Source organism: Serinus canaria, chromosome 6 (assembly GCF_022539315.1).
Source record: "Serinus canaria isolate serCan28SL12 chromosome 6, serCan2020, whole genome shotgun sequence".
Lineage (NCBI taxonomy): Eukaryota > Metazoa > Chordata > Aves > Passeriformes > Fringillidae > Serinus > Serinus canaria.
This window is the reverse complement of record NC_066320.1, coordinates 34,580,526-34,721,331: the sequence shown is the minus strand read 5'-3', so window position 1 is coordinate 34,721,331 and position 140,806 is coordinate 34,580,526. Positions and strand designations below refer to the sequence as shown.

The following is a 140,806-nucleotide window of genomic DNA, read 5'->3' as shown; positions in this document are numbered from 1 at the left end:
AAACCCACAATGAGCAATGGCTCCTTGCATGACAATAACCATCAGGTAAAAGCCGGTGGGAAGGCAAGAGCGCCCCTATTCCTCCCACCAAGGATGGAGCAGATCTCTGGATCGCTGGAGGGCCGATGGAGGAGCCCTGGCGGTGACCCTGGCTCACTCCATCCCGCCCAGCCCTGACCCCAGCAGCCTGTGCCTGCACTGCAGCAGCACAGAACTCATCTCTCCCCGGCTCTGATTCATCCTGATTTGCATATCATGGTCACTGCCTCCACATTCCCTCCAATTAATTCCCCGGGAGGACGCTTCCCCCTGCCAGCCGTGTGTGATCAGCTCTGCTGATATTTGTGCCAGCCCGAGGCCGGTGTCCGTGTGGGGCCGGGGGCAATGAGGGGATCAGCACCTCTCACCCCAGACACGGCTTTGCTCTGGGCTCTGTCTGCCCCCCTTGCACACAGGGACCTTCCCACCCAGCCACACTCACCTGCCAACACCCCGGGTCCCTGCAGTGGCCCTGGAGCAGGTAGGGGCTCCAGGGATTTTAGCTGAGAACCCAGGCAAGGCTTTCCTAGCTGAAACCAGGGGTCCTGGTGGGAGCAGGAGGAAAATGATCATTTTGGGGCAATGAAGGTGGATCAGCAGGAGGGCTGTGCTGGGGGGCTGCCACCAGCCCCACGAGTGAGAATTGCCCACGTGCTGGCTCTGGGGCTGGGCAGCACCACCGAGGCTGGGGAGCTGCTGGGTTTTCCTGCAGCTGCAGCAAATGGAAGTGCATAAGTGAATCCCAGGGGAGGATCTGTTATGTGAAGCAATTACTTCTCAACCTGAAGGACGAGGCAGGAATCACCTCCTTTTGCATCTCTTATAAAGCACAATTCCATAAGTAATATCAGTTCCTTGGCATTTGTACAGCCAGGCTGTCTGGAAACGGGGAGCCCAGCACAGCCTGAGGCTCCCCTCAGCTGGGGCCATCATGATACACGACATTTTCCCCAATGGATGGGCAGTCACTGGGTTTTGCTCTGGGATTCCGAGATCCTGTGGGTCCAAGGCTCCCACAAAAGGCAGGAGAGTTCTCAGCAGCCTGAATTCATTTGGTTCCAGTGGAGAATTTCTAGGGCTCTGCATGAGGGAAGAAACACTGACAACCACCAAGAGAAGAGGTGCCTTTGCTTTAGGGGTTATTTGATGCTGCAGCCTGTGGCCTTGGGAAGGAGAGAGACACTGGGCTGGTGCCCAAGTTCCCACCAGTGATTTCTCCTTTGCAGGTCTGAACCATCTCAGTGTGGATTGCAGGGGAGGAACAGACCCACTGAGCCAGTCCTGACTCCCAGAACTCCTGCAGGGAACTGAAGCCCCATTCTGCTCCAATCAAATTAGTCACAAGTTATTTCCTCCATCTCTGAACAGGGATGTTTGAAATTGCAAAGTCACTGTGGCCAGGAGCTCTCACATTTTTCTGTAAAACCACAGGGAGCTATGTATCCATGTAGATGTGCATACACATGCACACAAACACTGCTCTGTCTGTGTCTATATATGTACACCCATAAAAATACCTGCACAAGTAAGCTAACCCCGTGCCTGGCAGTGGGGATCATGCTGGGGTGTGGCAGTGCCCAGTGGGTACCTGCTGCTCCACACTGCTGCCGTGCCAACCTCAGCAGCCACGTGCCAGGGCCCTGGGAAATAAGGGATGGATATTCCTCCCTCTCCCAGGCGAGTGACAGGCAAGCAGCAACACACACAAACACTTTGGAAAAAACCCTGTCTGCCCTCGGAGAGTTTTTCAAAGCTCAGCTCTGTGCCTCCATACTCTTGGGGTGACTCTTCCCATGGATCCTGAGTCACTGCCCTGGAACAAAGGCCAGGGGCAAACAGGATGCTGAGGGCTGTCTGAAGTCATACAAGTTAGGAAACATTTTCTGACTTTCAGGAATGATTCATGACTTTTACATTTCTGGGTTGGACATTTTCCTTAGTCACCAGCAGGGTTTCAGTGACAGATGAGCCTCGCAGAGCCTTCAGCTCTCATTTTCACCTCCAGACTTTGAAACTGCATCCCTGAATTATGTGTTATGCAGCTCCTTTTTTTTCCCTCTCTCTGAAGATGTTGTTAATCTGTCTGCTTTTAGCTTGCAGAAAAATCTGAGGCTTGCTGTGACTTTCTCCTCTGTCCCAGGAGGTGGCCAGTGGCCCTTGCAGGGATGCTGTGTCAGGGCAGAGAGGTGGCTCCTGCTGCTGGATCCTGGATGTTTCCTCCAGGCATTGTCTCCTGCAGCCCTTCTCCTGCAAGTAACTACAAAACACAAAGCTAAAAGCAGGAATTAAATTAAACCCAAGGAAAGGTAACACTCAGAGTTAGCTTGATGAAATGTAAAGATTTTAAGAAATATGCATCCGGGGGTTGAAACTAAAGACTAAATATTTGCAAATGTGAGTCACAACTCCCTCAGTCAGCACAGGGACACTGGGAATTGGGATGGGATCAGGATGGGATTGGGATGGGATCGGGATGGAATTGGGATGGGATGGGGATGGGATGGGGATGGGATGGGGATGGGATTGGGATGGGATTGGGATGGAATTGGGATGGGATGGGGATGGGATTGGGATGGGATCAGGATGGATTTGGGATGGGATGGGGATGGGATTGGGATGGGATCAGGATGGAATTGGGATGGGATTAGGACAGATTTGGGACAGCCTGGTGCCCGCCAGCCCCCAGCAGCACTGGAGCAGGTGGCTCCAGGGCTCGGGAACCCTGGTGCTGCCCTCCTGCCCACCAGTGCCTGCTGTGCTCGGAGGGTAAATTTCACATCATCACAAGTGACTAAAACCAACCGTGGCATAGAAACGTGGATTTGGCCACTGTGCTGTGTGGAAATGTGACAGAGCTGTCAGGAGTCAGGGCTCTCATGGGAGGTCAGGATGCTCAGTGTGAGCTCATCTGCTCTGTGGCTGCACAGGGAGCAATGGCAGGGATAACTCACACTCTCGAGGGCAGGGTACCTGAGCAACCTGGGTTGGCTGGGCAAATCTGAAGGGATAAATTAAATTATTAAAGAAAAACTCAAGACAATGCAGACACCAGACAGCCTGAGAGAGCTGTGGCTATTCAGCCTGGAGAGGAGAAGGCTCCAGGGAGACCTTAGAGCTCCTTCTAGTGCTTAAAAGGGCTCCAAGAGACCAGGAGAACAAGTTAAAAATTCCCCAGGAAACACTTCCTTAATTTTCCTAAGACTCACCACATTTAAAAATTTCCATTTCCCCATGTGTCATATAGTGTCCCTCAACAAACTCCTGGATGATCGTAAATGCCAAAGCCTTTATTTGTGAAACATTTGTGCCCAGCTGTAGCCGAACTGATCACCTCTCTTCCTGTGCATAAGATGGGAATGGAAAGCTTCCCAGGGTGACTCACGGCAGGTGTGTTTGGCGCTGCAGGTCCGGTGACAGCTGCAGGAATAGGCGGGACCCTCGGGGCGCCCTGGGGTTTTCTCCTCCCTCCTGCTGCTGGGATTTGCAAAAATGGTTCGTGAGTCACAGAGGGAGGGAGGCGGCAGGGGGGCGGCAGGGAGGCGGCAGGGGGGCGGCAGGGAGGCGGCAGCCAGGTGCAGGTGAGTGCAGTGGGGAAGCGAAGGGCTTGGCAGTGCCAGGACACGCGTGCTGGACGTGGGTCTGTTTCCAGGAGGGAGCAGGCAGTGCAAACACATCAGTGGGGCTTACACACACACCCAAGAGGGAGGGGAATATCTCCATTATCAACAGTCATTTCTGCAGACAAAGGAGTCTGTTCACAGAGCCCTAATCCGCCCGTGCCCCCCGCCCCGTCCATAAATGACACTTCCCAAAGATCCACCTCCAGCAGCCCAAGGTTATTTCTTGCCAAGCAGGTTTTCCAGCCTGTGTGCCCGCTCTCCACATTTTCCATGACTCCACCCTTAGGTGTTCCTAATCCCTGACAGGGAATTACCCACATGCTAATTCCCTCCCCGGGCCTGTCCAGAGGCTCCCCCGCCCAGCAGCGCCGATCAGCCAGAATTCCTCTGCCCTGCTCAGGCACGGCGCTGTGCGCAGGGATCGGCCTCGGCTCCTCCGCCCTGGCATTCCCGGCTGGCACCTCCTGCCCAGGGGCTCCCTGCCGGGTGGGGGCTCTGCGCTGAGCAGCCCCCCCGGCCTGGGGCAGAGGCAGCAGGAAGGCAGAAGGGGCAGACCAGCCCCCCAGAGCCACAGCCCCTGCCTGCCCTGCTCCAGCCGCACCCGGTGCCTCCTGCGTGGGCCGGAGGTCAGAGCAGGTTTGGGTCAGCGTGCAGAGCTGCCGGCGAGCCGTCTGTGTGTCTGGAGGGGCCAGCAGGGTCCTGGAGGTGCTGCCAGAGGCAGGGACCGTGCACGACCCATCTGCCACCAGCGGCGGTCACGGCACTCGTCCCCGTCACCGCTGCCCGGTGCATTGCTGCTGCCCCAGCAGCCCTGGGACTATTTATAGACGCATTTCTACATCTCTCTGTTTAATCTCCATGTATTTAATCTGGTTTTGCACTCCCTTCTGACAGCAGCAATAGGCAAAAACCCCATCAGGTTTAAAACCCCATCCCCAAACCCCAACTCTGCCTGTCAGTGACCACAGCGAGAGCAAATGCAGACACGGGAAAACTATTTATAGCTCAGATAAACAAGGCAGAGGCTTTGCTTAATGAGAGGGAATGGAAGAGCAGTGCTCACACACAGACCTTGAATGTGCTGCCCTTGCCTGGCTCGGGAGGGCTGGTGGGTCCTGCTGTCCCTGCCAGCCCACAGCAGGGCCCGGGGATCAGTCCCAGCAGTGTGGCTGGAAACGGGGATGTGGTGCAGCCAGCCCGGGCACCCGACGAGGGCTTGGCTGTCAAGGACAATCCTGGTTTCACATAAATTTGAGTGGGAATTCTTTTCTGCCCCAAAACCCAGCCAGGAGTGGAGAGTGATGCCCTGTGCCAGCCCACAGAGGGTGGGTGCTGTGCCCTGGGGCAGGGGGCTGGGGCTGCCCTCGGCAGGGTGTGCAGAGGGGTGTGCAGGGGGGTGTGCAGGGGATGTGCAGGGTGTGCAGGGGGGTGTGCAGGGGGGTGTGCAGGGTGTGCAGGGTGTGCAGGGGGGTGTGCAGGGGGGTGTGCAGGGTGTGCAGGGTGTGCAGGGTGTGCAGGGGATGTGCAGGGTGTGCAGGGGGGTGTGCAGGGGATGTGCAGGGCGTGCAGGGTGTGTAGGGTGTGCAGGGTGTGCAGGGTGTGCAGGGGGATGTGCAGGATGTGCAGGGTGTGCAGGGTGTGCAGGGTGAGCAGGGTGAGCAGGGAGGTGTGCAGGGTGTGCAGGGGATGTGCAGGGTGTGCAGGGGGGTGTGCAGGGGATGTGCAGGGTGTGCAGGGTGTGCAGGGTGTGCAGGGTGTGCAGGGGATGTGCAGGGGGATGTGCAGGGGATGTGCAGGGGGATGTGCAGGGTGTGCAGGGTGTGCAGGGGGGTGTGCAGGGTGTGCAGGGGATGTGCAGGGGGATGTGCAGGGTGTGCAGGGTGTGCAGGGTGTGCAGGAGGATGCTCGGGGCATGGCTTGGAGCAGTGGTGCATTCCTGATCGCCCCGGTGCTCTGGCCTTGGGGAGCTCTAAGCCAACTACACTCCTGTTTCCTTGGCCTGCTTGAAGACAGCAGGAATCAGGCAGAGGGTTAATCCCTCATTCCAGGCCCAGGGAATGGGGCCATGCTAATTCTTTCCTGTAGATTTGCTAATTTGATTTTTCTTTTCCTGAGACATCAAAGCCAACCTCCAGAGGAGAGCTTCCTAATCAGCAAGAAGAGAAGGAAATCACTTATTTAGTGGGAAGGATGTAGATGTACCAAAAGGAAACATTTCCATTTTCTTTTTATAGCTATCAAAAACAACTTTACACAGCAAGTCCCCTAAATTCTATTTTTATTGCAAGGAACTGGAGTTTTGGGACCCTTCCATGCAGCCGCCTTGTCTCTGTACTTGTAAACAACAACTTCACTGAGATGAGGTGAACTGGATCATCTTCTCCTTCTTCAAAACATTTGTTGTTGTGGATCGGAAGAGGAGGCAGGAGGCCAGGAGGAAATAAAGTGCTCCTGAAGAGTGCAAAGCCAGCCCCTCAATCTAACCTGGGCTCTGAGTCCATCCTGCCCTTTCACGTGGCCTGTGAGCAGGTTTTGGACGCCCTGATTGACAGAAATCCCGGTTCAGGCCTTCAGCTGGGTGTTATTGCAAACCCAGAGGGCAATCAATCAATCACACACTGTTGATGACTCCTGAGCCCAGCTGGGCTCCGAGGGGGGCTGGGACAATAAACCCAGCAGGCTGGGGCAGCACCCCTCGCTGGAGGCCCAGCTCAACCCCAGGGCTCCGGCAGGGTGGGTGGCACTGGCTGTGGGTCTGTGTCAGCTGTGGGGCACAGGCAGCACCGGGGGCACTGCAGGGCCCCACTCTGTCCCCTCTGCCACCCCCAGGGCTGGGAGCACTGCCAGCTCAAGGCACAAGGGCCATTTCACTGTTTCAAGCCCAAAGTGTGTTTAATTTCAGAAATGTTATGCCAGTCTCCCCAGTGTGCAATAGTGACAGTGCCAGGCTGGGTGTAGGGGTAGGGACAGCACTGTGCCCTGTCCTGGTGAGTCCAGCTGGGCACCTGGGCAGGGCTGACCTGGTCACCAGCCACTCTGGGAAGCCTGTGGATTTCCCAAGCTTTTCTTTTTATTTATCAAAATTTCTTGAAACCTGACATGAGCTGGAGCCTCCTGTGTGCCTCGTGGGCGTCTGTCCCCCTCACAAGGGGGCTAAAGAAACCCGAGAGGCCAAGGAGCTGACAGGGCTGTGGGGAACCCTCCTTTCCCAAAGGGGGTTTGATGTGGCACACAGCCCTGCACATGTTAAGCCATATTTTCTTATATATCAGTTGGATATTTTCATGGCATGGGCTGTGGACAAAAGCAGAACAGCAGATTTATTCTTTTTTTTTGTAACCAAACCAAACCCTCCTTGGGGAAGGACCAGTCAGGCTCCCTCCTGCTCCACAGCACTCGGTGTGCCCGGCAGGAGCGGCTCACGGGGAGGAGGAGGAGAAGGAGGAGAGGAGGGGAGGAGGAGGAGGAGGATGATGATGCTCCCGTGGGCGGGGCAGAGGCTGCGCTGGGATGCGCTTGGCCGTGCGGCCGTTCCCAGGCTGTAAATGCCACGGAGGTGAGCGACCAGAAATAACGCAGTTGGGTTTTTTCCTTTTTCTCTTTTCACCCTTACCAAAAAGCCACGACCCAACGATTTTCCTGGTCTCGACCTACACCTTCCCTGAGGATTGGCTGTGCTTCCAAGGCAGCCTGTGGCCCTACACCTTCCCTGAGGATTGGCTGTGCTTCCAAGGCAGCCTGTGGCCCTACACCTTCCCTGAGGATTGGCTGTGCTTCCAAGGCAGCCTGTGGCCCTACACCTTCCCTGAGGATTGGCTGTGCTTCCAAGGCAGCCTGTGGCCCCAGCTGCCCAGTCAGATTTGGCTCCCTGCCCACCCTGCCCCCATGCCCTGCCCATCCTGGTCGGCCCGGTGTGGACCCTTTGGTTATGCAGATACAACTGGCCAGAGCCTGCACAGCCCCAGATGCTATAAATGGACACACAGTGATCCTGCCAAAGACTTTATTTTCATCCTAGCCAAGCTATGTGCTTAAATCTTCTCTGTACGTGAATTCCAAAGGGATACAATAGTATCCCTTTGGATACAATGAGAAGAACATTTCTTCTATGAGTTCTAAACATAGTGACCCTTCCATTTGTATGTGGCCTTTCAATTAAACTGCTGGGTACTATATTTATTATTATTATTATTATTATTATTATTATTATTATTATTATTACTACTACTATTATTATTGTCTGCAGCACTGAGTCTCTGCCCAGGCAGGAGGGTCTGGTGCACAACTCTGCAGCACAGCCAGTGTCACATGTGGGAGAGCAGCCTCAGGGCTCATCAATACCAACTTCCCTCCCTTTTGGGTTATTCTGTAACTTCATGCACACTGCTGGCTCGGCATCAGCAGATCCCAAGCTGAGTGTGCAGAGCACAGTGGGACGGTCACACGTGTGCTCAGCACTGGGACGGTCACACTGTGCTCAGCAGTGGGACGGTCACACGTGTGCTCAGCACTGGGACGGTCACACTGTGCTGAGCAGTGGGACGGTCACACTTGTGCTCAGCTGTGGGACGGTCACACGTGTGCTCAGCACTGGGACGGTCACACTGTGCTCAGCAGTGGGACGGTCACACGTGTGCTCAGCAGTGGGACGGTCACACTGTGCTCAGCACTGGGACGGTCACACTGTGCTGAGCAGTGGGACGGTCACACTGTGCTCAGCAGTGGGACGGTCACACTGTGCTCAGCAGTGGGACAGTCACACGTGTGCTCAGCAGTGGGACGGTCACACTGTGCTCAGCAGTGGGACGGTCACACTTGTGCTCAGCTGTGGGACGGTCACACGTGTGCTCAGCACTGGGACGGTCACACGTGTGCTCGGCAGTGGGACGGTCACACTGTGCTGAGCAGTGGGACGGTCACACGTGTGCTGAGCAGTGGGACGGTCACACGTGTGCAGAGCAGTGGGACGGTCACACTGTGCTCAGCAGTGGGACGGTCACACGTGTGCTCAGCACTGGGACGGTCACACGTGTGCTCAGCACTGGGACGGTCACACTGTGCTCAGCAGTGGGACGGTCACACTGTGCTCAGCAGTGGGACGGTCACACTGTGCTCGGCAGTGGGACGGTCACACTGTGCTCAGCAGTGGGATGGTCACACGTGTGCTGAGCAGTGGGACGGTCACACTGTGCTCGGCAGTGGGACGGTCACACGTGTGCTCAGCTGTGGGACGGTCTCACTGTGCTCAGCAGTGGGACGGTCACACGTGTGCAGAGCAGTGGGACGGTCACACTGTGCTCGGCAGTGGGACGGTCACACGTGTGCTCAGCAGTGGGACGGTCACACTGTGCTCAGCAGTGGGACGGTCACACTGTGCTGAGCAGTGGGACGGTCACACTGTGCTGAGCAGTGGGACGGTCACACTGTGCTCAGCAGTGGGACGGTCACACTGTGCTCAGCAGTGGGACGGTCACACGTGTGCTCAGCAGTGGGACGGTCACACTGTGCTCGGCAGTGGGACGGTCACACGTGTGCTCAGCAGTGGGACGGTCACACTGTGCTCAGTAGTGGGACGGTCACACGTGTGCTCAGCAGTGGGACGGTCACACTGTGCTCGGCAGTGGGACGGTCACACTGTGCTCAGCACTGGGACGGTCACACGTGTGCAGAGCAGTGGGACAGTCACATGAGTGCTCGGCAGTGGGACGGTCACACGTGTGCTCAGCTGTGGGACGGTCACACGTGTGCTCGGCAGTGGGACGGTCTCACTGTGCTCGGCAGTGGGACGGTCACACTGTGCTCGGCAGTGGGACGGTCACACGTGTGCAGAGCAGTGGGACGGTCACACATGTGCAGTGTGTGGCCCAGGTGCCTGGCGTGGCTGTTTACACTTCCTACCAGTATGGAAAACTAATCCTAAGGAAAGCAAACACTGCAGTCTCACATTCCTGGCACTGTGGAGAGGGATGGTTACTCTGGTTTTTATTGCTAGAAAAACCTCTCTTTTGATGTCCTCTGAAGGTGTGTCCTTTGAACCCCAGCAGCCACACGTCTCAGGTCCAGCTCCAGCTGCTCAGGAATTGCTGTGGCAGATCTCCGAGCCTCGAGCAAGAGACCTGGAAACTCCCTAGTGAAAGGCAGAGCTGCAGCTTTCCCCCAGCCACAGCACTCCCAATACCCTCGTACAGCTCAGGGGCTGTGCTGTTTGGAAGCTGTACTTGCCAGTGCTGGAAGCAGTAGCCACAGTGTATTTGCCATCACATACGAGGGGCTAAATATAACACCTGGTGGCAAATGGCAGCAAACAGGGTGGGTATGGCCTGGGATAAACCCAGGAGACAAATAAACCTCATGCATGAATAAACAAACAACTACATAAAAGACAGTCCCTTTCCCTTTCCAAGTGCCCACAGCCTGTTTTGAAATAGACATTTCTGTGTGTAACTGATGGATTTGCAGAGAGGATGACTCAGACTTCAGGGCCCCTATTCTGCAGAGCAGGGGTGAGCCATGGCCATGCTGCCCGTCCTGCTGGGCTCACTGCAGGGACAGAGATGGGCAAAGAGCAGAGCACTTTGGGGCAGGAGCTGTGCCCGGGCACCAGGAGGGTCCCATGGATCCCTCCACAGCCATCCCTCCGTGGCAAACAGAGCACAGTCTGTGCAGTGGGCAGTGCACACGTGTGGTAAGCACAGAACTTATCCCACCAGGCCAAACAAGAGATGCCAAAGCCTACTCCTGACCTCTGGATGCTGGAATATGAGTACTGGGAATGGTGGCCTGTCCCCCACTTTTCACAAGTGGAGAAGGAGGGAGCTTAAGTGTCAGTGTGGTGTTTCTCCCTGGACTGCACCCTGGGAGCTGCACAGAATGCAGCTCCTGCTGGATGGCTTTACAGCACTGCAATACAGACAGGGCTCACAATCAGCCAAGGGTTTAACCATAAATCTCCTCTGCTTTCACTCGCTCAGCTTTCAGACCCTGTCACAGCTATTTATAGTTTCCATACTGAGTTCCTGGACAGATGAAACCTCAAATCTCATGAAAAAAAAAAAAAACAAAAAACAAACAAAAAAAAAAAACCCAAGCAGGGGCAAAATAAAAGGACACAGAATAATCAAAACAATCCTTGAATTCTCGAGCTGCCTCATCCAGATGCAGAATAAGCACAGGCTTATTCCTATCACCCTGGCACTCACCCTGCCTGGTCAGCAAACTCTCCTTTCCTCTCCCCATTCACACATGGGTTACCACCTCCTGTTTGTCCTTTTAATTCCCTTTGTCTGTTGCAGTGCAGCCATGAGTCACCCAAAGCACACGGGGTGCTGTGAGACAGCCCCAGATAAGAACACCACCAAACAAAATCGGGCTCCCTATTCCAGCAGCCCATAGGAGCGTGCTCCAGGGTCAATCCTGGGGACCCCAGCTGGAAGCAGCAGGGTAGCCATAGAGGGGAGAGCTGCTGTGATGGCCCTGAGACCCCCAGCCAGCCCAGACACAGCACCCTGCCCTCAGGGTGGTAGTGGGAGCCCTGGGATCCACTGCTTGCTTGAGGAAGGAAAACTTCCCTTTCAAAGCAGGAGACGGGCCACTGCCTGGATTCTTTCAAAGGAAAACTTTGCATTGTTGATGCATAGAAATGTCTTTTTATTTCTTCTCCAATTCCTTTTCTTAAGCCTAAGAGCTGTGCTTGCCACCGATGACAGGGAACGTAACACAGCCAGCCATGCACTAGTGGCCAGGAACATATTGCCCATCAGATTCAGATCCAGCAGAGATCAGCTCTCAAATGTGGTCCTCAACTTCATGAAACTTCTTCTCTACCGACTCAAGGAACTAAAGAGTAACACTTTCCCCCTTGGAAACTTCCAGGCCAAGATTCCCAGGACCAAGTCCCAAGCAGGAGCACGGACCTTGGTCATACTGTGTTCTTGGCTAGAGCTTTATGGAGTGTTTAGCTAAGGTGGCTCATCCCTGACCTTCCTGTCACACACAGCTGATGCTTTTCTGTTTGCCATGAATTTCTGTTTGTAAACACAGTTTCCCTCTCCAGATTAGCTGGTCTCTGCTGAGCTGCGTTTGCTCTGAGGTGCCATTGACTGTTTGGACACAAACTCCCAGGGTTCTTCCCCGTGAACCTCCCACAGCCCCATGGCATCCCCAGCCCACTTGTCTCCAGCCCCACAGCCGGGGGCCTCTGCTGCAGACCCCGGGTGCAGCTTCCCACCCAGCCTGGGGCAAGGGCCCCAGTTCCTGCACCCACGGGCACCACTCAGCTGCCTCCAGCCACCAGCCCTTCCTCTGCCCTTCTTATTGCCAGTCAGGGCAGCAGGACCCGTCTGTGCAAAGCGTGATGAGGTTAAGGCTGGTGGGAGAAGAACTCTGCTCCCTCTGGGTGAGGTTTGATTGCTCTGGGAGGGGTCAGGGCCCGGATGCCAGAGCTGCACCTGGTGTGACTCAGCAGTGACTCGTGGCTGTGCAGTCTGGCATGAGTGCAGCCACTCCATCCTCCTGTGGAGCCCCACATGCCACCAGTGGGGCTTAAAGCATGGAGATGTCCTGGGGTGCTACCAACCAGTGCTCCCGAGGGGCTCAGACTGACGAGCACAAGAAGAGTGCCCTGGGAGCCAGCTACCGAGGTGTCACATGTGGACACGTGATGGATGGACAGCCACAGCTGCTCAAACCCCACTCATTCCACTTCTCCGGGCTGAAAACCAAGGCCACTATTAGGAAACCCATCCCTGCTACCAAAGCCAGATTACAGTGGAGCAAGTGGATTTCCAACCATGGCACATCAGGAAGGATGTCCTGTTAGCAGCTTATGCACCTCTCATCACCTGGCCTGTCAGCACGTCCCACCTCATTTCTGCTGGAGCAGGGCTCAGGTGGGCAGGACTGAGAGAGGAGATTTTCTCTTCCCTTTCAAAAGACTCCTGTTCCTGCAGCACCTGCCATCACTGACTCCATCACAGACTGTGTTCCTGTGGGGATTGTGGGGCATTCCTGCTGGAGCTGCCCAAGTTGGTCCAGGACAGCTGCACTGCCCCCCTGCGCTGCTGGGTGTGGCACAACCCTCCTGGCCAGAAAACTACCTAGAAAACATGACCAGGTCATGAAACAATCCTGTGTGTGCTTCAGCTCAAACACTGCTTGATTCAGAGCCCCCAAACCCCGGCCAGCTGCAATCAGCCTGTCCAGCGGGTGGCAAATGAGGCAAAACCAACAGAAGCACAAGAGAGGCAGGGAATCATTGCTCAAGGTAAGAAGGTTTCCTGGTTAGGACCTCAGAAAGTTTTGGGACCAAGGTCGAGCTCCCAGGTGGCCCGGAGCACAGCCAGCTGGCAGCCTCATTTGTTAATTCCCGAAACTGCACATACACTGTCCGTGTTCCCGGCCAGGGAGAGCCACCCAGCCCAGGCCTTGTGCGGGCCCCGCCCGGCCGGCCGCTGCCTGCCGAGCCCGCGGACCGCCGAGAGCGAGCCCGGCACGGGCACCGGCACGGGCACCAGCACTGGCATGGGCACGGGCACCGGCACGGCACGGGCACGGGCACCGGCACCGGCACGGCACGGGCACCGTCACTGGCATGGGCACGGGCACCGGCACGGCACGGGCACCGGCACCGGCACGGCACGGGCACCGTCACTGGCATGGGCACGGGCACCGGCACGGCACGGGCACCGGCAGCTCCCTGCGGGGCCAGCGGCCGCCAGCAGCTCCTTCCTTCTTGTCCTTTATGGAAGGGGACTGCCGTCCCCAAGCCCGTGATTTACGGGAGCTCCATCTGGGCTGCTGCTCGTGTCACCCCGAGGGTTCCAGCGGGATTTCCCGCTGGCCGCCGGCCGGAGAGCTGCCCGGGAGGAGCCCGGCCCGGGCTGCACGTGGAGCAGCAGCGCCCTGCTGTCATTTACCGTGCTCCCCAAGCAACAGCGCCTAAATTTAGTTCTCCACCTAATTCCCTCTCTGAGGAAGCGTCAGGTTTCCATCGCCGGGCACAGGCTGCCGTGGCTGGCAGCTCGCTCGCCGCCTGCCCGCGGTGCCCTGACGCCCTGCAGCAGCGCCCTGTGCTCGGGCACGTCCCACCGACAGCCTCCCAGGAAGGGGCTCCTGGCCACATCCTTCAGAGCTCACAAAAAGAGCCGAGGGTCGAGGGGAGCCCAGCTCAGCACCCCGCGGGACCCCTTGCCCTCCCCGCACTCGGAGGAGCTCCGGCAAACAATGCAGGCAAGGATTTCTGCAGCACAGCTCCTTTCTGTGCTGCCCGAGTCCCCTCAGAACGTGCCATGAGGGAACCAGCACTGCTGGTGCTCAGAATTCCAATAGCTCGCTGAATTCTTCCCCTCAGTCCTGGCACCCAGCTGAAACCTGTGTCTCAAAGAGACATTCACTTCCCATCTTCATGTCTGAGAAGCGAGAGAGACGAGGCCATCAAAGGGAAACTCAAAGGGCATATAAAACCCATCGTTTGGTCTCCTCCCTGGAGAAGCACAAACTCTTTCCCCTGCTGCCCTCCAGCCTCTCCAGCTCCCTTTTTCTCTCCCTCCTCCTGTCAGGATCTCCTCTGGGGTGAGATCCAACCCAGCAGTGCTGGGATTCCTCAGGACACGGGGCTGTGCTGCCTCTGCAGCTGGACCTGGCCAGAACACTCTGATAGAAACAACTGCAAACATTGCAACAAATTATTGCCAGTGCCATTCAGTTAACAAGGCCTAATAACTGAAATTGAAAGGCCAAAACAAAACGTCTGAAATGCCCAATTTCTACAGCATAAATAGATTTCTGGTTCATTTATTGCCTTTCAGTCAGAGACCCTAGTCACTGGAACAACAGGCTCCCTGTGTTTGTATGGCTTTTCAGTTCTGCTGCAAACAAATGTTTATTGACCTAAGTGGCACTTCCTCTCCAAGACATCAGGAATGTGATGGCTTGCTGTTGTATTTTGAAGCAATTCAGGGCAAGGAGGGTATGTTGACACTGTAGACATTAATATTTGCAATACTGCAGAGTTGCTTTCAATGTCTCAGGGACATGGAAGTTTCTAAGAGATCCTGTCTGATCCCTTCTGGCGGTGTGTTTTTGCTGAAGATGTGATGTGACAGGGCCCCTGTGTGATGTGACACAGCCCCGAATCTGCTGTGGGCTCTCTGGAAAGAGCTGAGGCCCTGAGCCGAGCTCTCCTTGCTTCCTGAATTCTGTGCCAGCACCGGCAGAGAGGGCATGGCTGGGACCTGTGCTGGCAGCAGGGACAGCGCTCCTGCCAGCCCCAGCAGCGGATGGGAGCAGCAAGAACACATTTTCTAGACAGGAAAACAGCACAATTGGTCAGGGATGTGTCTCGCATGACCTCACTTCTCTTTATGGCCGGTTTCTGCAGCCCAGGCTGCACCTTCGGTTCCGTCAGCCCCAGCCCTTCCCCCGCAGGCACCGCGGCTGCGTCCGTGTCCCTCCCGCCTGGGCTGGCTGCAGCCACCAGCCCTGCCACTCCCTGTGCCCTGACAGGGACAGCGACAGGGACAGGGACAGGGACAGGGATAGCGACAGGGTCAGCAACAGGGACAGGGACAGGGACAGGGACAGCGACAGGGTCAGGGACAGGGAGAGGGACAGGGACAGCGACAGCGACAGGGTCAGGGTCAGGGACAGGGACAGGGACAGGGACAGGGATAGCGACAGGGTCAGGGTCAGGGTCAGGGTCAGGGTCAGGATCAGGGACAGCGACCGGGACAGGGACAGGGACAGGGACAGCGACAGGGACAGGGACAGCCACAGGGTCAGGGACAGTGACAGGGTCAGGGACAGTGACCGCAACAGGGACAGAGAGGGCTGTCTGAGCTGGGCCCAGGGCTGGGGCTGTGTGTCCCCTGCCCAGAGCACTGAACATTCCACGTTCAGCTTCACCAAACCCAGCAGGAACTGCACTCTGGGTAACCCATTTTGGCGTGAAATGTGTCTGGGTTTTTCTTCTGCAGCAGATGCAAAGTACTTCCAGAAGGAATGATTACTGCACCCATAAATTCCCAAAGGATGCAGGCCCTGACATCTGGCCACAGCCACTGAACCCCCACGCAGAGGGCTGCAGGTCCTGTTTTGCAAGGGCAGCACTGGTAAACAGCTTTGCTTGCTGACTTGTAGCAAAGGGAAAGCCCAAAGCCCTGCACAAAAAATGCTTTTCAAACAGAAAGAATGCTGCTCCACACTTCCCAGAGAGACAGTGGTGGTTCCTAATAAAGGAAACACTGGTGGCACCACCAAGAAAGAGCATCCATCACCACTGTGCAGGGGCTGCTCTGAACTGCTGGTCATAATTCAGCCCCAGTATCTGTAGTGGAGGGGGTTGGGAGCCCATTAATTACAGCTGATAATTAACATCTGTCACAGGAAGAATAGTTTAACCTTGGAACAAGGTTGCATTAAATTGGGGTGCAAAGCTGCCCTGGTGAGAGCAGCACCAGGCCCCTGGCACAGGCAATGAGGCTGGGACCGGGCACAGCAGGGAGCAACGTTATGGAACAGGTTTAATTCAGCCAAGCACCAGCTTCCCCCAGGCCCTTCTGCAGCCTGCTCGAAGGAGGGGACACCAGTTTGTGTGCAGGAGCTGCTGGTTTCCTCCCCAGACAGGGCTGCTGGGCAGGAGCAGCCTCTGCACGTGCAGGGGCCAGGGCATGGGGGTTGCCCTGTCTCAGTGCCCCTCCCCACTGCACCACACAGCCAAATTGGCTCCTCTGCTCCTCTGGGCTGGCTCTGCCTGCCATGGGAGCCTGACCAGAGCCAGCTGGGCCTGCAGAGCAGAGATGGAGCTGGGCCCTGGCCATGCAGCATGGCCTTCCCTTGGGAATGTCATGGATTTCAGGTCTCTGAACGCAACAAACCTGGGGCAGCTACAGCTCCATGAAACTCAGAAATTGGTGTTACCAGGCTGCGAGCAGAGGGTGGCAGACACAGGCTGGAGAGTTCTCCTAGAATCCCAGAATCCCTGAGGTTGGAAAAGAGCTCCAACACCATCGAGTCCAACCTGTGACCAATGCCCTTGTTGGCACTCAGCACAGAGCCCTGAGTGCCATGCCCAGTCATTCCTTGGACACCTCCAGGGATGGAGACTCCAAACCTCCCTGGGCAGTGCCTGCCAAAGCCTGATCCTCTTGCCACCATTTGCACAGGAGAAGTTGCACTTGTGTAGCTCTCACAGCCATTTGTGGGTCACTCCAAGAATGGGTTACACTGAACAAGTTTTTTTTTAATTGAAAAGATGCTTTCAGAAAGAGGTCATAGACAAAAAGGTGAAACAGATGTTCCCAAAGGCAATTCCTGCCCAGACCCCTACTCCTGTTTCTTGAAATTGCTGCAATTATCATACCAAGAGCTGTTTCATGTGTCAGGGACCATCCCCTGAGGCCGAGCTGGCAGCACAAATCAGCAGCTGACAGCGTCTGGCACCAGGGAGAAAAATTACCTGTAATAAACTTTGTTAGTTCAAGCCACAGTGGGAACAACCACTTGGGAAAAGGTTGATGAAATTTTTGGTGCACATACACATAAGTCATAATACAAAGAAAGATAAAAATCATTATAGTAGCAGGAATAATTCCCTGCTGCTCCCCCAGAAAATGCCTCCCACCTCCCCAAAGGGTCCTGAAAGGTCCTGCAGTTTGACAGCTGCCCACGGGCATTGCCCTGTGGCTGCCAGAGCCCGGCAGGTGCTGCCCACAGGGACACGTGCCTGGCCAGGGAGCACTCAGGGATTTCAGGTTCATGATCCAGGGGCAACATGGACATTTCACAGAGAACATGTGTGATCTTGCTTTCTCAGACACCTTTTTGAAAAAAAACATGAACTCAGGAGAAAAGCTAAAAACTAGAGAATCCATAGAATCATAGACTCTCCTGCAGTGGATGGGAGCCACAAGGATCATCGAGTCCATCTCCAGGCCCTGCATGGGACACCCCCAAGAATCCCACCCCAAACTCCCTTTTGTGCTCCCTCATTACCAACTTCAACATTCAATGTTCCCAGAGTAAACCCTGTCGTCCCCAAACCTCTCTCACTAGGGCCATTACCCCAACTACCTGACCCATGTAATTCAGCATGGACTCACAGAGTGTTATTTCCAAATTTAAAACATGCTCACACACTGAAATTCACCCATGGATCTGACTGGATCAGAGCAGCCCAGGCTCTGAGTTTTTTATGTGCTAGGATCCCCTTGGGAGACCAGCATGCACCCACATAATGGCTTTGAAGCCCCGCACACTCACACCCTCTCCTGCCAGGGAAGAGACCCAAATTCCAAAATTATCCACTCCAAAGGAGCATTTTCTCAGCCTCCTCGGTATCAGCAGCCAGTGAGTAATTCACAGTGGCTCTAAGATTAGCTAACGAAGCGCCGTGACTCATCAGCCAAGCCTCCGCGCCGCTGGGAAAATTCGATTTTTCTTTAGCAACAGAGGTTCAACTGTGGAAATTATAAATAATTAGGGTTTGGAGAGGCTGCAGTACCACGAGGATTGCTATTTAAACCTCGCTGATACAGATATTGGTGCCTGTGGTGCTGGCGTGCCAGCAGCGCCAGGGCTCAGCTGGCCCAGGCAGGGCTGTGCGGGCTGGTGGCACAGCCGGGCGCTGCCGCGCGGTGCCAGCGCTCGGACCAGCAGAGCCTGATCCCCAGCTGCTCATTAGCTCACACCCAGCAGCAAACCAACCACGCAGAGCCATTACAGCTCCTGCCACGACGCCGTGCACCAAAATGATGGGGTGGGGGAAGAGTCATCAGCAGAATCAAAGCAGGCAGGATCCCCACCCCAGCCAGCCGGGAGCCGCAGAACCAGACTGAGCTCCCCTCTGCAGAGAACCCGTGCTCTGGGGCCTGGTGCCCTGTGCCCATGTGGGGCCATGGGGCTGGCACCCTCACTGTGCCCTGTGCCCTGTGCCTGTGTGGGGCCGTGGGGCTGGCAGCCCTCACTGTACCCTGTGCCTGTGTGGGGCCGTGGGGCTGGCAGCCCTCACTGTGCCCTGTGCCCATGTGGGGCCGTGGGGCTGGCAGCCCTCACTGCGCCCTGTGCCCATGTGGGGCCGTGGGGCTGGCAGCCCTCACTGTGCCCTGTGTGGGGCCGTGGGGCTGGCACCCCTCACTGTGCCTGTGTGGGGCTGCAGGGCTGCAACCCCTCACTGTGCCCTGTGCTCTGTGCCCGTGTGGGGTCATAGTGCTGGCACCCCTCACTGTGCCCTGTGCCCATGTGGGGCCCTGGGGCTGGCACCCCTCACTCCAGGTCCCACCCAGGGCTGCCCTGCCCATCCCCTCCGCTCTCCTCCCCAGCAGCCCTGCTGCCCAGCCCAAGCCTGTCCAGCAGGAGAGCCACCTTCACCTTCAGCAGCCACCACACGTGGCCCAAGTGACCGGGTGTCACCATCCCCATGCCGGCTTTGCCAGCAGCAGCACCACAGCCCCATTCCAGCCAAGGGTGTGCCAGTGTCTCCCCTGCCTCGCCTGGCAAGCCCCTGAGACACTCCTTCACCAGATTTTCCCCCAAAGGTTTCCCTGCTCCAGGCTGGAAATCTGACACAGAGGGATGGGCTCTGCTGGCTGAGCCCGGGGCAGCGGCTCCAGCCCTGGCATGGCCGGGCCCCCCCTCCTCCCCAGTCTGGACCCCTCACCCCTCGGGACCAAGGCTTTGTCCCCCTTGCCACCTCCACCTGCTGAAGGTGGCCTTCAGCCTTACTGCAGTGGCACCAAGGACTTCCACAGGGAAAACCAGCCCCTTCCCTGCCTGGAGCCAGCGGTGGGGCTGCTGCACAGGCAGCTCAGCTGCCCTCAGCACTCCTGCTTCAGCTACGTTCTGCTTCCAGCCACCTCGGGCCCCGCTTATCAAAGCCAAATGCTCCAGGTTTTGGTGTCTAATGCAAACCAGCTTGCAGTTTATGTGCTTTCCCTCAGAAATCTGCTTTAAAAACAACTTGCCCAACTTTGTGTTTTATGAGATGCACTTAAGAAAAAAAGAATTTAGGAGAAAGGAAATATTTTCCATACATGACAGACATTTGAGTGGATTAAAGCAAGCTGCCCTTTAATGGTGCTTGCCTGAGCCACCCTGGAGAGGTGGCAGCCATGCCTAATTCCCTGTGATGCTCGGGGACACATTCCCTGTGTCCAGGCTGGTTCCTCCTGTGCAGCCAGAGCTCAGGTTCAGGCACACACACGTGGATCAGCTGCAGGCAGAGCAGGGCTCCCCAGCAGCCTTTGGCTGGAGCCCAGCAGGACCAGGCAGGGATGGACAGGATGGGATGAGGGAGCTGGGGCAGTCACAGCCACGGTCACAGCCATGGTCACAACCATGGTCACAGCCCAGCAGGAGCAGGCAGGGATGGACAGGCTGGGATGAGGGAGCCAGGGCAGTCACAGCCATGGTCCAGGCAGGGATGGACAGGCTGGGATGAGGGAGCCGGGGCAGTCACAGCCATGGTCCAGGCAGGGATGGACAGGCTGGGATGAGGGAGCCAGGGCAGTCACAGCCATGGTCACAGCCATGGTCACAGCCATGGTCCTGGCACCCTGGCTCAGCCTCCCTGCCGAGGGATGGGAAAGGTGTGGGCCAGGGGACCCCAGGTCCCACCTGGCTACTGCTGGTTGAGGTCGATCCCTGGCCTAACAGCAGAGCCATAAATCCTGAGGCACAGAAAAAAACACACTGAGGCTGCTTGGAAGTCCTCTGCTACAGGCAGGAATAAAAAAGTGGACAGTGTATAATCTGAAGATTGAGTAAAATAAGAAAATTCCCACATTCCAGAGGAGCAGGATTCTCTTTTGCCAGGATAAAGCTATTTTCACATTTAAAACTCCATTTCCTCATGAAGGAACAATTCAGCCCCAGGAAGGATTACTGCAGTTAGGCTATAGCCAGGTGTGCAGGACAGATCAATGCAAAACTGCTTCCCAGGATCCCTGGGAAGTGCCCAAAGAGGGAACAGAGAAAGTAATCTTGAAGCTGGAAGAGAGGCAGGGGAAGCTTTAGGGAAACATCACAGGTTAAGACAAGCAGGTGCTACAATGGTTTGCCCACCACAACTCCAAAATTTAATCTGTAGATTTAGAATATTAGCAAAAAGCCTTATTACAAAAAATCTTGATAGGTTTGAATAATGGCAAGGGACTTTGGACAAGGGCCTGGAGGGACAGGACGAGGGGGAATGGCTTCATACTGACAGAGGGCAGGGTCAGATGGGACACTGGGAATTCTGCCCTGTGAGGGAGGTGAGGCCCTGGCAAAGGCTGCCCAGGGAAACGGTGGCTGCCCCATCCCTGGAAGTGTTCCAGGCCAAGCTGGATGGGACGTGCAGCAACCTGGTCTAGAGGAAGTGTCCCTGCCCATGGCAGGGGGTGGGACTGGACGGGAAGCACAGAGAATGCTACAGACCACTCACTGCTCCTGAATGTTACACTCAGGTTTTTAACCCAATGCAGCTTTTACTCTGACACAGTGAAAGACTGAATTAAGCCATTCCAACCTCACATTATTAAAAGTGATATTTAGAATATTCCACATTAGGTTTTTTAACCAGTTAAGAAATGAACCATCACTGTACTCTTGGCTTATGCATTTGCACTTGCTGAGAAATTATTTTCATTTATCTGCATAATGGCCAAGGCAAAGAAGCAATTTGCTACGAGATTCATCCTTTCAGCCTTGCCAAAACCTGAGTCATCTTTTCACCGAGGAGCAGTGGGGCAGCTCTGGCAGCCCCCACCCAGCCCCACAGCTGGGCTGTGGTTTGGTGCTGTGTAAGGCAGGGCACTGAGCTGCTGAGTCCTAGCAGGATCTGTGCCCCCTGCACTCCCCTGCCTCCCAAGCACCATTTTCTGTTACCATGTTTGTACTGGAACCGGCTGTGGCAGGTCTTAGTAAAGTGTCAAAAATCCAGTGACTCACCTGCAGCACTGAAATGTCACTCCTCTTTTTTATTCTTTAAGCTGGTGTTAGGACAGACAGACAGCTGTCAGACCAATGGGCATCACAAGGACACAGGAAAACAAGGAGACCTGGCACACCAATTTTCAGTGCTCTCTGGAGGAGGGTCCCTGCCCAGCCCCTGGCACAAAGGACAGCAAAGCAGCTTTGGAACCTCTCGCCTGCTGGCACTGGCATTTCCCCTCAGCTCTCAGCAGCAGAGCCCAGGGCAGGAACAGCCCATTGTTTGCTCTCCACAGGGCACAGCAATGTCAGGAATGTCACACGCCCAGGTGCAAGGACAGCAGGACCCCTGCCTGGCCACAGCAGCCTGCAGGGAGGACAGGGAAGTTTCTGGCACAGACACAGGCACTCAGTCCCCTCGGCCCGCAGGAGCAGAGCACTGCCAGAGGGCACGAGCTGCCAGTGCCAATCTGTGCCCATCCATGGGACAGAGGGCAAGGCCAGCAGCTCCCACCGTGCTGTGACACAGCTGGCAGGGCTGATCTGCACCAGGGAATTACTGCAGAGACTGTGGGGAAAAGCTGGACATTCCCTAAACAACTCCACCCTGGGGACCACCCCAGCATTACAGGATGGACACTGGCTCTGAGCAAACCCTCCCAAGCCCAGAGAAAATCAGTGGCCCCACGAGTGAGGTATCACAGCTCCCTCACACCAGCAGAGACTGAACAGCTGGTCTGAACAATGCTCTTGCCTGTTCATGGGACCCAAGTGCCATGGGCTGCCTGCTCAGGAATGTGGCCAGCACTCACCTACTGTCTTTGGCATCTCCTTCAACCTTGGAGCAGCCTTTCCACATGTGTGATGGAGCAGCCCTTCACTGGAGATGGGAGCAGAGCAGTGCTTTTCCTGGGAGTAGTGAGGAGTAGGGTTCTGGTTATTCTTGTTTGCTTTTAAAATTATTTTTTAATGAACAGAAGGCTGCTTGTACCTCCCTGCAGCTCCCTGCTGTAATGCTACAGCCAAACACTTGGCAGCACTTTTGGGCAGGAATTTTGTACAGTGCACAACTGTGTGAGCAGAAAACACAAAAACCACCTCACAGCCATCAGGTCAGCCCAGGCCCAGCTCAAGAAGATGCTAGAAAAAACCTCACAAAGAGCCCCTGAGGCCAGACAGGCAGGAGCTAAGAAAGGCAAGGCTGTTCCTCCTGGAGCAGGAGCACTCTCAGCACAGGAGCACCTCTGCCAGCCTGGGTAAACACCCACTGCACAAAGGCTTCACACAAGGTGCAGAACACATCTCCTGCTAGATACTGCTGTCCTTCTTGCACTTATTTTTGGAAAACAGGAAGCTCATTGATTTGTTTGCAGAGGTGACCAAAATGGGCCTTGGGAAACAGCTGTCCTGGTTCAACATCTCCTGCTGTACACCACAGCCTGCCCCCTGCTCTGATGCAGATTTCCCCTAGAGAGGCTCAGCAGAAGGGGTTTGGTGCTGAGCTCTGCTTGTGACACTGTGCTGAAACGGGAAGCTCTGAGCTCTCTTGCTGACAGTCAAAGTGTGGAGCAGCAGAAACCAGGAAAACACGAGCCTGTGTGATTTCCGACTCTACCTCAGCGAGAGTTCATCCCCTGTGTGCTGCAGGGGGTCCAGCTGACAGGAACAGGATCAGTGCAGAGATCCTGCAGCTCCAAGGCAACCTCCCACAGCCACACAGCACTGCACTGAGCAGGGACACTCTCAACTGTTTTCTCCAGCACCAGAAGCAACAGACCACCTCAAATTAATGTCTCTGGACTGAGGGAATCCAAGGAAAGGGTAGACTAACACAAACCCAAAAAATGAACTGTTACAGTTCCAAAATCCTGTCCGGGTGTCACTTCAGTTTGTGAACTGTTTTAATTTAGCAAAAAAAGCTGTTTGGTTGCTGGTTCAGAATTGTGCATCACCTCTTGGTCGTGCGTAAGGAGAGGACCCTTCTGTCCAACATGTTCAAAGGGCCTTAAATCCCACTCACGGAGTGTGAACATACAACTTCATGCTCATATGCATGTTCATGTTCAGTTCAGAACATGGATTCCCTCCCTGGCTGGAGCACGAACCCTCTGCGTGCAGCAAGGGCAGGCCCAGGCTGTGCTGCTCCTCCAGGTGACTTGGGAAAGGAGGATGGACCCGGGGTAGGACCCGAGGACATCCATGTCCCCAGTACTGCTTGTTCATGTACTTGGAGCCACTGATTCTCCTGCTCTGCAGTAAATGACACGAGAAAGCTTTAACATGCAATGAGAGCCACACTGTTGTGTGTTGCACATTTTCCAAGGTTTAATAGACACAAAGTGAGTCCATTGTACTTAAGACACTACAATGATTTCATTCTATTGCATGTCCTGACCCAATTACATTTCTCAGGGTACAGTATTGAATAAAAGTTCGGTAGCTTTAAAATTAACAAGTGTGTGAAATCTGTAAGTAAAATAAGCAGCAGCAATAATCTGGGGAATTTTATCAAGAATAGCTAACTTTGAAGTAATAAATACATTCCGAGTTGTGGTTTTTGCTGTTCTCCTAGTTCATTGCCGTCTGACTGGTCAAGTTCTCATTCTAGGGTAAGATATCCTTAAGCCTTCCCTGCCTCACACCAGAAGAGCCTCCCAGCTCCGTGTCCTGTCACCTGTCCCATGGCACGCGGAGCGCTCTGCCCAGGAGCTCATCCTCGTGCCGTGCCTTCCCCGGGAGCTCGTCCGGGCGGGACAGACTCGGTGACCCTCTAGGAGAACAGCTGTGCTCGTCTTCTGTTACCTTGAAGAAAGCCAGAGAGGAGAGGTTACTGTGACAGAGCGGCAAGGCACACGCTGCGGCTTCCCTCTAAATATAGCCAGGAATTCTCCTGCTCCCAGCCGGCCCAGCAGGCACAGCCAGCAGCGGCTGCAGCTTGGGAAGAAAGCTGCCAGGCTAACAAACCCAAAGTAAGAGTGGGATTTTCCCCAAGACTGACACAATATGAATTTCAGTGATGATAATAAATCTCTGGTCTGGCTTAAAGACTCTGGAGTCCCTGTTCGGGTGTGTTACTGTAGGTTAATCCGCCACAAGTCCCCACGGAGTGTGCCACGTGAAGAACATCTGCCTCCACTTTCTGAACACAATCTACAAAATAGGATTATTCTCCCCTTGAGAGCAGCCGTACAGAAGCTTTTCTAAGTACCTGCAAGTGCTCAAGCTGCTGACTGTGGCTGCAGTGCCTGAGCCGCAGTGCCCCGCTGCAGTGCCCTGGCTGCAGTGCCTGGCTGCAGTAACCCGGCTGCAGTGCCCTGGCTGCAGTGCCCAGCTGCAGTGCCCTGGCTGCAGTAACCCAGCTGCAGTGTCCCACTGCAGTGCCCTGGCTGTAGTGCCCTGGCTGCAGTAACCCAGCTGCAGTGCCCGGCTGCAGTGCCCTGGCTGCAGTAACCCGGCTGCAGTAACCCAGCTGCAGTGCCCAGCTGCAGTGCCCTGGCTGCAGTAACCCAGCTGCAGTGCCCAGGCTGCAGTAACCCAGCTGCAGTGCCAAGCTGCAGTAACCCGGCTGCAGTGCCCTGGCTGCAGTAACCCAGCTGCAGTGCCCTGGCTGCAGTGCCCCTGTGGGGCAGAGCAGCTGCCCCTGGTGCTGCTGCCCCTGGGGCCCCACGGGACAGCCAGCATCCCTGCCCAGCCTCATGTGCCACAGGGCTGGCACCAACCCTCGCAGCAGCCACCAGTGCCCTGGGCTCAGGGCTGATGACCTGGAAAGGAGCAACTCCTGGAGAACAACATGCCTAACCAAAACTAGGGGTGTCCTCACCTGTCCCCCTGCATGCAGGAGGGACTGATGCTGGCCCTGGAAACCAGACTACAGTGTGGAAGCCCTAGAAGAGTTCAAGGGGAAAATCCACTTGCCTTCAAGTGAAGAAGACACATGGAACTACTGGGTGATAGAGACCCAAGGGACAGAACGGCACGGACACCTCCACTCACCCTGACCAGCTGCAGAAGCATCACCGCACCTCGTTCCCAGTGCAATGCAGCTCCAGCAGCACTAGAAAATGACCAGCCCTGAGTCTGTGCCATGTCAACCACATCACCTCCAGCTGAGTAGGAAGTGCAGGAGACACCAGCTTGGATCTGTGTTCCTGACATACATTAACACCACAGAAGAGCAGATCAGAAACCTTCAAACCACCCTCAGCTGAGGTTTGTGACTTACAGAGCACAATGAACCAAGAACACCAAACACAGGAAGAGGATCACATCTCCAAAGCTGCTGACAAGGCAGCAGCACTGCTTCTGCAGGCAGGGGACCCAAAGTGACACTGATTCACTCAGACTCAGCATCCAGAATGATCCTCAGCATTGCCCACACAATGCAGAATGCAAAGAGCTGATTCAATACCCAGGAACATCTGTCCCAAAAGCTGTATTCCAGAGAAGGGCTGCAATCAGGTTTCACACACTCTTTCATTATTTGGCAGAAACTGGGAGGTCTCACCTCAGGGCTCTGTTACCTGCAGCCAACAGAGTATAAATTCATACCTAATCTTGCAGGGGAATCTATTTGTCTTCTCATGAACAGAGAGACTCAAGAACACACAACAGTCTCACTTGCAGGTTTATCACCTTACACCTAGGAAAACCTTAAACCTTCCTGAGGCCCAGGGACCTGGAACAATATCCCTCAAGAGGCTTTGAAAGCACTGACACTTTAGAGACATTACAGAGTGAGAAGATCTCGTCTAAGCAGGAAAAAAGGCATTTCCTGGCTGAGGAGGTAACAAAAAGCCCTCGGTGGCTGGATTCTTTGGGATTCCTCACTGGGAGGAAGAAAGAATCACACCAGAAGTACAATGCCAAACAGGTCCCATGGAAGGGTCCTGCTGATGCCAGAGCAGATGGGGCTCCTCCATGGGGACAGGGGCCAAACCTCAGCTGCTCCAGGAACTACCAAAGGGAAATATCAGGGATTCTGTCCTGTGGGAGCAGAAAGCTGGAGCTACCAGCAATAGAGCAAGCAGCTTTAAAACAGCTGGATGCTCCTCGGCTTGGAACGCTGGAACCTCAGCATACAGCTCAATCCCTGTGCCTGGGTGGGCACCTGCACCTGCAGAGCTCTGCAGCCTGGGTGGGCACCTGCACCTGCAGAGCTCCTGCAGCCTGGTGGGCAACCTGCACTGCACCTGCAGAGCTTGCAGCCTGGGTGGGACCTGTACCTGCAGAGCTCTGCAGCCAGTGTGGGCCACCGCACCTGCAGAGCCTGCAGCCTGGTTGGGCACCTTACCTGCCTACTCTGCAGCCTGGTGGGCACCTGCACCTGACCTTCAGAGCCTGTCACTGGTGGGCACCTGCACCTGCCAGAGCTCTGCAGCCTGGGTGGGCACCTGCACCTGCAGAGCTCTGCAGCCTGGGTGGGCACCTGTACCTGCAGAGCTCTGCAGCCTGGGTGGGCACCTGCACTGGCAGAGCGCTGCAGCCAGGGTGGGCACCTGTACCTGCAGAGCTCTGCAGCCTGGGTGGGCACCTGCACCTGCAGAGCTCTGCAGCCTGGGTGGGCACCTGTACCTGCAGAGCTCTGCAGCCTGGGTGGGCACCTGTACCTGCAGAGCTCTGCAGCCAGGGTGGGCACCTGCACCTGCAGAGCTCTGCAGCCTGGGTGGGCACCTGTACCTGCCGAGCTCTGCAGCCTGGGTGGGCACCTGTAACTGCCGAGCTCTTCAGCCTGGGTGGGCCCTCACCTGCATAGCTCTGAGCCTGGGTGGGCACCGCACTGCAGAGCTCTGGCAGCCTGGTGGGCCCCGGTACCTGCAGAGCTCTGCAGTCAGGGTGGGCACCTGTACCTGCCGAGCTCTTCAGCCTGGGTGGGCACCTGCACCTGCAGAGCTCTGCAGCCTGGGTGGGCACCTGCACCTGCAGAGCTCTGCAGCCTGGGTGGGCACCTGTACCTGCAGAGCTCTGCAGTCAGGGTGGGCACCTGTACCTGCAGAGCTCTGCAGCCTGGGTGGGCACCTGCACCTGCAGAGCTCTGCAGTCAGGGTGGGCACCTGCACCTGCAGAGCTCTGCAGCCTGGGTGGGCACCTGCACCTGCAGAGCTCTGCAGCCAGGCTCAAGGGGCACGGCCACTCATGACAGGGCCCTGGTGCCTGAGCAGGTACAGGAGTTCTCATGTGTCCAAGAGCAGCCACAGTGACAGCCCCTTGTATGCTCTCACTTAATCCCTGGAAAGCTTCAGAAATTTATGTTTAAAAACTCACTTCCAGCATGGAGCAGCAGCTGATGCTGCAGCCTTGGCCCATGTGTAACTAACACACCACCTGTGGGCTGACTCAGGACAGCCTGGGTGCTAAGATGGGTGTCCAAAGGAGAGCCAAGGCAGCTCCCCTGAAGCCAACTGCTTGTTCATAATTTAAAAAATGAAGTTTTGGATCAAATAAAGCCATTCATAAATCCAGACTGAGCAGCAGCAGAATGCAGAAGACAATTTATCTTTGGAGGCTGCAGCACCACCACAAGTGTGCCCAAGCAGCTTATACTGAGGATTATTTTCTAATCATAAAGCAATTAACAGCAGGCTGTAATTGAGCATCACCAAATCAGTGTTTCTCCAGCCATCTCTCCTTGGGAGAAATGCAGAGAGGCTGCTGCTAGCAACCAGCTGGTAAAATCCTTCCTTCCCGTGCCTTCCTCTCACAGGAGGAAGGACAGGGTGGCAGCTGGGATCCCCATCTCTGGCCCACTGAGGTTTTGGAACTGTCTCCAGCTCTCAAGGCACCAGAATCCAGCTGACCTGAGCAGGCTGGCAGCTACATTCTCCAACACTGGAGCTCTCAAACTCCATCATCCAAGCATCCCTATGACAAATCCTGCTCTGAGGGTTTCTGCCTTTGGAAAGGACTGTTTTCCACATGAGTAAATGGCTCAGGTTATTGGTGTGCATCAAAACAGAGCAAGTCATCACTCACAAGGGAAGTCAAACCAGTAATTTGCTACAATTCATTTCTTCGGGTGCAGAGAGCACACAGGAAATGTACTTCATAAAGAAACCCAGGCTGGCTGATCCTGCACTAGCATGGACTACTGCAGATGAAACAGAAACTGGTAGGTCAGTGAAGGCATTCACTCCTTTAGAAATTCATCAGCTTAATGGGAAGAGCTTCATTACCACCTGTCCAGCTCCTCCCTGCAGAGCCACCCAGGCAGCGACAGGCCAGGAGGACACAGCTAATGTGGGGCACAACAGGCTCCTGTGGAACAGCTCTGGCACCAGGGAGCCCCCCACTCAGGTGAGGGCACCTTCACCTGCACGGGCATACCCAGGGAGGGGAACCCTTCTGCTGCCCATGGGCACCTTGGGTTGGGCAGGAGCCACGGCCACAGCCCTCACACACCAGAGGGACATTGTCACCTGTGCCCGTGGCAGGGTCCTGCTGCTCCTGCTCCTGCTCCTGCTCCATCAGAGAGAGCCCCGGGAGAAGCAAGAGAGCACTGGCAGCTGAGTGAAGAGCTGCAGCCCTGGGGCACAGGGCTGTAGACAGGAAGAGCAAGGGCCCTCCAGCAGCTGAGGCACTAAGCCCCATCTGTGCCCTTTCTGCCGGACACCAGAAGCCTATTTCAGCTGCACGTAATCCCAGGATGTGCAGAGTTCATTATCTGGCTAATGCAGAGCCCATGTGTTCTGTACAGGTAGAGACAGCACACAGAACAGCTGCAGCAAGCAGATTTAAATAAAATAAACCAGGCCCCATGTGGTGGTATAGCCCCATCCAGCAGCCAAGAACCTTGCAGCCTCCTGCTCCCTCCCCCACAGCGGGAATGGGGAGAGAACTGGAAGCACAAAAGCTGGAGAACTCATGAGTTGAGATAGACAACTTAATAGAGAAGGCAAAAGCTGCACACACAAACAAAGCAAAACAAGAAATTAAATCCCTGCTTCCATGGGCAGGCAGGTGTTCGGCCACCTCCAGGAAAACAGGGCCCTATCACATCTAATCTTGACTTGGGAAAACAAATGTCATCACCCCAAAGTCCCCCCACCAAATGTCCCCCCCCCCTTTCCTCCTTCTTTCCCCCACTTTATATACTAAGTATGATATCATATGGACTGGAATAGCCCCTGGGCCAGCTGGGGTCACCTGTCCTAGCTGTGTCCCCTCCCAAACTCCCACATACCTCAGCCCCCTGCCCAGCATGGCTGTACAAGGGGCAGGAGCAGCCTGGGCTCTGTGCAAGTCCTGTTCAGCAATAACGAAAACATCTCTATTTTATCAACCCTGTGTTCAGCACAAATCTAAAACGCAGCCCAAAACAATCACTGTGAAAAAAGCTAATTGTACCCCGGCCAAAACCAGCACATCCCAGTTTGTGCTCACCTTGTCTCACAGGTGAGCAGCTCCATAAACCTTTTACAGGCAGGAGCAGAGCTCACTCAGCCCACTCACTCCTGCTCACCTTGGTGCCAGCACCACTGATGGCAACTTACAGATAAAACAGAACACATCAAGGCTGAAAAACAACCTTGTAGGTTTCTCAACATTAAGAGTCATCACATCAGTTTTTGGGATCAAAGTCCTACTTTTCACACCCGAACATGAAAATGAGAAATATTCAATTGTTCAACACCAGGCTGGATGTGGCTTGCAGCAACCTGGGATAGTGGAAGGTGTCCCTGGCCATGGCAGGGGGTGGAACAGCATGATCTTTAAGGTATCTTCCAACCCAAACCCATCTGTGATTGTACAATTTGTGTCACCCACTGTGTTAGGCAGCCCCACGAGCCAAGCAGCTGCATGTGCCATTAGCAGTGCACGGCTGCTGTTTGCTCCTCACCTGCAGAGAACAGGCACCCTTCCCTACACAGAGCTGCTGCCAAGTTTCCCAAAATCCCCTATTTGTTTTTGGCCCAAAGTAGTCTTTCTGTAAGTGCACCTTGGAGGTGCCCAATACGGTACAAATACCTGCTTATGCACCACAGGGGCTCCAAGGAGCTCCAAGCCCTGCCTGGGAGACCACAGAACTCCCTTGAGTGCTCCTTGGCTCCCACCCTGCTGCTCTCCAAGTTTGCTGGGCAAAGGGGAACTGCAGCAGCAACTTGAACACCTCCACTTGAATTCAAAAACCAAACACGTAAATAAAAACAATTAAGGAAAACATACAGAAACTCTGTTTTTTACTTTATTTGTAAGTTTTCAGAGAAACCAATTTCCAGGTTCCTTGTCCACGCATCTCTCCCATTTCCTGCCCTGAGACCCTGGCACAGCCCTTGATCCTGCGTGGCTCCTACAGGCACTGGGTGCACTGTGAGCTGGTGACACTGCTGGGGACACCCACCTGCGCTGCCCACTGCGGGCACCCTCGGCCAGCACAACCAGCAGAGGCCTGAAGCTCCAGCTGGAGCTTGGAGACCCTCAGCCCCGGGAGCAGCTCAGTGCTCCCAAGGGAGCTGCTAAGCCCTCGGGGGATACAATCTCCTGCAGCAGCTGAAGTTACAGCTCTGAAAGCCGATCGCATTCCGGGCACCGGCGCGGCGCAGGTGCAGTTAGAAATAGCACAATGCATGGCCCGGTGGCATTTCCAAAGAATATGCCTGGGAGCAGAGCGGATGGAGAGGGGCCATGCTGGCAGGACAGGGCAGCACAGACCTGGGTGTCTGCAAGGGCAGCCCCTGGGCACAACGGGCAAGTGCTTCTGGAACGGGCAGATCAGCAGCATGGCACCCAGCGTGCAGCTCCAACCATCAGCGCCAGGCACACAAAAATGCAGCACGGCCTATTCTGGACTTGCTCTCCCACCTTGTATTAGCATGCAGAGACGCTGACTTCCAAGCAGGAAGACTGCGAAACAGTAATTAAGTTGGATGCCTGGTTTTAGTGGACTGAAGCATCTGGAAAGCAGGGCAAGAAAAATCTCAAGCATTCATCTTCTGCGCTGAAATATTCCATGTGACCAGGCAGGTGTGTTAGAAAATACAGCTGTGGAGTGATCTATGCTGTTTCACAAGCTGCTGGCAGCAGCACTGGCTGGACGGACACACAGAGCCCTGAACACCTTTGAAGGCGAAGTCACGATGTGATATTCCAGGTTCTGCATTAGTGGTTTCTATAGACAGTGAGCAAACAGCCAGCTCTGAGTTTGCTGCACACAGGAGCAGTGTGATGGGTGGCTTGATGTACTGACACTGAGGGTCTATTAAGCTCATAGCAATTAAAATGAAAGCCTTCAGCATCTGCAAGTTTAATGGTTCCACAGTTACAACCTGGGGACAGGGGAGAGACAGGAAGAATAAAGGATTTTCCAGACTGAAAAAGCAAAGGAATATACATCTTGTTTTATGCAGAGATGTGGATGAAAACCTACCAGCAGTTTTTACTAGAGGTTTACTGCATGTCTGTATGCAGGGAGGGGGGCATCTGCCATGAGGAGCTGCTCAGGAGGATCCCAGAGCAGCAGACCCAGCCCTGCCAAGGGCCTGTCCCTGCAGGGACACCCTTCCCACACAGCAGGGTTGGAGCAAAACGTGCTCCTTGTAAAGCCCCTGATCTCCCCACACGATGCATTCCTGGTGCAGGGAAGGGGGGCCTTTGGAAACACTGGTCTCCCTCCCTCCTGTGCCCCAGCCCAAGGCACAGCTGGAGCAGCAGCCACAGCCATGGCTCATTCCCAATAAAACATGTGTGACACCAGCCCAAGGGTCCTGGCTCCCCTTCCCTCCCTCAGGTGGGCTTTCCTTAAGGGAGAGGCAAGCATCTGTCACTCCAAGCCAGGAGCACTGCCTTCCTTGTGCCTTGAGCTGGCTCCTTGGTGCCACACACCAGGGAAGCTACAGAGCAGCCCCAGAAGGTGCTGAGTGGACACGCCTCTCCTGGCACTACTCTACACCAAGTCTTACAAGTTTGAGTACTACAGGCTGCTATTCTGCCTGTTGTTTTTCCAGAAACTTGTTTTACTTAATTAAAACCCTGTCATTACCTGACTAGTACTTTCCTTGCAAAGAAACCCCAAGGACAAAGCAGTAACAAGAAGTGATCCTACCAGCTTTTCCAACTCAAACCAAGTTAAAAGAAAAAAAAAAATCAAAATTTTCCAGTGTTGTGCATCCACAAGTGACCTGCAGTGTTTGTACATTTTTCCAGTAGCTACCCTCTGCAGAACACATCACATGCCAGAAGACAGAAAATGTCACAATAGAAAGTGTCACCAGTGACAAACTTCTGCTGTGGCCAGGATTAGCATGAGCAGTGTCAGGGTTGAAGCCACTTCATGGACTCCTGATGACAAAAACCTTTGTCCCACTACTGGTGAAGCCCCAGCATGATGGATTTTAGTGTTCCCATGCAATATTACCAGGTTACCCAGAGAAGCTGTGTCCCTGCATCCCTGGAAGTGTCCAAGGCCAGGCTGGATGGGGCTTGGAGCCGCCTGGGATAGTGGAAGGTGTCCCTGCCCATGGCAGGGGGTGGAATGGGATGGACTTCAGGGTCCCTTCCAGCCCAAACCCTTTCATGCCATCCTTCAGGAAAGGACAGTGAAAGAGCAGCTGAGGGAAACATTTCAGTTCTATCTTGTGAAAAATCAAGGAAAGCAACAAAATTCAATGCTTCTGCAAGGAGAGGATTAGGTACAGACAATTCTCTGAAATAATGAGCAGTTTTATAAGTGATGTACCAAAACTCCAGACAGGCTGGTCTAATTGGGAAACTAGGTAAATGTGACATGTGGAACACAGGCAGTTGTGTAGTTCTGCTTTTCTAGTCTTGCAGTTCTTTATCCAACAGTCATGTTGTCATCAGCCGGGCAGACTGTGCTGGCAGCTCAGCTCAGACATGTAAGGCAGGAAATCCCCTGTGGAAAGCCAGCTGAAGGAGGCCAACAAAACAGTGGTATCTGCTAAATGTATATACCCATATACACATGCAGAGGTTTGGCTGAAGAGCACAGAGGGAAGGAAAGTTTTGGTCCAATCCAGGCCATCCCATCATTTTCTTATCCACGTGTTCTCCAGAGTTGTTCTTTCCCCCCGTTTACAGACCTGCTGTGTACCTGTAGCTCAGACCCACCGTGTCTCTGGAGGCCCTGCCCTGCAGCCTGTGCCCCCCTCCTGGCCAGGTCCTGCTGGGGCCAGCAGCCAGCACTCTCTGCGGGCTGCCACGCAGGGGCATGCATCCTCCCACTCTGACTTCCAGCTCTGGGCTCGGGACTCCTCCTGGCCACAGCTGTCCCACTCCCCGTGGGAGAGGCACAGCCAAGCTGTCTGATATGAGCATTAGGTGCTTCCTCAAGCTGTTCCTTCTCCTGCAGCTGGGCCATGCCAGCCCACCCAGGACCCACAAGGGCGAGGACACACGTCAGGAAGGAAAGGAGGGTGACATTCCTCACCTTTGTCCCAAACTGCTCACACACACAGTGAAGACAGCTCAGAGGATGAAGTTTGCTGCTCCTTTAACCAGAGCACTGTCCAGACAGGAGCCATGGATTGGCCAGGACTCTTCCACTGGCAAGGACAGTACATTCTGGGCAGCAGGTTTATTTATACTCCTGATCTAGCTAATAGGAATTTGGGTCCAATCCAAACACTCCTGATATAATAAAGTCCTTAGCCAGAGTTAAGCAGCAGTTCTACGGGCAAGATCAAGAGGGAAGCTGAAATGTTGCTGTTGCAGTTATCCAGACACCCTGAGTACACAGCATGAATATGTCATGCTCTGGTTATTTATTCCAGCCAGGCTTGCTGAGATGGAGTCATAACCCAAGCAAAGCAAGTCCTTCATCACACTCAAGGAAGGGGTGAAGTCCCATGACAGAGGGTATGAAAAAATCCCATTTTCCCACCAGGATTACATGAGCACTGACTGTCCCAGTCCCACTGCATTATGACAGTTCAGATAATGAAGAGAGTCCAGAGGAGCAGCCCTGGCTTGCTCACACAGAGTCCTTCAAGTATGAAACAGAGCAGAGCATTCAGGGGATAACATAACAATCCACACTGCATAAAGCATGGCCTTTGACACAAAGCTCTTCCCAGTAATACCACTGGTTTTTGACAAAAGTTAATCCCCCCCTTGTCTAATACCATCGCAGCTGAGGTTTTATCTAGACAGTGAAGACTGAAAGGTCGTGAAATTATTTCAGGTTTTATCCAAGTCACTGCATTTTCCCATGAATTTGTATTGCCAGTCATGCCACATGCTGTATTTTTAGGTACCAAATTTTCATCCCAAGCAGACTGTTTGATGAGAAAGGGAAACCCATCCATTACAAAGAAACAGCTCACATGTTTCCATTCCCACCTAATGTCCTCACACAGATGTGAAGCCCAAAGGAATTTCATTTGATCCAGGCCATTCCCCAGAGAAACACTGAAAATTTAGGTACAAACCAAACCCCAAATACTGTGAGAGATATTGAAATACTGTTCCACAAAGACAGTTTTTGGTACAATCATTCTGAGGATTGTAAAGGGCCTTCATAAGAAATCCAAATCAGAGGGATCAGAAGGAGGGGAGCAAAGGGGTCCTAAGCTGTTGCAGGTAACTGCTGGGCACCAGCACATACATATGATAAATGTCATCTTAATTCCAGTGAAAGTTTTAGTTCTTTGGCCCAAGGAAACTAAAAGCCTAGGAGTCTTCCAGGCACACAGCTACAGATTTATCAGTTCTTTGAACAGGCTGCTTCCTCACAGTGTCCTGCCTGGCCTGCATTTCCCCCTGGGAATAGGGGCTCCAATTCCCATGGTCCCAAAAGTTTGGAATCAAGCTTTTCACCACCTCTGGAATTACCCCCACCAACTAACAGCCAAGTGTAAATGTCACAATTGCTAATCTCAGATTTAATGGAAAAACAAATGCAAACAAATAGTGGAATACAGATTAAAAGAGCACCAGGAGGCTTTTCATGGCGTTAGCGCAGCAATCACTGACCTGATACTGGAGGCAAAGTTATGTCTCAAACTGTGTTAAGAGATCTCGTATTTCTGGAGTCAGGTGCTTGACTGCCTTCGCAGCTTCCGTGATGGCTTTCCGGTACATGCCCTTCTTCTTGCGATTAAACCTCAGTTTGAAAAACTCCGAGAAAGGAGAGAGTTTTGAAACAGATAAGAACGAGGTCGTCGGAGAGCCAAACCATGACACTTTAGCTTCTCGCCACGAAGGTTCCCCGTTTTCCTTCTGGCTGAGGTTTATGTCAAGAACACGTGCTGGCCACCACGGAAACCCGTGAATTTTACCCCAGACAATATCCCCCACTGAAACAGTCCTTCCATCTTCTGTGACACATTTAGACACACTCTGGGTGTGCAGTCTAACTGTCAGCGGTGGCACAATTTTACGCTCATCTTTTGAAGATGAAGAGACAGAGGCATCATCACCAGGCAAAAAGTCACACAGTTCTGGTGATGTCACTTCTGAACTAGAAGACTTGGATTCATCTAGACTGTCATTGCTACACACCGATAAACTAGAAGAATCTGCTTTTCTTTTACGGTAATTCATGAGGAAAGCCAAGTTATCATGTCCCTCTTTACCCTGGGGAAACCTTTTGAAGTCATCATCTTCACCTGAACTGCCCGAAGACATCTCAGCTAAACTTCTGTCAGCAGACTCATCATTGTAAAACGCTCCGGGATTGGACTCCCTGCTGCTCTGGAGGACATTGATTTCGTCAATCAGTTCTGCCTTATAGATTGAAACACTCTGACCATCGTTGATGCGATGGGGCTTCAGCCGTATCTTTGGGGGTGGGACATCCACGCTGGAATGCACTGGCCGTGTGAGCTTCAGTTTTGGAATGGAAGCAAGCTGGCTGCCTGCTGACTTGTCCATTAAACATTTGGTTTGTCGACACCGTTCAGAGTCCCCGCTCTCCTCTTGGTCCCCGGCTCCGTTCTGCAACGCCGGCTCCAGACAGAACGGTTTGACTGAGCCATGAACCCGGGAAGGGATTTTTACCACTTCACCTTTCCCTTGCGGGGTACTGTAGGATATTTTTATAACTGGCGTTCGATGCACCAGTTCCCCAGAAAACTTGTCATCCTCCCTCTTCTCTCTTTTGTTTCTTTTCTCCATGTAGTCAGAGTCGCCGTGCTTCTTCTGCTCCTTGTCCTGAATGCTCAGCTTCCTCCTGGTCTTGGCGTTCTGCCGCGGCGCGTTCGCGTCCTCGGGGTTCAGCGTGTTCTTGCACTTCTCGCAGAGCACCTGCCTGGGCCGCAGCCTGATGGTGCTCATGATGAGCCTGCCCGGGTCCCTGTTGCGCGACAAGCGCCTCCTCGTCCTCTTTATAGTCCGCGGCGGCGGCTGCGGGACCCACTGGTTGTAGGTGTGCCGCAGCCACAGGGGCCGGGGGAACGGGGCTCCCTCGAAGTAGGGCGGGAAGGGCGGGAGGCTGCCCGGCGCCGGCAGCAGCGGCGGCACCGGCTCCTCGGCGCTGCCCTCGGCGGGCGGGCGGCCGGCGGGCTGCGGCTCCGGCTCGCCCTGCGCGGCACCCCCGCCCTCAGCGGCTCCGGGAGCGCAGGCGTCGGCGGGGGGGTCCTCGTGCTTCGGGAAGGAGGATGGCAGACAGAACAATCCAGACCTAAATTGGGGCGAGAAGGACAGGGAGGGAAAGAAACAGAGTCAGGAGCTTTGAAAGGTGCTTCTCTGGGAGCCCAAAAGATCCCACCGTCCCACAGCTTCAGTACTGAGAACTCGACACTTTCTCTTGACTTCTACCATCAAGCAGCCAATTCTGCCACTGAAAAAAATAACAGCAGTGCAGAAATCTGGCAAGGTGTCCTACTCTTCTCCCAGAAAAGGCAGAGGGATCAAAACCTCTATGGCTATGAACTCTTTGCACAAAGTTTTGGTCTAAGAAGTTGTAAGTTTTATCCCACAAAGCAGTTTACTGCATCAGCAGGCTGGCAAGGCCAGAGGAGGGATGTGATCTGGATTAGCCCAGGGAGCTATGAAACTGCCCTTCTTCTCACTGCAGATGCATGGCTGATTTTCCACTTTTTCATTCTAAACCTGAACCCCCTGACTTGGGTGGATAACTTGCACAGGTTCACCAAGACACAGCTCTGCTCCTCTTCCTTGGTCTCTCCATATTCAGCTGTATTTGGTGACACAAGGCACCCAAGGCATCCAGAACACCAGGGTTAACAATGATGACACTCTGTCCTTCAATGCCAAGTCTCATTACAGGCCACCAGGGCCTGGACACAGTATCTTGCCTGGATATTGGCAAAGGCAAATCCTCTGAAATGCTGAAACTCACAACTGCAATTCACATCTCCAAAATGTATGAATTTATGCCCTTGGCCTGGCATTGGAAATATTATGCTAACACAGCACTGGGACAGATTCTGCCCTAAGCACTGACTCTGACTGGGCAAAGCTTCCTGCCTTGGCTTTCCAGAGACACTTCTGCAGAGAACACACTGTCAGTAAAGCACGTGGGCCTTCTTAATAATAACAAAATGTTGTACAGGAGTGCCACAAAGAAGAGACAAAGGAATGGAGAACAGGTACAGACCAAATACCAGCAAGTTTTGGATGCTGCATTCCCATTCCCCTCCTTGCCAGCCATTGCTTTCTTTCCAACCACCAGCAGGAAGGATCCTTCCTGAGGCAAGGGAGGAGTGTCTTGGTGGTGTCACAGAGGGGGACACTTTGGTAAGCACTAGCAAAGAGCACTGAAGAGGAGCTGAAGGCATCCACTCAGTGCCACACCTTTCACCAAGAGCAGCACAAAGTCACTGTGGGTTTCCTGACGGAAAGGAGCCTCCAAAGCCCTTCCCCATTACTGAAAAAGTGCAACCTGCTGTTAAATGACAGTTTAACTGGGAAAGGATTAAGCTGTTGAAATCACGTAATTTGGAACAAAATATTTTTGTTGCAAGAGGCTTTTTTTAAACAGAGACAACCAAGAATGTAGGTGTCTTTAAATGACAACCCAGAAAGCCAGTACAGTCTGTACAGCCAGACAGAGATGTCGGCACCATTCATACTCCAAAGTGAGACCATTTCTGAATGAAACGATGGCTGTAAATTATGGTTATTTTATGCAGTGAGATTGCGTGACTTGGTCACAACAGAAAATTGCTCCAGATACAGACACAAGCCCACTCCCCCCGTTCAGGTCACTGAAGCCTCCAGAATGGCACGGAGCTCCTCGCCTGGCAGAAGAGGAGCACCCAAAGGTTCGCTCACAGGATGGTTTGTGCTTGTAGCATTGATGTACCAGCACCCTGTAACCCCACTGGGCTGGACACAGCCTCTGTGCCATGGAAAGTGCCCACAGACCCCAGGCCACTGCCCTCCCCAGCTGTCAGCCTGTGCCAGGCACCAGTTCAGCAGGGAGGCCTCTTAGATGGGGACAAATTTCTCAGTAGGGCCTGTTGGGACAGGACAGGGGGTGATGGCTCCCAAGGCCAGAGGGCAGGGCTGGATGGGATACTGGGAATGAGGAATTGTTCCCTGGCAGGGTGGGCAGGCCCTGGCACAGGGTGCCCAGAGCAGCTGGGGCTGCCCCTGGATCCCTGGCAGTGCCCAAGGCCAGGCTGGACACTGGGGCTGGGAGCAGCCTAGGACAGTGGAAAGTGTCCCTGCCATGGCAGGGGCTGAAACAGGATGAGCTTTAAGGTCCCCTGCAATCCAAGCCATTCTGGGATTCTGTGATTAAAGCAGCAGGAAATACTGCTGATGGGATTTCACCCTGCTTGTAATCCCCCTTTCTGGGGCAGCTGCAGCCAGCTGGACTTGGTTACCTCAATCCAGTCTCTTCTTGGTACAGGAGATGCCATCCTCCTTTACTTATACCCCTGCATAATTAAAACCCAACTTTTAAAGTCAGTTCAATTGCAGCAAAACTACCAAATCTTGTTATCAGAAACACTGTAGCAGCACTTAAATCTCTACTTGAGCATGTACACTACAGAGCTCACTTTGAGCAGAGCCAGTTTATTGTAAGCAAATAACTGCCAGTCACTGGGCAGACCCTGGTGCTGCTGCATCATCCAGGCTGGGGCACGAAGGGACACGAGCAATTTTTCTGCAAATAATTCCCCAGCAGCTGGAAGGTCAGGCATGACTGCTCCCTACATCCCTTCATTCCTAAAGGTGCAGGGGGCAGAGAGGGCACAGGCAGAGGCAGGGCACGGGCAGGGGACGGGGCCAGGCAGGGCACAGGCACGGGCAGGGCCAGGCAGGGAGTTCTGCTGCCCATGGGCTGAGCCCCTGCACACCCCGGCAGGCAGTTTGGGGTTCAAACCTGCACCTGCCTTTTTGGCAAAACACCAGAGGAGTCCAGCCAGGACCTGGACGGCCAGGGGTGCCCTGGGTGGCAGGCCTTCCTCCTGTTCAGCTCCCCATAGCAGTCGCTACAGCTTAGGAGAAGTAAACAAGGCATTACAGATTGTCTGTGTTGTTAGAAGGGACCTTAAAAATCATCCAGGAGGTCCAATTCTCCTGTCCTGAGCTGGGATAGCATTCATTAGACAAGCTGCTCCAAGCCCTGTCCAAGCTGACCTTGAACACTTTCAGAGATGGAGCAGCCACAACTAAGTAAAACAGATTCATCTACTGTGTGATGCTGAAACTACTTTAAACCACAAAAGAAAGCTGAAAAATCACCATACAGGCCCTCCTTCCTTTTTGGGGTAATCTCCTCCTTCCATGCAGGTCTAACAGCTTGCCCTGGTGGCTCCTCTCCTGCCAGTCCCATCTCCCAGGGGGTACAGGTAGAACATGGGTGACCCCTGCGCAGGGACAGGCTGGTGGGACACAGCTCCATCAGCCAGGCAGCAGCAGGAGGAGAAACAGCTCTGCCACACACCCACTGCAGGCACTCCAAGCTCAGCACCAAGTGGATAAATTCCTGCTGCCTTTGGGACACATCTTGACCTTCACCTTCCAGCCCCTACCAGGCCGACTCTTGTGTTCTCCTGTAGGATGAACGAGATCCCTCCTCCCCTCCACACCCCAGACCTGGGATGACTGCAGTGCTTGCTCCAAGCCCCCAGGGTCCTGCCTCGCTCACAGGGTCCTCTCCTCAGAGCCAGTGCAGAGGCCATGGCTCTCCCCTTGTGCTGGCCACCACCCCTCCCTGCCCGCCATGGTCAGCACAGGCGAGCAAGCTCGGCAGAACCACGGGCAGGATGTGGTGCCAGGGGACGGCCACAGAACAAGCACTGACCCTCGGGGACAGCCCCAGTGCTCAGAGGGCATCCACTGCCGCCCACCCAGCACACATCAGTGTCACCACCCACCACAGAACGAGCACTGACCCTCGGGGACAGCCTCAGGGCTCAGAGGGTAACACAGCCTCCCACCCAGCACCACCACCCACAGGGCTGCGGCAGCACCGGGCTGCAGAGCTGCCTTAAAGCCTGGGAAAAACACCCATCTGGGTTTCCTGGACCTACTACGAGCACAGCGAGAGAGGTTAGGGTGAAAAAAAAACAGGTGAAAGAAGTGTTACTGCAGAGGAAGCCAACTGAAATGTTAGGGTGCTCAAGGGACACCAACTGCTCAGGCTGGGACCAGATTCCAGGGTGGGTTTATGAACTCTGCGCAGCATTAGGTGCCTGAATGCGCCTGAAAATCTGACTCCAATTTTCCGGGATAACCACGCGAAACTAAAAAAATTACAAAAATGAAGCTCAGAACTCCTGCTCCGCGCATCTCGTGGGATGGATCAGAGAGGTGAGGCTGCTGTGCTCCCACGCAGCACCAAACCTGCTCCTCACGGGAACACGGCCCAGCACCGCGCACAGCCCCGGAGAGCCGGCCCTGCCCGGGGCAGCCGCCTCCAGAGCCGGGCAGGTGTGAGCGACCACGAGGTGGCCGCGGTGCAGAGCCGCAGCCCGCGGGCCCCGCTCGGAGATGCCCCTCTCGACTCCGCAGAACTCGGGCACCACGGAGGGACCCCCGGAACGGCCCCGGGGCCCTGCCGGGACGTGGGGGGTTCGGCAGGGGGAGCTCGGGGAGCTCCGCGCGGGGAGAGAGGCCGGCGAGGGCAGCGACCGGCGCGGGGGCGGCGGCCGGAAGGGCCGGGGTCCGGCCCCGGAGCCGGGACGCGGTCCCCGGGGCCACGTGCGGGGCCGCGGCCGGTCCGGGGGCACCGCTCCGCCCCCGCCGCGTGCCCCGGGCCGGTCCCGACCCCGTCGCTTTGTCCCGCCCGGCCGAACAAAGGGCGCGGGGGCGGCGCGGCCCCGCCGCCCCGGGCCCCGCTCCCCGCCGCGGTCCCGGTGCCCCCAACCCCGGCCGCACCTCTTGGAGCAGTCCAGCAGCACGCCGGTGAAGCGCCGCTCCCCGCAGCTCAGCGTCACTACCAGCGTGTCGTTCACCATCTGCTCCACCAGCACCGGCACCCACGCGCCCACCCGCGGCGGCGGCGCCCCCGCCGCGTCCCCCGCCGCCGCCCCGGGCTCGGCCATGCTCCCGCCGCTCCCCGCCGGCGGGGCCGCTGGGCCGGGCCGCGCCGTGACCTCACGGAGCGCCCACCGCCGCCGCGCGTGATGTCACGGCCCCGCCCCGCCGCCGGGCATGACGTCACAGCCCCGCCCCGCTACCGGGCACGTGCGTGGGACGGGGCGGGGCGCGGCCGGGAGGGGCGGGGTCTGCCTGGGAAGGGCGGGGCCGGGCTGGGGGCGGGACCGGCACCTCGCGCCACCTGGCGGCCGAGCCGAGCTCCGGCACCCGCGGGGCGGGGCCGTGCAGGGGGCGGGGCGGGGCCGTGCAGGGGGCGGGGCCGCCAGGTGAGCCCCGCCCCGGCCATGGCCGCCTCTCCCGGCTCTGGGTCCCTCAGAAATGTCTCAGTGCCCTCAGCTGGGCTTGGGGCACCTCGGGGATCACCCAGCCCAACCCTGCCCAGGCAGGGACACAGGAACGTGTCCAGCAGGGTTGCAATGGCTCTGCAGGGGGAGACCCCAGCCCCTCCCTGGGCAGCTGCTCCAGGGCTCTGCCCCTCCAGGGAAAGAAGTTCTGCCCCACGCTGGGGTGGAACTTGCTGTGGTTCAGCTCCTGGCCAGTGCTCCTTGTCCTGGCACCGGCCTCTGGCAGCCCCTGGGGAGATTTGTGGGGGTTGATGGGGTCCCCTCTCAGCCTTCCCTTCTCCTGCCTGACCAGGCCCAGCTCCCACAGTCTCTCCTCATCTCAGAGATGCTCCAGTCCCAAAATGATCTCTGTGGCCTCTGCTGGACCCTCTCCAGTAGCTCCTTGACTTTCTGGTCCTGAGCAGCCCAGAACTGGGCAGAGCACTCCGGATGTGCCTCACTAGGGTTGGGTAGAAGGGGCAGGATCGCTCCCTGACCTGCTGGCTACACCCTTCCCCATGCAAATACTGATCCAAATGCATCCCCATGCAAATATGTGCAAATAACATGTTTCTTTTTACCCATGCTTTCTGGAAAGAGCCTGTGGTTTCCCAAATTGCTGACAGACTGAAGCATGCCCAATCCAATGGAATCCATACAGTGTCTGCTGTGACTGAAGCTGAATTCTCAGTGTACTCAAAGGGCTGAGACCCAACTGTGCCAAGGAGACACTTGCCAGAAAGGCTGATAAACGATTGCTCCCATGAGCAGCACTGTGCTTCCTTGCTTCTGTTAATCCAAGCAGCAAAATTGCAACAAAAAATCTCAGCTTAGTTGGCGTTTGGTATCATTTTTTTGGAACTCTGTTGGTGTTTCAGTCACCACATCGAGAGGCGTCCATGATCCAAAGTGCCGGCGCTGCTTTAGGAAGGTGTTGAGGGTAGGACACAGGCACAGAGAGAAGTACTGATGTCCCCAGGGACAGAGAAATCAGAACTCATTTTCAGAAGGAAAAGGACACTTTGAAGTGTCCTCCCAATGCTGGCAATGGTGCTCAGGAAGGTCAGCTGGTGTCCCTGCAGAGATCCCTGTCGCTCCCTAAATCCAGTGACTCTGGGTGCACCTGGGGCAGCTGGGTCACCTTGGGATACACAGAATAAATCAGTGCCCAGCCCCCTGCACAGGGGACAGACACACCCACACCTCACCGACATCCAGAGCAGACCTTTCCAAAGCAAACCCAGCTGGCTTTGATGGGATGTCCCTTTTCATTTCCCCCTCCTGCTTTCTTCATTCCCGTGGGCAGTTTGACATGCTGTTCTGGTTTATTTTCTCTGAGAGAGCTCAGTAAACATGGTAAAATTATTATTTCAGTTGCTTTGCTTAATATACTAACTTTCAGTGACCATCAGACCTGTCTGGCCACAGCCATGGGCTCCATGGGGTCTGGAGCCACCTCTCATTACAAGATAGATTAATGCTGTGTATTTTCCCTTAAAGCTGATGGGATTTCCCCTCCGTTTACAGGCACTTGTTCAGTAGTGTGTCCTGAGAGGATCAGCTGGAACACACCTGTACAGGTAGCCTGGACAGAGCCTCAAATACAGACACACTAATTTTTAGAAGTGCAAAATTGAGCAAACCAATGTGTCTTGCCTTCAGGAGAGCCAGCAGAGCATGCCCAGCTTTCCCCATGCCCATCTAGGTCACACAAGGCCAGTGCTGTGTCCTCCTGCCCCCGGGAAGGCAGCAGGGCCCTGCCTGCCCCAGGGCCTCCTGCCAGATGTTCTGACCTCTGGCTGCCCAGACCAGAGGGCAGTGAGTTATTTATGGAGCACAGCTCTGCTGGGAACCACCGGTGGGTGCTGACTCAGGAGCCTCCTGGGGTCACGGGCGGCAGCGCCAAGGCAAAGCCCCACCTCCACACTCCTCACATTCCCAGACTTCTGCTCTTTGGCACTCTGCTGCCCTTCCCTCAGCAGTTTCCAAATTAAGCAACAAAAAAATTGCCTTTGTTCTGCCTGGTTGAATGCCTTTAAACCTCAAAAATATTTTGTGAAGCAAATGATTTCCTAGACAAATCACCTTACCCATGCTTCAGGTTAATAAATCCCAAGGTTTTTCACCAAGAGGAATTATTGTCGTAGATTTTAATCACTTTGTAGGCACTTCATTCCTGGCTGTGCCAAGCTCCCCTCTGCGCTGCGTACGGGACACCTGCCAAGTCTATTTTAGCTGCAGTGCCTGTGCTGCTGCAGCCACTCAGCTCCAGAGCGAGAATCCCATGGAACAAACACATTTCCAGAACTCTCCCTCATGGCACTGTCCCGGGGCTGGGGACACAGCAGGGTGGGTGGGCTCACAGCCCTCTTACACCCATGGGGAAAGCCAAGGTGTGCCATGGCACCACGGGTACTCACCTGCCCTGCCTTCAGCACAGAAACAGGATTCTACACCCAAGACAATCCCTTCATTTTTCTGAAATAGGTTCTAAATTGCATTAAGTAAAAGCAGCTGCCTTGTGGTTTTTTCTGCTGTTCCAACAGCTATTTGAAAACTGAAATTTTTTGGGGTTAAATAAAGGAATATTCTCTGTCATGCCCGAGGAATATGAAAACTGCTTCTAACACATGATAAGAGAGCAAAGAAATACACTTAGCGTGAGAGCAAAAATGAAACATAATCAGAGTACGAGAATTCGCTGCAAAGTTCCCATTAATGTCATTGTCGGGCACTAAAGAACCCTACCCCAGGTGTGCGAGGGGACAGCACCTGAGCGGCTGCGCCCAGGACGGCAGCCTCAGCCTCTCCCAGTGCTCCCAGTGGGACCGGCCGGCGATCCTGCCGGGGAACGCCAGAGGACAGCATTGCCCTGTGCTGGAAAAGCGCCGGGAGCACGGTGCTGTGCTGAGAGCGCACCGAGAGAACAGCGAGAGCACACCGAGAGCGCAACGAGAGAACAGCGAGAGCACACCGAGAGAACACCGAGAGAACAGCGAGAGCGCAACGAGAGCACACCGAGAGAACACCGAGAGAACAGCGAGAGAACACCGAGAGCACACCGAGAGAACACCGAGAGAACACCGAGAGCACACCCAGAGCGCACCGAGAGAGCGCACCGAGAGCGCACCGAGAGCGCACCGAGAGAACACCGAGAGCACGGCACTGCTCCGTGCTCAGAGCGCACCGAGAGAACGCCGAGAGAACACCGAGAGCACGGCACTGCTCTGAGTTCAGAGCCCACCGAGAGCGCACCGAGAGCGCACCGAGAGCCCCGCACTGCTCTGAGTTCAGAGTGCACTGAGAGCGCACCAAGGGCACGGCACTGATGAATGTGGAGGTGCAGCCCAGGATTTTACTGGAGTGGGGAAGGACAGCTCTGCACCAAGGCAGCTTCTCTGGGCAGGTGAGCAAGCCTCTGTGGTGTGGAACCAGGATCATGCTGGAAAACTCCACTTTTCCACTGAAAAATATAAAAGCAGTTTTATGTGCATCCTGGGCTGCACCTCCACATTCATCAGCAAGAAATTCTTCTGTTACATCTTTCATTGTTTGTCTCTTCAGCTCCTAAACTCTTGGCTTGTCCCCTTCCTTAGGCCACTGTCCTGCAGGCCCACACAGGACTGGGTGTTCACCCAAGGGCAGCTTCCCAGCACGAGCGTTTCTGTGCAGTGAGAGGAGGTGCTGCAGTGCTGGGCACCAGCCAGACTGCTCGGGCTTTAGGCAGAGCAGAGTGTGTGGTGTCAGCCAGCCCCCAGTGGGAATGGGCTCACTGCTCTGCTTTCTTTTAATGCAAGTTTTATTCCCAAGGATTTTTCACAAAGCAACCTGTGTTCTGGAAGAAGCCAGCAAGCTATTGATGAACATGAGCTCAGCAGTGGCTTCCCTCAGAGAGATAATTAATGGATCTCATCATAAGTGGGTTCACATAGTTAACAGATCTCATCCTTTGGCAAGCCCTTCACCTGGAGTTTATCCATCCCGCCACGTAGAAGCTAATCCAACTTACTTGGATCCAATCACTTTGGTTAAGTGCTCAGTGTTTCTGGCTCATGCCAAGTTTGAGAGTTCCCTCTCCCCAGCACCCTGCAGATGTGAAGTTCTCAGAACTGTGTCCACAGTCCACACTGGGGGTCCCTGGTTGCCCTGGCCATGGGCACATAGGGCTGAGCATGATCCCACATTGCAGCCTGAGCCTGTGCTCTGGCAGGGTCACCCAACCCCGTGCAAAGTCCACCACAGCCCCCAGCAAGGTTTAAATGTGTCCAATCCACTAATCCTGTTAAACAGCAGGGAATTCTGAAACAGAGCAGGGCATGCCAGCGGAAAATCCCAGCTCCGTGCTGGGATCTCTACTTTGGAGAAAAAATAGAGTGGAAGCCAGGAGTGACGTAATTAATGTGCATATAAGGATTGAGTTAGAGCCACATATAACCCCAACTTCTCTCATTTGCAAGCAGCATTTACAGCCTGCCAGGGCTGACTGGGGTATAAATAAGTATTACATGAGCTGCGTATGACTGAGTTGAAGACAGAGCTCTCTGCATGATGAATAAGAATTAAAAATATGTTCCATGTATCAGAGGAAGCAAAAAGGCAAAGCAAACAGCTACAATAATCATTAACATACTACGAGGGCCCAGATGCAATCTGTGAGTCAAAACAAGAGAGATCTTCTAGCAGAATCAATTTAAATGTCAAGGCCAGGTTGGATGGGGTGTGGAGCAACCTGGGCTAGTGGAAGGTGTCCCTGCCCATGGCTTTAGGGTCCCTTCCAACCCAAACCCTTCTGTCATTCTGGAATTCTAAATATGTGACATTCTGCCATACAGTGATGACAACCACGAAATGAAAGCTTTTGCACACTTTGCATTTCATCCCAGCTGGCATCTCAGGTTAAACAAATTTAGCCTTATCTCAAATTACACCTTTATAGGTACAGAACTGAACTCATCCAGTGATCTTTCATATTTACCTGCTGCTGATTCATTCGAGGGTACATTTACAGTGTGCTCCAAAGCCTGGCTTACTCCCTGGGAGCTGTGTGAGGAATTCCTTGGGTGGCCCTGGAGGTGCCCAGCTCATCAGCTGAGCACCCCAGAGCTCAGCCACCCTCCCAGGCAGGCCTGTGCTCAGAGCTGCTGCTGCACGGTGGCTGTGCTGCCCAGAGATGGGGAGGTTTGGTCTGTCCAAACACGAGTTTGGCTCTCTCTGAACACAGGGGTTCCCTGTGGGGCAGACCCACGCTGGCATTGCCAGCCCTGGAGCAGCAGCAGCAGCATCCCAGCACAGTCTGCCGTCCCCTGCAGCGTGTGCGGCTGCTGCAGCTCCGCCCCGCTCACAGATGGGCCCCGTGGGAGGGAGCACAAAACTCGCCTGTTACAGAAGGTTCCCAAACCTCCTGTCCATGCCCACAGATTCTAAATATTAAGACCATGGGAATATTTTTCTTTAAATACACACTATGTAAACTACCATTAAACGTGATCACAGAACTAAGGTACAACGCTGTTCCAGACCATCACTTACACTTGGTTTGTCATTCCAACCTGCTTGAGTTAATCAGAGCACAGCACAACTCCATGTACTCATACAGACAAAAATCAGCAGGAACAACACTTGATTCGCTGTTTTGAAAAACAGTAATCAAATCCTGAAAACTTTCAAGATTGTGCCTCACTGAAGGGAAGTTAAACCCCAGAATCACTAGCTGGAGGGATTCAGGTGTGCTGTTTGTTGGAAAGGAAGGCTGCAAAAAATGGTGAGGGAGCTTGGGAAAACAACAGGAATAGTCCACTTTACCTCACGAGCAATACACACTTGTCAGCTTTGCTCATTTCCAAACCAAACTCGTTAAAATGCCAGTATTTACCAAACCCTCTGAAAGTCTTAATGAAAGTCACTCTACAGCTGCCTCCTCAGGAGAGGAACCTCTGATTTATTTCCATGATTAGCAATGGCCTGTTCACAGAACCATGGAAGGGTTTGGGTTGGAAGGGACCCTAGATCCCACCAGTGCCACCCTGCCATGGCAGGGACACCTTCCCCTGTCCCAGGTGCTCCCAGCCCCAGTGTCCAGCCTGGCCTTGGGCACTGCCAGGGATCCAGGGGCAGCCCCAGCTGCTCTGGGCACCCTGTGCCAGGGCCTGCCCACCCTGCCAGGGAGCAATTCCCAACTCCCAATATCCCATCCAGCACTGCCTGTGGCAGTGGGAGCCATTCCCTGGGTCCTGTCCCTCCATCCCTGTCCCCAGTCCCTCTGCAGCTCTCCTGGAGCCCCTCAAGGCCCAGACACATGGACAGTTCTGTGAAATAGAGAACTTTGGAGCTCTAGCTCTATCATTAGTACTAGATTTAAAATCATACTAGGACTGAACTTCTAAAACCACAGAATATCTTTAAAAGCACAGAAGTTTGCTTTTAGAAGTCTATTTAATATATCAGGGGTCTCCTTCCTGAAAAACTCTGTGAGGGTTTCCAGATGATGGATTTACACTAATTTACACTAATTGTGCTGTGGCTGGAGGCAGGTGTGAGGTCCCCTGTCCCAGCCCACTTCAGTGTGACCTGGTGCAGTGCCCATCTCTGCTGAGCCCTGCTGAGGGAGTGTGGATGGCATGGGGAGCTCACAGATCCTGTGCTCTGAAACAGCCTCAGTTCAGGCATCCTGAGAGAGCAGTTTAACTCCAAACTGAACATCCCAACTCTCTGCTCCTGTGCATCAATCTCTCCAGGTCACAGGCAGTGGAGCTCTCTCCTGGTGAGGAAGCCAGGCCAGGAGGGTCCCACAGAGGGTGCCTTGCTCTGGAGCTCCACTCGAGACCCTGATAACTTCAAATCTAAGTGAGCAGGTTTTTACATACTGTGCATGCTAAAATAAATGCTCACTAACATGGAAAAAGGATACAAACATTAAGCACAGGTAAGGCAGACAAAACATGTCTCCTTAGAAAAATGCACTGCTTGATGTCAGGCCATGCCAAAATGAGGTAAAATTTGAAGGTAAATAGTGCTAATTAAGCAACACTACTGCCTAATTTAAAAATAACAAGAATTAAAACCAAGGTCTTCAAACACAAAGACAATAATCACGTGACATTCTGGGAATGCATGTGGTTGCCTTTAATGGTACTGCACATGGAACTGAGATGTGTTAAAGAAAGAGTCCTCTCTACATCAGTATCTTGACTTAGTTTCCAGTCTCACGGTATTTTGAGTTGATATTTTTGTATTTTAATATTTCACCACAAGGTTTTGACCTTCAAGTAGCTTATTTATACCCTAAGTTTGCTGCATTTCCTTGAATGATATCACATTTAACACCCCTAATTCCAGTCTGATACTAATGGTACCCACAGTAATTAGCCTCATTACAGGAAAGCTTAAGTGTGAGAAGAGGCATTCTGTGGGAATATGCCCAGTATTTCCATTATTAATGGCTTCTGGAATCCATCAGACCATAAATAATGCATCTTTCCCTCTCTGCTGACAACTTCTTAATTCTACCCTCCTAATGTAAATTTATAACTGCAATACTGGGGGAAAAAAAGAGAAAGTGTGAGAAGAGACAAAGAGAATTTGCTCTAAGAACATGAGCTCAAACACCTCATGCAAACACAGACAGCACTCAGGCTTCTGGTGTGTGGATGAACAATATTGAGCTGCTTCTAAAAATGACTTATGGGGACTTTACAGTGTACTAAATTATTTTGTAAAGTAGGTCTGAGCATCAGTTGTACACAAATGTGGTGATTGTGTCCCTTGACACATGAGCACACAGAAGGCATTTCCTCCATATGTATCAGCCAGTACTGCATTTCCATTTCCCCCAGAGTCTTCTGCTCATTAACCGTCCTCTTTTCTTCCCTAATATCCCAATTTCCCCCATATGCCCTGTAGAAGGTCAGCTATCATTCCTGTCTGTGCTGGGGTGAGTGCCTGCCATGCCAACAGCCTTTTCCCAGCCAGCACTCCAGCCCAGCCTCCTGTTCCTGTTCCTGCTCCTGCTCCTGCTCCTGCTCCTGCTCCTGCTCCTGCTCCTGCTCCTGCTCCTGCTCCTGCTGTGCCGGCTCCCCAGGGCAGCCCCAGCTGGAAGCTCACTCCCCCGTGCTCCTCTGACACTCCCTGGATGGGTGCTGCTGTTCTCTCTCACACGCAGCCTCCTCCCCTCCCCTCAGGGCTCTCAGGTTCTCAGGCTGAGATTTCACCACACCACTGGGGCATTCTCCGGGCCGATTTCTCCTGGCCCCCAGCACCCTCCCGCTGCAAAGCTGGTGACACTCCTCACTGAAAAGGCCACAGGAAAATTGTCCCTTGGCTCACTCTTTCCTGCCAGCAAGCTCCAGTGGAAGCACCCAGATCCATCTGCATCAGAGTAGCTGTGCATTCCAGCACACCCCCAGGGGATTCAGTCCCTTGGGGACCCCGGGTGGCACTGCCAGTGGCTCAGCTGAGCTCTCCTGTGGAGCAGGGACATTGAGCCAGCCCTGGCTGAAGGGGCCTGGGGGACCAGTGCTGCGAGAGGTGGGCCAGTGCCCAGGGCAGGGCAGCTGAGCCAAGAGCCAAGGCAGGGGCTGGCATTCCCTGGGTGTCTGACTTCTGTCAGAATTACCAGCTCTACTGGGCAGACACTCTATACTACCTTAAATTATTTAGTTGGCCAAGTCAAGTGGTTCTTAACTAGTCCAAAACAGACTGTCATGCTTGTAGTCATTGCCTGAAAGCTTTTCTTCTTTTTCTATGTTTTTTGCCTTATACTGTCCTGTTGCTCAATAGCTTTGCAAATTTTCATAGATTTTTAAATTTGGTTTTTAAAAATTTTGACTGTTTCCCTACACAAATTGTTTGCCCTACTCAAGCTTAGTCAGACAAAATGAACTTTGTCAGCTAACCCAGTGCTACCACCCACTCATAAATGAATGCATTATTTTGATAATTTTTATACTGTAATATTTTTCCTTATATGAAAGAAAAGGAATGGAAGTTTTTAACTGAAGTTTTCCATGTTTTCTTTCCAGTTCATTGTGACTTTCTGCTGCTGCTGAAATCTTTGGGTCTCTATTGCTTCTCAGTCGCAGCATCAGCAGAACCCTGCCTGCCCAGGGAAACCACGAGCACCCATTGTCCCCTAAGCAGAAATATGTGCAGGCAGCACAGACAGAGAGAAGGTGGCAGGTAGGGTGGCAGTCACCTTCAGGCCTTTCTCACTGCCTGCTGAGGTGGGAACATGGTGCCAAAGATGCACAGTCCATTTCAGAAATCAGGTTTCTGCTGATTATTTATAAACATTTATAAATTGTATTTCATAGTGGTGAAACAAAAGAAGCAATCTTCCCTGTCTAACTGGATTTTGCAGAATTAAATAATACTTTCCATTATTTTTGATTCAAACAAAAGCACAGCAGCTGAAATCTGGTAAATGTTTGAGAAAATAAATGTACCAAGCCTGTAAGAGAAAGGTAGCATCATACTTTGTCCTGACATTTATCTTAGATGGACATATGGTTTATAAAGATGTATTTAGGGAGCGCAGCACCAAAAGCCCCACAGCCAATCTCAATCAGGACACATTTTTCACATTGTGCTGCTGGAGTCACTGCAAATCTCCTTTCCCAGCTCAGCTGTGCAGTCCAACCTGCCTCACCTTTGACAGGCTGGCTGCTTAAAATTCTGCCTGTGTCTGTCTGCCTCCCCCATTCCAGTATGAAATAATGTATTTGCCCTTTTTGAATGTTTCTCTAAAACCTCACTTGCAGAAATGACAAATACATTGCTCATGGCACAGCTCTTTGGTTCTAAATTACCAGTAATTAAAGCTGAAAGGAATGTTACAAAACAAATCTTGCAGTGTGATTAGCAGCTCCATTTGACAGCACTTCCCTGGAAATGTCAACTCCTGCAATATTGACAAGGTACAGCTGAGGAGAAAAAACAAAGCCCAGCATGAGAGGCAGTGCAGGCCAGCAGCAGATGGAGGCACTGGGGCCCTGGGACTCTGGGGTGTGCAGGAGTTTTTCCAGGCACCACGGCGGGGACAGCAGCTGCATCCCTCATGGCTCCTTCTCTGGGGACAGAGAGCTGAGACCCAAGGGCAGATGGATTCCTCACAGCAAGGAGAGGGTACCCACACCCTGCTGCCTGCAGAGCTCCCCCAGCAGTCCTGCTGCTGCCATGGAACGTGGGTTTGTCCCTCTTACACTGAAAGTTGCAGGAAAGTTTAACTGCACTGCACATGTGCCTCATACTGGCTGCAGAACAGGCACTTTATTTACTGCAGTTAAAGTTTATGAGGGAACGAGGTGGAATCAGCCTCCAGTGTCTCACAGAATCACAGAACAGGCTGGGCTGGAAGGGACCTTAAAGCTCATCCCATCCATCCCATCCCATCCCATCCCATCCCATCCCATCCCATCCCATCCCATCCCATCCCATCCCATCCCATCCCATCCCATCCCATCCCATCCCATCCCATCCCATCCCATCCCAACCCCAGTGTCCAGCCTGGCCTTGGGCACTGCCAGGGATCCAGGGGCAGCCCCAGCTGCTCTGGGCACCTGTGCCAGGGCCTGCCCCTGTCAGGGAACAATTCCCAATTCCCAATATCTAATCTTAACTCATTCTCTTCAGTTTGAAGCCATTCCCCCTTGTCCTGTCTCTACACACCCCTGTAAAAAGTCCAGGAGCTCTGAGGAGAGGCCAGGAAGAGGAATTACCTGGGACCACAGAGCAGTGGAAATATTCCAGGCAGGCAAAATGGCCAGGAAAAAGCACATACAGGAAGAATCTGCCTACAAGGCAAAAATCCAGCCCAGAAGTGCCCTATGTGCAAATATGGTACAGAGTAACAAAAGTGGATAAAACTGAAAATACGTGTTGATTGCACAGACTAAATGTGCTGCAGGGCAGTTGCTGCTGCTGGTTTTGTGGATGGCAGAGTTGCAGAGCTCCTGCAGGACCCTGTCCCTGTCAGAGCAGAGAGCATCCCCCGTGCCCTGAGCCCTCCCTCGGGCACTGCTCAGCTTTGGGGCCTCAGCAAACTGAAGGCATTCCCACCACCCAAACCCAAACCTTTGCTAAGCAAGACACAATTAATTACCAGAACACCTTTTCATAATGCCATGAGTCACAAATAAGGAAATGACTTCAAATAATAATAAATTACAAACGCAGAAATGGAAGAGTTGTGCTATTAACAAGCAGAAATGGCTTTGAAAATGCAACTTGTAAAGGACTATTTGGGAATACAATCAGATTTAAAATAGTTTATTACGAAGAAACCGAATCTATTTTTAAACAGAAATTATCAAAATGAGTCACAGATGACTTCACTATTGGAAAAATGCAATCTCTTTTTATCTTGGAGGCCACTGAGGTTTGAACACTCTGCTCTGAGTGCAGGGGAAGTTGCCCAGGCCACTGGCACACCTGGGGGCAAACTGGCACTGCACCTCTCAGCATCCCTTACAAAGTCAGGCACTTCAGTTTCAAACCACAGCCCTCCTGAGCAGCTTCACTCTGGAACTGCTCCTAAATCACTGACAGTGCCGAGGAGCTCTTGGGCAGAGGCAGCCACACAATTCTCCAGTGCCTGGGCTTTCCTTGGTGGCTGAAGAGTGAGAACTGTGCTCTCAGCTCCTTTTACAGCAGAGGAGGCTGAGGCCTGGGCAGTGAACTTTTAATCTTTGCTATTTAATGGCAGTTCTACATGAATCAGGTGAACCAGATTTAGGAACAGCCACAGGAAAATAACAAAAGGGATTTGTCACTTTTCAGCCTTCTGCCCCCCTTCCAAAGGTGTCACATTCACTGAGCAGGTGACTTTTGACAGCCACAGAAAGTTCAGTCTACAAAGATGAACACTGAGAATCCATTCCAGGTCTACAGGAAAACATGCCCAAGTCTAACAGCTGAGGCAGAATTATCATGGATCAGCCTCCAAACTGACCTCAGGGGACCTTGCAGATTTTTGATTGGCATTGATTGGTATATGGATATATTGTGATTGGTACCAGTGCCATGAGACTGGTGTTCTACTCACTGGAAGAGAAGACAGCAGTGCAGGGCAATTCCTCCCAGTCAGTGCTGCCACTGCACCTCCATCTCCTGTTCTGTCCCTGATCCAGGTGCTTCTGATGGCAGGTGTGCAGCCTGGGGACAGAGAGGAACAGAGGAGGAGGAGTGGGCTGGAAATCAGCTCACAAAACATCTTTTTCAGAAAAAACCATCTTGTGAAAACACGTGTTTTGTAAAAATACACTGGGATTTGCCAACAGCTCCCTGTGTCCCAGGCACAATTCCAGGTGCTCTCCCAGGTCACAGGTGGACTGCCTGGCAGTGTCCAGGTCACTGTGACTGCAGAATGTGATGTGGGCTGCCCTAGGAGCCTGGCAGGCACAGGGAAGTGCCTTTAGTGATGTGCACTGGGGCAAGTCCTTGCACTGTGCCTGCAGCCAAGTGAGACCTGAGCTGGCCCGGGGCTCACCCGTGGCAGGAGCAGAGCCTGCAGCAGCCCCGGGGCAGGGGGACAGGGCTCTGTGCACACAGCCCGTGCTGTGTGCTGTGCCACTGTCCCACGGTGCCACCCACCCTGGGCTCTGCCAAGGCAGCAGGGCAGCCAAAGCTGGGCTTCTGGTGGGACAGCAGCAGCCTGGCCCAGTCCTGCCAGCCTTACCCAGTCCCTGGCAGTGCTGGCCATGCCAGGAGGGTGTGAGGGAGGGACGGAGGCACACCCTGCTGGCAGTGCTGGCTGGGATGGCACCGCTGCTGTGCCCGGAGCCAGCGCAGCTCGGGAGCCTCGGTGCCTCAGCCATCTGTCACCGTGCTGCTCCCAAAACCGGCCCGGGTCCCTGCAGGGCTCCTGAGCACTGCCCTGCTGAACAAAGCCTGCAGCACTGCAGGAGCACCAGCAGCCTCCTGCAGGGCCACAACAAATGCCACATATGGCAGGAAACCCCTGAGCTGAGGAGCAGCCTGGGAAACCTGCAATCATCAAAGGTGGCAGGGCAGGAGCCCAGCTCGAGGGCCTGGCCAGAACAGGCACTGCATGACAGCAGATCCATGCAGCAGGCTGCAGGCTGCAGCTCAGTCTGTGCTGGGGGATACAGAGACACTTCCATAGTCAAATAAAACCTCTTGGATTTGTCACTGCTCAGCTTGGGAAAAACAGGGCAGAGTTATTCCAGAAACAGGCTGCTCGTGTGAGCAGGGATGGAGTGTCTGCTGGTCACTGCCCTGGGCAGCCAGAGGGGCAGCAGGGGCTGGGGGGCCACCAGCCCAGCTCCAGCCCAGGCCACCCCCCTGCTCCCTGACGTGCTTTGATTCCCTGTTCAAAGCTCTGCTGCAAAGGATGCTGCTGGGACACAGAGCCCTGCTCCAGGATGCTGCAGGAGCAGCTGGCACAGGGGGCTGGAACGTGGGAGCTGCGTCTGAGAGGGCACTGACCACAGGTGCCACACAGTGTCCCACAGGTGCCACAGTGTCCCACAGGTGCCATAGTGTCCCACAGGTGCCACACACCCCAGGTCACCTCCCAGCTCTCTGCACCCTCTGCACACAGCCTGGGGCACCAGAACAGGAATGGCTCCCAGTGCCAGGGGGCAGGGATGGATGGGATATTGGGAATTGGGAATTGTTCCCTGGCAGGGTGGGCAGGCCCTGGCTCAGGGGGCCCAGAGCAGCTGGGGCTGCCCCTGGATCCCTGGCAGTGCCCAAGGCCAGGCTGGACACTGGGGCTGGGAGCACCTGGGACAGGGGAAGGTGTCCCTGCCATGGCAGGGGTGGCACTGGGTGGGATTTGGGGTCCCTGCCAACCCAAACCAGGCTGGGAATCTGTCATTATAAATAACATAAATAATTTCCCCCCTCTCTCATAACACACGTTTGCAATAAATGAATCCCATTCTTTACATAAATATCAAAGTATTTTAAGGTCTAATGACAGAATTCAACACTGAGAGCCAAAAGAATCTTTGACATCTTCAAACCAGAAGTGAGCCCTCACCAAGCTCTGTGGGAGCTCGTTTATAGGATTCCTTTCCAAAAGCAGAGTTTTCAATTGCCTTATCAATAAAACAGAAAAGAGCAGCAACTGCAAAAGCAATTTTCACTGAATTAAATGGAAACACAAGAATATTTTTCCTCTTTAATTTTTTTTCCTGTCTTTGTTTCCTTCAGCAGAAAGGAGTAGGAAAGGCACACAAGACAAATCCAGATTTGTCCAGCATGAACATCAATGCTGGAAAACAACACAGCCCAAAGCTTTCCAGCATGACAATCTGAAGTTTGCATTTCTGCCCATTCATTATACACTGCTCCAAATATTTAGTATTTGATCTTTGCAAATCCTGCTTATCACTTTAAAGTCTGACACTGACTGTCCCCGTTATGAACACATCATTTGCTGTTGTTTATCATTTTGCTGAGCTTTAGTCTTTGGGTTGCTGAGTGCCTTCCTCTGGCTAAATCTGAGCTAAAGCTACTCAGCCATTTTTGATAATAAGATTAGAAAGAAATATGCCCTGTTTTTATTTAATTTCATCAACTTCCTTTTTTGAAAGCTCTGGTGCTCCTGTTCTGGGCAGCAGCTTTGCATTGGGCACAGAAGAGATTCCTGTCACATATAAGAATAGTTTTTGATCTATCTGAAAACCTGATAGCATTTAGTCAAGCCCTGAGCTCCTGAACATGCCAGCAGGTCTAGGCTCAGGCTTTGCTGAGCTGTAAAGGCTCAGGGCTGCTGTGTGTGCTCTGAGCACAGCACACCTGAGCCAGCACAGCCAGGGTGATGGCCCCACAGCCACCCAACAGAGCCTCTACACAAACCAGCCTCAGCTACTCCTGGTTTTTCTCTGCTTCCCTTTCCCCGTTTCAATAACATTCCTTTAAGCAGCTTTTACCTCCAGCAGCAGATCAGCTCCAATGAAACTCTGCAGACAAAGGGCTGGGTTTATTTCCCAGCATCGCAAATTGACTTGTTTACTGTTAAAACTCAACAAAGCAAACACTAAGGAAGCTTGGTAGTTTCAGTCATAATATTTCATTACCTCTAGGAAGGAGAAACAAACATTTTGGCAGCTGTTCAACACCACATTAACATTTGTGGCAATATTTTAAGACATTTCAATTCACTCAAAGCCTGAAAGCACTGTGTTCACATTCACATTTTGAAGTGGGGAATTCAATGGCTTTAAAGCAGAAAAAGGAGGGAAAGGATACCCACAGAATTTCCAAATAGCTTAGAATACAGCTTGGGGACCAGCATGTAATAAGGACAAAATGCAACTAAGGAATATTCAGTGGATATTTCTGAGGGGCATTTCCTAAAAGCTGAGCTGCTGGTTGGAGTCAGTGGGAAAACACAAACAAGATAAAGCCCAGCACAGGAAGGGACAAATAACTGCCATTAGATTTGAGAAACCCCTCGTACAATGAGGAATACACAACTTAAAACCAAATCAGAATACTCTCAGACCTGTCCAATTTAAAAATGGGACATGAGAGCTGCATTTCAAAACCTTTGTATTTTCCAGCTATTTTTGGAGATATAACCTTCATTTGCTGCATTTGTCTAATCATGAGTAGAGTAGGTAATGATTCACAAACAGATCTGAAAATACCTTTAAGCACCTTGTTTCAGTCACAAGATAGAATAGAAAGGTTTGGGTTGGCAGGGACCCCAAATCCCCCCAGTGCCACCCCTGCCATGGCAGGGACACCTTCCCCTGTCCCAGGTGCTCCCAGTGTCCAGCCTGGCCTTGGGCACTGCCAGGGATCCAGGGGCAGCCCCAGCTGCTCTGGGCACCCTGTGCCAGGGCCTGCCCACCCTGCCAGGCAGGAATGCCTATGGAGAATTTCCCCAGAGGCACCATCATATTGTGTTTGGTGGTTTGGGTTTTTTCTGCCTCCTTTTCCTCCTCAGCATTCTCACAGAAATGTTTATTTTAGTACCACTACTGCAAACAAGCTGGTCTGGGCTGGTCTTTTCTTTCCTTCCAGAAAAAAAAAAAGTCTTTGTTCCAGTTAATTACCCCATATTGGGACTTCTTGTCTTCCACTGCTGGGGTGAGAAGCTGTCCAAGGACATCCACAAAGTGGTGAGAAGTTAGTGTGGTGGTCATGGCAAGGTGAGAACAAGTGTCACTTCTCAGAGTGGGCTCACTGTGGTGACCCTTCCTCCCTGCACACCTCATCTGACCAGGGACAGACAGTCAACCCTCCCAAAGGTGATAAAAGCCTTGTCAGACAACCACCAACAGCAGATGGATGGGGAGCTCTCTCTGGCAGAGCTGTCCTTCACTGCCACCAGGAGAGACTGGTGTTTGTGACTGTGGGTCTGCATTTCCACTCCCCCTACAACCCCACCAAAAGAGCCACCTAAGGAAAATGGTACAAATCCCACGTCAAAAAGGAACAACTCTTACATTGCTGAAGTTAAAGGAGTTCAGAGATTCACCCTGTGATATCAGCTGGACCTTTCAGTTCATCTGAGCTTCAGCAAACAACATTCCCCTGCACAAAGTCAGTACAAGAAACAGCATCTCAAGGTCTGGCTGTTGCAATGAAGTTACAGTCAGGCAAGTGGAAGGCAAATACAATGCAAATACAATTGTGATCAGATTGCCTCCACGAGCAGTGATCTTACTTGTAACCAACTGCACGGGGGAGCTTTAATCCTTCCAGGCTGGAGAGCCAGCCAAAGCAGATCTGGCAGCTTCTGAAACAATTTGTCAGGAATTGTTGACAGGACATTTTCTTCTGGATGCCAGTTCTGAGAGAGAAAAACACAAACATGTTTTAAACCCAGAAAGAGGGGCTGCTGTTCCTTGGTACACAGAATGTCACACGTGAGCACTGCCAGGGGCTCCACGTTTCTGTGGAACAACAACTGAAGGGCATCAGAGAATGCACAGCTACACCCACTGCACATGGAAGTGATTTAGTCTAGGATTTTTTCTTAAAAAAAATAAAATCCAGGAATTAAAGACCATAGTTGAGAATGTGCAAGTTGCCCAGAGAAGCTGTGGCTGCCCCATCCCTGGAAGTGTCCAAGGACAGGGGCTTGGAGCAACCTGGGACAGTGGAAGGGAGCCCTGCCTAGGGCAGGGGGTGGGATGGGATGAGCTTTGATGTCCACCCAACCCATCCTGTGACTCCATGAAACACTGAATATGAGGGTGGAGGTCAGACTGGCACTGTAAAGCAGGGCCACACCTGCCTGTCCTGAGGTCTGTCCCTGAGAGCAGCCTCACATGGGGCACACCTGGAGGAGTGAGAACCGTGCCATGGCAAAAGAGACAGCCTGGCAATCCACTTTTGGGCAAACAGGAAACATCTGGTTGGATCCCAAGCATGGAAACTGAACACCTCCCACAGCTGGGGGTGCTGCCCCCGCTGCTCCCACCTGGGCTCACTGGGGCAGCCCCTGGATTGGGAACTCCTGGCCTGCAGGGGCTGCCCAGACAGGAGCCTGCTGTGGGTGGCAGCACCTGGGAGCTTGGAAGGTTCCATTTCCCCAGAAAGCCCAGAATTCCCAAAGCCCCGTGCTGTCCTGCAGTGCCAAATCCTGCTGCTGTTCCTCAGGAGCAGCTGCCTTCAACCCACAACTAAGCTGGCCTAAATCTCTGTGGGTTTTTTATATGGGTTTTTGTTTGTTTGGTTGGTTGGTTAGTTTGTTTTGTTTTGGGCACAAGTTCTTAAAAAAACCCCTTACTGGGACGGAATGAGGCAAGGAACCTGTTCCCCAGCATGGATGCAGTCTGCCTTGAACAGACAGGTGCTACTAAATGGGCTACTGCCTGGCTTTGAGAAAAAGCAGGTGTGACTAGTCCTTACATCATGCTTTTCCTGGAATAGATTTTCTTTGAGGCTACTTGGGTCATTAAATCCTAATTCCAAGCAGTGTTTGTAAACCAGAGGGCAATATTCATGATGAATACAAATGGATCGATGGCAAGGAAGTGCTGGAAGAACTATTGCTTTGTATTTGTTTACCCAAAACAAAACATATTTGAGTGTAATTTTATTTAAGGTTGCATGAGAAAATACATTAGGATTGAAAGCAATGACATCATTCCATTAATTAAAGCAGGGATTATTTCAGCTAGTTTTGATCTCAGCATTGTGTTTAGAATTTTGTAGCACAAGAGTAATGGTGAAACAAGTTCACTGACATTTCAGGGAGAGAAAGTGGACAGGGAAAGATCCATAACTGAAGTAAATCATCTTAAAGCAGGACGTTCTGTGTTCCTTTTTCAAATCTGGTTGTCCACTTCAAGCTCCTCACTGAAGCCTGAGTTCTCTGCAGCACCAGCACAGTAACACAATACCACTGCTTTAACATGGCACTGTCTAAGGAGATTTTCTCCTAATGAGGCAGAAAGAAATAGAAGAGCAAAAGTCAATAAATACGTCCCTCCATAGCTTCATTTGACTTTCAGCAAGCCAGAGTCACGAGCTCCAGTCCCAAAGCAGCAGCCAGAACTAAAAGACTGAATTCTCAGAATGTATCTTATTAAACTGTAGCAGCATATGTCCTTAATTTCTTAGTAAAACATTTGGTTAATCTAAATAAATGAATGGCACAGGGAGAAAAGCAAACAGACGTGTAAATAGAAAGAAAAACAACAACAACTTAAAGGAGGCAGAAGTCACCAAAAAATTAAAGGGCTGAATTGCTCAAGTAGTGCCAGAAATAAAATGGCTCTTTCACACGATTAAGCGAGCATCACAGCACAGAGAAAATTAAGCAGGATCCAGATTTGATACTGCAAAAGGCTAAACCCAAACAAGCAACTGCAGGAGCTGCACTTACCTCAGCAGCGTGGGAGGCAGGAGCTGGCAGGGGAGGCAGGGCTGGGATCACACCCGGTCCGAGGGAAGGGCCCCGAGTGCCCCGAGCTGCTCTGGCACCTGCAGGGCTGCTGGGGTGCCAGCCTGCCCTGCCACAGAGCTCAGAGCTCGGCTCCAGGGCTGCTCCAGGGCTGCAGGGCTCTGCTCCTGCTCCCGTGGCACTGCAGGGCAGCACAGAACCACGGGATGGGCTGGGAGAGATCCCAAATCCCCCCCAGTGCCACCCAGCCATGGCAGGGACACCTTCCCCTGTCCCAGGTGCTCCCAGCCCCAGTGTCCAGCCTGGCCTTGGGCACTGCCAGGGATCCAGGGGCAGCCCCAGCTGCTCTGGGCACCCTATGCCAGGCCTGCCCACCCTGCCAGGGAACAATTCCCAGTTCCCAAGATCCCATCCATCCCTGCCCTCTGGCACTGGGAGCCATTCCCTGGCTCCTGTCCCTCCATCCTTGTCCCCAGTCCCTCTCCAGCTCTCTTGGAGCCCCTTCAGGCCCTGGCAGGGGCTCTGAGCTCTCCCTGGAGCCTTCCCTTCTCCAGAGGAACATTCCCAGCTCTCCCAGCCTGGCTCCAGAGGGGCTCCAGCCCTGCAGCAGCTCCGGGGCCCCCTCTGGATCTCTCCCTGTGCTTTGTCCCCAGGGCTGGGGCAGCTCTGCAGGTGGGCTCTCACCTGAGGGGGCAGAGGGGCAGAATCCCCCACCCCACCCTGGGGTCCAGCCCAGCACTGGGGGAGCTCTGGGATGCCAGGGCCGTGTCGGGGCCGTGCCCAGCACCCCCAGATCCTCCTTCCAGGGCTGCTCACCATCAGCCCGTGCTGATTTGGGCTGGGGACTGCCCTGGCCAGGTGCAGGCTTTGTGCTTGGCCTTGTTGGGCTGCAGGAGGTGCCCAGAGCCCCAGCTCTGCAGCCTGCCCGGGGCCCTCTGCTTGCCCCATCCCTTCCCTCCACAGCCAGCCCAGGGCCACCGTCAGTGCCACTGTCCCCATCTCTGGGACATTGAACTGTGCCCATCCCAGCCCCTGAGGGTGCCACTGGGACACAGGGGCCTTGATCACACCTTGGTGAGTGACCATCCAGCCAATTCCACATCCACTGAGCACTCCATCCATCAAATCCCTTCTTCTAACACAATTTATTGCTTAACTGTGGTGGTGTTAAAATACTTTGAACAGCTGGCTCCGAGTCATTACTATTAGCATCTTTAAAAATAGAATTGGCAGTATTTACAGAAACACTAATGATAGGAAAATATGTGAAATTTCCCTCTTATGTAATGTTTATTGAAAGAATTATGTGTTCTGTTAGAGGGACTTTTAAAAATAAACATAGGCTTTTCTCTGTAGGCTCTCTTCTCGATGAAGAAGGCATGTGAATTTTGGGAATCACAGTAATATTCCTTTCATCATCTTAAACATGTTGCAATTACAGCCATTATATCCAGGATAGGGCTTTTAAAGGAGTTTAATATCATGGTCTCTTGCCCCCCTGTTTCTCTGCCCAAATCAGGAGTTTCTCACAGTGTTGGCCTCCTTTGCAGTTTTGTGATAATTGGTGGTGTTTTTGTTTAGAAACTGCTTCATCAGCTCCCTGAGACCAGATAACCATGAAGAACATAACGCTGCTTCAGGCAGTTCTGTTTCTATTTACACTGGTTTTATTCAGGATAACTTCACTGATACCAGGGAACCCGATCCTGACTTACAGCAATGAAAGGAGAAAATTGTAATCATTTTGTGCCACCAGAAACATGACAGAATGGGAACTGTAATAGCTCCCAGTAGGGCACAGCATAACAAGGAAAACTCCAGGATCCGTGCTGCTTAATGGAAATGTGAGATTAACAGTGGAAGTTTAAATATTATCTGCAGTTTCCCTCGTACTAATTTTGACACGATGTGAAATACTCAGCTCACGATGCTTGGGAATGAGAACAATCAGTCATTCCTCAAAGAAGACTCATTCATTTGCAGAAATGAGGCATTTGAGAAAAGTGGGATGAAATAATAACTGATACAAATACTGAGATAAAATAATAATCCAGGAATTTAGTAAAGAATTTATTGGGCTTTATTGCGTCTCCCAGTTAAATGGATGCCCATTGACTTCACCCATTGAATGTCAGGGGATTTTGATGATGGTTCTGCCTGGACAGAGAGTGAATTTGGCTCAGCATCTGCAATTCTGTAGGGCTGGAGGTGATTTCATGGCTGGTGAAGTGAAAGAAAACTCTTATCTCTCTGAATATGTGGGAAAAGGGGGAATACACAAAAGTAAAGGTGGATGGGAGAAGACAAACTCTCCCAAAGGTGCGAGTGGTGGCTGTGCCCTCTGGCAGGCTCTGCTCTCAGCCAGGTGGAGCCCTGGGGTGACAGCTCCCCTGCCCAGGGCTGCACTGACCCACCCAGGGCTGCACTGACCCAGGGCTGACTGACCCACCCAGGGCTGACTGACCCACTCAGGGCTGACTGACCCAGGGCTGCACTGACCCGCTCAGGGCTGACTGACCCAGGGCTGCTCTGACCCAGGGCTGACTGACCCACCCAGGGCTGACTGACCCAGGGCTGCTCTGACCCACCCAGTGCTGGGCTCTGACCCAGGGCTGCACTGACCCAGGGCTGCACTGACCCACTCAGGGCTGACTGACCCAGGGCTGCTCTGACCCAGGGCTGACTGACCCACCCAGGGCTGACTGACCCAGGGCTGCTCTGACCCAGGGCTGACTGACCCACTCAGGGCTGACTGACCCAGGGCTGCACTGACTCAGGGCTGCTCTGACCCACCCAGGGCTGCTCTGACCCAGGGCTGCTGTGACCCACCCAGGGCTGCACTGACCCACCCAGGGCTGCTCTGACCCACTCAGGGCTGCACTGACCCACCCAGGGCTGCACTGACCCACTCAGGGCTGCTCTGACCCACCCAGGGCTGCTCTGACCCACTCAGGGCTGCTCTGACCCACCCAGGGCTGCTGTGATCCACTCAGGGCTGCTCTGACCCACCCAGGGCTGCTCTGACCCACCCAGGGCTGGGCTCTGACCCACGCTCTGCTGGCCAGCGCTGGTCCAGCACCGGAGGGAGCCTCGGAGCGCCCGGAGCCCCCGGCACGGAGCCCCTGCGGGGCTCCTCCCTGCACACCTGGCACACGGCAGTGCCCTCAGGCAGGGCTGGGCACTGCCCACCACTGCCGCTCTGCTCTCTGTGAGGTTCCCTCCTGCTTTCCTGAGGAGGAACAGAACCTTCTCGCAGCTATTTGCCTGTTGTGATCTCAGCAAACCACCCGATCTGCTGAGTGCTCCCAGCTGCCAGGACTGCCAGGCACGCACAGAGTATCCCCAGGACTTCCACGGGGAAAATGCCTGATTGTCGCTTCAGAAAATGTAAACCACTAAACAAGACTGGAAAAAAAGAAGAAAAACTGAAAAAAGGAGTAACGAGCTCCAAGTGTTTTCAAGGACAGCCTGTTCCCAGTGACCCTTTGGCCACCCAAATTGCACATTTGCCCCTTAGAGGTGCAGTCACAGCTACAGCCAAAGATGTTTGAGGAATAAATTACTGTGAAAGTCAGCTTTTATTTAAACTCCCTCATTTCAAACACAAAGTGGTTCTCTGTTTCCCTGGAGACCGGGATATGTAAGAAGGCAGAATTTTCTCTCTATTTCCTTTTCCTACACTGGACCACTGTAGAGCAGGTTTTGGATTTTCCTTTTCTCCTCCTGCAGGACTGGCATCCATTGTGACTGGTCATTTTCCTCAGGTGACTGGAGTTGTGTCACTGAGGTGGGTGACCCGTGCTGAGACTCCTGGCATGCAGGTGCTGCTGAGGGGACCAACATCTTTCACTGCACGTCCCTCCCTGGGTTAAAATTGCTGTCAGACACGAGTGCCCAAGGAACAGAAAGGGAGCCACTCTTTGAGTTCTTGAAGTAGAAAATTAATACAATTGAAATGAATATATTTCTGCTATAATAATGAAGCACTTTAAAAAAAAACGCAACAAAAACGTACAAGATCTTTTATTCATCTCTGACTCCTGTTTAGGAAGGTAAAACTACTCACTAAGCTGCTGAATGAAGAACAAATTGAACAAACCCTGTATTACACTGCCTGCCTCTGCACAGGGAAAGGAATTAGGAGATGGAGTGGAATGAAACCCCCCTCTGGCATGAGGACAAGCACTTCCTCTTGTCCCAGTCCTATCTTGAAAATTCATTGGGAAAAGACTCTGTGCTCTCATTCTCCCCAAATATTAGTGGAGAATGAGAAAGAAATGACAACTGACTGGAGCTGTTAGATGGCATCCTTCATACCTTTCCCATAGAATGTAAAGCAGGAGAAAGGAAGGAGGAAAGCTGATAGCTCAGAGATTCACAGTGTATTTAAACACAAACCTGTACCTAAACAAAGCTAAAATTACTGCCTTGTATAAAAGTGTTCTATCTTTTTATTTGAGAGAAAATTCTTTCTGATTTTTCAAAGAAATACTCTTTGAGAACTATTCTTTGCCTTTGGAAAACTGTTCTTAAATGATACCTTTCCATTGTAATCCTTTTTCAACTTCCAGGCTCTTTGAAATAATGATTGCCTCCTCGCACACATTCTGTGAGGAGCACAATAACTGACGTATCCATTTCAAAACATGCTGGGAAAGAAAACAGCATCAATTTTAAATGAAAACTTGGGAAACAGCATCTCAGGAATCACAAAAGTACTGCTGGTGTTACAGCTGTGGTCTGCTGTCTCCAGGGCTGTCCCTTGCCTGACTCGGTCTGCTGGCACTGAGAGTTATTTCTGAGATGCTTTTCATTAGCCATTCCACGAGACATTCCAGTTCAGCAAGCCACGGAAGCTCAAGTCACGGGCATGTTCCAGCTCAACAATCTCATGAGCTTCTGCAAGACCAAGTGCGGTGCTACACCTGGAGGGGGGCAACCCCTGGTCTCCGTGCAGGCTGGGGGTGCCCTGGGAGAAGGAGCTGGGGTGCTGGTGGGTGAGAGCTGGCCATGCCCCAGCTCAGGAGCCAGAACCTGTGCTGGGTTGATCCCCCAGCGAGGGCAGCAGGGCAGGGGGGGATTCTGCCCCGCTCAGGTGAGACCGCACCTGCAGAGCTGCCTCCAGCCTGGGGAGGCCGGCACATCGGCTTTTTGGAGCAAGTCCACAGGAGGCCATGGAGATGGTTTGAGGGACGGTGCACCTGTCCCATGGGGAAGGGCTGAGAGAGCTGGGATTGGCCAGCATGGAAAATAAAAAGCTTTGTGGCGACCTAATCGCAGCGCTCCAGTGCCTGGAGGGGGCCTACAAAAAGGATGGAGAGAGAGACTGGTTACGAGTGCCAGGACAAGGGGGCATGGCTTCTAGTGGGTTCCGGTGTCGGTAGTGAGCCCCAGGGACCGACGCAGGATGAGCGGAGTGCGCTGGCACAGACAGCGCCGAGCGCCGAGGAAAGGCTGGGCAGCACCGCAGCGCGGGGCCGCTCCTGGCGGCGCGGTCCGTGCTGGGAGACTCACATAGCGGGGCCGGGGACACCGGGCCGGGGACACCGGGCCGGGCGGGGCTCAGCGCGGGGAGCCGCGGGGCCGGCACCGCGCCCCCGGCCCGGAGCGCCGCCCTCGGCACAGCCACAGCCGCGGCCCCGCGCCCGGGGATGCGGGCGGGGCCGGGAGGAGCATCCCGGCCCGCCCCGGTCCCGCCCCCGGTCCCGCTCCGCCCGGCCCGCCCCCGGCCCCGCTCTGCTCCACCCCACTGCCCGCATCCCCCGGCCCGCTCTGCCCGGCCCCGCTCCGCTCACACCGGCCCGCCCGCATCCCACCGGCCAGCCCCTGGCTCCCGGTCCCGCTCCACCTCCCTGCCCGCATCCCACCGGCCCCTGGCCCCTTGCTCCCGGTCCCGGTCCCGCTCCACCCCCCTGCCCACATCCCCCGGCCCGCCCCCGGCTCCCGGCCCCGCTCACCCCGCCCCGCCGCCTCCCCCGGCCCCGCTCCGCTCCCCGCCGCTCTGTCCCCGCCCCGCCGCGCTGTGGCCGCCGCGGGCAGCGGGCGGGAGGCGGCGGCGCCGGGCGCTGCCATGCGGGCGGGCGGCGCCGGGGCGCGGGGCGGCTGAGGGCGGCGGCGGGGCCGGCCGCGGGAGCCGCCGGGCCGGCGGAGAGAGGCCGCAGGGCATGCCAGCCGCCTGCCCCGATGTTTCACTGGAGCAAGTGGAAGAAGAGGATGGGAGCGAGCGCCTCCTCCTCCAAGAGACCCGTCTTCGACGAGCGAGAGGACGGTGAGTGCGGACCGAGATACTCCGGGGTGCCCGCCCTGCCCGGGATGTCCAGCTTCGGGGCAGTGTGTCCTGCCCTGCCCGGGATGTCCAGCTCCGGGGCAGTGTGTCCTGCCCAGCCCGGGATGTCCAGCTCCGGGGCAGTGTGTCCTGCCCAGCCCGGGATGTCCAGCTCCGGGGCAGTGTGTCCTGCCCAGCCCGGGATGTCCAGCTCCGGGGCAGTGTGTCCTGCCCAGCCCGGGATGTCCAGCTCCGGGGCAGTGTGTCCTGCCCAGCCCCGGCGGCGCCGTTGCCGCGGTGTCCCGGTTCCCGTCCCGCGGTGCCCTGTCCCGGGGTGCCCTGTCCCGGGGTGCCCTGTCCCGGGATGCCGAGCTGCCCCGCCCGGCCCTGGGGTCCCCCAGCGGTGCCCCCGGCGGAGCGGGCAGCGGAGGCCGTGTCCGGGTGCCGGGGTCCGGCCGGGCGGTGCCTCCCCGCAGGACGCGGGGACTCTGCCCACGGACACCCCGCGGCCACGGGGCGGCCGCCGTTAAAACGGGGTCTGGGGAGGGGGCGGCGAGGGGACAGCGCAGCGAAGTTTCGGTCTGTGCACGGATAGCCCCACTTGGACCGAGGGAGGGCCAAGTGCCGCCGGTATCAGCACCGAGCCCTGCTGCCAGTGCAGACAGCTGCTCTGGGGCTTTCCCCAAAATACAAGCTGGGGAGAAAGTGGGGGGGTTAGGAAATGCCATGGAACACCACGGTTGCATTAGAAATCTCGGGTGCAGGGTGAAATTTCAGAGGAGCAAAGGAAGGAAACTTTGACTGTGGGTGGGGGAAGAGTCAGAAGAGCCATGAGCCATGAGCCAGGTGCCGGGTGGCCGGAGCACTCCTGAATGCTGCCTTGGCCCTGTGGCACCAACCGAGCACACAGAGAAATCCCTGTGTGGGGGGGATGCTGGAATTGTGCACTGGATAAACCTGGAGATCGATGTGTTAGTCTGGGTCTGACTGCAGTGATGTGAGGGTCGGGGTCTGCTGGGATTCGCTCAGTGAGGGGACCACACCTGTCTGTGCTGCTCTGGCAGCTGACGGGTTGAATCAGGCAAACTTTTCCTGGCACAAGAGCTGGTTGATTTCTCCAACACGTTTTTATTAGCAATTCACACTGAGCAAGCCGAGTAAAGACACTTAAATCAGAGGCTCCGCTGCAATAACATTCTGAAAACAAAATTTCTTTCTGAGAGGCTTTTAATTCTGCCCTGAGCCTGTGTGCAGCCAAGCAGGGTGAGTGAGCTCTGCAGCTGAATGGCTGCTGGCAGGAGCCTGGGAACACCTCTCCAGGTACTCTCAATCAGTGCTTTCGCTCTGTCCCAATTATTGGCACAACGCTTCCTTGATGTCTCCTGCTTTTCCATAATTCCTTGTTAGAGTGTGCTCAGAGCAATTACAGTGCTGTTCCAGTGAACTCATATTTACTGTCATGGCACGGTTGCTATGGTGATCTCCTAAGACATCCCAATAACTTCCTTAGATAAAGAAGCCAGTTGATACTTGGGTTTGTGTGTGACATAATGTGGAAGAGTTACTAGTGACAACAATATAATGAGAAATCAATTAAAAATATAAAAGGAAAAGACCATTTGGTATGTCAAATTCTGCCTATACGTGGTTCCTTGTGATGGATCTCTGCACAAGGATGAGCCTGACTGCTGAAATCCAGCAGATAATCCCTGTTAATTTTATCAGGGTGTAACTAGAAGGTTAACGTTTATTGTACTCACTAGTAACATAACTAAGATCACACTCCAAATCGTTGCAGACCTTACAGTCTTTGTCCCTGACTCCCTGGGGACAGGTTTTGGGACTTCCCTGAGTCGCTGGTTCCTGTCCCAGCGCTGTGGCTGGGGCAGCACGTGGGGGATGTCCTGGCGGTGAGCAGTGAAGTGTTTGCTCTCTCTGGTGTGACACACCTGCCCCCAGAGGGTTCTCCGCTGTTTCCCTCTGTTAAGAATGGCCATTTCTCCTCAGCCTGCCCCTGTGCAGCCCCAGCTGCTGTTGGATCTCCTCTGGAGCAGTGCAGGAGCTCGTGTGTCACACCCCTCTCTCTGCGAGGCCACAGCTGCTGCTGTCCTTGGCGGGGTGTGTGGGTTGAGCTCTCCAAGTCTGACTCCAAGGGTAAACTTGGTATTCCAGAGTGTGTCCTAAGGACCTTCTCTTAACCCTCCCCACTTTTTCAGCTTTTTTGGGGGCTTGTTCTTTGGCAGAGGTGGAAGCTGGTGCTGGTTCAGCCTCTGTGTGGGGCTGGCCCCTGGTCCACCCAGGGCCAGGGCGGTGCCGAGCTGGGCTCTGGGGCTGTGCCCAAGGGACAGCTGTGCTGCTCCCTCCCTGCTTCCCTTCCCGGCTGCTGTGCTGTCCCCATCCCCCCGCTGAGGAGCTTTCCTGTGGCTGTGGTGCCAGGTGAGGCCAGGTGTGCCTGGTGCTGTGTGCTGGGCACAGCCCACCTGCCCAACCCCTGCCTGCTGCAGCGTGCCCACCATGCTCTCCTTGCTTGCACACAGCCTGCCAGAGATTTCTGGGCGTTTCATGATTGGGGTTCAGCTAACAGGAAAGCTGTGAGAGGACAGTGCCTGTGTGTTTGTGTGTGCTTCCCCTGGCCTGGGGGAAATGGGTTTCTCTGGCTCTGGGAGCCACTGCCCCAGCTGGTTCCAGTCCCACAGAAAATCTGGCAAGCTGCACGTCCATCAGCTGGGAGGGAGCTGCAGCCTGTCCAGCTGGAGATGCTGCCCAGGGATGCCTTTGTGGGAGCTCAGTGCTGGCAAGGTGCATTGTACCCTGTTCGTGAACAGAGCAAGTTCATGAGTGGAGGGGAAGGAGGCAAAACAAAGCAAGGAGAAAAGTATGGGAAGAAGAAAACAAGGCAAAAGGACAGAAGGGCTGCAGGGTGGAGCACTCAGAGTTGTGGTGTGCTGGAGTGAATCGTGGTGGGCTTGTGGGTTCTGCATTACCACCGTGGGCTGTTTTCCATCAGGCAAAACACACCCTTGTCTGCAGGGACTTTTCAGGGTTTATTATTCATACCTGTAAGGATTTTTTAAAAACTCCTCACTCAAGGAGTGCGACTGCTCTCCAGCCCAAGGGAAGGGTGGGCACTGCCTGTCAGCTGGCTGAGACACGTCTCTGTGTGCAGGGCACGGGGCACTGGGATCTCACAGAATCACAGAATCATTTGGGTTGGGAAAAGCCTCCAGGATCATTGAGTCTCAGCTGTGCCCACCAAGGGATCCCCATCTTGTCCCCAGCCCAGAGCTCTGAGTGCCACCTCCAGGGGACACCTCCAGGGATGGGGTCTCCAGCCCTCCCTGGGCAGTGCCAGTGCCTGAGCCCCCTTTCCATGGGGAAATTCCTGCTGTGCCCACCCTGAGCCTGCCCTGGCCCAGCCTGAGGGCGTTCCCTCTCCTCCTGTATCCTGGGAGCAGAACCTGACCCTGGCTGTCCCCTCCTGGCAGGAGCTGGAGAGCGAGAGGAGGCACAAAAGTCATGAGGCTTGTTTGTCATTTGGGCAGGAATTATGCTGTTGTTCTGGGAAACAGCCAAGCAGGTTTTTTTGACATCTCCCTCCTTTTTAGAAGAAAAAAACCACTATTTTTCTTTTAAATTTGTTTTTTATGCCAGGTGAGGAAAACCTGTAATTGTGAAGCCAATGGGAATGTTTCAACCCAGATATCTGGAAAATGCTTATCAGAGTTGTTTACTCGGGCACCAGGGCTGAGCAGGAGGAAATACAGGGCACATTTAGTGCTATTAGCATTGCCCACAGTTGTGTTACATGAGAGAGGGGGGAAACCACAGCAAGATTTATCTCTCTATGCAATTGTGTCTGAAGAGGAATTTCAAGAATGCATTTTGGATGTGGTTTCTCCTGAATCAAAGTGGTTTACTAAAAAAACTGTGTGTAAATATACATGAGAATCTGTGAAGCCATCTGCTGCTTTGTGCTGTGCCTCCCCTCGCTGACTCGAGGCGAGTGGTCCAGGGCTCCTGTCTGTCCTGATGCTGAATTAGTTTTTTCTGCTGATGCACAAGGTTTTAATGGTGCAGCCCAGTGACTTTCATCATGATTAGTATTTTGTTTCAATCACTTTTCCTCCCATTCCTTGTTTGACTCTGGCAGAATGCAGATGGTGTTTTGTAAGGGGGTCAGGTGCAGGCGCCTGTGTTTATCCTACTTGCATCAAAATCAACTTTTAACGCGTTTCCAGCTCTATAGCTCATGGCTGGAGCTCTCCCAGTCGAGCAGCCTGACTGTGGGAAGTGTGTGCTCAGGGCTGGCCCGGGTCAGGTCAAGTGTCCGTGGGTGTCGTGTGCTGTGTCCCCTCTCGGGGAGCTCAGATAGCAAAGGCACAGCCTGGGGTTTGGGGCCGGAAGGCAGCTGCAGGAGCCGGCAGCGGGTGCGCGGTGCTCAGGTGTGCGGGATGCTCGGAGTGTGCGGCGTGCGTGGGGTGTGTGGGTTCCGCGGGGTGCTCAGGTGCTCGGGGTGCTCAGGGTGCTCGGGTGCGCGGGGTGCTCAGGTGTGCGGGTGCTCAGGGTGCTCAGGGTGCTCAGGGTTGCTCGGATGTGCGGGGTGCTAGGTGTGCGGGGTGCTCAGGGTGCTCGGGTGCGCGGGATGCTCAGGTGCTCGGGGTGCTCAGGGTGCTCGGGTGCTCAGGGTGCTCAGGTGTGCGGAGTGCTCAGGTGCTCGGGGTGCTCGGGGTGCTCGGGTGCTCAGGGTGCTCGGGGTGCTCAGGTGCTCGGGTGCTCGGGGTGCTCGGCTGTGCGGGTTGCTCGGCTGTGCGGGGTGCTCAGGGTGCTCAGGTGCTCAGGTATGCGGGGTGCTCAGTGCCGGGTGCTCAGGGTGCTCGGCTGCGGGGTGCTCAGGTCTGGGGGTGCTCAGGTGCTGTGCGGGGTGCTCAGGTGGCAGTGCTGGCTGTGCGGGGTGCTCAGGGTGCTCAGGTGCTCAGGTATGCGGGGTGCTCGGGGTGCTCGGGGTGCTCGGGGTGCTCAGGTTGCTCGGCTGTGCGGGGCGCTCTCTCTGCCCTGCGGCCGCGCGTGTTGGTGGAAGCGGGGCTGGGCGGGCCCCGAGAGCCGCTGGGCGAGCGGGCTCGGAGCTCCCGAGCGGCAGCTGCGCTCCCTGAGGTGTGCCTGCCTGCGTGGGGGGCTCTGAGAGCCTCCCTGGCTGTGCTCCTGCCGAAGGGCCCAGCGCCGGGACAAGGGGGCTGCTCGCCCCCATCGCTCCATCCGCGGGGGAAACGGGCTGGGAGCTGCAGAGCCTGGGGAGCTGCTGAAAGCAGGGTCCATTTCCCGGGGCACACACCGGGAGCGGGCCCTGTGCGGTGCCCGCCGGGCCCCGGCTGCCCCCGCACCCGCAGCCGCCTCCTCGGAGCCGGGCCCGGCCGGGGCAGCCTCGGGCACTCCCGGACCCTCTGTCCTTGTCATCTGCATCCGCTCAGGGCTCCAGCCCTCGCAGGTCGGCGAGCTGTTTGTGCTCCTGCCTTTGCCTCCCCTGTCCTGCTCCCGTGGCAGTGAGGTGTCCGGCGCTCTCCACGGCTCTCAGCAGCAGTTTTTGAGCTTGGGATTCCTCCCCATAACTTTTTGTTCCAGGGGTTGGGACCTTCAGGGAAACAAGGGCATGCTGCCAGACTGTCAGAGGTTTGAGGGAACAGGGGTGTGGAAGGATGGGGAGCAAAGCCTGACCTCCCTTGTTCTGTGTCCTTCACCTCTGGGGCACCCAAACCCTTCTGGCCAGGCTTGTGACAGGTCTGGGGACATCCTGCCGTGCTGCTGGGAGATGGATCCAAGGATCAGGAGAAGTGTCTGTCTCTCTTCTGAGGTGATCAGGGCTGGTCTTGGGGCAGCCAGCATGGCCTGGCTGTGTCCTCTGAGCATTGTCCCTGCTGCTGCTGCTGGCCATGCTTCTCCTGCCCTGGCTGCTCCTCACAGGACCCGACTGTCACCTCAGCTGGGCAGGGCTTGCAAGCCCTGGGCAGGAAACGTTGCCCTTTTATTGGAAATCTATGGTCTAGTGCCCAGTAAGGCAGTTGTAAAATCCCAAATACTGCTTATTTGGGGTCAGATACAGATGTGTTCACTTCCGTGCTCTGCCTACTACTGACTAAAGTGTTCCCTGCTCCGACTGCAAGGAGAACTTTTCCCAGCCTGGCTTTCATGGCTGTGGGTTGGGAGCACAGATGCCTTCCCTGATATTTAAACACAAAGGAAAAAAACCTTTCTGTATTATCAAAGTGGTAGCTAAGTAAGCAAGCGGGGGGAGGAGGGAGTGGGAATTGCAGGGAGGTGTCAGCAAAGCTGTGTTTAGCATCCTCAGCAGGGCTTTGTTCTGGCTGCCCCTGGATCTGGGACTGGCTCCCTCCATGGCTCTCTGCCCCTCATTCCTGCCAAGCACGGAAACTTTCCTGGGTGTGAAGCTTTGCAGTGTGTCATTAATGCAGAAATAGGTTAAATCCTGGAATTCGGCACTTTGGAGCCATGGAGGTGTGTGGTACCGTGGGCAGTACTGGGGTGACTGCTCTGAGCTGTTTAATGACTGTGCTGCCCCTCTCCACCCCGCTGGCTGCGGGCCCCTCAGTAGGGCTGGCTCAAGTGCCAAGAAAAGGCACTCTCGAGGGGCTCATTGTCTGTGGGAGATCGGAGCAGAGGAGATGGGGGTGAAACGAGTCCTCAGGGCAGCCCAGACTGTTCGCATGGAGCTGGAGTAACAAAGGAACAAACACAACAGCAGTCTGAGGGACATCTGATGGCTGGGGGGGGACAAGGGCAATCAAGGAAAAGTCACTGGAAGTACCATTTGAGTGAAATATTAAATCACATCAATACTTGGTGTATTCTGTGGAGGCCACAGTCCTCATGACTAGCTTGGAATGGGTTTCCAGTGATTTGGGAATAACATGCAGGAGCACGTGGCTGGGGATCTGCCCACCTTCCCCCACGTCCCCAGGGCTGGCGTGGTGACCTTCCCGGCAGGGCTGGCACTCCCAGTGGCTGCAGCTGTGCTTTCAGGGCTGCAGGTGCCTGGACATGGGGCTGGTGGGGAGAGCAGCAGGGCAGCTGTGGCTGGAGGGCCGTGCTGTCAGTGCTGGCTGCAGGGCAGCACAAGGTCACCCACCTTGGGCCGTGCCTGCTGGAATGGCAGGGAGCAGCACTCGGCAAGGAAAACCTCCCCAGGAGGGAGTGAGAAGAGCTGCTCTTTCTGCAGCGTGGTGCTCTCACCATCTCAGGCTGGGGTGCTGCAGGGTGGAGCAGCTGGCTGGGCTCTCGGTGTGTCACATCAGGGCAGGAGGGCTGAGGAGCTGGGGTGTGCCCACGGGCCCACACGGGCTGGGGACAGCCTGCATTTCCTTCTGACATGGCTTTATTCCTCGTGGGAATGCCTGGAATGGGGCCTGGCTCACCCACAGTGGTGGTGTGCCCTGGGTCAGGGCCTGGCTCTGCACCCCCTGTGCCCACGGGGCTCGGGCAGGGCACGGGGCTGAGCCCGTGGCTTCGTGAGCCTGGCACGTACCAGCAGGTCTGGCTGCTTTCAGGGGAGCTGCTCTCCAGTTTGGAAGGCAGGGTCCCTCAGCAGGCTGTGGAGCCTCTCCTGGCTGTGGGGGCTGTTGGGGTGCAGTGTCCACAGCTGCCTGCACACCCTGTCCCGAGCACCCCGTGGGTCTCTGACACCTCTGACAGCCGTGAATCACAGTGCCTCTGCTGGGCTCGGGGCTCCCAGGGCTGGCAGGGGGGTCCCTCCCAGCTGTGGGGGGGTGCCAGCACCTGCCCAGGTGTGTGCCAGCACCTGCCCAGGTGTGTGCCAGGGAGGGGATCCACGCTGGCTGGGCCTGGCTTGGTGCTTATCTCCTGAACTGGTGTCGGGACAGCCTGAGAGCGGCTCAGCTTCTCTGCACAAGAGAAGAGAAATGTCAGTGTCCTCTCTCCCTCTGCCACTGTTCTTCAGGAATTAAATTGCTTTCAGTGACAGTTATGGAAAATTAAAAGTGCTTGGGATGTGTGGGAAGAGCCGTCTCTGAGCACTGCCAGGCAATGAGGTGTGACAGTGTGACAGTGTGACAGTGCTGATGTGTTCATTTACATCTCAGGTGCTGTTCAGGGCTCCCCCAGTACCTGGGAGTGCTGAGGACATGCAGGCACGGAATGATGTTCAGAATTATGTGGCTTGCTGGTTTGCCTGTGCCCATGAATCCTTACAGGCCCATGGCTAGCCCTGCTGCATAATTAAATGAAATTAAACTGCAATGTCATGTCTTTATAGCTTTGCTGATGTTTCTGGAAGCTGATCAATTTCATCTATTAGTCCAGAAAATATCTTTCCTTGGTTCTAGTGGCTCCAGGAGAGAGCTGGTGGGCTCCTAAGGCTGATGATGCCTGAGTGGCTTTCAGGGTAACCTGCAAAGGGCTGTCCCAGCACAGAGTTACCCTATTGTCCAAATTTGCATTTGGTTACCAGCTGAGCTGTCCAAAGGTACAAGTGGTGTTTTGTATTTCCATGGATAATGTGTGCATTGGGGCACTGAGGAGGTGCCCAGCGTGGCTCTGGAGCAGAGTGGGGAGGGCAGGAGTGAGGCTGTGGGAGCCCTGCAGGTTCTGCTGGGTTACTTTGGGTCTCCATTCCTGCCTCAGCTCTCTTTGCTCAGGAAAAAGGAGCTCTTTCTCCTTTTCATTATTCTCCTGACCATAACCCCGTCCTACCCTGTGACAGAGAAAATGCACAGCTCAGCAAAAGTTGCCATCACTGCTTAAAATACTGGGGTGTGATTTGTGTCCTGGGATTTTAGAGAGATCACCTGCTGGCAACAAAAGGCCATAGGAGTATTTTGGATATCCAGGGTGGGGAAAAAAACAAGGGAAAAGTGAAACTCAGTAGAAACTGGGAAGAGACTTGGGCTGAGAATAACCTGTTGGAGAGTTTGGGAACCCAAGAGCTGAGACACTGCCAGCACCAGCAGAGAGTAGTGTTGGTGTGTGGCCATGGCAGTCTGCAGAAGGCACATGCTGGTTCCTTGCAGAATTCCTGTATTCCCAATTCTGGTGTCTGACAAAGCTCAGGAAGGTGGGCTGGGCAGGCTTGGGCTGAAGCTCAGGTTCCTGCTCTGAGCAGCCACATCTCTGTGAGGATTGGAGAAACATTTCTGGGTGAGGGTGAATCTGCTCTGGGCCCTGCTGCTGGCTGGACACCACTTCACCCACACACTCAGTGTTTCACTGTCAGAAGGGTGTAGGATGTGGGGGGTAGGATATGGGATATGGGATGTGGGATATGGGATGTAGGATATGGGATATAGGATGTGGGATGTAGGATGTGGGATATAGGATGTGGGATATGGGATGTAGGATATGGGATGTGGGATGTGGGATGTGGGATATAGGATGTGGGATATGGGATGTAGGATATGGGATGTAGGATATGGGATGTAGGATATGGGATGTAGGATGTGGGATATGGGATGTAGGATATTGGATATAGGATGTGGGATGTGGGATATGGGTCACCCCCTGTGTGGGAGATGTGGCACGTTAGCCTGCCCTGTGAGACAAGTGTCAGAGTCCACGGGAGAGCCACGCACTGCACCTTGGCTTTTTGTGCACTGGTTCCAATGGGAACTGGCAGCAGGACCAGCCAGCAGGGAACACAGAAAATGATACACATTATGTTTGGATTGTTTGCACTGTTGGAAAACGTGCTTTATGCTTCACAGAAAATAGGGCCAAAGCTTGGTCCCAAATAATTTGCACTCTCAAGGCTGAATGCTGCACATGGTGAGCACATGAATAATTCATACTCATGCAAACAGGCCCCATGATTTCATATTCATGCCTGATTCTAGGTTTGCTCAGAACTTTGAACTGGCATGGACTGGTGGCTCTTCCAGCACAGAAGAGGCTTGGCAGGACCTTGAGCACAGGAATGAAACAATTCCCTCTCCGGGCAGGGCTGGGTGTGTGCCTCCTGTCAGCCCTGCTGGGGTGGGCTGGCCAGTGGCTCTGTCAGGGTGCAGAGCCTGGAGCCTCGGGGGCTGCTGAGCCTGGCTGGGTTCCTGCCGTGCACTGCCTCTCCTGCAGCCAGCACAGAGCCGTGGGGAGCTGTGGGTGCAGGCTGGGGCTGTGGGCTCGGCACAGAGCTCTGAGCTCCCCCAGCACAGAGCCGTGGGGCAGCCCAGGAGCTGCCAGCTCTGCTCCAGCCCCAGCAGGGACAGCCCAGGAGCTGCCAGCTCTGCTCCAGCCCCAGCAGGGGCTGTGCTGGGATCCCTCGGGAGTGCCCTGAGAGCAGGGACAGCCCAGGAGCTCTGTGGCCCCTCTGGTGCAGTGTGGGATGAGCTGCTCTGCTCCGCTGGGTTTTGTTCCATGTGAAATGCCACAGCAGGAGCATCCCGAGCAGGTGTCAAAACAAGCACAGCTGCAGCGAGGCAAACTTAGGGATTGATTAATGAATAGTTTCAGCCTGTTGTGTGTTCCTCTACATGGCTTTCTGATGTAAAGATCAATCTGTGAATTTATTTTAAAAATAGCAGGTTTCTTTTAACTAGAACAAATTGCCTCTGTTTACCAAAAGCTGAGTAACATCAACAAACAGTTCAGGCTGCGTTGCCCCTCGGCGCTGCTTGGGAAATCATTTTAGTTAGTGCTTCTTCTGGCCTTGGTGTGGATTTTTCCATGCTCTTAGCCTGGCATCTCCGAAGGCGCCCCTGCCTCCCCCGCTGCTCTCCCGAGGCCACTCTGCTCCTCCTGCTCTGTGTGAGTGGGGTTTTTCCACTGCCAGCTCTGCCCCTGCTCTCCTGCTGAGCTGCCCGGGGTCATTCCCTGGGGGCTGCTCTGCGGGTGCCCCAGGGTGGGTGGCAGTGGGCAGACGGGTGCCCTGGTGCCCAGGTCAGTGCTGGCATGCTGAGCTGACACGGCCCCGGCTGTGCCCTGAGGAGCCGTGCAGGGGGAGCAGGGGCTCTGCCAAGGGCCAGCCCTGTCCCCTGCAGCCCCCACGGTGCCCAGCCCAGTGGAGGGGGCAGTGCCCCTGCTCCCCGTGCTGCTGCCAGGCCTGGCTCCCCCTCCCTGGGGGGATCTCTGCCAGGAGATGTTCCTGCTCTCCAGAGCTGGAGCACATCACTGAGCTCCAGAGAATTTCTGTCACGGAAGTAGGATGTCTGCTTTCCCCAGAGAATTTGGGCTTGGTGAATAATTCTGTTTGACATCTGCTGTGAATTTGGGTCTGCTCTCTTCTGGTGGAGCTGAAATGAATCCTGGGTGGTTGTGGCCACCCGTCCTGCAGGTGCAGGTGGGCCAGCCCAGTCCCCCTGAGCTTGGGCGAGGGCTGCCATGGAGTGAATTTGTTCTGACACCTCCAGAAGAAAGAACAGGCTTGTTGTTGACTACAGGGAGCACCAAAGGGGGTCACTGCTCCCACCTGGGGTCAAGCAAAATATCTTCAGGTACTCACACTCTCTTGTGGTTCTTTTTTCCTCCCCAGATTCACTGTCATTGCCAGCATGTGTCAGTGATACCCTCTCATTCACACTGTCTTGCTCCTGGTTTTTCCTTCTTTGCTGAAAAGAGCCTCTTCCATTGACAGAGCTTTGGGAAATGCCAGCTCAATGAGTGGCAGAGGACAGACCTGCATGTGGGGAGCACACTGGTGGTCCCAGAGACACCAGAGCCCTGTTGGTGCTGCCTTGGTGTTGGTGCTCCCCAGCCTTGGGCCCTGCAGTTCCTGGAGCTGCTGCTGGTGCTCAGCCTGCCCTGGGGTCCCTCCTGAGCCCCTGGTGAGCTGCTGCCCCCGTGCCTGCCCTCGTCAGCTGGGTTTGTGGCAGGAGGGAGGGCCAGGGGGAGCAGCGTTCCCACAGCCCCTCAGCTGCTGCTGCAGCAGCTCTGCGAGCAGCACATCCCTGCTCCCAGCCAGAGGTATTTTGGGAGCATGTCTGCTGCTCACGAGCCTCTGGGACAAAGATAGGACCGTGTGCCTGAAATAGCACCCTGGAGCCTGCACACCCCACCAGTGGCTGCTCTCAAGAGGGAAATCCAGAGTTTGTTTTCAAGCCATCATCGCTGTGTTGACAAGGCTGTCGTGGGGAAAACGGTCTCAGCTGGGAATGTCTGAATTCACTCCCTGTGCACACCCTCAGTGCACTCTGCTCCCCGCCCAGAGCGGGCACAGAAAGGGCTCTGCCTCTTGGAGCAGGGGTTCCACATGGAATCCCAGAGTCATGGGGCTGGAAAAGCCCTCCCAGCCCATGGAGTCCCAGCTGTGCCCCATCCTGTCCCCAGCCCAGAGCCCTGAGTGCCACCTCCAGGGATGGGCACTCCAGCCCTCCCTGGGCAGTGCCAGTGCCTGAGCCCCCTTTCCAGCCGTGGAGGAGCTCGAGGGGGGGTGTGCAGTCATCAACGTGCACCTGTGGGAAACCACAACCCCACAGCAGACATCACTGGATTTTCATGTGCTGATCCACCCGGTTGCCAGGAAGTGAGCCTAGCTGCCAGTTCAGCTCTTCTTCAGGAGATTTTTTTCTGTTCTTTTTGATTTGCTCTTTGGTGCTCCAGTGGTGTGAAATGCTGCAGCAGAGACCATCCTTCAGTGCAGTGTGTGCAGCAGTGCTGGAGTGCTAGAAAACAAGGAAATGGCATTTCCAAATGCAGTGTCTCTGCTGTTGCATCTCTTGCAGCTCAAACGCAACATGGCTGGTGCACAGTTTCACTTTTTGGTGTATTTTCCCAGAGCTCTGGTAGCTGTCACCAGCCCCAGCAGGAGGAACAAGACTGTCTTTCATGACCCACAATGAATTTGCTGGCGTGGCAAGTAGTAAAAGCCTCTTTTGAGGGAAAACCAGGAGCAGCTGATTGTAGAAAATATTCTTGGGCTCTCTGTGTTACAAAGAGTTGTTGTCCTGGGACTGTTACAGATTGTAGGAAACTGCAGTGGTTCTGGATGGATTTGGGAAAAGCAGTGATGATCAGGAGACATAAAAGAAATTACATCAAAGAGAATGAGGTAGGCTGTTCCCCAAAAGACCAGTGTTTGTCTCAGACCTCTTAAACCCTGTCGTGTGATTTAAAAAAAAAAGGAATGCTGATTTCTGTCTTGTTATCCATGGTTTTTAAGTTCTGACTTAAAAATGCTTGTGAGTGATCCATCACACACTGGTTGTTGCTGTGAGCAGTTTGGTCACAATACCTTGCTGGTTGGTGCTGCCTAGAACACAAAGTTTAACAAGATGTGGGTGGCCCCTTCTCCTCTCTGCCCTGAGCAGCTTTTGTGGCTCTCCTTGGGTGCACAGAAAAACCCACCAGGCCTAAGGGCTTCAGTTACCTGTGGTGACTGGATTTAATGTGGCTCTTTCCTGGAAAAGTGTTCTTAATTATTAATATTGCCATTTTTTTTCTATTAATTAATGTTTTAAGTCTTCCAAGTACAGGGTCAGGGCCTTCCCAAGCGCTGTGGTACTGGAGTTAGCCATGGTCTGTCCTCTTTGAGTGTCCTTGTGAGCTGTTTCCTGATCTTTCAGTACAAAGCCCTGTTGTTTTCCCTTCTCCCTTCTCTGCAGGGTGCACTTGTGCGGTTGCAGGAGGGTGGGATAAGGTTACAGCATGGAAAAGTGCCTTGGATTTCACGTTAGCAACTGGTGCATCTCCAGGATGACTCGTGCTGCTCGATACTCTCTGTGTTTCCATGGCAACGGGAGGGGCCGGTCGGGGGTGAGGGCAGGGTCCCCTCTGCCCCCCCAGCCTGGCACTGGGGACAGGCTGGGCTGTCCCTCAGGGAGCTCCAGCACAGCTCTGCCCCTCTGTGCACAGCTCCTTCTGCTCTGTTTTCCCTGAGCAGCCCTCCTTCACCTTGTGCCTCACCTGCTCCAGGTGAGCTCCCCGAGCCAGCCCAGCCCATCTCCAGGTGTGCTCCTGCAGCACCTGCCAACGGGAGCAGCCAGGGGGACTGTCCCCCCTGCCCTGCCAGCCTGGCAGTGCTGCTGCAGCCCTGAGACCCAGCTGGAGGCTGCTCCCCTCTGGCTCTCCTGGAGCTGCTCCCCGCTCTCCTGCGGCGCTCACTTCCACAGGTTGGCTGTTGCTCTAGAAAGAAATATCTGTTGTTTCCAGATTTCGCTGAGAGTGTCACAGAGCACAAAGAGCACAGCAGGAGCAGGCAGGGAGGCTGTGCCCTGCCCTGGGGCTCGTTGCTCCTCTCTCTGCTCAGTGCCCAGGTCACCCCTGTGTGTCTGTGCCTGCCCTGGCTGCCTGGCCCGGGCTTGGAGCAAAGCACAGCATTGTCAGGGCTGGAAAGGAACCAGAAGGTGAGCGAGGCTGCTGACAGTGCCGTGGGGCACGGGTGTGGCCCTGCCACAGGCAGGCAGGAGCAGAGCCGTGTGCCAGGGGGAGCTGACAGCCCCAGCCAGGTTTTGGGAAGCCACCCTCAGGTTTCATGAGCACACAGATCGTGCCAATCTCCTTGGCCTTGGCCAAAGCTGGCTACAGGCATCCTTCTGTCCGGAGCTGTGGGTGTGTCTGACCAGAGAGCCTCCTCTCTGCCACCAACCACACCTTCTCACTGCTGGGGAAAGGTCACATCTGTACCTGAGCCAGGAATGAACACTAAACACAGGACATTGCTGGGGTGCCACAGTTACAGACATGTTAGCACAAGTGGTGATTCTCTCTTTAGGATGGGGATGTGCCATGGATGTACCTATCCAGACAGGTTCCCTTCTGGCCCTCAGGTGCCCCCAGCATGTCCCACACTGGTGTTCTCATGAGGATCTGCTGCGAGGAGTGTAACTGGGGCTGTTCTGACAGACACAAAATCAGGTTTCCCATGCATGACCCAAGTGGGAGCTCCATTCCCCAGAAGTGTTTTTAAACCTTTCAGTGAAGCCCCACTGCTTGCAAGTCCTTTGTGTCTCAACAGGATGTAAATGCAGCACAAGGCTTGCTGCAAAGTAGGTCTGTACTCTCAGTGTTGGTGTTGGGCTCGAGTGGAGCTATACTGCCTTCTCAGATCCGTGTCCTACATACCTCAGTTCCTTCCTGCAGGTGCTTCCAGGGGGTGTTTGGTGCATCAGGGTGTGGTACACCTCTGCCTGCAGGTGAGCTCCTGATTGTTTCATTGTCTCTGAGCACAGAGGAGTTTGCCCAGGTGGTCCCAGCACAGCCCAGCAGCGATGCTCTTGTTGGTTTGTCCTTGGTCCTGAGCGTCCTTTTGGGTCACAGTGTCCTCTCTCAGGCACGTGGGTGTCCAGGTGTCACAGATGAGTGGAAGGGACTGCTCCTCTGTGCAGGGAGCACTGCTGCTCTGGGCTGGGAGCCCCAGGCTGTGCTGTGCCCCCACACTGGACTCGTGCTGCCCAATCTGGCACCAGGAGCATGTGGGTGTCCTGGCAGGCACCCCTGCAGCCGGTGTGCTGGGACACCAGCTGGGGGAGCAGGAAATTGGTCCCTGGTTCTGCTGTTGGACCTTCTGCTTCTTTTAGCCTGATCACTCGACATGGTTTGGAACTTGTCCCCTCTGTGGGTCCCTCTGACACCAGGGCTCTCCCAGTGCAGTGCCCCTGCATCTCAAACCTCTGTGTGTGTCCAGCCTGGGTGCAAGGAGTTGCCTTGGGTGGTGTTAAGGGATCACTGTGCCCCAGGAGGGAGAGACACAAATCCTGCACTGGTTCCCCCTCTGGGAGCCCAGTGGCTGCCCTGGCGCAGTGTGGCCAGCAGGTCAGCACCAGGGAGGTGGGTTTGGTGCCACACAGACCCAGCAGCCTGGCTGAGATCACTCCTGATTACTGCACACTGTGTTTGAGGGCAGCGAGATGCCTTTGAGAGGCACTCTCCTGAGGCTGCTTGGTGACACTAATTACTGGCAGCTAATTAAAAAGCAGTTGAGAGGAGAGCTCTTTGAGGGACAGTCGTGGGGCACAGGGTGCTTGTTGATCTCGTTACCATGTCTGTGTGACACCACTGGCTCTGCCCCACGGCTCTTCCATGCCCCATGGAACTCAGGATGTGCCAGAGGTGCTGGCAGCTGCTCCCAGTGCCCATCTTCCCTGGCCACCCATCCCCACCACCCCCTGCCTCCTTCTGTCAGCCACATCCACCCCCAACACCTGCAGTCTTCCATTTCCACTGCAAATCTCTATTGGCAAATGAGCAAAATAGACGTTGCTTGTTTGTTTTGACAATTGCAGTAGAGATTTAATTACTCCTTCCTCATATACTGCCGAATGTCATGTGGTGTGCTAGGCGTAAACAAAGATGTTCTGCTGCCGTGAGCTGTGGTTATTAAAGACACACTGCCAGCCTGCAGCCCCAGCTCTGGAGCTGGTGTCAGCTGGAGCAGCTTCCAGCGTCTGCATCCCGGGGTCCGTGAGCTGTGCGCGAGGAACAGGCGGATGCTGAGCAGGGATGTCACCCAGAGTGGCTGAGGGAGCTAGGAAACAGAAATATAAGAAAAGAGAGAAAGCCACGTCTGTGTCTTCAATGAATTTGAGGCAGCAGCTTCAGGTATCATAGCAGGAATACAATATTTCAGTCTCTGAGTAAGTTCTCTGTTCAAAACAGTGGGGATCCTCAATTGCCATCAGGAAAAGGGCCCGATTTTCCTGCTCATCACTTGCTGCCTTTGAGGAATCTGTCTTAAAGCCTCAGCCTATTGTGTCGTGTGAAAGCAGCTGTAGCATTGTCTGGCAATGGTAAATTGGCAATGACTTTGCATTTCATAATTAGTTAACAAGGAATCATTTACAATGAGCACGTCTCTCAAACCCCATTGAAATGTGCAGCACACGCTTGACGTTATTAATTAAAAATAGGAACTTCAAACACTCTCTGGCAACGTTTCCTATTTCCCTTCACTCCGTGGGGCCATTGACAGGGACGAGGCCAGATCAAGGCAAGGGTTTGAAATTCTTTCTGAAAAAAATGCTTTGGGACTCCAGGGTTATCCAGGAGGGTGTGAGAGACCTCTGACTGTGTTTCAGATCCCCTAGCCCTTATTCTAAATCTCCTGAACGGGGCTCTGTGAGCTCCCCCACTCCCAGTGAAGGTCATTCTCTCAATTACATCTTGTCAGAAAACCTCTCAAAGAGGTAAGCTGAGGGAGAAATTATTTCTAGAGATTCTTGTCAAATTACAGAGAGCCTTTAATTAAATGAGTCCTTTACTGAATGGCAGTTATGGAGAGAAAATCCTTATTTCTGAAAGAGGCGACGCTCCACTTTCCTATGGAAAATTTACTTTTTTAAATAATTTGATAAAGGTGGCTTATTCTGCTCCAGAACTGAAGAGCCTGACAGAAATGAATGTGCATCCTTGGAGAGGTTTGATCAGGAAAGGGAAGAGCCCTGGCAGCATCAACACGTGCTGTGGGAGCAGCCCCGCGCTGGCCAGCCCTCGCAGCTCCTCCCTGCCCTGGCACAGAGCTGGGGCCCATCAGTGCTTTTGGGTACCCATCAGTGCTTTTGAGGGGCCCATCAGTGTTTTTGGGGGCCCATCAGTGCTTTTGGGTACCCATCAGTGCTTTTGGGGGATCCATCAGTGCTTTTGGGGGCCCCTCAGTGCTTTTGGAGGGCCCATCAGTGCTTTTGGGTACCCCTCAGTGTTTTTGGGGGCTCATCAGTGTTTTTGGGGTACCCCTCAGTGTTTTTGGGTGCCCCTCAGTGTTTTTGGGGGCTCATCAGTGTTTTTGGGGTGCCCATCAGTGCTTTTGGGTGCCCATCAGTGCTTTTGGGGGCCCATCAGTGCTTTTGGGGGCCCATCAGTGCTTTTGGGGATCCATCAGTGCTTTTGGAGGGCCCATCAGTGCTTTTGGGTGCCCCTCAGTGTTTTTGGGTGCCCATCAGTGCTTTTGAAGGGCCCATCAGTGTTTTTGGGTGCCCCTCAGTGTTTTTGGGTGCCCATCAGTGCTTTTGAAGGGCCCATCAGTGTTTTTGGGTGCCCCTCAGTGTTTTTGGGTGCCCATCAGTGCTTTTGAAGGGCCCACCAGTGCTTTTGGGTGCCCATCAGTGCCTTTGGGGGCCAGCACCCCACAGCTGGCTCTGGTTTGCAGTCCCTGCCCAGGCATTCCGAGCAGTTCCAGCATTCCCAGCCAGCCCTGGCAGGAGCTGTGCCCCGAGGGGTGCCAGCCAGGCAGAGGTCTGAGCCCTGCTGGCCCCCCCAGGGCTCACCCCAGCCCTGTCCCTGTCTCAGTGCAGAGCTGGCTTGGCAGTGAGTGAGGAAGCAGGGCCCAGCCGTGCTGGTTTGAACCAAAGGAGTGTTTTTGAGATTTGCCTTACGTCTTTGGGGTATTTTTATCGTCTGCCTCATTCGAGCGGTCTCAACTGAGTCATCTCATCCCTAGTTTAGATTTATGCTCCTCTACGCCTACTCCAGCAGGACCCAAATCCTCCTGGCACAGCCTGCTGCTGGCCTTGCTGGAGTCATGGAAGTCTGGCATTAAATTATGTGGGCACTAGGTCAGGGAGTTCTGAATGCTGATACATTTTATTTAGCAGCCTTCAGGATTTAATGAGTGTCCATAATACAGTAATTCATAATTTATCCTAAATAAAGACAATAGATTAGGATGCAGTTTAATTACTGCTTATTTTTGTAGCTGTTGTGGGGTTTGTGTAACAAATAGAGACAGGAAAAGCCACCTTCTCTAAATTCCAGCCCTTCCTTTATGCAGGATTAGGGGAATAGCTGTGCCCCTTCCAGTGGCACTGCTCTTGGCATGAAATGACAGGACTGGCTGAGCAGGAGCCCTGTCTGGTTTTGAAATCCCAATACTCATTATTCTGATTCCTTGGTAATAGAGAATCAGGGGGTCACTGACACATTTCTGTGTCAGCTTGCATTGACCATGGCAGGCTGTGACAGGAGCAGAGGGAACGGCCCCAGGCTGGGCCAGGGCAGGCTCAGGGTGGGCACAGCAGGAATTTCCCCATGGAAAGGGGGCTCAGGCACTGGCACTGCCCAGGGAGGGTTGGAGTGCCCATCCCTGCAGGTGTCCCCTGGAGGTGGCACTCAGGGCTCTGGGCTGAGGACAGGGTGGGGATGGGCACAGCTGGGTCTCCAGGGCTGGGAGGGCTTTGCCAGCCCCAGTGACTCTGGGATTCTGTGATTTTCCTTCCACAGACACCTGGCTTCTGCTTATTTGGTGAACAAAACCCCTCCAAGTGGGACAAAGGACAGCTGCTCCTCTCGTTTAATTCCAAATGGTGAATCTTGTATTTATGAGAGAGATCCAAATACGGTCCATCTGGTGCAAGTTCCTCAGCTGTTCACTTCACAGAGAAGAGAACGTTTCCGTGTCTCTGCCATGTTGTTCACATGAGGAGCTCAGTCTTTTAAAGCTTTTCAATGTTTTTCTTTGCTGAAGAGTTGTGTACACGTCAGAAATTCCTCTAAGTCTTGCACCTTGTGTTCCCAAAAGAGCAGGGCTGCCCAGGTGAGCAGCCCAGGCTCCCAGGGTGGCTCAGGTGACCTCCCTGTCCCACGTGCCTGTGACCAGCCAGCTCTGCTGGGAGCCCTGGTCCAACGCCTCTTTCCCAGTGCCCAGGCTGTGGTGTGAAGGTGCCAGATGTGTTCAGCTGGGCAGAATCAGGCAGAGCCATCGTGCTGTGAGTGCACAGGGCTCAGGGCAGCGTGGGAGGCGGGTGCTGGTGCTGCTCCTGCCTGGGGAGCTGAGGGCTGATCCAAGGGGTGCTGGGGGAGCTGCCCTGTTCCCCAGTGTCTCCTGGGCTGGCTCCAATGCCTGGCAGCTCCTCTGGGGTCAGCTGAAGTTCTAGTGCTGCATGCCACGGTTAGAGATGGATGTACAAAAAGCTTTAGGATGTGCAGGAGGAGTTTTTTGCCAGAGATTTTAATTTTGCATTGAGCATAAGGGGAGCGGAAGGAGTCAGACATAGTCAGGAGAGAGCAGGGAACGGTCCAGAAACAATCTCCTGTCTTTGCCCCTGAAAGCTCTGAGAGTTTCTGATTGATTTCCTGGGAAGCAGCACTGGAGACTGAAATGAAGGAAAGTTGCAGAAGATGTGGTAGGTCAGAGATGAGATGGTTTCAAGATTGGTGAGCTGAGAGTTGCTAAGAATAGAGCATGGCAGAGACAGAGCAGTGTCAGGCAGTCTGAGGGGATGGATGCTCCTGCAGCTGCAGCATCTCTGGGGATGGCGGCAGCAGCAGGGATGAGGGGTTTGGAGGAAACTGGTTAGGCAGCAGCTCTGCAAGAATGGAAGTTGTGGCTGGATCTGGGGTGTGGGGTCCATAATAAAGCCTTGGCATGGCAGCAGCCTGGGGAGGGGCTGGAGGTGGATTCTGCCCACGGACCTCAAGCTGGGAAGGTTGGCATTTGGTCTGGGACCAGGTGACAGTGCCAGAGGGAGGGAGGCACCTTTTGCTGCATCTCCATCAGCAGCAAAACAGGCACTAGCTGGTTTAATGAACAGGAAGGAAGCAGTGGTTGGAGGCTGTGGAAGGTTTCCTGGTGGCATGGACAGCCCGCTCCATGGGGCACGCTCCAGGGCCAGCGCCACATGAGGAGCTGTGGGGACTCAGGGTCTCCTCATGTCCACCTAGGTAAACAAAACCCTCTGCAGGTGTGTCTGCAACTTAATGCTTTTCCATAAAATATTCATTATTCCATTTTAGAAACTAATTTTTGATGAAAATTATTTCTTAAGAATTCTTGATCGCCTCAATTAGAAAGAAGAACAATTCCAGCACACTCAGAAATGCACTGGCATAAATGGGAATAAAAGCTTTTGGTTTCCTGTGCTGCCTGGCAGTCGGGGTGTGCTGCGAGCAACTGCTGCAATTGCCATTTCCATAACACACACACGCACACACATTAAATTTTGATTCACATTTCTGACATCTAGAAAATTGCTCCTTAACAAAAGGAACATTATAGGCATGCTACAAAATACAGGCTTGGTCTGGCCACACTTTGGATAACTCTACCCTATTCTTTAGAAAATTGGTTTTATTGCTGATAATTGGGCTAAAAGGAAGACTATTTAATCCTGGCCAACCCAACTTTCTGGGACATTAAGTTCTAATAGGCAGATATAAACTGGTCTTAATAGATGAATCTGACATCATCTGGCTGCTTATTAACTATTAAACCTTGTTTCAGTAATTCTCTTGGCAGCTCTGTGTGTGTTGCCATAGTTTCTTTGTTAACAGAGCAAGACATTAATGCATTTTGAGTACTTCTTGCCCAAAAGACATGAAAAAACACCTTATGTTTAAAGATGCAAACTGGTGCTTGTTCCGTGGCTCTGCAGCTGGCGGCACTCGGGGCTGGCTGTGCCCCAGGAGCCTCCCTCGTGTCACCTGGGCTTTGTCACCTCGGGCGGCCAACTCGGAGATGTCTTGTCAGCAGTGGCCGGGCCACCCGAGGGGAGTGAGGCGTGTCTGGCTGGGGACACTTGGGGACCCTCGGGGACGGTGTCCCCAGGGCTGGGTGTAGTGGGGCTCAGCAGGCTCCAGCATCAGGGACCATTCCCAGCTCTCTCCAGGGAGATGGGCTGTACCCTTTCCATTCCCTCTCCCCTGGGAGATGGGCTGTACCCTTTCCATTCCCTCTCCCCTGGGAGATGGGCTGTACCCTTCCCATTCCCTCTCCCCAGGGATATGGGCTGTACCCTTTCCATTCCCTCTCCCCAGGGAGATGGGCTGTACCCTTTCCATTCCCTCTCCCCAGGGAGATGGGCTTTACCCTTCCCATTCCCTCTCCCCAGGGAGATGGGCTGTACCCCTTCTCCATTCCCTCCCTCTCCCCAGGGAGATGGGCTGTACTCCTTTCCATTCCCTCTCCCCAGGGAGATGGGCTGTTTATCCGCTTCCCATGTCCCTCTCCCCCTGGGAGATGGGCTGTACCCTTCCCATTCCCTCTCCCCAGGGAGATGGGCTGTACCCTTTCCATTCCCTCTCCCCAGGGAGATGGGCTGTACCCTTTCCATTCCCTCTCCCCAGGGAGATGGGCTGTACCCTTTCCATTCCCTCTCCCCTGGGAGATGGGCTGTACCCTTTCCATTCCCTCTCCCCTGGGAGATGGGCTGTACCCTTTCCATTCCCTCTCCCCAGGGAGATGGGCTGTACCCTTTCCATTCCCTCTCCCCAGGGAGATGGGCTGTACCCTTTCCATTCCCTCTCCCCAGGGAGATGGGCTGTACCCTTTCCATTCCCAGCTCACCAGGGAGATGGGCTGTACCCTTTCCATTCCCTCTCCCCAGGGAGATGGGCTGTACCCTTTCCATTCCCTCTCCCCAGGGAGATGGGCTGTACCCTTTCCATTCCCTCTCCCCAGGGAGATGGGCTGTACCCTTTCCATTCCCTCTCCCCAGGGAGATGGGCTGTACCTTTCCATTTCCTCTCCCCTGGGAGATGGGCTTTACCCTTTCCATTCCCTCTCCCCTGGGAGATGGGCTGTACCCTTTCCATCCCCTCTCTGTGTTGGCACCTGGCATCCCTGTGAGAGCCATCACTGGAGGGCACCTGGGCAGTGTGACCTCCACGGCCACACCAGCCTGGGCTGGAGCTGTTGGAGGGCTTTCAGTAAACATGAAAAACATCCAATTGGTTTCTTCTCCTCGTCTGTGGATAGATCAGTCTGGAGGATAAATAGGCTGAAATCAACTCTTGTCTTTCAGCTGACAGTCATCAGCTTCAGCCTGAACTTACTGAGGGAAAATCTGCGGGAGATCTGTACAGGAGTGAAAGGCTTTTCTAAGTAATTACAGGCTTAAGGGAAGTTGTAGCATTGGATAGTGACAAGTGATATTTATTCCATATTTTGCTCAATATTGTAAATTACATATTTATTTTAAAAAAATAACAGGCATCAGCTGGACCAGCATCTCCTCCTACACCGGGGATGCAGCAGCAGCTGCCTCTGGACTCCCCAGCTCCTCCAGAGCCAGTGGAGTCAGCCAGCAGTTAACACGGCAGTTTTTAAAGGAAAAACAAATGCCTACATATATGCAAAGTCAGCCTTGGTTTGCCTGAAGCAGCTGGGAAGGGCCTTCTGTGGAGAGGTTCCTGTCTGGGGATGATTCAGTGTCAGCTCTTGGTTCCGTTTCCCTTGGAGATGCTTTGTAGGAATTGCAAACAGGTAGCTGAGACGCCTGCATTGTTTGCAGGCAAGGCTGCAGTGCTGCTTTGGGTGGGATTTGGGCTCTGTGCTGAGGATCAGCAGGCTCTGCTGGGCAGCTGTGTGGCCATGGCACAGAAGGGTGGGGAGCTCTCGGGCCAGGGAGCTTCTCCCCCTCTCAGTGGTGTGGCCAAGCTCTGATTGCACAGGCTCTTCTGTCCTGTTGGAATTCTGTCCCTGAGGTGCAGCTGGGTGGGGAATGGCTCGGCCCAGGGGGTGGGAGGGGAGCACGATTCTCCCAGCACTCAGAGCCTGGTTGTGCTCCCCAGTGCCAGGCACTGACAGGCTTCATTCTGCGCTGGGTAGGCACAGCTCAAGGGCTAGCAGCTTAAATACCTCCTGGCAAACTGCCACGCAAAAGGGAGGAAAATGCAGGAAAAAGAGGAATTTTTGGAAATGCAGAACTTTTTTTCCCATGTGTTTTTCCCTGTGGCCCCCCAAGTACCATTTTTGCTGGGATGAGGCTGTGGTGGGATGCTGATTTCCCAGCTGGAAACGACAAGCAGGTTGTGTTTTCTGCTTTTTCTGGGAGGGTGTATCTGTGTGCCTGTCAGGCACTGGAGCTCCATCCTTACCATGAGCACAGCACGTGGCCCTCCTCTGGCAGCTAATGTACATATTCTCCTTTGTATGAAGATATATATGTATCCATTATAATGGCTTTTGATATTTCTGGATACTAGTAGGCTAATTTAAGAAACATTTAGTCTTTTTCTCTCTGTTTCTTGATCAAAAGGAAGTAGATTTTGAACAATTTTTTCCCCAGGTGGTAGAAAATAATATTTGCCTTCAGGGAATAAAAAAGAGAACACTTTCTGTTCATTAAATCTAACTGGAAAATGCTGGAGATGTCAAGTGTGAAAACAGAGGCTGAGAGAAGGGAAAGGTTTTGATTTCATTCAATTGATTTTACAGTTTATCAGGAATTTGTTGAATTTGATATTTCTCACTGCTGTTCACAGTGAGATGCGTGACAAAAGATGTGATCCAGCTGCAGGGAAAGCAGACAGAGTGTGAGGAGATGGGGGAGGGATCTGGGGCAGTTCACAGGCAGGTGAGAGGATGGATGGCCCCCAGTGGTGTCTCCACCTGCTTGTTGAGAATGTCTCCTCCCCTTCTTTTTTCTTTGGGCGTATTTGCACTCGTTTGAGCAAAGACAGAGCTTCGTTGGCTCATTTTGGGTATTTCAAAGTTATGTTTATGGCGTTTCATAGGAGTTTATTCCCTTGTCTATTTACTTGGGTGCTTTTGGCACCAGTTGGATACTGGGTTTGAGGTTTTTCCTCTTTTGGGGTGAGTCACTGTGCACTCTCCCTGCAGGCAGACGGAGCTCCTGCCTCCGGACGGGGCTGGAGAGGCTGCTGGGCGATAAGAGAGCCCGGGAGCTGCCAGCGGGGTGTGTTTAATGGCTCTGACAGCCAGGCTGGGACAGCGAGTGCCAGGAGCGGGGTGCCAGCCCCGGCACAGCCCAGCAGTCCCCGGCTCGAGGGCTGCCCTGGTTCTGTGAAAGTCTGTGATTTGTGTGCAGGCTGTGGGTGTGCAGCTGCTGCCCAGGGACACCGTCACGTCAGAGAGGAGCCGCTGGAAATCCAGCGCATCAGCAGCCGCCTCACCGGGAGGATAAATCGCGGTGACACGTACCGGGAGGCCTCAGCTCCAGATGACACCTCCTGCTCGTCCGTCACACTGATCCTGGGCTTTCCTAACGCAGCTTCACTTCGGCTGTGCCGGCACCGGGCGCCGGCTCTGCCGGGCGGGGCGGCTCCTCTCCCGGGCGGAGGATGGAGCGCTCCTGCCCGGAGCTGGGCACCGTGACCCCGGCTTCTCCTCCCTCACACAGCCATGGTTCTCCCTGGACATGGACATGGTGACCCCGGGCATCTCCTCCCTCACACAGCCATGGTTCTCCCTGGACATGGACAGGGTGATCCCAGCATCTCCTCCCTCACATGGCCATGGTTCCCCCTGGACGTGGACAGGGTGATCCCAGCATCTCCTCCCTCACATGGCCATGCTCCACCTGGACATGGTGACCCCAGGCATCTCTTCCTTCACACAGCCATGCTCCACCTGGAGATGGACAGGGTGATCCATGGGCTGGCTGAGGAGCAGCACAGGAGCCTGCTGCTGCTTTTCTGCCTGTGTGCAGGAGCTGGCCTGTGGCTGGGATCCAGAGGGGTGCACAGCTGCTGGGGCGGTCCCCTGAGCTTGGAGTCATCCTTTAATCATCAGTATCTTGATAGCAGTTTAATGGTTTGAAGTATTTCTTTTTGCAGCAGCTGAGCAGTTTCTCAGAGCAGGGCTCCCTGAGTCTGTTCCAAACAGGCACTGCTGGTTCTGTAGTCACAGAGCCCAGTATTTAACAGAGAGCTCCAGCAGCTCTTGGGCACACACAGCTCCTGCCTTGCTTTCCTCAGTGGCTTCAGCCTTGAGGATGTTTGTTCCCGTGGGCTGTTGGTCGATGACCAGAGGTGTCTGCTGAGCTTCCAGGAGCACAGTGTGCTCTGCAGTCCTGCCTGCCAGGCCATGCCCCCTGTGTGCCCACTGTCTGCTCCTCCTGTCCGGTGTGCCTGGCTGGGACACACCTCGGGGCATGGGCACGGGTGCTCAGAGCCATCCCAGCCCTGCCTGCTCCAGGGTGCTGCTGTGCCTGCACTCCTGCCTCTGCTGCCCGGGGCAGAAAGGTCTCACAAGGTCTGGGAGTGCCCACGGAAATACTGTGTAGGCTGTTAGCACCAGTATGGACACCTTATACTGGCTATCAGGGAAAATTCCTCCCTGGAAAGGGCTGTCCAGCCCTGGCACAGGCTGCTCAGGGCAGCGCTGGAGTCCCCATCCCTGGAGGGATTTGAAAACCATGTGGGTGTGGCAGTTGGGGACATGGGTTGGTGGTGGCCTTGGCAATGTTGGAGGTGCGATTGGACTCGATGGTCTCAGGGGACTTTTCCAACCTAAACAATTCCGTGATTCTGTGAGCAGCACTTTTCTGAGCTTTCTTCCTTTCTCCCAGCAAACGCCGTCGGGTTTTGCAGACTCACAGGAGCGAGCTGTCTCGCAGAGCCTGGGTGCGCAGCGTGGCTTCTGGAACATTTTGTTTTCAGTTTAGACAACACTGGAAAAGTTGCACTTGGCCCCCCCAGGAGTCCTAATTAGCTCCATCAGTGAATGTACACAGGAATCATTAAATGTGTGTGGTTGGGTTTAGCTAAGGAGGAAGGAACATCAAGAGCCACCTGACTGCATGTAATTAAGTTGAAAGCAAGAAGAGTTAATCCTGCTGTGAATTAGAATTTGTGCCGTTTGAGTGTGAACTTCTCAATACACGGGTGTTAAAAGTTGGTGGGAATTAGTGTAAGCTGTTATTGAGCCGAACAATTGGAACAAGCTGAATGCTGGAATATGGTTGGGAGCAATACTATTATTAGCACTCGTGTTCCTGAGTTGGTAATGATCTCTTTGACCTGCCATGGGAACAAATGATACAGTAATTAATCCGCTGCATATGGCAGGGCAGCTGCGCTCTGTGATCAGCACCCCTCTCTGGTGGTGTGAATCACAAACAAACAGCATCCCGAGCGCAGAGTCAGGCTGCAGGGACTGGGCTCTGCCAGGGGCTGGGCCACTGCAGGGCTGGCACCCTGCTGGAAGGTGCTGGGCTCTCACCGGGGCTGGCTTAAGGCAGGTCCCTGTGCTAAACCCAGACTGAGCACCCAGCTGCTGCAATGGGGTGTGGCACTTCCCAGAGCCTTGCTGGGAGAATCTGTGTCTCATTAATGTCAGTCAGAAAAGTCTCCTGAGGATTCCACAGGGGCAAAACATCCCCAAGCTCTGCCTCTGCCTTTGTACTAGAGGACCTCTCCTCATTGTTTTTGCCTTCTCTTTCCCTGGGAGTTGCAGGTGCTGCCCCATGAGCTGCAGCCTCTCCAGCCTGGAGATGATTCTGCTCCACTGTCTTTGCACAGTTCCTGTGGGCAGCAAGAGCCCCTGTGTTGGTCCCGTGGGTGGCACAGCTCGGGGACACTTGGCACTGCAGAACGGGCTGTTCAACGAGCAGCACAGGGAGACAGGCTGTGCAATTCACCCTGGATCAGAAATGGCACCAGCAACAGAGCACAGGGCTGGTGGCTGCTGCTGGCTGTCCATGTCCTCGGTGACATTGTTGAGGTGCTATGGTCTTCTCCGTCCTCCCTTGCACCTGCCACCCTCAGTTTCTTTCCCTCTCCTGCCTTCAGGATGGGATTAGTCTTGATTTTTCTCTGTCTCATCAGTTCTAGTGATGGTATTGCACATTCCCAACCCTGGAAATATCCAAGGCCAGGCTGAATGGGACTTGGAGCAACCTCTTCTAGTGGAAGGTGTCCCTGCCCATGGCAGGGGATTGGAACTGGATGAGCTTTAAAGTCCCTTCCAAGAGAAACCAGTCTGTGAGTCTTTGATTCTGTTTAAGGTCTCCTGCTTTTTACTTTGGTTTCAGGTGCCACTTGTGTCCCCTGGGCTGAATCCCTGCAGGCTGCAGGCACCAGCCTGGTCTCCAGGTAATCCAGAGTTGGCACTGCCTGGGCAAAGCACAACAGGGGCACAAAGCCTGAACTGGGCCCTTGTTCTGTGTTCCCAGTGATGAGAAATTACTGTGGACCCAACAGGCAGCAGCAGCCTGGGCATATCCTGGCTGACAGCTTGCTGAGAACGGGCCTGAGAACGCCAATTGCGTTTTGTTTGGGGATGTGTAAAACCAGAAAGTTAAATGTGCCAGCAAGAAGGTCTCTCTCTCTCTCTCTTTTTCTTTTTTTTTAATGTCACATTAAAATCTGTTTATTTTGGAGATATTTAGGTAGCAAAAATGAAAAGAAGGAAAACTACAACCCTTTCAAGGCAGGTGCACACCCCACTTGGCCGAGGGCAGTGGTTGGCAGCATCCTGGCTGGGCTCCAGCAGGATGGAGTTTTCCCAAGCTAGGGTGGTGGCATTGGAAAACTGTGGTTATTTCCTTTGCAGTTATCATTAAAGCTTTGCTCGGGTCTACAGGAACACCCAACAGAAGTTGGTCTGTTAATATTTTGCTGGGTACAGTTTATTAAAAATGGAAAGTCAGGGCACATGGTGGAGACAGTGGGAGCAGCATGAAAAATGCAGACTGTTTAAATTTGGCCCATTCTCACGTGGAGCAGAGCTTAAAAATAGAAACTGGGGAGGGGAACACATGAAGTGTATGGTAATTCTTCTATGGGATGAGCATGACCTATTTCTGTAAGTCATTCTTGGCTGCCAGCTCTAAGAAATGAAAATGTATTTTCTGAGCAGTGAATAATTTAGCAACTTTGAAGTGATTAACATAGAGGAGAGGCTGGATCATGGAAGGTGGAGTGAGACACGCTCCTGGGCAGGATGGCAGCACAAACCCTTTGCATCCTTTCAGTTCTGTGAATTCACTCCAAGAAGGTTCCTACTGAGAGAGGGGCCAAGATTTAGGCTTGTCTCATCCTCAGGGCACAGGTGGGCTGAAGACCTGAGGGTGGGGAGCAGTTTGTGTGTCAGACCCTCAGAGGGGGCTTTGTCACAGAACAACTTTTCTTTAAATTGTGAATTGAAATGATTTAAAGAATTAACTTCTTGTTTAATGGTTTCCCTTGTACAGTCAGGACCGCAGGGTGAGCCAAGCTCATGGAAATAAGCAGATTTATTTCTGATATAATCGCTGTATTTATTACACTGCAAGATGGGGACACTCAGTGGAACGATTACCATGCCATAAATGTTAAAAAAATCTGTCCTTGTTGTATTAGACAGAACTGAACTGTGGTTAATGCTTTAAAATGGTGCCAGGACAGCACAGCTCAATCTGCCCCTCACCCAGGCAGTGTGACTCTGATTGGCAGAGACAGAATTAAACCTTACAGCAAACACTAAAGCAGGGGATGGAGGGATGATGGAGGGATGGAGGGATGATGGAGGATGGAGGGATGGATGGATGGATGGATGGATGGATGGATGGATGGATGGATGGATGGATGGATGGATGGATGGATGGATGGATGGATGGATGGATGGATGGATGGATGGATGGATGGATGGATGGAGAGATGGATGGAGAGATGGAGGGGTGGAACAAGATGGAGCTCAGTGGCTCGGTAGCCAGAGGCTCCTGCACCACTGCCTTCCAGTGCTGTGCTTTCTGGAAATTTCAGACAAGGCAATGGAGTTTGGCTGGTGGAATTGCTTCCCCACAGAGCAGTAAAACCTGCCATTAATTGCTTTCCTGCTTGTGTTTAGAAGAGAACCCAGCAGAGCTCCTGCTGTGTGTGCCCATGGTTAGGTGAACCACACGGGCTGGCAGGTCCCTGTCATTGCTTTTGGCCCTGCAGCACAGGCTGTGGGATGCTGATCCTTCCCTTCCTCTTGGGGATTCCAGCCCACATCCCACTGGAGTGGCTGCCAAAGGCAAAGCCAAAAGGACAGTGGCTGTTGGCCAGGCTGCCATAAGAGCAGCTGGCTCTGCTCCTCCTGGCTGTAGGGCCTCTCTCCCTGTCGGCAGGAGAACGGTGCTGGTGGTGTCCTCAGAAGGGAATGCAGAGCTCTCCAGCAGAGACACATCCTCCTTCCACCTAAATTTGGGTTTGCATAAGCTCAGCTGCCAGCCCTGCTGGTGTCCCGCCTCCAGAATTCATCCAGCATCTCTGGATGGCCTTAAATATTTTAGAGTTCAGCTGCAGCTCGAGGGTGCAGGGCAGGTTTCCTGCTCCAGTGTGGAGGCTGAGGAGTGCTGCAGTATCCATATTTTATGAGTGACGGGTCTGGTGAGGACGGTTGTGATGAAGGAATGAGTTAAGGGTCCAGTCCAGCCTCTGCAGAGCCTGGGCCAGGAGGGGAGTGCTGAGGACTTGGGCATCTTCAGTTTCCACCCCTTGTGTGTTCTGGGGGCTGTGGTAAAATACAAGGGTGCACTTGTACTTAAGGGAGGACTGCTCTGAGAAGGTTGCAGTAACATAAACCCTCTCTTGCTAAAAAACATTTATTGGAGTTAAATTTAAGGACATGAGCTGTTGAACTGAGGTCCCTTGAGGCTACACACACATCCCATGAAAGGGGAAAAATCCTGCCTCAAAAGGATTTCTAATTAAATTACTTTCTTTGATTTTAAAAGATTAAACTGACAGAGGTTAAATTTAGTTTGGATATACTGGAGGATTTCTTCCTTGTGAGGAAGGGCAGGCCCTAACACAGGTACCCAGAGCAGCTGGGGCTGCCCCTGCATCCCTGGCAGGATCCAGGTTGGACATTGGGGCTGGGAGCACCTGGGACAGAGGAAGGTGTCCCTGCCATGGCAGGGCTGGCACTGGGTGGGATTTAGGGTCCCTTCTTACCCAGTCCAGTCTGGGATGCTGTGACTCTATGATCCATCTCTGCCACATTTAATATTGGAGATGCTTCTTGAACTTCCACATCCTGAATTTTATTACAAAGTTCAACAATATTTTCTTCATTTCTTCCTCCTCAAGCTTTCTGCTTCATCACAAGTGTCCCCTGTGTACTCCTACTTCATCAGTTGTTAGTAACCATTGTCTCATAGACCTGGGAGGACTCAGCTGGCTTAGAATAGTAGTGATGAGTTTCTTCCTGGAAACAGTGTATGTGTGCTGGCTGGATTTTATTTCTGATTACTAAAGGCTTTTACATCCCTATGAGAGTTCCTTAATTGTATTTAAGCTGGGCTTGCTCAGCAAACCTGGACACTGAAGGGCCAGAACATGCAGAACCTGCATAAAACCATGGATGTTTTCCCAGGGATGGGGGTGAGCCCAGGCTGATGAACCCCAAACCTCCTGTAGTGCTGAGCAAAGCTGGTTGTCAGCTTTTAGTTTTGAATGGAAATGGTAAACACACCCCAAACTTTGTTCTCAGCCTTTTATTTGGCATTGAGGGCCTGGAGTGTGCAGAGAAGGGAAGAGAGCTGGGAAGGGACTGGAGCCTCAGGAGGGGCTGAGGGAGCTGGGAAGGGGCTGGAGAATCCCTGAGGAGCTGGGCAGGGGCTGAGCCTGGAGCAGAGGGGGCTCAGGGGGGCCCTTGTGGCTCTGCACAGCTCCTGCCAGGAGGGGACAGCCGGGGGGGTCGGGCTGTGCTCCAGGGAACAGGGACAGGAGCAGAGGGAACGGCCCCAGGCTGGGCCAGGGCAGGCTCAGGGTGGATTTTGGGGAAGTTATCCATGGAAAGGGCTGTTACCACAGCTGCCCGGGGCAGGGCTGGAGACCCCCCCCCGGAAGTGTTCAAAATCCAAGTGGATGTGGCAGCTGAGGTTTGTTGGTGACCATGGTGGGGCTGGGGAAGGTTGGATTGGGTGAACTTAAAGGTCTTTTCCAACCTTGATGACTCTGTGATTCCATGACTAAGCTTTTTTTTTTTTTAATGCGTTTTCCCCCAAAGCAAAGTGTGTTCCCTGTGGCCTGTGGGGAGTGCTGGTCAGGGCTGGGGAGTCCCTGCCTGCATGGTCAGAATGTGGAGCTGAGAGTAGCAGTGAATAATACCCAGTTTGGATATTTCACCTGAAATTCAGATTTTTTCAGAGGAGAAATGAAGCCTTCATTTGAGCTCAATCTCTTAATTTTGTATAACTCTTTAGTCCTTTTATACCTTTTAAAATAAAACTGCAAAAGAGTCTTTATTGTGCTAAAAAGTACTGGCATGGCCAGTATTGAAAGCACTCCAGAAGAGACAATTTTACACGTTGTCAACAAATAAATGGAGGCAATTAATTCAGTGTCCTGTTCCAGCCAACTTTACAAACCTGGTTGGAATTAATTTGTCTTAAATTAATTTTAACGTAGCTTTACAAAGGTGCTTCTGTTCACTTTGGGGATTTTAGCAGTCCCAGCCGAGCCCTGAACATGGTACAGCCTCAATCTTTCATGAGGCACCGAAACTCAGCCATTTATCATTCCTAACATATGCTGCAGAAACATTAAGTAACATCCAGCAGCTGTTTATTGCTAACATTATGCTACTAAAAACATGTGCTGTAAAGGCTTTCTAATTTTTTTTTCCGTAAATCAATAATCGTTCCTTGAAATAAAATTTTCCTATCAGCAGAAGTAAGGAAAAAAGCAACAACCCAAGAAGTGCAGTGCTGGGACTGCTGCTGTGGGGCAGGAGCTGCTGGTGCTGCTGTGGCACTGCCTGCAGGCTGTGTCTGGGGACAGCCTGGGCTCTGGCACTGCAGCACAGCCAAGGACTGGCCTGCAGCTGGGCTCTGTCACTCCTGGGGGCTGCAGTGGGCAATCCTTCCAGCCCAGCCCATGGATGGCTCTGGCACTGCAGCACAGCCAAGGAGCTGGCCTGCAGCTGGGCTCTGTCACTCCTGGGGGCTGCAGTGGGCAATCCTTCCAGCCCAGCCCATGGATGGCTCTGGCACTGCAGCACAGCCAAGGAGCTGGCCTGCAGCTGGGCTCTGTCACTCCTGGGGGCTGCAGTGGGCAATCCTTCCAGCCCAGCCCATGGCTTTGTGATCAAACAGCTTCAGCTCTGCTGTGCTCCAGACCCAGCATGCCAGAGGGGTTGGTTATTTGCCAGGGAGGGTTTATTCCAGCTGCAGAGGAACTTTTCCATCCCAGATCCATGCTGGCTCCAGCCCAGGATGCCAGCAGTGGCTGCTCCTGGGAACGGGTGAAGGAAGGTGTGTCCAGGTGTGCAGTGGCTGCTCCTGGGAGCAGAAGGAAGGTGTGTCCAGGTGTGCAGTGGCTGCTCGTGGGAACAGGTGAAGGAAGGTGTGTCCAGGTGTGCAGTGGCTGCTCCTGGGAACGGGTGAAGGAAGGTGTGTCCAGGTGTGCAGTGGCTGCTCGTGGGAACGGGTGAAGGAAGGTGTGTCCAGGTGTGCAGTGGCTGCTCCTGGGAGCAGAAGGAAGGTGTGTCCAGGTGTGCAGTGGCTGCTCCTGGGAACAGGTGAAGGAAGGTGTGTCCAGGTGTGCAGTGGCTGCTCCTGGGAATGGGTGAAGGAAGGTGTGTCCAGGTGTGCAGTGGCTGCTCGTGGGAACGGGTGAAGAAAGGTGTGTCCAGGTGTGCAGTGGCTGCTCCTGGGAACGGGTGAAGGAAGGTGTGTCCAGGTGTGCAGTGGCTGCTCCTGGGAGCAGAAGGAAGGTGTGTCCAGGTGTGCAGTGGCTGCTCCTGGGAACGGGTGAAGGAAGGTGTGTCCAGGTGTGCAGTGACTGCTCCTGGGAACAGGTGAAGGAAGGTGTGTCCAGGTGTGCAGTGGCTGCTCCTGGGAATGGGTGAAGAAAGGTGTGTCCAGGTGTGCAGTGGCTGCTCATGGGAACAGGTGAAGGAAGGTGTGTCCAGGTGTGCAGTGGCTGCTCCTGGGAACAGGTGAAGGAAGGTGTGTCCAGGTGTGCAGTGGCTGCTCCTGGGAACGGGTGAAGGAAGGTGTGTCCAGGTGTGCAGTGGCTGCTCCTGGGAGCAGAAGGAAGGTGTGTCCAGGTGTGCAGTGGCTGCTCCTGGGAACACGTGAAGGAAGGTGTGTCCAGGTGTGCAGTGGCTGCTCCTGGGAACAGGTGAAGGAAGGTGTGTCCAGGTGTGCAGTGGCTGCTGGTGCTCTGGGCAGTGGCTCCTGGGCAGCAGCGTGGGGTGGTGGCTGTCCCTGTCCCCTGCCAGCCCAGCAGCTGCCCTGGCTGTGGCAGGGAAGGTGAGCTCTGGCCCTGCAGGTTACCTGGGGTGTTGTTTAGGGGTGGGGGGGTGCCGGAGTGGCCTTTGCCTTTCCAACAGCTCTGCCCTGTGATTTTCTGGGAAGCTGTTTAACCAGAGGTACCCTGTAAAATGGATCATTTCCAGGCAGTTTTACTGAGGGGCAGTGCCCCTGTGGAAACACCAGCCAGACATGTGGCAGCACAGGGAAACAGACCTGTCCTGGTGCTGGCCTTGGGGCACTAGGCACTCTCTTTGGGTGGCCCAGGGCTCTGGAGCTGCCCTGCAGCCAGCCCCAGAACATGCTGACCCTGAGCCCTGACTGCAGTGAGGGCAGCCCTGCTCACCCTGCCTGTGTGTGTGAACACATCTCCCGTGTTTTTGGGACCAATGTGAACTCATTTAGTGCTCGTTAACCTGCACCAGCCAGGGCTCAGCTGGTTAATGAGTGCCCTGCTGGCCTCCCTGGGTTGCTGTTGCACAGTAACACGTGTTCTTCTTACAGAAATAGCGCTGGTCAGGGACACGGAGCACAAGGAATGAGGTGCTGGGCTTCCTTCTCCATCTCCAGTGCCTCCCGAGCTCGCTGATGGAGGTCAGGTGAATGCAACATGCTCACACTCTTTGGAAGGGCTCCTGGACAATGCAAAGGCTATTCTTTTTGCTGTTTAGGAATGGTTTCTGGCCAATACAGACATTTCTGTATTGCATAGCCATTACCCAGTCTTCCTAAACTGACTTAGCAGTTGCTTTGCATGGTGCAATTGATTCCTCACGGAGCTGCAGGGACTCAGTTTTAATTATACAAAAAGTCTTTGTTTTTTACACGACTTTAGAGTTTCTTCCTAATAGTAGGTTTGAGTCTGTGGTTCCTAAAGGGGCTCATTTACAGCACTAGGCTGGCATTGTACCTTTAATTTCTTCCATTATCTACTAGCATTCCCTGGATCCCTGGGTAGTGAATGCTCACTTGTGTTTCCTGACAGCAATATTACACTGTATTTTCATTTTCCTCACCTGTGTAATCTCTGAGGCTATGAATAGGCAAAACAGATCAGCCCAAGATGCTGGAGACCAAACCTGCTGCTTGTGCTTTCTCCAGGGACAGCAGGGAAAGCAGTGGTGTCCTGCACTGCATGGGCCTCTGGCTGGAGCAAATGGGATGCCTTGTGTTCCAAGGGTTTCAGGCTGGGGAGGGACTGCTGACATCTCTCCCCAAGGCCCTTTGCTCCCTCTCTCCATCAATAGCTCTGTGTTTGAACACAAATCTCACCTTTGATCTTCCCTGCCTTCTAGTTCACCCAGGCTGATCCTCTGGTGTGAAAGCTTTTCAAACAAGTCCTCCCATCCCTCCCTTGTCCTGCCCCTCTCCCTGCTGCTCCTGGCAGCTCATGCCATCCTGGGGATGCTCTCTGCCATGGTGCTGCTGTTCCCTGTGTGGGCTCTGCCTCCTTCCCCTCTGTGCCCATCCCCTGCCCAGCCCCCGTGGCTCCAGAGCTGCCCCAATCCCCCATCTCCTCATCCTGCTGGGTTCCTGTCCTGACCTCTTGCCCTGCCTGCCATGCCCCGTGCAGGTCCCCATGCCCACGTCCTGATGCCCCCTCTGTCCCTGCCCGGGGTGGCCTCACCCCCCGTGTCACCCTGTGTGTGGTGGCTTTGCAGCAAAGCTGGAACTCTTCTTCCTGCCAGATGAAGCTCACAGCATTTTGTGGCAGCAAACTTGTGGTTTCTGTGGCCACCATTTAACGTTTCTACATCGGTTACTGGGGTGCTTCTTCCAGCTACATTGCAGAAAGACAGTGGGTAGAGAAATGCTATTTATTATGCCAATGTCTACAAATACATTGATAGAAAGTGGAACATGTCATACTATTCTGAAACATTTGCTGTTACAAGACTAAAAAAATTATTTCTTAGGCCTTTAGTGTTGAAGAGAATAATTCTTGGAGTTAAATGTCCCTGTTGGTATTAATGATGCTGGAAAACAGGCAGCTGAAGAGTAAAAGGTTGACTTGAACCTTAACATGTGATTTATTTTGCTGGCTTCCCCAGATTGGGGGGTGTTGTAGACCAGGTTTGCTAACTGCATCCTACCATATTGTTCTCCAGCTGCTGGAGATTATTATGAGGTTCTGATGTTGAACACTCGCTGGGAGTCTACTGTGTCTCTGAAGTGTTACTTTTAGGTATCTTGCACATAAATGTAGAATAAACCACAAAAAATAATGAAAATATTAATAATTTTTAAATAGTGGAGACAAAGCTTTTTTTTTTTTTTTTTTTTTTTGCATTCCTCCTCCTTCTGTGCAATGAATTTTCACAGGGAAATGTACTCCTCATTCTATTTCACTGGCAAGTGGAAGCTGTGGATCCAGCCTGATTTATCCCACAGCACATCTTGTGATTACAATGAGATCTTAATTACAGGGATGTCAGAGCAGCACCTGGCACTCTGTTGTGCAGTGGGCAGGGCTGGGCTGCGTGAGGTTTCGGGAGGTCCTGTGGGCATGTGGAGCCCTGCCATCCCTGCCATCCCTGCCATCCTGCTCATCACGCATTCCTGGAACTGGAGAACAGAGCCACAGCAAAGCCAGGCTATGGTATTTATCTCTATTTGTGATTCATGGTTTGTCACTCGGTGCTAGGGAGAGCCGGGAAGCAGCACATGGCAAATGCCAACATCTCCTGTGCCGTGGTTCCCCTCCCCTGCCAAGGTGCCACGCTGATAAGGAGCTGCTGGCACAGTGAGTGTCCTGTTCCTGTGAGGAGCTGAGGGAACATCCCTGGGGCATTGCACACAGCAGAGGGCATGGGCTGGGTGTGGTGAGCAAGTCAGCTCCTCCTGTTTGCACATTGCAGGTGGCTTTGGGATGGGATAGGATGGGATGAGATGGGATGAGATGGAACAGAAGAACAGAATATTTTCAGTTGTAAGGCACCTACTAGTCCCACTCACCTAGACTGATCTAGTCCCTGGGTTTGGTGCTTCAGGACTGCCCAAAGCCAAAGCATGCAATTAAGGACATTGTGCCAGTGCCTGCTGAGCCCTGAGGGGCATGGATCGTGACCATGTCTGCAGGAAGCCTGTTCCAGGCTTGAGCAGCCTCTGTACAGAAATGCTTCCTAAAGCCCCCAGGTTTCCAGGTCCCTGTCCCCCTCTGGTGAGGGACTCTGGCTCCTCCTCAAGCCAGGGCCATTTCTGCCCCTCCAGCCTGCAGCTGGAGCCGTGCAGAGCCAGAGCAGAGGGTGAGCAGGGCCTGGCAGAGGCAGCTGCTGTCCCCTCCTGCTCCTGCCACCAAAGACTCTGCTGGTGTCTGTGACTCAGGCTCGTAGCAGTCCCCCAGAGTCAGTCAGCTCTGCTGGCTGTGGGTGAATGACAGCTTTCTCCTGTCAGCATGGAGAGCAGAGCCTCTGGAGCATATGCAGTTGTTCCAGGCAGGTTCAGGATTTCTATTTTAGGGATAATCACGTATTCCGTAGTGATAAGTTAACATTCTTAGTAATCCACTGTGCTGTGCACAAAAAGCAGCACACTGCTACTATGATTTTCTTCTTCACATGCTGAGATTGCTTTTGCTTTATTGGGATCATGTAATCATAGAATTGTTTACTTCCACAGAATTATCAGATTGCCTACTGAATCCTGCAGAAAATACTGGAACTGGGAAACCAGGCAGTGCCTCATCCAAACTTCCCATCAGCAGAACTCTGTATTAATTTATTAAAAATGACATCTCTTCTGATAGGTTCAAGGGCCTGGTGAATATTCATATCTAGGTTTGTTTCCTGCCTGCTGACTCGAGCATGCTTCCCAGATCAGTTGTAGTCATGGATACATAGAAATGACACTTTGGGGTTTGTTTTCTCAGTGGCAGTGCCTTTTAACACAATATTCCAAACATTATAACAAAGAATTATCAAAAGCTCTCTGCCTGAGTGGAGGCAGTGGTGGCAGATCCTGAGCACTTGCACATGCTTTAATTGTCAAGAAAATGCTGCCTTTCCAAGGGGCTCCCTGTAGCTGGGCATCCTCTTGGTGACAGGAGGTCAGCCAGTGCATTTGACTGCACGTGGAAAAATTTGATCCATTGCTCCAAATGCTTTGGCCAGAAGATTTCAGACAGAATATTTGTGAAGCTGAAGCTGCCATTCTGCATTGCTCACTGCACCCCCTCTAGTGGGGTGGTAGGAAAATCCTCAGTAAAATCACTGCTGAAACAAAAGGCCCACAGAGGAGGGAGGTGATGAGGAGGTGATACAGCACCCATGGAGCTGAGCCCTTCCCCTGGAGATGTGGGAGGCTGTCAGAAGGTTGTGGGGACACTGGTGTCCCCATGGGCTCTCTTATGGGGTCTCCTGGAGAGATCTCAGGCAGATCACAGAATCATTAAGGGTGGAATAAGATCCTTATCCAAGATCAAGGAGTGCAGCCTTTGACCGATCAGCACACAGTCAGCTAAACCAACTAAACCAGCTAAACTTGGAGCAGTCATGGTGCTTCTGCCCTTCAGCATCCCCGAGGGAGGGAACTGGCGGTGCAGGGACACAGGGAGTACGAGCTGGCCCAGATTCTGTTCTCAGTTTCATTTGGCAAAGTTTTCTGAGCTCTCCTGCAGAAAACGTCCCACAAAAGTGACAATAACAATATTTTGGATATAAGCCTAGCACAAAAGGGTAATAGGAACTCCATGAGCATGCGTGGGCTCTTGATTCATCCTCAGAGATGACAGATGTGCATTTATTTAAGATCTGGGAGTGGGACTCGTAATATTTATAGTGAATTCTTTGTTCCCACTCCTCCTGAGTGATTTTGGTCTCTGTGGCCAGCCAACAAGCTCCGTGCTCATTGTTGGCCATCTTGTGCTGCAAACCCCCAAGCCCTTGCCAAGCATTTCTTTTCATGCAGACACGTGGCAAGGAATGCTGAGGGTGCCCTGCACAGGGAGGGTCTCATGGTACAGCTGGCAAGGGCTGACAGCTGTATCTGAGCAGGAGGGCTCAGTCCATCAGCAAGCTCCTCCTCACCTTGTCTTCTTTATTTAAAACTGATATTAAATTAAATCACAGCAGTACTTTAGTATAAAAATAATGTTGTTTGCAGCAGCAACTGATGGAGTCAGTGGCTGTGTGTTACAGCTGCACGATCACGTCTTGTCGTTGCTCCTCATGCTGGCTCTGGAAAAAACTATGGATCTCTTCCAGATGGGTCTGCGCGTGAAGGGAGTGGAGGGCTGTCCCTGTCCTCTGAGGCTGTCCTTTGGCAGCACCAACAGCAGCACACCCAGCACTGGCTGAGCACAGGGGGCAGTGGGCAGTGTTTGTGGGGCAATGGGCAGTGGGGCAGGGGTTAGGGGCAGTGTTTGTGGGGCAATGGGCAGTGGGGCAGTGGGCAGTGTTTGTGGGGCAATGGGCAGTGGGGCAGTGGGGCAGTGTTTGTGGGGCAATGGGCAGTGGGGCAGTGGGCAGTGTTTGTGGGGCAATGGGCAATGGGCCAGTGGGGGCAATGGGCAGTGGGGCAGTGGCAGTGTTTGGGGGCATGGGCAGTGGGGGCAGTGGGGCAGAGTGTTTGTGGGGCATGGGCAGTGGGAGGGGGGTGGGCGTGTTTGTGGGGCAATGGGCCGTGGGCAGTGGGCAGTGTTTGTGGGGCAAATGGGCAGTGGGGCATGGGCAGTGTTGTGTGCGTTGTGGGCAGGGGGGGGCAAGTGTTTTGTGGGCAATGGGCAGTGGGGCAGTGGGCAGTGTTTGTGGGGCAATGGGCAGTGGGGCAGGGGTTAGGGGCAGTGTTTGTGGGGCAATGGGCAGTGGGGCAGTGGGGCAGTGTTTGTGGGGCAAAGGGGCAGTGGGGCAGTGGGCAGTGTTTGTGGGGCAATGGGCAGTGGGGCAGTGGGGCAGTGTTTGTGTGGGGCAATGGGCAGTGGGGCAGTGGGCAGTGGGGCAGTGTTTTTGTGGGGCAATGGGCAGTGGGGGCAGTGGGGGCAGTGTTGGTGGGGGCAAGGGCAGTGGGGCAGTGGGCAGTGTTTGTGGGGCAATGGGCAGTGGGGGCAGTGGGCAGTGTTTGTGGGGCAATGGGCAGTGGGGCATGTGGGCAGTGTTTGTGGGGCAATGGGCAGTGGGGCAGGGTTGGGGCAGTGTTTGTGGGGCAATGGGCAGTGGGGCAGTGGGGCAGTGTTTGTGGGGCAATGGGCAGTGGGGCATGTGTTCAGTGGTTTTGTGGGGCAATGGGCAGTGGGGCAGTGGGCAGGTTGTGGGGCAATGGGCAGTGGGGCAGTGGTTTGTGGGGCAATGGGCAGTGGGGCAGTGGGCAGTGTTTGTGGGGCAATGGGCAGTGGGGCAGTGGGCAGTGTTTGTGGGGGCAATGGGCAGTGGGGCAGTGGGCAGTGTTGTGGGGCAATGGGCAGTGGGGCATGGGGTGGGGGCAGTGTTTTGTGGGGCAATGGGCGGGCAGTGGGCAGTGTTGTGGGGCAATGGGCAGTGGGGCAGTGGGCAGTGTTTGTGGGGCAATGGGCAGTGGGCAGTGGGCAGTGTTTGTGGGGCAATGGGCAGTGGGGCAGTGGGGCAGTGTTTGTGGGGTGGTTGTGGGGCAATGGGCAGTGGGCAGTGTTTGTGGGGCAATGGGCAGTGGGGCAGTGGGCAGTGTTTGTGGGGCAATGGGCAGTGGGGCAGTGGGCAGTGTTTGTGGGGCAATGGGCAGTGGGGCAGTGGGCAGTGTTGGTGGGGCAATGGGCAGTGGGGCAGTGGGGCAGTGTTTGTGGGGCAATGGGCAGTGGGGCAGTGTTTGTGGGGCAATGGGCAGTGGGGCAGTGGGCAGTGTTTGTGGGGCAATGGGCAGTGGAGCAGTGGGCAGTGTTTGTGGGGCAATGGGCAGTGGGGCAGTGGGCAGTGTTTGGGGGGCAATGGGCAGTGGGGCAGGGGTTAGGGGCAGTGTTTGTGGGGCAGGCGCAGCAGGCAGTGGGGCAGTGGGCAAGGCAGAGTGTGGGGCAGGGTCTCACCACCCTCTCCACTCTGCCACACTCGCAGTTTGCCCCTGAGCTCTGTGAAGCCCCCCCCAGGATCCACACAGGTTGAAGCTGTATTTTACTTTGTGCTAAACCACTGATTTAGTAACTTCATCCAACCTTCTGCCAGCTCGTGAAGAGACTTGAAAGGAAAGCTGCTGCTGTCCTGCAGCTTCCCCAGAGGAAAATTTTTAACAAAAGCTTGGCCAATGCTCTGTAGTTATCTCCCTGCCTTCTTTAAAATGCAAGCTTATTTGTAGTAAAGCATTTACAAATGTAAATTCTTTTTTCTTTACCTTGTAGTGAACTTTGACCACTTCCAGATTCTCCGGGCCATTGGGAAGGGAAGCTTTGGCAAGGTAGGCTGGAGCTCTCAGTCTTGCATGGTTTATCAGGTGTCTGCTGTTATGTACTTGTGGTTTATTGGAACAGTAACGGGGCCGAAATTGGCTGTTTTTCTATTTTTTTAATGATGGCTGCTCAGTCAACACAGGAAAAATGTTCAGGAAAATACCTTGTTGCCATTTGGCTTTGCTGTAATTCTTGGCATCTTGGTGCAACAGATGTGTTGTAAGTTACCAGCACAATTGTGACCATTTTACAGCAAACATTCTCTATGTTTTCAGTTTCCTGTGGGGATGTCTGGGTTGTGGTGGGGGGCAGTGAGGCAGGAAGGTGCTGAAAGTTGTCCTTGGTGCTTGAGCTGGCACACAGGTCAGGAGGGCTCTGTGAAGTCCTGAGCTGTTTTCCCAATCAGAAATCAGTTATGCTGAAGCAGTTTTGTTGTTTATTTTTAACTGGCTTTTCATGCCAAGCATGTGGGAGGATGTGGGAGGCGATGATCAAAAAGCTGTGTATCTCTGGGAGTCGGTTACTGCTGCTTTCCTAGTGTCAGTCCTCTTCCATTCCCTGTTCCTCTGGCTGGCCCTCTGCCCCTGTGCAGGTGACTCTGGCGTTTGCCCCTGCTCTGGCAGTGCCAGCACGGTGCCCATGGGATGTCACATGAGCACAGGGCTGCCCTGGGAGCTCTGCAGTGCTTCTGTCACTGTGTTCTGCTGCCAGCCAACAGCAGGGGTGCCCCCTGTGCAGCCTCACCTGTGTGTGGTGGGTGAGAGCTGGGAGTGACAGTGCCAGCGCTGATCCTGGACACTGCTGGGCCAGGTGTGTCACTTGCCCGGTGACTCTTGTGTGGGTGGGGCTGTGTGCCAGCACTGGGGCTTTGGGGGGAGATGTGGCCATGGAAGTAGTGTGAAACATGCAGTGTCAAAGCTGTGGAAGGGCCCAGCCTGGCTCAGTGGGTGGCACAAGTGTCTCCCTGCACTGGGGACATAAACAGGACAGCTGAGTGGTGGGGCAAGCTGCACCTGCTCGTGTTTCCCTCCAGCCAGGTCATCATGGCCAGTTTCTCCCATCACACTTTGATCAAAAGCTGATGCCACAAGGGTGAGAACATACAAATCTGGCTCTGAAGATGACCACACTATCCTTTGCCTTCTCCCTCTGTGGTACAGCCTGACGAGGTCTTGTTCCACTGGGCCATGGCTCGGGGAGCAGCCTGGCCTGCTATACTTGGATGGCTGGAAGATGGAAACTTTGCAAAAGCAGAAATTTCCCAAGAGATCTGAGAACTGTTCAGAAGAACCCAAATTTTTACCAATTACCAAAATCTCTTCTTGAGTACTTTATATGTATTAAGCAGTTTTGGTGCTGGGTAACAGTGGCAGCACAAAATCAGCTGTGGTCTGTATGGGGAGGGTCCAGTTGTTCTGAGAGGCAGGACAGGAGACACTCAGTCCCAGTGCTGCCATCAGTGCTTCTTTCTAGAGAAGATGTTCCCATACAGCCTCAGTTCCCTGATGAACACCAGGAGATCGATTACCCTGCTCTGGCACAACCCACCCACGTGAATGCCTGCTGGGCTTCCATGAGAGTCTGCCTGGGACTTTCAGGGTAATGGAAATGGATTGCCAGCAATGTGCAAGTCACTGTGACGGTTTGAGGGGGTGGTTTGAAACACTCACCCCTCTTTGCAGCCACATCCCTTGAGCATGGAGAGGCGAAAGCCTGCAGCAGAGTTCTGTCACATTTCTGGGCTTCTGTGGAATGATGGCGAATGATTAAATACCAGCTCAGCCCTTGTGCTGTGAGGATAAGGCAAACAGCAGAAGAAAGTCTCCCCAGACACTCCTGGTGAGAACAGGAACACTCAAGGTCTTGTGTCTTCAGCTCACAATCAAAGGCCAAACACTAACTCCAAACCTCAGTGAAAGAGCAACTTGTTTCGAGCTGATAGGAGAAGACTCATTCTTCACATATAAACTTTCCAGACAAGGAGGTTTTATTCCTTTAAGGAGCAGCACCTGGAAAATTAGTCTGCTCGGGATGTGAAACAGAGAAAAAGCAATTCTTGTCCCAGGGCAGGAGTCCCTTGGCTCTGCAGAGAGCTGCTCCCTGTGGCTGCTCCCTGCAGCTGCTCGCTCTGTGTTGCAGAAAGGTTAAGTCTAGCACATAGCAGTCTATCAGGCATCAGAACCGTACACACACTTTCAACAAAATGCTGAAGTGATTCATCTGTCATCTTTCTGGATGACTTTGTCAATATGCTGAATTTCCTCTGACACAGAGAAAAGCTTTTTGCATTTACCAAGCCATTTACAACTTACATTTAATTACAGAAAACATTAAACTACCTACCTGGCAAGTGTTACTAAAAGTTTAGGAGTGACTTGTTGGTTTGCTTGATTAAACCTCTCTCTGCCCACATTCAGGAAGATATTTAGGAGCCAGTGTGCGAGTAGACCCTCAGTGTGTGAGTGACCTGTGGAAGCTGTGGCACCGTGTGATCTCATGGTGGCAGGACCCGGGACCAGCTCCTGGGGTGGCCTTGGGCACAGCATTTCCTTCCATGGTCACTTTGTTCACCTCTCAGGACACATGGTGACGTCCTCGGTGTAGGAACTGTTGGAAAGGAAAGGAAAAGAACTCAGAAATCCCTTTTGAAGAGCCTGAGAGCCCCAGAGCTGTGGCTCTGGCATATCTGCAATAAATGGCCAATTTCTGTTTTCTAGAGATGGGTTTAATCAGCTTTAAGATAAAATTAATCAAATGAAGGTCAGGTTCAATTCCATGTTTATGCCAATTAGCAAGTGTGGAATATTTTCCACACATAGTAGAGGTTATATTATTTGATTTTCAGTGATTTAATGTCGGCATAGTGTTCCTCCTGTAGCACAGGCTCCTTTCTAAGCAGCAGCAGCAGTTGCCCAGGTTTTGGCTGCTCTGCTGTCATTTCCCAAGGAGCAGCAGCCAGGAGGAGGTTTCTGGAATGGGGTGCAGTTTGTGGCCCTGTTCTAGTGGGAAATATGCTCTGAGGTTCATTGTGCTTCATGAGAGCCAGCATGAGACCCAGAGGTATCCAAAGGCAGTGGTGGCATTGCAGGACCAGGACCTCTGCTGGTTTTAGTTGGCCTCTTGTGGCTTCAGTCCCCGTGAGGCAGCTGGGGCTGTTTGCTCATGACCACCTCCTCCTCCCACCTGGGTTCCCTCGTGGTTCTGCAGCCCCAGCTGCCTTTTCCAAGCAAAAAGGAGCTGGATGGGGCTGTGGGAATTCATTATTTACACTTCACTGCCGAGAAGAAATAAGAACACGTCTGGAGTTTTTCAGCGTGGATTTGTGCCTTTGTGTGCCATTGGAAATTGGGGATTAAACCAGGGCTGGGACTGGAATGAGCAGCAGCAGGAAATGGAATCTTCCAGAGGGAACCAGTATGCCTGGGGTGGGAGCCTGTGGGGGCCTGCTTTCAGTTTGCTTCAGAGGAGCTGGGGGTCCTGGTCCCTGTGCCCAGCTCCACTGACCCTCCCAGGGAGGGCTGGCTGTGTCTGGGTTTCTTTGTACAAGTACTTCAACTTTGTGATTTTGTTGCTTTAATAATTCACACAGCCTGGAGCTGGGTATAGAAAGGCTTTAATCCATTTTCTAAAGGTCACAGATGCCCACCCAGTAGCTGCACCATAAATAAAATTCCCTTCAAGTCTATTCTCAACTGAATCTCTCTTTGACATCAACACTAGCTTGATCCATTTTCTTTTTTTCCAGCTTTATAAATGTTGGATTTTTCCCCCTAAAAAAGGCTGGAAACTTAATCCCTTGGTATTTAGCTACCACATATATTTTTTGCCCTTGATTTTTCCTTTATTGTCCTTGATCTCACCTGAGGCTGAGGGTTTGCTGGAGCCACTGGCAGGGCTGGACAGAGGCTGTCCCTGCTGGACACTGCTCCTGTCACTCGATCACACCATGTCATTGGCAGGCTCTGGAGCCAGGGCTGCCTTGCCTTTGTCAAAGGGCAGCCTGGTTATGGAGAGGCACAGCCTGAGGGGTGTCTGTGGGTCCTGGGGTGCTGGAGAGCTGCTGGTGTGGGGCCACCCAGTGCTGGTCAGGCCCCATGCTGCCCAGCCCCCGAGGCTGCCCAGGGAGTCCTGCAGGATGCAGGAGATGGGGACCTGCAGCAGGAGTGATGAGAAGGACATTAACACTAGGGACAGGTTCATCCCTGGAGGGTGCTGGCACTGCCCAGGCTCCCCAGAAAATGGGCACGGCTTGAGGCTGCCAGAGCTCCAGGAGCATTTGGACCCCGCTCCCAGGGGTGCCAGGGTGGAATTGTTGGAGGGTCTGGCAAGGACAGGAGCCGGACTCCTTGTGGGTCTTTTCCAGCTCAGGATATTCCATGATTGTGGGATTCTCTGATTCCACAGCGTGCCCCACCATTGCATCCAGCTCAGGAACAGCTGCCTGGGCTGGGGACAGTGACCAAGAACAGGGGGTGGGAAAGCACACAGCACCCACAGGGGGATCTTCCCTCTGATACCATCTCCCCAGTAGTACCAAGGGGATTTTTCTTCTTTCCTGGATGTTGCTAAGCTGTGAGTGTGTCATCAGTAAAAGCCATGGAACAGAATGGCAGAGCATGAAAGGTGCAGTGGTGGTGAGGTCCAGCACCTCCTCACTGTCTGGATCTCAGGCTGTGGGGGCAGCAGCAGGAAAATTACAGAGTGGGAAGTGCCACTGAAGGGTCTGCAGTGACTGGGTGAGCAGTGAAGCTCAGCTGGAAGGGGCTGGAGATTATCCCGCACTTCCCCACTGGGGACCTGTTTGGAGTTTCTGAAAGATCATACTTCAAAAGACCATGATTAATCAAACAAGCTGCCCACCTTTGTCATTACTGTACACCCAGTGTACAAAATTAACGTTTGCATTAGAAGCTGTTTGGGGTTTTTGAGCCCCCATCATTCCCTGTGGGTGAGTCACACTGGTGTGGGAGTGTAGGTGGGTTGGGAGGTGGGATGGGCCCTCACTCCAGCAGCCAGGGACCTGTGGACAGGAAAGAGGTGTAAGAGAGCAGAGGGCAGAAGCCTCGTCCCTCACCCGAACTCACACTGATGGCCCTGGGCCACCCCCAGGTCTCCCCAGGGGCTGGCACTGCTGGCAGCGGGTGCTGGAGCGTGGCTCAGGGCAGGTGGGGACGAGGTGGTTGATGTCCCAGGTGGTTGATGGCCTGTTGATGCCTTCTGGCTGCACAGGCTGCAGCCTCAGCAGCGGCTCTCTCAGGCTGGGAGCAGGAGTGTGTCCACAGCTGGACTACAGGGAGAGAGCTCGCTGTGCCTTGTGCCAGCAGCAGTGTTTTCTGTGAATTCCTGTGTGTGCACCGAGCCTCGACAGCAGTTGGCTGCTCAGGTTCTTCCTGGCTCTTAGATGAGAGTCTTTTCAGCATTAGGTTCTGCCACAAAATCCACCCACACCCTCCCAGCTCCCCCTCTCCTCCTGAACCCAAAGAGATCTCATTCTGAGGTCTTTGATTAAGGAAACCTTTTCAAGGATCAACATATGCTGCCTGTTGAGTGGCAGATATGCCTGAATCCAGCCCTGACCCTTGGTCAGAAGGGCCAGCCTTGCAGAGGGGTAAGGGACAGAGAGCTGCAAGCATTACAGGGGGAGGAGGAGGAGCTGCAGAGGAAGCAGGGGAGGATGGAGCTAGGGCAGGGTGACCTGGCTTTGGAGAAACAGAGGAGGTGTTGGAGTGCCCATCCTTGCCTGGTGGTGTTTGAGGAATGATAGGATGTGGCATTCTGTGCTCTGCTTCAGTTAGCAGGGTAGTGTTTGGTCAAATACTGGATCTCAGTATTTGAGAGACCTCTCTTGGAGGTCCCTTTTTAACTCAGCTGAAAGGATTCTGTGATTCTGTGAGACTTCTACAGCCTAAGTGCATCACAGAATTCTGTAAACATTCACCCACCTGAAAGGCCAGAGAGCAGAATGTTTTGGCATTGATCAGATTAATGACTGGAAATGTGATGATAGTTCTGTTAGCACTGCCCTCAGGAGAACCTCCTGTTCCCCTGTGTGCCGCCGGCAGAGGCTCCTCCTGCCCTCAGCAGGGCCCACACAGCCACACCAGACTGCAGCTCTCACATGGCCAACATGAAAACCTCTTACTTTTAAAGTAAAAAACCCATCCTTTGTCACTAATGATAATTACAATTTTCTCAGAGGCTGAAATGTGGCCAACATTTGGATCTATCTTGTTTTTGTTCTGACAAGCCATCATAGCCCACACCCCCACCAGCTTGTAAATGGAGCTGAGAGATGGAAGGTTCCAGCGTCAGATGCAGCTTTTGGCAACAATAATATTGAAGCTGTATTGGACATCGAGGTCATCTGCAGGTCCTTGGAAGCTGCAGCTCGTGAGCTTGGGATGTTGTGTTAATGCTCATGGTTGGACAATCCAATTACAAACCACTTAATGTCAAAAATGATAGGGAGCAGTGTCCTCGGTTCCTATGAAATTATGGGTACATCAGCATGATACAGCACATAGAGTTTATTAGGGAAAATACTGCCTGGGTTTGTCCAGAGCATTACGGGTGTACCCTGTTGTTACTCTGGGCAATGGCGTCTGTGGAAGGAGCCTTTGTCTTCTTCTTCACTGGATGTATTTCTTCTTGTGGGTCTAAAGTTCATGAATTCTTATTGAAGTGTCTGTGTGCTGCTCAGAAACTGGTCTGAATCTCGTGAGAGTTGTATGGACACAGCTCCAAAAGGCTGGATACAGTTCTGCTCTGGTTTTTCTGTGGTGAAGGCAGAGCTGCCCACAAGCCACTACAAGGCCGCTGGGATTTCCTGTGTCTCAGCAATGAATTAAAGATGGAGCATGAAAAATAGAAGCAGAAACTGATGCAACTGGTGCACAACTCACAATAGGAAGAGTGTTGCAATGAGGGATTTGACATGATTTTGCTGAGGCTGAGGGACCCATGGCCTGTGCTGGGCAGCCGGAGCCAGCGGCAGTGCCACGGGACAGGGCCTTGGTGTGGGCCAGGCCTGCTAGGCAGTGTCCTTCCCAGGGATGAGCACACCAGGTGCTTTTACCCCTCCCAGTTTTCCTGACAGCCCTTCTCCTCTGGAATCCCCTCTGTTCCTGTCTTCGGAGGTGGCCATTAGCCTTGTTTCCCAGATGACCGATGTTGCTGGACTGTGGAGAGGACCGAGAAGGGGATGTGGGAAGAGCCGTTGTGGGCCAGACCTGTGGAGGAGGCTCAGAAAGGTGCTGGGGAGGGCTGGGTGTCTCCTCCCGCTGAGGGGTGCCTTGCAGGGAGCCCCCATGGCCCAGGCGTGGGCTCAGAGCTTGTGGGGCCGTGTTTGGGAGCGGGCAGGCGGGCGCTGCCCCACGGCCTGGAGAGCCCTCCCTGTGCCCGGGGCTGCTCCACGCTGCCTTGCCTGCCCTCACGAGGGAGGGACAGGGACGGGAAACGCCCATGGCACCTGCTCTTTGTGTCTGTGCTGAAGTGTCGGTGTGCCCGGTGCCAGGGTCAGCGGGGGCGCGGGGCCCTGCAGCATGGGCCACGAAGGGTCGGCCTGCACAAGCTGTCACTGCAAAGGGCTCCTGAGAGCACAGCCAGGAAACACCGACAGCTTTGGGAGCACCATGGCTACTGGGCGGTGATTTTTGGTGGGTTTGGGCTCCTTCCCCCCTGCTCTTTCCATCCGTGATGCTGTTGCCAAGCCTGGGTGAGGCGTGAGGGGCCCTCAGGTGCAACCCAGCGAGGGTCACCTGCTGAAAAGGCCTTGGACATCGTTATTTATGTCATGTGCACCGCAAAATCACGTCTGTTTCAATAGTTCCATAAAATTAAAATACCAGGAGTGAAAATGTTGACAAATTCTAAATTTAGTGCTTTCCATTTTTGTACCAACTGGCCATTTTGTTCTCTGAAATGAAACTGTATGTACAGGATCACTTTGACAATTGCAAATTGGCTTTTCTTATTTTTTTTCTTAATACTTTTTTATTCTTACTGACCTGTCACATTTGGGATAGACTATATTTTACCTGTATGATCAGGGATTCTACCTCCCTTTGGAAAGCACTCTGGAGTGTAAGTCCATGAGAATTTTTAAAGAAAGAAGAGCATGGAAAGAAACCATGTTTATTGAAGAGAAGCCTTTTGTGTCTCTGCTTTCCACCCTCACCTCCCGTTTACTTACTATTTATGTCCAAAATTCATCGAGATTCCTTCTGTTCCTGTCGTTTTTCTCAAGGAGTTGCAGTAAGATTGTTGTGCCATATTATTACTTTTGATCTAAAAATTGCTTTTAAAAGTAAGTGCTAAAAATTCCTCTCAACAAAGGGCAGTGCAGTATGAAATACTTATCTGCTCATGTAGAGCTAGTGGTGCAGTGAAACCAAACCGCACTGAGGATGACCCAACACCAACCCAGCTGGGGCACTGCTGTTTGCCAGGAGGCAGGAGCTGCAGCCAGCCCTCACCCCATGGTGGGATGGTGCCCCCTGGGTGCCCATGCAGAGCTCTGGGGGGCTGCTGCATGCTCAGGCTCTCAGATCAGCTCTGCTCTGCTCTGGAACTTGATTTTAGCCTCTGCTGCTATCTTTGGGCTTATCAGGGCAAGATTGTTGTCCAGAGCAGCTGGGGCTGCCCCTGGATTCCTGGCAGTGCCCAAGACCAGGCTGGACATTGGGGCTGGGAGCACCTGGGACAGGGGAAGGTGTCCCTGCCATGGCAGGGGTGACACTGGGTGGGATTTAGGGTCCCTGCCAACCCAAGGCATCCTGTGATTCTGTGATTCTGAGATTTGCAGGGTGTTCCTGGGCAGAGGAGTCCCATCCCTGGAAACATGGAGGAATATAAAGCACATTTCTTTGTCTTGGTAGCTTGAGGTAACGGAGTGCTGTTTGGTGGGTTTGATAGAAAGGCTCGTGAGGCTTGTGAAGGCTCTTTGGGGCCAGGCAGTGGCTGCTGGGGCTTGGCCGGTGGGTGGCTGCAGTGCAGGGGAAGGAGAGCAGCCAGGAGGCGCAGGGGGTTTGTGCCCACCACAGCCTTGTGCCCTCACTCTGGCAGGGAACTCCATCTGCCCAGCCTCCACAGCTGCCCTTCCAGGGCTGATCCCTTTGTGCAGCCTGGTGCTAAACACCAGCTCAATGGAGCAAGCTTCTGCCAAGGGAAAATCAAGCACTTGGCTGCAAGTGGCATTAATTCCTCCTGAGGGTTTTGCACTGTGAAACACGAGTATCCCCTCTTTTCTTGGCTGAAAAGAAAGACCTGTGTTTATTTCCTTCAGCACAGAAGGGAAGCTTTGGTGCCTGGGGGCGTGTTGTGGCAGCAGCACAGACGAGGACATTGGGGCACTTGGGTCTCGATGCCAGTGCCCATCAGGGCTGGGTCAGGATGAGTGATGAGGCTTTTCAAAATAGCACAGCGAGTGTTCTTGCCTTGGGGTCAGGGAACTTCAACATCAATTTACGTTCAGGGATTAAATAAGGCCTCCAATCTTCGTTGGAAGTAATTAGATTTCTTTCTGTTCCCAATATCTGTCAAATATGTAGCTAAAAGAAATAATTTTGCTTCTTTAACCAGCCTATCACAGAATGTAGTCATGGCCATAAGGAGAGATGGCTCCAAATACTAGACATAACTCAAAATGCGTGTCGCCCACAGGAAAACATTGCACGATTTATTCAGACAATGCTCGTTAGCTGTGGCTGTGCACAGGGGTCCAGGTGCTCCTGTAAATCTATGGAGGGCTGCTGAGCTGGAGGAAGTGCTGGATCCAGGTTTGGATCCACCCAAAAGGCAGAAAGATGGGTCACAGTGTCTTCAGGGATCTCCATGTTGGTCTGTTTTCATCATTCTACTTTAATTATTGAAAAAGAAAAGCCCAGCAGAGATCTCTGAGCATGTGATTGAAGCCAGACAGAAATGTAGATGCCTAACAGCCTTTCTGTAGGCAGTGTGACAGCTCCAGAACACATCTCCTGGGCTGTGCTCCTCCCTGCTCTCCGCATGGTGCCAGCACAGCCCCTGTCCCCTTCAGGGCCACCCCAGGGGCTGCTCCATGGCCTGGAGGTCAGCAAATCACACTGTGCCCCACCAGAGATGTGCTCAGGGCTGTGGCCATAGGGGGATCCCAAGTGTGTACATTTGTGTTTGAGCCCTGAGTGAAGACACCAGGTTTGGGGTGTCTGGTAGGTGATGGGGCTGCTCAGCTGGTTTGCAGGGGGACAGGTGGAGAACCAGGACAATAAAAGCAAAGAAAATCTCTTCTCTTTCCTTTTTGTTCTTTAGGGCTCTCTGCTGTCACTTCTTCAGTTTCTCCTTGTTTATTTGGATTAGTGTCTCTCCTGAGGAAAAGAAATCTACACGTGTTTTGGAGCTTCAAGTCAAATAATCCCCCATATCCAAACTCAATTACAGAAACATCTGCTTAATGTCTGATGGGACCTTATTTTCTCAGCGTGACATTAAAGGGAAATGCTTGCTCTGAATTATCTTAAATTGAATTAAGTCACAGGGCTCAGACCCTGTAGATATCATTCTGCAGCCCCCTTCCATGATTTCTCGCAGGGAAATGAGGAAATGTTCCCTGATAGATCTCAACTGGAAGGCCCCAGCCCCGTTTGCAGGGTACCAATGAGGAGAGCTGTTCCTGACATAGTTTCAGTGTGCTGGCTGCCCCGTTTGTGTGAGTGAGACAGAATAAGGCTCATTCTGGAAAAAAAAATCAAAAAACATGGACAAGCTTAGCTTTGCCTGTGTTTTGAGCTACTCCAGCTGCCCCTGCACACGTGGTTTCCTTTGCCTGCACACAGAGTGCTGGGCACACCCAGAGGGGATACAGATCCACAGGGGTCTGCTGAGCCTCAGGGAGGGCTGTGGACCTGCACAGAAGCACAGGAACACATTCTTAGGACTACAGATTGAAGCCACTGAGATTGCCCAGAGCAGCTGTGGCTGCCCCTAGACCCCTGGAAGTGTCCAAGGCCAGGCTGGACAGGGCTTGGAGCAGCCTGTGGAAGGTGGAAGGTGTCCCTGCCATGTCAGGGAGCTGGAACTGGATGATCTTTAAGGTCCCTTTCAACCCAGACCGGTCTGGGATTCTGTGATCCTCTGATACACAGCACACTGAAGTGCTGTTTGGAATGGCAGGTGTTATTTTGGGTCAGACGACTTTTTTGGCTCCAGCATAAGCAACTGAGAAAGAGAATTTTTATGGAAGTGTTGACACGACCTGGAAACACCAACAGGCTTGCTGTGAATAAAAGTTTCATCAGCTGCTGTTACAACTTGGCTGCAGCAAACAGCAGTGCTGCATAAAAGAGATTTTAATGATTTATGGTGTTCTGACAAATGAGTCCATCAATCTTGTGGAAAAGCACAGCTTTTCAGCAGGGAAAAACTAAAGTTGTATGGCTCCGTGAAAAATCTCTTAAGGAGTGAAACATGGCAAGGTGTCTGGAAATGGAAACAAAATCAGCACTTAAAGATGTGAAGGCAGATTTGTCGAGATGATAACCTTGTACTTAGAGCATGGCTCCTGAGGGTCCCACTTGTTTGGCTACCACTGCAACTTTAGAGGTTTAGATGTAATATTGGGCAGGTATTCTTCCCTGGCAGGGTGGGCAGCCCCTGGCCCAGGCTGCCCAGAGCAGCTGTGGCTGCTCCGCAGTGCCCAAGGCCAGGCTGGACACTGGGGCTGGGAGCACCTGGGGCAGGGGAAGGTGTCCCTGCCGTGGCAGGGATGGCACTGGGTGGGATTTAGGGTCTCTTCCCTCCCAAACCCTTCTGTGAGTTTGTGTTTCTGTGAGCTGGATGGGAAGACTGAGGGGTGCTGTTGTCACAGCCAGCAGCCCTCTCATGTTGGTGTCCCCTGGGCTGGGTCACTGGCACATGGAGGTGGCTGTGGGAATGGCAGCAGATGTCATGGTCCTGCAAACAGGTCTTTGTGTGCTGGAGACAATGGCTGAAACAACACTGCCAGAGACACTGCTGTCAGAGCTGTTCCAGGACAAAGTGCTGCTTCAATAAGCTCTGCAGTCAAGCAGTGAAGGGCTTGGATTGATTCAGAGTAAGTTTTTATTCAGGGTCAGACAGTTACGGTTCCGTGTCCCCGCTGAGCGTGGGGCAAGTGTCACTGTCACAGGCAGGCCGTGTGCAGTTGCAGCCCCGGGCCAGGACTTGGTGCCACAGTCCCTCTGGGTGTTACTGGGCCCCTTGCCACTAAGGGTAGGTGTGAAAGGATCTGCTGTGCCCAGAGCTCCCTCCCAGGACCAGCCCTGAGGGGATGGAGAGGGGCTGCAGGTGCTGGAAGCCTGCAGTGTTTTCACCTCTCTTGGTGCTCATGGCACCAAGCTCTGGGTCAGCATTGTGGAGGGGGAGCCCCTTTGAGAGACCAGCAACATCCTTGAGGGGCTGCCTGCCCCTTCTGGGCCTGCTGGTGTAGGGGAGCTGCTCCTGGGGTGCCTGTGGGAGATGCCTCCAGCAGAGCTTCATCCAGCTGTTCCCCTGGCTCATTGCTGAGTGAATCCCTGACACTGAATTATGTCTCTGCAGATACACCTGTGAGGCAGCTGTAGGCTTTGTACTCTTGGCTCTGCCTAAGAAAAAAAAAATTGATTAGCTGATTTTATCCTTGATATTTGTGAGGATTGTAGAACAAATTGTTATGAAGTTTTTGATTACCAGTGTTACACAGATGCTAATTACCAGGGAAGGGTTGTATTTTAATTGCCAACAGCACCATCATAATACAATATGGATACAAAGATGCTTTTGAATGCCAGGGGAAGTAGTTCTGTGTCCTGTGCAGCTGTGGCCACGCCCAGAACAGTGATCCCTGTTTGCAGCTTTCCTGATAGCAGCTGAGAGTTTTTTTTTTTTTTTTTTTTTTTTTTTTTTTAATAGATAATTGGCAAGATTCTGCCTGCAGTTCTTGTTACAAGAGCAAAGCAGAGGGGACCTGGGGATGCTGGGTGACAGGGATCTCCCTCCAGCCACTTTCTAAAGGATGAAAACCCTGGAAAAAGTGAATGATGTCTTGGTGTAAGAGCTGAGCCATTCAAGAGAGCTTGGCTAAAGGAGATGAACTTGTTAGAAGTCAGTTTTGAGGTTATCCTTTCAGCAGTGCACAGGTGCATTAAAGCTCTTCTCACCTGCTTTACTCTTTGCTCAGCAAGCTCAGGAAACCAGAGAACAATTGTCCAGCCTATCCTTGCCCTTGCAGTCTGTCTCCAAAGTAAAATTTAGTGCTCAAAATGAAATCTGTGGTCAAAAAAGCTTGAGCTGTTTCTACATCATGGTAAGTGCCTTCTCACTGCTTCTGGTCCTTCAGGATGAAAGACTTAGTTCTTCCTGCTCCAGAGGCTGCAAATCTCCCATGTCCCCAGCACCCGGAGGCTGCTGCTGTGCTTCCCCCACAGCAGAGACTTCTCTCCCCACGCAGTCCCAGAGCCTGCTGATGCTTCTGGGTGCCATGGGCAATTTCATGTTAATGCTCCTCATTTCAAATTTCAGCCTTTCTGGTAAATGGCAATTCTGTAGATATTGCAGAAAACAGAGAGGGATAAATACCCAGCAGAAGCTGAAGGGGAAATCAATATATGTGAGCAAGGTGCAACCACTGCAAAGAAGGATTTTTATAAACTAGAGCAGAGGCCACGATTCAAAGCTGGGTGGGATTAAGGTGTTTGATGTAGGTGTGTAGTGCTGGCTGACTCTAAGCCTTGCCTCTGCTCTGAAAACAAAAAGAGTGAAATCCAGGCTGTACGCTGAAATGTCCCCGAGGGTCAGTTGCAGTCAACAGTGTCTGTGTGTGGGAGAATTACAGGGCATCGCTCTCGTCTTACAGAGGCAGAAGCCAAAGGAGCAGAAATTCAAGAAAGAAACCCAGTGCTCCCAGTTCAGACCCAAAGACAGATCCCTGAGTCAGCTGTGGGTTTGTCATCAGCTGTGAGGTGACGTCCCTCAGGGGCCACGAGTACCTTCCCTTTGCATGACCTCTGCATATGCAGGAGGAAGCAAAGTCTTTGTGCAGCAGAGTTAGAGCCATCCCCAGTGTTTACCAGCTGCATGGATCCTGCCCAGAATGGCTTTGTTTGAGCCCAGGAACACTCTGCTGTCCCTGGATAACAAGGCTAAGTCAGGACATGCTGTGAAATGATTAGGTGACCTCTCATCTAAATGGAGATTTCAGCCTGATGAATTCCTCCAGCATAAGCAGGGCAAAAAGTTATTGGATTTCTAAAGAAGAAAAGGCAGAGCCCACTGGAGGCAGCGTGCCAGGCTGAGAAGGGTAGGGATTCAGCTGAGCTGCCGGCTGGGGTGACACACAGGTGTTGTCACTGTGACAGTACAGGTATTGTCACTATCTCGGTCCGGGGGGTGAAGTGGGCCAGGGAGGTGTCACCTGTCCCTGTCCTGGCTGGAGTAGTGGGTGGGGGCTCCAGCCGCCCCTGCGGGATGGGCAGCTGCACACATGCCCCGGTGTCTGGGGCTCTGTGAACGCTCCTATGTGCCATGTCTTGAGCAATCCGCTCCCAGCTGCTGCCCGCCTTCTGCCTCGCAGGGCTGGCTCCGTTCCACTCGTTTTCCTAATGGCTGTATTTAACCACCAAACACTCCCTTTGTGTGGCTGCAACGTGCAGAATGAGGACAGAGTCATTTCTGGTTCTTGCCTTGCTCCGCATTGTAGACTTGCTTGAAAATGGATTAATATAAAAAACACACTCTTGACTTGTGACCAAATAGATATTTATTCTTTCTCCAGGAACAGATGCATGAACAGAGAAGCTCAAAAAGAAAAAGATACGTTTTGTGTCACTGCCATTTTGGGGAACACAAACACATTGATGCATTTCTGTAAGCAGGGGCACCTTAGGAATGGTCACTGCCTGTGGCAGGGGCACCGAGTGACTGAGCCCAGGCAGGCAGCACCAGCACTGGTCCTGGTGCTGGTTTGACCCAAGTTAGACTCTGACCAAGAGTCGTGTGATGTGATCAATACCTGGTGGTGGCTGTGCTGTGGACACAGCGCCCCTGCCCAGCTTTCCATGGGGCTCGCTGTGCCCTGCCCAGCTAGGCCGTGGGGCTCACTCTGACCTTGGGTAGCCCCGCGGGCACAGGGCAGCCCCCACTCACACCACAGGCTCAGCTGCAGGGAGGGCCTCTCCACTGACATCCACTTTTCCTGCAGAAATCAGAGAACAAACATTTCCAGAGTGCCCGGAACGGGTGCTGCTCTGCGTGGAGGTGATGCTGTTCCATTGCAGAAAACTGTTTATCATAATTACAGAGTACATGAAGTTTTCATCATTTTCTCATTTATTATGCTGGGCTCCCATTTTCACTGTGGAGAAACAAGAGACAAATTACATCAGAATAACATATAATACTCATTAAGGTACAGCAAGTCACAACCTAAAAAATAAAGGACCTAGAAATTAATGAGCTTCCAGCAATAATGTGGAATAAGCTGACATCAGGAGAGAATGTTGCTCAGCACCTTGGTGGCTATTACCCAGAGGATTGGATTGTTTTCAGAGCAGTTCTACAGCAATGATCATGTTTTAAAGGAAAATTATTAGGGCTTTGCTGCTCAAAGAATTTATAAAATATATTTTTGCCTGGTTTATTGAACGTACAACCAATTCAGCCTGCTCTAGGCAGGGGCTGGATCCTGCTGGTGGTGTGCATTGTGGTAGGTCATTTATTATTATTATTAAGTTTGCATGAAGAAGGTTTTCCCTTATGTTTTGTACCTGGAACAGTCCCTGGCAGCTGGAGTTGAAGGGCTCTGCTCGCCCATGGGCACCAGAGGGGTCCAGACGCAGGGAAACAGCTCAGGTCACTCTGCCCACGAAATGCCCTCATCGTGAGCTGAGGTGTGCAGAGAGTTATGGCAACAGCTGATTTTCAGCTCTCACCGCAGTTGTAACGACGGCGGAAAATAATCGCGGTAATTCCTGTGCATCACTAATTAGGGGGTATATCAGGCTAACGATAACCACCCATTATTTTGTCACCTCCTTGCGGCAGCGTGTCCTTGATGATATTATACCGAGCACCATTAGCACTTGCACATGGTTATTAGTAGCAGCGTTTAGAGGCGCGGAGTGTTCGCGGCTCCCACCTGTCTCGGTTCCCTGCCACCCACAGAAATTCCCTTCCCTTGTTACACTCGGTGTGAGCGGGACCCGCTCTCTGCCTCCAGCCGCCCCGGCCGAGGCAGCGGCCGAGCTGCCCGGGGAGCGTATCCAGCTCATCGTAATTACCGCCACGGCTGATAATTAACAGAGGGCAGGCATAATTATAGCAGATGTAGACATGCCATTAGTAATTTAAAAAGGGTTACCGTGATAGTTAATTAGCTCTTTGGAAAGCAGTCACCTTGGTAATGAAGGTGTCATTAGCGGAGCTGAGGGCGGCGCGCAGGGCCAGCCCGGGGGCTCCGTGCCCGCTCGGGGGCTCCGTGCCCGCCCGGGGGCTCGGTACCAGCCCGGGGGCTTGGTACCAGCCCGGGGGCTCCGTGCCCGCCCGGGTGCTCCGTGCCCGCGGCAGAGCGGGGCCCTGGGGACAGGCCCGCGGTGTCCCTCCGGGCCAGGTCTTTGTTGTTGTAACCAGTTTGCATTTTGGTCGCTCTCTGCTGCCCGAAGGGATTATTTTCCCCTTTGGGAGCCCAGCGATGTGTGGGCAGGTAAGAGCCGCTCTGCGGAGCAGCGCTGTGAGCAGCGGGGCGGCGAGGCTGGCACGGAACCCTGTGGCTGCCTGACGCCGATTTCCATCCACGCACAGCGAGCCCAGAGGTCTCTCGCACAGCTCCCACACAGTTGTTGGAAGCGCTGTCCCTTTGGAAAGCTCTCTGGAGCCGGCCGTAGTGCCCTGGAGGTAGCTGCAGTGTCCGATGGGCAGTGGGCTGGAGCAGAGCCCGCGCGCTCCCCAGTCGGGCACGGCGCTGGGAGCAGGGATGCTGCTGTCCGTAGATCCAAGTCTCAGCCTAGGGGTCAGGGATGTTTGAGGGGTGAGGTGCTGAGCAGAGTGGGTCTCAGCTCCCAAAGCAGCAGATGAAGATGCAGAACACGCTCCTGACTGTTTTCTCCTCCTGGCCCAGGTGTGCATCGTGCAGAAGAGGGACACGGAGAAGATGTACGCCATGAAGTACATGAACAAGCAGCAGTGCATCGAGAGGGACGAGGTACGCAACGTGTTCCGAGAGCTGGAGATTCTGCAGGAGATCGAGCACGTGTTCCTGGTGAATCTCTGGTGAGCAGCTCCCTCCCCAGCCTCCAGGGCTCGCAGAGCCACACACCCAATAATCCCAGGGGCTCTCCTAACTTTTTCAGCAGTTGATCTCTACAAATAGTTTCATTTCGAGTTGCTCAATAATGACTTCACTCTGTGTGCACTGGCAGAAATATCCTCATTACTGAGCAACATCTAATTTTAAAAAACACTCTTAAAATCAGGTTGAAGTCTAACAAAGGGCTTGAGTTGGCAATGCTGGGAAATGTATCCTGTCTAGGCAGTGCCAAAGGCTGCAGTCTGTCTCATCTGCCCTACAACCACATCGACCCCTCAGCCCACCAGCATCCCTCGGCGTGCTTTGCACCACACTCACTGGCCAAATAAAAAACATTCCTCTGGAGCTCAGACATCATTATCAAATTTTGCAGGAAAAACTAACTTACAGTTTTAGAAAGTAGAGCATTATATCCTAGTGTCGTTAGTTAATTTGGGGTGAGCCCTGGGCAGAGGCCTTGGGACCCCCTGCTCCAGTGATCTGTCTTTTCTCAGCCTTCCTGCCCAGTGAAGGGTCCCCTCTCCTCCAGCAGTGCTGGATGTGTGCCAGGCTGGTGGGAAGGGGGAGACTTCTAAAAATTGAGCAAGTTTTATACCCAAAGTGACGGAGTTGGGTGATGTATCACATTTGTTTTGTTCATCCATTGCCCCAGAACAGCCAATTGAGTTAATATTGATATTTTTCAGTTTCTTAGCAATTGCAATTGTTTTTCCCAACAAGCAATGAAATTCTGTAAAGAACTTGCTCTCATAGCAAACCCTTTAGGCTCTTAGTTTTAGAATAAACCTACATTTAAGATGGGAGCAGAAGTGAGTGATTCATAAGTATTATACAATCCCACATACTCTTTCCTTGGAAGTGCAGTCACCAAATATAACAGTGAGCGTTGTTTTGGTGTATCCCCACTGCTGTCAGTCTCCCGTGGGACCCACGGCAGATTTAGAGAGGCGGTTTACTCCACAGTAAATATAAATCTCTTTTTCTGGTTTATCTGGTTAAATTAGCAGTTGTGTTTTCCAATTCATCTTCAGGATAGGCTGAGATATTTTAAGTAGGTTTTATGAGATTGTTTGTAGTTGAAAATGTGAAGTTTGTCTGAAGTGTCTGGCTGGCAGAGCCTGAGCTCTGTGCTGGTGGGCTGACATGGCACAGCTGCTCAGGGACAGTGATGGCGTGAGCAGGGGGACATTACCTGGGATACTCATCTCTTTCAGGGAAGCATTGTTTAGTGTAGGAATTGATTTAAAAAACAAGCAAGCATCTTGAGCTGGACGTGCTTGATTGTGAAGGTGCAAGCAGCAAAGCTGCATCTTCAGTTTTGGGCCCAGCACTGCAAGGACGTGGAGGGGCTGAAGCATGTCCAGGGAAGGGAACAGAGCTGGGGAAGCAGCTGGAGCCCCAGGAGGGGCTGGGTGAGCTGGGAAGGGGCTCAGCCTGGAACAAAGGGGGCTCAGGGGCCCTTGTGGCTCTGCACAGCTCCTGCCAGGAGGGGACAGCTGAGGGGGTCGGGCTGTGCTCCAGGGAACAGGGACAGGAGCAGAGGGAACGGCCTCAGGCTGGGCCAGGGCAGGCTCAGGGTGGAAATGAGGGAAAAATTTCTATCCAAAAGGGCTGCCCAGCTCTGGCACAGCTGCCTGAGGCAGTGGTGGAGTCCTTGTCCCTGGGGGGATATAAAAACCCTGTGGTTGTGGCAGCTGGGGACATGGTCATTGATGGCTTTGGCAGTGCTGGGAATGGTTGGACTTGAAGGTCTGAGAGAGCTTTTCCAGCACAAATGATTCTGGGATTGTGTGCCCATGGTGGGGCCACGTGCAGTTCTTCCTGGAGCTGTGTGATGAGGAGAGGGGAAAAGCCTGGCTGGGTTTGTGAGCCCCGGGAGGCTCAGCTGCTCCCTGGTCCTTCAGGTATTCCTTCCAGGACGAGGAGGACATGTTCATGGTGGTGGACCTGCTCCTGGGAGGTGACCTGCGCTACCACCTGCAGCAGAACGTGCAGTTCACTGAGGAGACGGTCAAACTCTACATCTGTGAGATGGCGCTGGCCCTCGACTACCTGCGGAGCCAGCACATCATCCACAGGTAACTCCACAGCTCTGCTGGGCCTGCTGCACCTGCCCTGCTGGCCTGGGGTGGCTCGTGGTGCTCCTCCTGGCCACTCCCTGGCTGCTGGTCCTGCCCCCACCACCCAGAGGGAGTCTGATGCTTCACTGGGCACTGAACACTTCAGGGCAGGCGTTAAAGCCATCCAGGGCTTCACACAAATATCCCCTATTGTAATTCCTTTTCCTTAGGAATTTCCTTTCCTTCCTGAACAAGTCTAATCCTTCCAGTTTTTCAGCAAATTGCCCAGGAAAAGCATATTTCTAGTCCATTTTAAAGGGGCTTGCCTCATGTTAGACTATTTTTGTTTAATTTGCTCCTAATTTTTGATAGATAAACAATTGCAGGATTTTTGTCATTGAGTCTCATCCCTGGTCTGACTGAGATTCCATCTGCTGTAATCTTCCTTCTTTCCCCAGAGATGTAAAACCAGACAACATCCTCCTCGATGAACAAGGTAGGATCACTCTGCTCCTCTTTGCTTGCTCCCTCTTTCATTCCAGGGACAGATTCCTTATAGTCCTGGGTAGTGGATATCTTTTTACCTGAGGAAATGTGTGGGAAAAGCTGCTCTGGTTTTACTGGATCATGTTTGGCTGAACATCCCTGTGCTTTTTAATGTGGGGAGGGTCACCCCACTGGCCTGTCCAGTGTGCTGTGGTCAGCCTTACTTCAGCCCTGGAAATTTGGAGTCACTGCAGTTAAATGGCTTCGGTGGTTTGGAACACCCATGCCTAGTGGAAGCTCCATGGCAAGAGCTTGGAACGAGATGATCTTTAAGTCCCTTCCAACCCAAGCACTCTGTGGTTCTATGATAGTGTTTCCCTTGTTTCTTTTTCACTCCTGTAGCTTCTGGCCAGAGCAATTTGGCCAGTGCTGAAGCTGCTGGGGGTTACTGGTTAGCTGCAAGTGTGATTTAAAATCAAAACCCAAAGCTCCCTACCCTTTAATCACCTGGCCATCCCAAATCCTGGGATCTCCTGTGGCCATGCCATGGGATCTGACCCTGACCTGCCCGTGTCTGTGCTACTCTGTCTGAGGGCAGAAGCTTATGAAACAAATGTGTTCTGACTCTGCATTGCCACTGCACTGCCATTAATTCCTTCTTAAAATGTGTCTTTATTTAAGGTCATGCCCATTTAACAGATTTTAATATTGCAACCATCATTAGGGACGGGGAAAGAGCGACAGCATTGGCTGGGACAAAGCCATACATGGGTAAGAGACAATTGCTGCTCTCGTGCCTGTGTCACGTTCTGCGTGCTCAGCACATGCTGCCCAGCCAGGGCCCTCCAGTTAATTTAGGACATTGGTGCTCCTGTCCAAGTCACTCAGCAGAGCCTGATTGTTTGAGAAGGGGAACTCCCAGTGTGAAGCCATTAGGGCTGGCATGTCCCCCCATCCTGTCCTGTCCTGTCCTGTCCTGTCCTGTCCTGTCCTGTCCTGTCCTGTCCTGCCTTCTGCATTACATCCTGTCCAGTCCCCTCCATCCTACCCTGCCCTCCTCATCCCATCCAGCCTCCTCTTCCTGCACTTCCCATCCCTCTCTGGCTCCAGCCTTGCACTTGGTGTCTCCCGGGGCCCCATGGTTGTGCTGTCCTGTGCTGGGAGGGCTCTCCCTGCAGGTGGCTGACATCCCAGCTCCCAGTGAGGGCAGGCACACGGCTGTTGCTGTTGCTCTCCTGCCTCACACAGCCTCCCCTGGGACAGCTGTGCAGAAAAATCACCGTAAACGTGCACTGGCTTACATGACCTGCTGGAGTAGAGAACAATCAATAACCTGTTGTGTGTTATGCCTTTCTGCTCAGCCCCGGAGATTTTCCATTCCTTCCTGAGCGGCGGGACGGGCTATTCCTTCGAGGTGGACTGGTGGTCCCTGGGAATCATGGCCTACGAGCTGCTGCGGGGCTGGGTAGGGCTCCGGCCGTCCCGGCCCTCGGACCGTGTGCTCTAGCTGGCCCAGAGGGACAGGACGCTCCTCACCCTTGTGCTCTTGTCCCCAGAGGCCGTACGACATCCACTCCAACAACCCCGTGGAGTCCCTGGTGCAGCTCTTCAGCACCGTCAGCGTCCAGTACTCCTCAGCCTGGTCCAAGGAAATGGTTGCGCTGCTGAGGAAGGTGAGTGGCCCTTCTGGGGTGGAGCTGGATGAATTGTTGGATGAATTGTCCTTCTGGGGTGGGTTTGGGCTGGATGGCAGCTACTGTGCAGGCAGGACTAGTTGGAAAGTTATCAGTGTATTAATAAACAATGAATAATAAGAGTAATTGTAGTAATTTACAAAAGACAGTCTGGGAAAGTTAGGGATGTTAAGGCTTGAGAAGAGAAGCTCCAGGGAGACCTTGTGGGAGTGCCTAAAGGGGCTCCAGGAGAAGCTTGAGCTTGGGACTGGGGACAAGGAGTGGAGGGACAGGGCACAGGGAAGGGCTCTCAGTGCCAGAGGGCAGGGATGCATGGGATATTGGGAATTAGGAATTGTTCCCTGGCAGGGTGAGCAGCCCTAGCACAGGGTGCCCAGAGCAGCTGGGGCTGCCCCTGGATCCTGGCAGTGCCCAAGGCCAGGCTGGACACTGGGGCTGGAAGCACCTGGGACAGGGGAAGGTGTCCCTGCCATTGCAGGGGTGGCACTGGGTGAGCCTTCAGCCCAATCCAGTCTGGGACCCTATGATTAATTATGTGTGCTGTGTTTATTATCCCTGTAATAGGATGCATGATGTTTGATAGCAAGGGAAGCAAAAAGGCTGGTTTTAGTGTGACAGTCAGATTCCCAGCTGGGCGAGAATTGTGCCTTCCAGCGTCCCATCCTCTCCATGGTCAGTGTCACCTGTAAAGGCAGCACCTCTGGCTGGGATGGCAGCTGAGGTGGAGCTGCACTGCAGCACTGGCTGCTCCCTCTTGCTTGTTCTTTGGGGCTGAAGGGTCTGACGGGCTTGTGAGAGCTGCTGTGGGTTCCAGCTCTGTGGAATGCTCTGCTACTTTGCTCGTGCTGCTGCTGGAGAAAGTTGGAATGTGTTGAGGCAGCTGGTTTAGCTCTGGCTTGCTTGAGAACTCTGGAAAGTAGCTGGTGAGTTTGTTGTAGGAAAGATACAGCCGGTGCCGGTGCCGGCAACAAATAAGTGCCTCTGATATGAGGTAATGTTGGGTGGGTAATTTGCATAATTAGATTCAGTTTAATGAGGAGTTGCTGGCAGAGGCTGCGACGCGCATTCGGCGGGTTCGTATTGCCATCTGCTGGGCAGCTGGGCTGCCAGGGAATCCAGCCTCTCACCAGGTGTGTGCCAGCAGCCCCCTCAGCCGGGAAGGGACCCCCATGTTCCCCCTGAGCACTGGGGTGCCTGCAGAACATTTTCTTAGGTGTTTTTCCTGCAGTAAGTTCTCTATTTCCCCCAGCAGAAAGGCTCCTTGGCGTGGCTGAGCCCTGCAGCTGGCCCAGACAGGCTGCTGCTGGCTGCCTTGCCTTCCTCCTCTGGCAGGAATGCTCTTCTCTCCAGTGCTGTATCAGCAAAGCTTTTCCCTCCCCAGCTGCTGACAGTGAACCCTGAGCATCGCTTCTCCTGCCTGGCGCACATCCAGGCCTCGGCTCAGCTGTCAGGCGTGGTGTGGAGTGACGTGAGCGAGAAGCGCGTGGAGCCAGCCTTTGTCCCCAACGTGAGTAGGGACCCATCCCATCTGAGCAGGGGCTGCTCCTCATGCTGCCAGAGCCACCGTGAGAGCAGAGCTTTTCTGAGGGGGAAGGGGTTCCTGGGTCTCTGCTGTGCCTGACATGAGTGTGTTGTGTGTCCTGGCAGAAGGGCCGCCTGCACTGCGACCCCACCTTCGAACTGGAGGAGATGATTCTGGAGTCAAGGCCTTTGCACAAGAAGAAGAAGAGGCTCGCAAAGAACAAGTCAAGGGATAACAGCAAAGACAGCTCCCAGTCTGTATGTGCTCCCTGGGGTAACATGCAGCTGGGAAAGGCTGGATCTGGGCGGGTGTTGCAGCTGTTACTGCCACACTGCGGGAGCCATGGGTTTGTTTTGATGAAAACATTTGAGCATTGGAGTAGTTTCAACAGCCACGTATTCCTCTTGTGGGAGTTTGACCAAACTTTCCCAGTAGTGGGTTCTTTGGGAAGTGAGATGAGCAGGAGAGGTCTGGTGTGTTCAACCTCTGTCCCTGCACAGCCCCAGGCTGGGCACAAGGCAGCAGCTCCCTGTGTGCCTTGGCAGGGACTCCCACACATGGGCTGCGTGCTGGGCTCTCCCCACCCTGCCTGAGCTTCCTTTGGGCTGACAGCACTCCCAAAATACAGGATACATGGAGAAACAAATTATGTTTATGTCAGGAATGGTGTGATCTGTGTTTTATGGAAAATGCTGCTATGGATGGTACCAGCCCCTGGTGAAAGCCACATGGCAGCCAGCCCTGCTGCCTCCAGCTGTTGGGCTGAGGTTCAGGGTGGTGGGGGCTCCTGCCACAGCTGGAGGCTCCTGCACACAGCTGGGAATGCGGGGAGCTGCAGGCAGCAATGAGATGCAAATGGGGCTGCTTATGCATGTTTTGTTTTTCTTCAATAGGAAAATGACTATCTCCAGGAATGCCTTGAAGCTATCCAGCAGGACTTTGTCATCTTCAACAGAGAGAAGTGAGTGTGTGGGGTGCTTTTTTTAGGGAAAAACACTCCTTTTTCTGACTTCCCTTAGGAATCAGTGCCAGTGCCTGACAGCCAGGAGCACCTTGCTGCTGGCTTAGCCCCAGGTGACTGGTGTCAGCAGAGGAGCTCAGGTCTGCCTGTGTATGAAAAACGGCTCTAGCTACAATGGGAGGCAAGATCAAGGATTATTAACTGCCATCAAATAAAATATGCTGTAGAGAGACTTCTGGGATTTCTGTGTGCGACACTGCCTCTGTTCCCCTGTGGCACCTCCTCACCCATCCTGCTTTTAGCAGATGATGTTTTGGGAAATGAAGGCGAGGAAGGTTGGACTCAATGATCTTTAACACATAGAATTGATTCATAGGATCATTCAGGTTGGAAAAGTCCCTGGTGAGAATCAGCAGGCAGTGAAAGTGCTGGATTAAAGCCACTGCTTCCCCAGGGTTGGGGCGGTTTGGTCCGTAAGCAGCGCGTGAGGCAGGCTCTGTGGAGGAGGGGTTGGCAGGAGCCTGGCCGTGCTGTGGGTACTCATGGCTGAGGTCTGGGTGGGCTGAAGCCTTGCAGGTTGTTTTGGGGCATTTCAGAGCAGTTCAGTGTGGTTTGCTGATGCTCTGGGCTCTGTCATGACCCGTTTGTGAGCTCTGGGAGGACTCCTCATTCCCTGTGGCTCTGCTGCAGGCACCTCTCTAGCCCGGAGCGGGCACGGGGGCCCAGACCCCCTGCCCACTGCTGGGGGTTTGCTTGGGGGACGGCTCTGTAACTCCTGCTCCTCCCTTCCCACAGGCTAAAGAAGAGCAAAGAGCAGCCCAGCGAGTCCGTGTCTGCCTCTGAGACCACCGAGGAGGCCGAGGCCGAGGCCGAGCCCCTGCACATGTGCAGCTCCGTGTGCTCCTCGGGCAGCAGCTAGGCCGGGGCCAGCCCGCCCGCCCTCACCGCCCTCAGGTGCGCTGAGCACCCGAGCCCGCCCCGCCGACAGCACCGGCAGCTCCCCCTGAGAGCTGGAGCGAGCCAGATTCCCACAGGACTGCCCCGGGCCATGGATGGCCAGCCTAGGACTGCCCCGGGCCATGGATGGCCAGCCCAGTTCCCCCTGAGAGCTGGAGCGAGCCAGATTCCCACAGGACTGCCCCGGGCCATGGATGGCCAGCCCCGAACCATGGCTGCCTGTCGGGGAAGATACGGGCTATGCAACGTGTCAGGGGAGGAGATCAACTTACTAAGTCTTTCTGTTTTAATGTCAGGTTGCTGATCTACACGTTTTTAATGCAGTGAGAGGACAGGGAACGAAGTCATGTCCTCGGGCCCCACAGGGAGAGACAAGGAGCAGGGAGACACGGAGCAGGGAGGAAGGCCAAAGAGTGGTGAGAGCTTGACTTTGGCACTCCCTGTTCACAAATGCTGCTCTGGGGATGGGCAATCCCTGTGCAAACCAGAGCAGCCCCAGGGCTCTCTGGCACCAGCTCCTGGGAGCCTCCAGCTGCTTGGGTCCTGCAGCACAAGGGTGTCCCAGGCACCTTGTCCCTGTGTCACCTGTCAGTTCCTTTCCCAATTCAAGGCAAATAAATGTTTTGTGTGCACTCCATGGATTCTTCAGGGGCTGGGTAATAATGGTTCAGTGCATATTTGAGATGCAGAATGCATTTAAAATGTTTTCTTCCTTGACGTGGCTGCTGCAGGCTGTGAGGAGTTGTGGGATGGGTTGGAGGGTCTGCCTCCGTGTGCCCAGGCTCGGAGGACACAGTTTATCACAGGCTGAGGTTTTGTTGGAGGCAGAGTGGGAGGCTTTGCAAGGCTGCTTGGTTATGAAAGACAGGAATGTTGTATTTCACCCTTCGATTTACTTTATTTTCAGTGTAAAGTACAAGTACTGTATATAATTTGCCAATACCTGTCTTAACTTCTTAATAAGAAGTTAAGACAGGTATTGTCTTGCTCTAGCTGTGGGTATTGCCTTTCTTGTTGCAGGGGCCTTCACTGTATTGGTTGTTGAACAGCCCCTGCTGCAGAGGGGTTTTTGGTCGCTGTGAACCCGAGCCCTGCGGTGCCACACGACTGCTCCAGGTGCACGGTGGGACCACAGTCACCATCAACTATCAGCAGTGTCTGCTGCCAGACACGGGCAGGCTGCAGTGTTTGCATCCCTGCTGGGTATTCCTAGTGCAGAAATGGATGGGAGATGTTTAACTGATCGGATTCTGTCAGGACCAGTTTTGCTGTGGTTTTTGTTTCCATGAGCAAACCAGAAAGGCAGAAAGGTACAAAATGATCATCCACAGGCAAGGGCATGGCGTGTGTGTCTCCCACAGTTTTATGTGGGAATCAGTGTGTGGTTGCAGTTGTGCAGAGATGTGTTTTCATGGAAGTCTTTAGGGGTGTGCAGGAGGAGGGGAGCTGCAGCTCTGTGTCCAGTTGCATGGTTATTTTCAGGGCAGAGCTAGGAGATGCTGTCAGGCCTGGGGTCCCTGGTGTCAGCCATGGGTCCTGCACACCCCATGCCTTGTTAGGAGCTGTGTTAATGATGGCTCAGGGGCTGTGGCCAGTCAATGAGCGAGTGCTGAAATCACTGTGTCCTCCTGCTCGTTCTCCCAGCTACAGGAGGGCACCTACCTTGGCTCTGATCCCAGGCTGTGCTGGGGAACCTGCCCTCTCTGCCCCCAGTAACTTCCAGTCTCTTTACTGGGTACCAGGGAGGCCTAATTACCTTGTCTCACCTGTCAGATCTCAGCTTTGTGTGCAGGCCTCGTGCTCTGGCCCCTTTGCTGTGCTGAGCAGCCCCTGCTCTCCACACGGGCAGCCTGCTCCTCTTCCTGGGGCTCTGTACTCACCTTGTGTCTCCATCCCACATCTCTCAGCTGGAACACCAGCTCTATCCTGGCACGTATATTGAGCAGATGAGGCTCAAGCCCATCTGTATTTATTCAGGAATTATGAATTACAGGTGATTTACTCTAGCAGTGTGGGTAGGATTTTACAGTGAATTCCGTTGCACTATTTAGAAACTTCCTGTAAATAACAGCAAAATTTTGGACTATTGGAATGACGAGGAGTGGTGCTGATTTTTTGACCAAACCATCCCACAGATGAGTGATGAAGATCCATCCTCTTCAGCCAGAAGCTCCCAGGCCAGGAGAGGTATTGGCAGTTACAGGATATATGTAATGGATGTTTTCATCGCCTTCCTTAGGACTAGAGACAAGTGGGCCCTGTGGTGGGGGGTGGTGTGTGTGGGGAGAAGCTGGCTTCCTTCTGAAACTGAGCCTTCTCAGCCCAAGCCCTCTCTGTCACTCACCTGCTCCCCTTGCAGCACTCCTCTTCTCCAGTGCATTGTGCAAAACAGCCCAGCAGCACCTGGCAGAAACCAGGAGGGCTTCTGGGGGCATGCCAGGGAATGGCTCCTTCCCAGGGGAAACACTCTGGGTGGATCCTGGCTGCCTGGGCAGCACCCCTGGAATCCAGCAGTGCATCTCCAGGGATGTGCTGGGGACACTGTTGAACCTGGATCCCTGAGAACAGCACCAGGACACTGAGCTGTGGGGTCACTGTGCTGAGTGGGAGAGACACCGTGGACACATCACTGAAGTGCGTGGCTTTGGTTGTAACTAATGTTTGGGCATAACCTCACCAGAGCCCATAGGGGACAAGGTTTCATTGACACCTGTTTGCTCTCAGTCCCTGGAGTAGAAATGGCACAAAGAGCAATTGGAAAAGGGACAAGTGATAGGAACAACAGTGACAACAGCTCAGTGTTATTGTCAGAACCCCTCTGTGGAGAGTTTCAGCTCTGGGGCCTCCTGCCCCCCCTGTGCCCCACTCTGGGCCCCTCTTGTGTCCCCATTGCTGTGTCCTTTTAATGAGCCAGTGCCAGCTGAGCCCAGCTCAGTCCTGTTGGCCCTTCACATCTTTGTGGCTCCTGCCACGGTGTCCCATGTCCGGCTTACCCCATCCACAATGCAGTCCTGGGCGTCTGATCCTCTCTCCTCCCTGTGCCACACCCGTGGGTGTTCCCTGTCCCTGGCAGCTGGCACAGGCTGGGCTGGGGATGGGTGGGGTGCCCATGGGGGTGCCCGTGTTGGTGCCCTTGTTCTGGCTGAGCCCTGGCTGCTGCTGCTGAGCAAACCTCACAGTGAAGTCGTGACAGAGCCCTGGTCCCACGTCCCAGCTTGGAAGGTGTCACTAACAGCTCTGGGCTGCACCTCCACTACAGCCAGAACACAGGAATTTTCTGTACATAAATATTTAAATACCTGTATTTTTTTGTATGACAGATTTATACAGTGTGTGCCATTATCTGCTGTGAAAAGTCTACAGCACCTATAAATTATTCTCCTTTAATCACTTGCCATGAGATTGTTTTCCTATCTCTGTTGTGTTACAAAGTTCTGCAAAGTTGCATATTTTTAAGTGTTTGCATTGAATTCCACAGCCTTCACTGGGAATTTTGTGCATAAGACAAATGGCAGGTCAGGTCCTGATATTCCTTCTGTTGCCAATTCTCTATTACTCCAGAGCTTGCCAAAAAAAGTCTAAGAGTAATAATAGCAAAAATACCAGTAATATGGACTTGACCCTGGACTGAAATCCTGCTGCCTTGGGAGGGTATTTTAAAAATTATTTCAGTGCAGATATGTGTAAATATGTCTTTGTATTTTATGTTAATACATTCCCGTAATTTTCTTGCATGACGAATTTACCACATCGCAGTATATTTCAGTTATGACAAGGCTGTGTATTTGCAGATACTGTCGGAAGCCATTGCACATGTGGAGTAATAAATGTGTATTTTTAACACTGCCAAGGATTTGGTGTCATTTCCAGGGTATTGATGCAGGAAAGCACAGAAGCGTCCAAACACTGGAGTTCTGGAACCAAGGCTGGTGGGACACTGCCAGCTAGCACAGAGCTGGGTGGGACGGGAGCTGTGGGACCACCAGCTCAGAAACAGGCACTGGAAGGGGAGCAGCTGGCCCCAGGCGTTCCCGTGTGCCCCTCTCAGTGCCAGCCAGGGTCTCTGTTCCATGGAGAGCTGTACCTGCTCACCCTGGGGCTGCGGGCACCGTCCATGCTGGCCGGGGATCTTGGTGAGGATGAGAGCCCCAGGCACGGGCACTGGACTGGGACAGCTGTGTCCTGCTGCCTGGTGCTGGGGCACCAGGGTGGGGCAGAGGGGCAGGGCACAGGGCACGGAGGGCACCACAGCCACGGCTCACAGGGGTGTGGTATTTCCCCACAGAGCCCTGGATTACGTATCTTAACCTCAATAAAAGCACCCCTGGAAGTGTCAGGAGAGCTCCGCTTTTCCTCGTTGATCCCCTCAGTGCAGGAATGATTTATCTTGCTTGCACCGTGCTGCTGGCTGGTTGCAGCACAGACGCAGCTCCCAGAGATTCTGCTCACTTCAAATGAGCAGTGCAGGCTGAGACAGTCAATGTCTGAGCCTGGACTTGTCCCTTCTGCACCCTCCTGGGTTTCCCCAGGACCAAAGGCTGTGCACTGCAGGGGGAAAGGTGAGGGTCACAGAGGGAGGGCAGCTTCCCACACACAGCCCTGAAATCCAGGGCAGGGAGAGCTGAGGGACTGAAACGCCCACAGCAGCCAGGAGAGCTCAGTGCCTGCCAGCTCTGTGCCATCACCACTGTGCCTAAACCCTCAACCATGGCAACTGGAATTTGACACAGCAAACCATCCTCACCAACCTGCTTTGTCTTCTTACCTGCTGCAATTTATCCTGCTGCTGATCAAGGTGCTGGATGTGAGGGAAATCACAGAACCACAGAATTCCAGAGTGGTCTGCGTGAGAAGGGACATTACACCTTGTTCCACCCTGCCATGGCAGGGACACCTTCCCCTGTCCCAGGTGCTCCCAGCCCCCGTGTCCAGCCTGGCCTTGGGCACTGCCAGGGATCCAGGGATCCACCCTGTGCCAGGGCCTGACCCTGCCCTGTGGCAGTGGGAGGCCATGCAAAATAAAAATAAAGAAAAAAGACACAGTGAGCATGGAAAGCCAGGGATAAACACGGGGATAGTTCAGTGCCTGCGTGCCAGTTCATTTGCTCCCTGAGGAGCACTGCAGGGAATTGGGGTCCATCCCTGAGGAACTCTGCTGTCCTGAGGGACCTGGGGTCCATCCCTGAGGAGCTCTGCTGTCCTGAGGGACCTGGGGTCCATCCCTGAGGAGCTCTGCTGTCCTGAGGGAACCGGAGTCCATCCCTGAGGAGCTCTGCTGTCCTGAGGGACCTGGGGTCCACCCCTGAGGAGCTCTGCTGTCCTGAGGGAACCGGGGTCCATCCCTGAGGAGCACTGCTGTCCTGAGGGAATTGGGGTCCATCCCTGAGGAGCTCTGCTGTCCTGAGGGAACTGGGGTCCATCCCTACTCCAGGCACAAGCTGGGTTCCCGGGGCTCCTCCCCAGCTCTGCAGAGCCAGGGCTGTGCCGTCAGTCAAGGGCACGGAGCGTCTCGGCAGTGTCCCTGACCCAGAGCCTGCAGGAAAGCTGTCCAAAGGAATTAGGGCCAGACACCGAGTGGGTGCCACGGGGGTGTTTCCTGCCGGCTCAGCCTCTGCTGGCACCGGAGAGCTGCAGAGATGCTGCTGGCTCTGATCCCTGCACTGGGAGGAGCCTGGGGCAGCTGTGCTGGCTCCGACAGCTCCCTGACACCGGGAATAAATGTAAACCCTCCCTCCCTGGGGGAACAGCTGGCAGGGCTCGAGCCTTGGGCTGCCACAGAGGGGGACCTAAACTGGCTGATGTGGAGATGGAACAGTGACTCTGCTGACACCAACCAGGCCAGCGGTGGGGAAAGGGACATTTGCAGCACAGGGACCTCAGAACTTCCTTTGCCAAGCGTTTACAAGCATGGGGTGCTGGGGTGTCCCTGTCACCCCATGGATGTTGGGGTGGTGGGGAGGTCACTGCCATCAGACTGTGACTTCTGTTCCTCCCAAGCCTTATGGATTTCCCACTGCTGTAATTTAAACTCTGTTCAAGATGAAAATAGACCATAGAATCATAAATAGTTTGGTCTGGAAGGGACCTTAAAGCTCATCTCAGTTCAACCCCTGCCATGGCAGGGACACTTTCCACTAGATGTTAATTGCCTTAGTGCAATTTCAGGGAAAAATCAGAAAATCAACAAATGAAATAAATTAAATTAAATTTAAAATTAAATATAAAACATCCAAACAAATACATTCCCATGTGCTTAACACAGAAATTACTGCAGCATTAGGCTGTGAAATGTAGGTCATATCAGATAATCAAAAAACCCCCAGCAAAAAGTTAAATCCCTCCCTGGTTTATATTTGTGGATTCATTCCTAATTCATGGATTCGTGTATCTGGAGCTGCCATATGTGTGGCTACAGCCCCCACCCACAAGTCAGATCCCTGCTGGTGCCATCACAACCCCTGCTCCCTTTCTCGTGCCTGGCTCAGACAGAGCTGGAGAGCCAAGGCTGGCAGTGCCAGGGAAATCAGTGTCTCACGGACATGCCATGATGTCTCACCAGCACCAGAACCGGTGTGGGCCGGGGGGAAGCCAGCCTCCACTGCTGGAGCTGTGGGTTCATCTGCAAACCAGGGGGCAGGAGGCTGCACGGCTGAGGAGAAGGGTGGGACCCTGCCCACACTGCCATCACGAGCCTCTCCCCCTCCAGGGGAGCACAGTGACCTGCAAGCCACAATGGGATGGTCCCTCACCCAGAAAAACTCAAAGGAAGAAAACAACAAAAGCGACTCGGGTGGATCCACCACTTCCACCATTTCGTGGTTTCCAACCAAGTTTATTCCAAGCAAGGAGCAGACAGGAACGGAAAGCCATTCCTGGAGGTACATACATGGCTCGGCAGCCAGAGGTTCACTCTGTGTACACACCTTTAAATATAATACCTGGGCTAGAATAATCTTTATAAAAAAGTGTGTTGCATGCACCTGGCCTCCAAACAAGCCCTGGTATTGGGTATTGGACTCACAGTCAGTTCTTGAAAAACTGTATAAATGGTCTTTAAAAAACAAGGCTGACAGAAGGACAGCAGCCCAGGCGTGGCCGGGTCCTGGAGGGCCAGCACCACTCTGCCCCAGGACACGGCGCTGCACTTGCCCCTGAGCTGGGACCTCTGAGGGACACAGGCTGGGGGTGGCTCTGGGAGCACGGCCAGGGCGGAGGGCTCTGACTGGAAACCACAGCAGTGCTCATCTGCTGGAAGTC

General features: G+C 53.6%; 2 protein-coding genes across 6 annotated transcripts in view; one reads left to right on the top strand and one right to left on the bottom strand.

Moving 5' to 3' along the window:
- PWWP2B (PWWP domain containing 2B) overlaps positions 1-42,052 on the bottom strand; it is a 46,931-nt gene extending 4,879 nt beyond the window's left edge. The window contains exons 1-3 of one of the 5 annotated variants that reach the window (XM_050976211.1): positions 41,811-42,052; positions 35,487-37,134; positions 3,306-3,513 (exon numbers count right to left, since the gene is read on the bottom strand). In XM_050976211.1, the coding sequence (XP_050832168.1) occupies positions 35,505-37,134; positions 41,811-41,977 (1,797 nt within the window). In that variant the 5' untranslated portion in view covers positions 41,978-42,052 and the 3' untranslated portion in view covers positions 3,306-3,513; positions 35,487-35,504. Of the gene's footprint in view, positions 1-3,305; positions 3,514-23,848; positions 24,366-30,812; positions 31,823-35,486; positions 37,135-41,810 lie in introns of those variants that run through there. The other 4 variants (XM_050976214.1, XM_030241489.2, XM_050976213.1 and 1 more) reach the window with 4 other exon arrangements.
- A 25,280-nt stretch (positions 42,053-67,332) lies between these two features.
- STK32C (serine/threonine kinase 32C) lies at positions 67,333-135,865 on the top strand. Its single transcript, XM_030241373.2, has 12 exons — positions 67,333-67,449; positions 108,529-108,584; positions 125,681-125,832; positions 127,774-127,947; positions 128,388-128,425; positions 129,097-129,186; positions 129,777-129,880; positions 129,972-130,088; positions 131,491-131,616; positions 131,757-131,888; positions 132,525-132,592; positions 133,388-135,865. The coding sequence occupies exons 1-12, from the start codon at positions 67,365-67,367 to the stop codon at positions 133,509-133,511; spliced, it is 1,266 nt and encodes a 421-aa protein (XP_030097233.1). The 5' UTR covers positions 67,333-67,364; the 3' UTR covers positions 133,512-135,865.
- The last annotated feature ends 4,941 nt before the right edge of the window (positions 135,866-140,806 follow it).

Coding starts and splice junctions, on each gene's coding strand:
- STK32C (XM_030241373.2), top strand. CDS start 67,365: ATGTTTCACTGGAGCAAGTGGAAGAAGAGGATGGGAGCGAGCGCCTCC. Junction 127,948..128,387: donor AGCCAGCACATCATCCACAG/GTAACTCCACAG, acceptor TTCTTTCCCCAG/AGATGTAAAACCAGACAACA. Junction 131,617..131,756: donor AGCCAGCCTTTGTCCCCAAC/GTGAGTAGGGAC, acceptor GTGTCCTGGCAG/AAGGGCCGCCTGCACTGCGA.